The sequence below is a fragment of the Macaca mulatta genome, chromosome 3, assembly GCF_049350105.2.
Source record: "Macaca mulatta isolate MMU2019108-1 chromosome 3, T2T-MMU8v2.0, whole genome shotgun sequence".
NCBI classification, from domain to species: domain Eukaryota; kingdom Metazoa; phylum Chordata; class Mammalia; order Primates; family Cercopithecidae; genus Macaca; species Macaca mulatta.
In genome coordinates, this window is record NC_133408.1 from 3074993 (window position 1) to 3194858 (window position 119866).

Genomic DNA, 119866 nt, shown 5'->3' on the forward strand with positions numbered 1-119866 from the left:
GCTTTGTGAGAGTAACAAGGCTGTTTATTTCACCTGGGTGCAGGCGGGCTGAGTCCGAAAAGAGAGTCAGTGAAGGGAGATGGGGTGGGGCCGTTTGATAGCATTTGGGTAGGTAAAGGAAAATTACAGTCAAAAGGGGTTCTCTGGTGGACAGGGGTGGGGGTCACAAGGTGCTCAGTGGGGGAGCTTTTGCGCCAGGATGAGCCAGGAAAAGTAATTTCACAAGGTAATGTCATCAGTTAAGGCAGGAACAGGCCATTTTCACTTCTTTCGTGGTGGAATGTCATCACTTAAGGCAGGAACCAGCCATCCGGATGTGTACGTGCAGGTCACAGGGGATATGATGGCTTAGCTTTGGCTCAGAGGCCTGACATTTTGGATTTGTGTCCCCACCCAAGTCTCATGTCGAATTGGAGGAGGGGCCTAGTGGGAGGTGATTGAATCATGGGGGCGAATTTCCTCCTTGCTGTTCTCATGATAGTGTTGACAAAAAGAGTCAAACTCTGTGAAATATTTGAAGAGATTTGTTCTGAACCAAATATGAGTGACCATGGCCTGTGATGCAGCCCTCAGGAGGTCCTGAGAACATGTGCCCAAGGTGGTTGGGTATAGCTTGGTTTTATAGATTTTAGGGAGGCATGAGACATCAGCCAAATACATTTAAGAAATGCATTGGTTTGGTCCAGAAAGGTGGGACAACTCAAAGTGGGGACTTCCAGGCTATAGGTGAATTTAAACATTTTCTGGTTGACAATTGGTTGAGTTTGTCTAAAGACCTGGGATCCATAGAAAGGAAATGTTCGTTGAGATAAAAGATTGGGAAACAGGTTCTTTTGAAGTCTCATAGTGGCTGCCCTTAGAGACAATAGATGACAAACGTTTCCTATTTAGATCTTTTTTTTTTTCTTTTTTTGGATATAAGGAATAAGTTTTAATGTTCATTAGCAGAGTCAGGTTACTACAATAAACAACAATGTATATTTCAAAATAGCTAGAAGAGAGAAGTTGAAATGTTCACAACACATAAAATTGATAAATACTTGAGGTGGTGCATCCTCTAAATGCATGACTTGATCGTTACACATTCTGTGCATATAACAGAATATCACATGTACCCACAAATATGTACAAATATGTATTTTTTTTTTATTATACTTTAAGTTCTAGGGTACATGTGCACAACGTGCAGGTTTGTTACATATGTATACATGTGCCATGTTGGTGTGCTGCACCCATTAACTCGTCATTTACATTAGGTATATCTCCTAATGCTATCCCCGCCCCACCACAATAGGACCCGGTGTGTGATGTTCCCCTTCCTGTGTCCAAGGGATCTCATTGTTCAATTCCCACCTATGAGTGAGAATATGCAGTATTTGGTTTTCTGTTCTTGCGATAGTTTGCTGAGAATGATGGTTTCCAGCTGCATCCACAAAGGACACAAATTCATCCTTTTTTATGGCTGCATAGTATTCCATGGTGTATATGTGCCACATTTTCTTAATCCAGTCTGTCACTGATGGACATTTGGGTTGATTCCAAGTCTTTGTTATTGCAATAAACATATGTGTGCATGTGTCTTTATAGCAGCATGACTTATAATCCTTTGGGTATATCCCCAGTAATGGGATGGCTGGGTCAAATGGTATTTCTAGTTCTAGATCCTTGAGGAATCGCCACACTGTTTTCCACAATGGTTGAACTAGTTTACAGTCCCACCAACAGTGTAAAAGTGTTCCTATTTCTCCACATCCTCTCCAGCACCTGTTGTTTCCTGATTTTTTAATGATTGTCATTCTAACTGGTGTGAGATGGTATCTCAGTGTGGTTTTGATTTGCATTTCTCTGATGGTGAGTGATGATGAGCATTTTTTCATATGTCTATTGGCTGTATGAATGTCTTTTGAGAAGTGTCTGTTCATATCTTTTGCCCACTTTTTGATGGGGTTGTTTGTTTTTTTCTTGTAAATTTGGTTGAGTCTTTATAGGTTCTGGATATTAGCCCTTTGTCAGATGAGTAGATTGCAAAAATTTTCTCCCATTCTGTAGGTTGCCTGTTCACTCTCATGGTAGTTTCTTTTGCTGTGCAGAAGCTCTCTAGTTTAATTAGATCCCATTTGTCAATTTTGGCTTTTGTTGCCGTTGCTTTTGGTGTTTTAGACATGAAGTCCTTGTCCATGCCTATGTCCTGAATGGTATTACCTAGGTTTTCTTCTAGGGTTTTTATGGTGTTAGGTCTAACATTTAAGTCTCTAATCCATCTTGAATTAATTTTTGTATAGGGAGTAAGGAAAGGATCCAGTTTCAGCTTTCTAATTATGGCTAGCCAATTTTCCCAGAACCATTTATTAAATAGGGAATCCTGTCCCCATTTCTTGTTTTTGTCAGGTTTGTCAAAGATCAGATGGCTGTAGATGTGTGGTATAATTTCTGAGGGCTCTGTTCTGTTCCATTGGTCTATATCTCTGTTTTGGTACCAGTAACATGCTGTTTTGGTTACTGTAGCCTTGTAGTATAGTTCAAAGTCAGGTAGCGTGATGCCTCTAGCTTTGTTCTTTTGGCTTAGGATTGTCTTGGCAATGCAGCATCTTTTTTGGTTCCATATGAACTTTAAAGCAGTTTTTTCCAATTCTGTGAAGAAAGTCATTGGTAGCTTAATGGGGATGGCAATGAATCTATAAATTACCTTGGGCAGTATGGCCATTTTCACAATATTGATTCTTCCTATCCATGAGCATGGTATGTTCTTCCATTTGTTTGTGTCCTCTTTTATTTCACTGAGCAGTGGTTTGTAGTTCTCCTTGAAGAGGTCCTTTATATTCCTTGTAAGTTGGATTCCTAGGTATTTTATTCTCTTTGAAGCAATTGTGAATGGAAGTTCATTCATGATTTGGCTCTCTGTTTGTCTGTTACTGGTGTATAAGAATGCTTGTGATTTTTGCACATTGATTTTGTATCCTAAGACTTTGCTGAAGTTGCTTATCAGCTTAAGGAGATTTTGGGCTGAGACAATGGGGTTTTCTAAATATACAATCATGTCATCTGCAAACATGGACAATTTGACGACTTCTTTTCCTAACTGAATACCCTTTATTTCTTTCTCTTGCCTGATTGCCCTAGCCAGAACTTCCAACACTATGTTGAATAGGAGTGGTGAGAAAGGGCATCCCTGTCTTGTGCCAGTTTTCAAAGGGAATGCTTCCAGTTTTTGCCCATTCAGTATGATATTGGCTGTGGGTTTGTCATAAATAGCTCTTATTATTTTGAGATACGTTTTATCAGTACTGAATTTATTGAGATTTTTTAGCATGAAGGGCTGTTGAATTTTGTCAAAGGCCTTTTCTGCATCTATTGAGATAATCATGTGGTTTTTGTCTTTGGTTCTGTTTATATGCTGGATTATGTTTATTGATTTGTGTATGTTGAACCAGCCTTGCATCCCAGGGATGAAGCCCACTTGATCATAGTGGATAAGCTTTTTGATGTGCTGCTGGATTAGGTTTGCCAGTATTTTATTGAGGATTTTTGCATTGACGTTCATCAGGGATATTGATCTAAAATTCTCTTTTTTTTGTTGTTGTATCTCTGTCAGGCTTTGGTATCAGGATGATGTTGGCCTCATAAAATAAGTTAGGGAGGATTCCCTCTTTTTCTATTGATTGGAATAGTTTCAGAAGGAATGGTACCAACTCCTCCTTGTACCTCTGGTAGAATTCGGCTGTGAATCCATCCGGTCCCGGACTTTTTTTGGTTGGTAGGCTATTAATTATTGCCTCAATTTCAGAGCCTGCTATTGGTCTATTCAGGGATTCAACTTCTTCCTGGTTTAGTCTTGGGAGAGTGTAAGTGTCCAGGAAATTATCCATTTCTTCTAGGTTTTCTAGTTTATTCGCGTAGAGGTGTTTATAGTATTCTCTGATGGTAGCTTGTATTTCTGTGGGGTCGGTGGTGATAGCCCCTTTATCATTTTTTATTGCATCTACTTGATTCTTCTCTCTTTTCTTCTTTATTAGTCTTGCTAGCGGTCTATCAATTTTGTTGTTCTTTTCAAAAAACCAGTTCCTGGATTCATTGATTTTTTTGGAGGGTTTTTTGTGTCTCTATCTCCTTCAGTTCTGCTCTGATCTTAGTTATTTCTTGCCTTCTGCTAGCTTTTGAATGTGTTTGCTCTTGCTTCTCTAGTTCTTTTAATTGTGATGTTAGGGCGTCAATTTTAGATCTTTCCTGCTTTCTCTTGTGGGCATTTAGTGCTATAAATTTCCCTCTACACACTGCTTTAAATGTGTCCCAGAGATTCTGGTATGTTGTATCTTTGTTCTCATTGGTTTCAAAGAACATCTTTATTTCTGCCTTCATTTCGTTATGTACCCAGTAGTCATTCAGGAGCAGGTTGGTCAGTTTCCATGTAGTTGAGCGGTTTTGATTGAGTTTCTTAGTCCTGAGTTCTAGTTTGATTGCACTGTGGTCTGAGAGACAGTTTGTTAAAATTTCTGTTCTTTTACATTTGCTGAGGAGTGCTTTACTTCCAACTATGTGGTCAATTTTGGAATAAGTGCAATGTGGTACTGAGAAGAATGTATATTCTGTTGATTTGGGGTGGAGAGTTCTGTAGATGTCTATTAGGTCCACTTGGTGCATAGTTGAGTTCAATTCCTGGATATCCTTGTTAACTTTCTGTCTCATTGATCTGTCTAATGTTGACAGTGGGGTGTTAAAGTCTCCCATTATTATTGTATGGGAGTCTAAGTCTCTTTGTAAGTCTCTGAGGACTTGCTTTATGAATCTGGGTGCTCCTGTATTGGGTGCATATATATTTAGGATAGTTAGCTCTTCCTGATGAATTGATCCCTTTACCATTATGTAATGGCCTTCTTTGTCTCTTTTGATCTTTGATGGTTTAAAGTCTGTTGTATCAGAGACTAGGATTGCAACCCCTGCTTTTTTTTGTTTTCCATTTGCTTGGTAGATCTTCCTCCATCCCTTTATTTTGAGCCTATGTGTGTCTCTGCATGTGAGATGGGTCTCCTGAATACAGCAAACTGACGGGTCTTGACTCTATCCAATTTGTCAGTCTGTGTCTTAATTGGACCATTTAGTCCATTTACTTTTAAGGTTAATATTGTTATATATGAACTTGATCCTGTCATTATTATATTAGCTGGTTATTTTGCTCGCTAGCTGATGCAGTTTCTTCCTAGCATCGATGGACTTTACATTTTGACATGTTTTTGCAATGGCTGGTACCTGTTATTCCTTTCCATGTTTAGTGCTTCCTTCAGGATCTCTTGTAGGGCAGGCCTGGTGGTGACAAGATCTCTAAGCATTTACTTGTCTGTAAAGGATTTTATTTCTCCTTCACTTATGAAACTTAGTTGACTGGATATGAAATTCTGGGTTGAAAATTCTTTAAGAATGTTGAATATTGGCCCCCATTCTCTTCTGGCTTATAGAGTTTCTGCTGAGAGATCTGCTGTTAGTCTGATGGGCTTCCCTTTGTGGGTAACACGACCTTTCTCTCTGGCTGCCCTTAACATTTTTTCATTCATTTCAACTTTGGTGAATCTGACAATTATGTGTCTTGGAGTTGCTCTTCTCGAGGAGTATCTTTGTGGCATTGTCTGTATTTCCTGAATTCAAATGTTGGCCTGCCTTACTAGGTTGGGGAAGTTCTCCTGGATGATATCCTGCAGAGTGTTTTCCAACTTGGTTCCATTTTCCCCGTCACTTTCAGGCACACCAATCAGACGTAGATTTGGTCTTTTCACATAATCCCATATTTCTTGGAGGCTTTGTTCATTTCCTTTTACTCTTTTTTCTCTACACTTCTCTTCTTGCTTCATTTCATTCATTTGATCTTCAGTCACTGATACTCTTTCTTCCAGTTGATTGAGTAGGTTACTGAAGCTTGTGCATTTGTCACGTAGTTCTTGTGTTATGGTTTTCATCTCTATCAGTTCTTTTAAGGTCTTCTCTGCATTGATTATTCTAGTTATCCATTCATCCATTCTTTTTTCAAGGTTTTTAGTTTCTTTGCACTGGCTACGTAGTTCCTCCTTTAGCTCTGAGAAGTTTGATCCACTGCCTTCTTCTCTTAACTCGTCAAAGTCGTTCTGCATCCAGCTTTGTTCTGTTGCTGGCGATGAGCTGCATTCCTTTGGAGGGAGAGATGCACTCTGATTTTTTGAATTTCCAGCTTTTCTGCACTACTTTTTCCCCATCTTTGTGGTTTTTATCTGCCTTTGGTCTTTGATGATGGTGACGTACTGATGGGGTTTTGGTGTGGGTGTCCTTTCTGTTTGTTAGTTTTCCTTCTACCAGTCAGAACCCTCAGTGGTAGGTCTGTTGGAGTTTGCTTGAGGTCCACTCCAGACCCTGTTTGCCTGCGTATCAGCAGCAGAGGCTGCAGAAGGGGATATAATCTCCTGGTGTCTCGTTTGCTAAGACCCTTGGTAAAGCGCAGTATTAGGGTGGGAGTTACCTTAATTTCCAGATGTTGTGTGTCTCAATTTCCTTTGGCTAGGAAAAGGAATTCCCTTCCCCCTTGCACTTTCCAGGTGAGGCAATGCCTCGCCCTGCTTCAGCTCTCACTGGTTGGGCTGCACCCGCGGACCAGCGCCAACTGTCTGACACACCCCAGTGAGATGAACCCGGTACCTCAGTTGAAAATGCAGAAATCACCCGTCTTCTGTGTCACTCATGCTGGGAGCTGGAGGCTGGAGCTATTCCTATTCGGCCATCTTGGCTCCTCTATGTCCCTATTTAGATCTTTAAAAGGTGCTAGACTCTTAATCTCTTCAGGACTGGGAGGACTTGAAAGAAAAAGATCTAGCTATGTTAAGATTCTTTAGAGATGCAAAATTTCCCCCACAAAGGACAGCTTTGCAGGGCAACGATATGTCAAAGAAACATGTTTTGGGGTAAATTATTTTGACTTTCTTCTTTGTCACATAATGTTATGCCAGAGTCAGACTGGAAAGTAAGTCACAACATGTAGGGTTAAATAAAACCATCGCATGAGAATTTATAGTGTGTAGGACATCACCATCCAGATAGGATTTAGGACCATCTAGATAGGAATTTGGGCAAGATTAAAAAAAAAAAAAAATGAGAGCTTAGTCCTCAGTAGTGAGCAAGTTCTCCTGAGATTTGATGGTTTAAAAGCATGTGGCACTTCCCCCCTTGTCTCTCTTTTTCCTGCTCTGTCAAGTGAATAAGATACCTGCTTCCCCTCAGCCTTCCGTCATGACTGTAAGTTTCCTGAGGCCTCACAGCCATGCTTCCTATACAGCCTACAGAACTGTGAGTCAATGAAACCTCTTTTCTTCATCTATTACCCAGTCTCGGCTAGTTCCTTATAGCAATGTGAGAACAGACTAATACAAGGAGCACTCACACACAGTAATCACAACCCTGCAGTCAGCTATTCCATGCACTGGCTCCAACCCAGTGGAGTGAATTGGAGACGTATCTTCAGTTGACAAAGCCACCCTGGCACGATTCTTCACTTTTCACTTCACTTTACCCTTCAGCGTCGCTGCCTTGGTTGCTGTTCACCTTCTCTCCCTTCAGGTAACAGGATCCAACAACCCATCAGGAATTTCATTAGATGTGGCACGATCCCATTTCACCCATACTACACAATTAAAAACATTTTAGGCTTGGTTCTCCTCCCATGATGATTACCTGTTGGAGTCCTGTTTTAATCTGACCTACTAGGAGACCTAGATAATTATACCCCAGCAAATCCCCTAACGCACCACCTCACATCCAACCAGAATGACACATCAACCCCATGCTCTATTCCCAATACCTCAGGAGGAATTCTAGCCCCTGTCTTCTCTGTTCTCATCCTGGCCATTTTCCCAATACTTCACCTGTCTAAACAATGGAGTACCCATAATATTCCACCATGCAGCTAATGTCCATCTGAGTTCTAGGAGCAGATCTTCTCACACACATGTGGATTGGGGGTCAGCCCATTGAACAGCCTTTCATTATGTTTGGTCAGGCAGCATCCGTTATGTATTTCCCTCTCACTCTCCTTTCAATACCACTCACTAGCTGAATCGAAGACCAGCTACTGAAAGGAAGAAGTCCGTGTGGTATATTTATGTGACTCTGGTCTTGTGAACCAAAATTGGAGAGCACTCCTCCCTAGGCCAATTCAAGGAAGAAGCCATCTGCTCCACCACTGGTACCTAAAGCTGTGATTCTTCTTTACCCCCTGACATTCATACTTGAGGTACAATTAATTAATTTTAACTGCCATGTCAGTATTGGAAAAACTCCTATAAATTATTACGACAACCATGAACATTTTTGCATTGCCACTTTTCCCCATTAATTATGTACTATGTGTTTAGTCACACATTGTACGTTTATGTATTATTATACGTTAAATTGTGCCCTGCATGAATATTAAGCAAGAATATGAACTGTCGTGACAACCTGTCTTATGTCAGCCAGGCCAAAATCCACAAACCCAGTTCTCAAGAGTGTGAGTGTCACCCGGTACAGACAATCCTTAACATTACATAGGACATGTAACTATAGATCATACATAGCACATGTAAGCCAGATCATTTCCCAACAACATGCTTATCACCTCCAAATAAACTTCTTAACTACCAAGCTTCTAGAAATTAGCCACCATTTGGGAAGAGTCCTCCTCCTTACTCCGGGCCCATAAAACCTTGGGTCTTTCACCATCTGTGAAGTTCACCGGCACTTTCCCCTTCCCCGAGTCATACAGGAAAGAGGACCTGGTTAACACCGTCCACATGCCCTAGAAATAAACAAAATCAGACTGCAGGACACAAAGACTTAGACAAATCTTCAAACTGATGTCCTAGCATTGTAAAATGCCCCAGGTTAATATGGAGTGTCTATGCAATTCCAATCAAAATCCCAATGCAACCCCTTCTCTTCTCTCCCTTCCTCTGCTCCCTTCCCTTCCTCTGCTTCCCTCCCCTCCTCTGCTTCCCTCCCCTCCTCTGCTCCCCTCCCCTCCTCTGCTCCCTTCCCCTCCTCTGCTCCCTTCCCCTCCTCTGCTCCCTTCCCCTCCTCTGCTCCCTTCCCCTCCCTTGCTCCCTTGCCTTCCCCTGCTCCCCTCCCCTCCCCTCCCCTCCCTTCTCTTCCCCTCCCTTCCCTTCCCTTCTCCTCTCCTTTCCTCTCCTCTCCCTCTTTTCTTTTCTGAGACAGAGTCTGGCTCTGTTGCCCAGGCTGAAGTGCAATGATGTTGGCTCACTGCAACCTCCGCCTCCCAGGTTCAAGCGATTCTCCTGCCTCAGCCTCCTGAGTAGCTGGGATTACAGGCATGTGCCACCATGCCCAGCTAGTTTTTGTATTTTTAGCAGAGATGGGGTTTCACCATGTTGACCAAGCTGGTCTCAAACTCCTGACCTCAAGTGATCCGCCCGCCTCGGCCTCCCAAAGTGCTGGGATTACAGGCGTGAGCCACCGTGCGCTGCCAGTGCAGCCCTTTTTAATAAATGACAAGAGTTACAAGAGAATCTTAAATAATTACTAGGTAAAACTACTTAGGAAGGGATACTTGACCTCCAGGTATTAAATTACATGAAAAAGCTCAGTAAACTAATCAACCTACAACTGGCATAATTTTTGGAAAGGTTACGTTACAAACGTTGGAAATAAAGATTCTAGAACTTTTTTTTTTTTTTTCATTTTAGGGAAAAGCATTCTAAAGGTAAAACAATAGAAGTAAATGAAAACGGAAGATACCTATCCAGTGTGACATATTTGTGAAATATATAGTTTTATATATTTTAAAATGTACACAAGTAGATCTGGGCTGGGCACAGTGGCTCACGCCTGTAAACCCAGCACTTTGGGAGGCTGAGGCAGGCAGATCACCAGAGGTCAGGAGTTCGAGACCAGCCTGGCCAACATGGTGAAACCCCATCTCTAGTAAAAATACAAATATTAGCCGGGTGTGGTGGCAAGTGCCTATAATCCCAGCTACTTGGGAGGCTGAGGCAGGAAAATCACTTGAACTTAGGAGGCGGAGGTTGCAGTGAGCTGAGATCGCACCATTGCACTCCAGCCTGGGCAACAGAGTGAGACTCCATCTCAAAAATAAATAAGTCGATCTGAAACAACAGCACAAATGCTGAAGCTACGGCACACCAAGGGCTTGGTTCACTCCAGTGGCTACACCCAGGTGAGAGTGGGAGGGCAGCACTTGAGCCCGGGGCCACAGGAAGCATCCATGGGAGCCCACAGGCTGTTTGATCTTTCAAGGAGACAGACCAGGCAGGCCTGAGGGGCAGGGCTGGGTCACGGTGGGCACCTGTCAGGTCCAGGCTGTGGATGCCTCTCTTCCTGAAAGGAATCAGGGCTCCCCAGGGCCAGGGCAGGAGGGGACAAGACAAGAACCCCTTGTCCCACCCAAGAGCCACGAAGCTGCGAGGACAACCAGGGCTGGTCATAAAGACAGAGCAGATGCGGAGGTGCCACTGGTCACAGACGGGACACAGTGGCTGCATCAGGGAAAGTAAGGCCACCAAATGTGTTTAGAGCCACACAAGATGATGCTTACAACATGACTGTCACCATTAGAGGAGGCAGCTCTTCACCCTGCCCTTGGTGAATCGAGGAGCGTAGCCGGTGACCCTCCCGCCGTCCCTCAGGAACCAGGCACAAGGAGGGAGGCACGGATGCTCTTCCTGGAAGATTCTAGCTAACAAATAAAGAGGGCTCACGGACCAGCGGATCCTGCTCAACCACCCGGTGAATGAACAGTGGCTGTAAACGTCCCCGGGAGACAACTGAAGACACACAGCCCACGGGAGAGTGCGGCCAGCAAGCCCTGCGGGAAATCCAGTGTGCTCACGCATTCACAGAGGTGTGTGCACGGCGCGTGGTGGCGCCGAAGAATCCAGGCAGGGTGTCCCTGGGCCAGCGGCCAGGCTGCTTCAGCGGAACCACCCAGAGGGGAGCCAACAGCAGACAAACGGGGGCCCATAAGCTAAGAGACCTAAGAGGCCTCAGCCAGTGGCCTTGGAGGAGCACTGGGGAGACTGATTCCAGCCAACCCGGAAAATACAACGAGACCGTCAGGGAGATGTGAGCTCCGAGCGAGGAAGACTCGGGAACCGCTGGAATGTCATTTTCAGGTGGATGGTGGTTTTGTGGTTATATATTTAAACAAAAAAGAGGCCCCATGTGTGAAGGGTTCCTGCTTATATTTACAGATAGGTTTTGTTTGTTTGTTTTGTTTTTGTTTTTTGTTTGTTTTTGTTTTTTCCCCTGAGGTCTGGGATTTGCTTTTACTCATTTGGAGGGAGAACGTAGGCAGGTGTGAGGATGGGAAGCCGGGTCAAGCAGGCATGGATCACAGTAGGAAGAGGCGAATGGAGCCCGGTACAGCACTCTCAGACCCGTCCCTCCGCTTGGGAAAGGGCAGGGCCTGGTGGTGCTGCAGGGGGGCTCCGTGACAGGTGGGAGTCGCTGCAGGCAGGAGATGAGGGGCAGGGCAGGCTTGGGAAGCAGGTGGGCCAGCAGGGGCCAGCAGGTGGGGGGAGCCAAGCTGTCCTGAGGAGAGATGGGGGCAGGCAGGGTGGCCAGGAGCACCAGGTGGTCAGGAGGACAGCATGGACAGGCCAGCACCCGTGACCCTAGGGCAGGCTGGGGCCTGGAGGTGGGGGCTGGGCTGTCAGGGGCCACCATGCACCAGCGGGAGGTGGATCTAGTGAGTCACAGCCCTGGAGAAGCAAATCACATCCTGACCTGGGGTGTGGAGGTCACACAGAGAATGCATCCCCCTGGCGTGGGCACCACACCCTGCTATTGACCAAGAGCCTGCACCACGGTGGTCTCTGGAGACCCTCACCACAGCCTGGGAGGCAGCTACACAACAAGCTTCCCCCCACCCCGGCAGTGTGGGCTGGAAGATGCTGACAGCCTCGGGGGGACAGGAGTGGGGGCACCCGGTGTGTTGACATTTGCCAGTTTCCTTGATGTAGAGACTGCTGCCATGGTCACATTCAGGCTGCCATCATGACGTCACCTGGTGCAAAAATGCCTGAAACCTTAACAGTTGGCTGTCAGGAGCTACATTTAACCATCCACTGTCATTAGCCTGCTGGAAACTGCACAAGCCGGCTCTGCACCCTCTGTGGGGCTCACACAGGTTCCGCTCCTGTAGCCCTTCTGGGGCCACAGCTGTGGACTCAGGTCCCTCAGCTCCACGGCACTGCAAGGTCTGGGGAAGGGGGAGGCTTGGGGTTTGGGCCAGGCTGCAGAGTTGCAGACAACAGAATCCACACTTGCTGACTGAAGCATGAAGAGCTTTACTGAGGGCTCACAGAAGGGCTGCGAGGACAACAGAATTAGACACCGGCACAGTCTGGGCCAGCAGCATGGCCCGCTCACACCTCCCTCTCCAGGTTACACAGTTCAGGATCCAAGTCCTGCGTAAACGCATCTGACTGGAGAACTGAAATCCCATCGAGAACAGCTGCAGGGAGCCTGGGGTCATGGTTTTCAGCTCCCGGCCACTGCGGTCCAGGAAGGCCAGCCAGACGAGACCTAAGCCAAGTCCCCACATCCCCCACGAGGGGACATGCCAGGAGTGTCCAGGACTCCGGGCCGCCCTCTGTGCTATGCACCATGGAGTCAGCTGCCTCCCAGCCATGGGCCACACCTGATCAGAGTTCCTTAGAAGCCGGGCTCCTTGCCTTCCTGCCTTGGCTCTGATGACCTTGGGATTTTGCAGACCCTCGGGAAGAGCTGCCCAAGACAGCACCCCCACTCCAGACCCTGTCTGATGGGCTGTGGACGTCCGCACATTCCACAGAATATGACTAGCTGTGGAGCTCAATGTGAAATGGCCCTTTGCTGGCCGGGTCCTGCCTTCAGCCTGGACACTCGTCCCCATGTCCTGCCCAGATGAGCTCTGGGCAGAGCCAGAGTTTCCTGGCTGCTTCGGTTATGAAACACACGTCCAGGTTTAGCCCAGCCTCATGTGCGGTTTACAACTCTCATCTACCCTCCCTGTAGGTGAGGCTGGGGGCCCCAGGTTCCCCTCCTGCAGGCAGCCCCTGCAGAGGAGGCGGGGGTCTCTTAGGGCCAGATTCCTCTTCCCCAGGGCCCTTCACGAGAGGAGGCTCCTCACTCACCCACAGCTGCCAGCATACCCCACACCCCATTGTCTGCCACGCAACTCCCAGCAGGCCCACGCCCTGCACCCCTATAGCCTCCAGCCAGCTCCTGTGGTGCCTACGCCGTGAGTGGGCCTGGGAGTCTCCCTGCCCTTGGTGGCCTTCCTGCCCCAGGGAGCCTTACCCCACCAGGGACGGCCCTGTGGATCAGGATGGTTCTGCTGGTGGTTACACTGGCTCCGGGCCCATCCCCCACTGCTGGACCCCGCCCCGCACAAGGGAGCCTCTGAGCAGGCATCTGGGGCTCCAAAGTCCAACAGGAAACTAGCAGGGGGAGGGGTCCAAGCCTGGGCTCCTCTCCTAGGGTTAGGAGTCAGCTTTAGAGTTAGGGCTGGGTTGGGTTAGGGGTTAGCATGAGGGTTAGGGTGAAGGTTGGTTTAGGGGTTAGCATTAGGGTTAGGATTGGGCTGGATCAGGGGTTAGAATTACGGTGAGGGTTGGGTTAGTGGTTAGCATTAGGGTTAGGGTGAGGGTTGGTTTAGGGGTTAGCATTAGGGTTAGGTTGGGGTTCAGGCTCTGCCTCCCATGATGCCCAGGGAGCTTCCAGGGGTGAGGGTGGTGAACGGCCGGCATCAGGAAGCTAAGTCCCGCCCTGCCAGTCTGGCTGGAAGATTCTGGCTCCCTGGTGGCCCAGTAGTCACAGAATCCCCCCAGTTGCCTCTCCCCTCCCCCTTGCCTTGCCTCACAAGGCGGAGACCTCCACTATGTCCACAGGTTGAACTGAGACACTCCCTTTGTCCCCGCCTCACCGCTGTCAACGCTGGTGGCCTGGCTGGTGTGGGGCTGAGCCCACGGCCGCTGCAGATGTGGGAAACTCTTGCAGTCAGTGCAGCGTGGAGGCAGAGGGGCTGATCTGGCCTGGGCGTCCCAGCGGGCAGCAGGTCCCGGGGTGCGTATGCTCACATGTGGGCTGCAAAGAACCGAGGCACGGGGAGAGGTGGGGTGCTCTGGGGCCAGGCAGCGATGTCATCTCAGGGTGCTCTGCTGCCCGTCCTTCAGCAAGTGTCCATCATGGGCTCCAGGCCCCACCAGTCAAGAGGTCACAAGATGCGACGGGAGGGGAGGGCAGGAAGGGGAGGGCTGTACCCCCGGAGAGCTGAGGACTTGCAAGCACCTAGGGTGGGAGCTCCAATGAGCATGAAGGACCTTTGGGGCCCCACAGTGTTGGGGTCTCTATGGCCTTCCTTAGAGGGGAGGTGTTTCCCCCTATGTCAGTGGGGCAGGGGGCACAGTAAGGCCAGGATGGTGGGCAGCTTATGGACCTGACTGAGCTCACAGTGCAAGGGACGGGACCTCTGGTGTCCTCCTGGTCCTCTCCCCTTCTCCCCCTTCCAACAGGAGGTGGGCAGGGCCCAGCAGACCTTCACCAAGGGGAAGGCCAGATCCCGGGCTGGGGCAGCCCAGCCAATTGGGGCAGGGAGGGACGGGCCTGCCCCTGCCCTGTGCACCTCCTGAAGGGCCACGTCTGGGTGGTGTACAGGCTCTGGGCTGATTCTAGGGTAAGGGCCAATGAAGAGTCCCCTGGCAGCAGGGAAAGGGCCCCCCAAAATGTGAGATGGGACTGGCTGGCACTCACAGGACGCAGGGCTGAGGAGAGGCCCTGCCTTCACCACCCAGGCCTCAGTCCACACTCTCCTTGGGACCTGGGGTCACGCGGGCCGGGCAAACCCACCACAGGCACCCTGGCATGGAGAAGGGGTGGCAGGAGGACGCCAATCACCATGTGACCCCAGGCCTGCAGGCCAGGCCAGCAACAGTTCACCTGCCCCGCCTGCATCCATCAGAGAGCCAGGGATGGCACCGGTTCTTCACCCACACATCCTTATCCTATGCTTTCAGCCACTTGGTCTGTGGATAGAAACCCCCGCAGGCCCAGGACACTCTGCTGTGTCAGCGCCCGCTTCCTCCAAACAGTGGAACCGGACACTCCGCCACCTGCTGGCTCTGTCCGGACCATGAGGACCACGCGACCAGCACGGGTGCGCTCCCGGGAGCTGGCACTTGGTTCTAGCTCTCGCTGGAAGGGTGAGCGGCGCTGGCAGTTTCCGTGGAGGTCTCTATCCTCCGAGCACGGTGACACTCAGGCAGCGTGGCATGAGGGAAGCAAGCGGGGCCTGGGGCTGCCTCCACTCACACACTGGGCCAGGCTCCTCACCTACCCCCACGTCTGCACGGTGGGCAGAGCAAAGCCTACCAAGCACCTCACAACACAGACGCTCCTGTGACTCGCACTGCACACACCCTGGTCAGGCTCTCACCTTCCAAGTCACCTGACGCTTTCCAAACACAAACCACCCTCAACTTCCAATCATTTTTAAGCATCTGTTTGGTGAAGCATCTCTACATACCTACACTTCAGTCTACACACAATGTACACTGATCACTCATTTGCACCCCCCCAAAAAATAAAGTACTTTAAAATATAAACACTCATAAAAAGGACAAAAAATTAAGAATTACTATCATATAGGTGGAGGTAACATCTAACCTGAATGTTAAGGTAAGTAAATTGAATACTAAATTATCTCTGAGATTCCTGGCAGCAAAGGTGAAAAGAGAGAGTTCCTGTTGCTGGAGAAAATGAAGCATCCCATTGATTGGCCTTGAAACATCAATCACCAGTACTCCTGGCCTTGGAAAAAGCTGTTTTATATCTTAGTAGAAAAAGCAAGGCACAGGGCCAGGCGTGGTGACTTACACCTGTAATCCCAGCACTTTGGGAGGCTGAGGCGGGCGGGTCACTTGAGGCCAGGAGTTCGAGACCAGCCTGGCCAACATGGTGAAACCCCATCTCTACTAAAAATACAAAAATTAGCCAGGCATGGTGGCAGGTGCCTGTAATTCCAGCTACTCAGGAGGTTGAGGCAGGAGAAGTGATTGAGCCTGGGAGGCGAAGGTTGCAGTGAGCCAAGATCACCCTGGGGCAGGGCCTCCCACAACAGGCACAGCCAGAGGGGCAGGAAGCAGGCAGGGCCCCAGATATGTGGCTGCTGCCTTCCCCTAGGCAAGCTACCTTGGACTTTTCCCAGGTCTCTCTCCATATTGTTCACCCCATTACTGGACTGAAATTTTGGCACTAGGGTTGCTCAAACATTGTGAGAACAAAAAGCTTAGGGCAGTTTGTTTGAGCTACACATCCCACTTAGTGCTCTAGAAAAACCTGGTCTCTGTTACTTTGCTCTGGAAACAGGGCTCATGTTCCAATGTACCTGGAACAGTGGAACAAGGCTCATGTTTACCTACAGTGCACTTTGTAGGTAAACAAGGGCAAGCCAGCTCCTCAGCACAGGACTTATCAGCGCCTTCAGCAGGTGAACCTGAACCCGAGCCCCCTGTCGTGAACCCTCACGCTTGTGGAGCACCCCGTGTCCTCTGCGTGCATATCCACAGCCTGCGGGCCCTGTGTGGGAGAGGCTCGCGTGGTGGAAGGAGGCGGAATGTCACGATGGACAGCCCAGGTTGAAGTCCCATTGGGATCATTTCCTGATGGTGTCACAGGCAGTCTTTCTGTTTCACTAAGCTTCAGGTTCCTCATCCTTCACACGGATGATGGCAAAACCATCCAGCCTGGAGGTGCTGCTGTGCCCGAGGGCAACAGTGGGGAGCACAGCACACATGGCTGTGACACCTGCCTCAGGGAATAGCAAAAGCATCATCAGTTACCACCTACTACAGAAGTGACAGCAGCCATCGGCGGGGGTCTGCTGGAACAGGCGCTAGGGCCCCGGGCCAATGGGGTCCTTGGAGGCAGGGGCGCTGGGCAGAGACTTCAGGTACTCCAGGTGCCTCCGGGCATCCTCCTGGTTGTGGCGCACATAGTACACGATATAGGCGATCACCATGGCGAACCAGCCGAACATGGTGACCAGCATGGCCACATCTGTGGTCCTGTGGGGGACACTGCAGAGGCTGGCACCTGCATCCAGAGCCTGAACCAGAGGCTTCCCCACAAACTCCTCCTGCACTGAGGTGTGGCAGGCGATCTCGTCCACAGAGTCGGGGTCCAGCTTCAGCTCCCACAGGGCCTCCTGCAGGGCACACTCACAGTGCAGGGGGTTGTGGGACAGGCGTATTTTGGCACTGAGCTTGCCCAGGGCGTCCTTGGGGATCCTCTGGATGCGGTTGTAGGACAGGTCCAGCAGCCGCAGGCCCCCCGCCAGGCCCGCGAAGGTGGCGGGGCCAATGGCCTCGATGGCGTTGTGAGACAGATCCAGCTCCCTGAGCCGGTGCAGGTGCTGGAAGGCCCCGTCCGGGAGGTGGGAGATCTTGTTGGCATCCAGCTTCAGGAGCACGGTGTCGGCCGGGATGTCCTGGGGGACCTCCTGCAGGCCCCGCAAGCTGCAGTAGACAGCAACAGCCCCTGCATGGTCAGGGCACCGGCAGGGCTGCGGGCAGGTGGCGCCCAGGCGCAGGCAGAAGAGGAGGAAGAGACAAGACCCCCGGGTGGAGACCAGCAGGAGGGAGGGGCGAGGCAGGCGCACGGTGCCCATCCTGAGCTGGCCTGGGAATGGGGAGATGCGCGCCTCTGCTCAGGCCTGGAGATGGAGCTCTTTTCTGCTGCAAGGCCTTATCCAACCAGACAAGAACCCGCCATCCTGCCGGGCTGGAAGAAGCAGTGCACTCCACTCTGGCAGCTCTGAAAGGGAAGACGCAGGAGGGAGGGGAGAGGGAAGGAGGGTGGTCAGCACTGCCTGCTGCAGTCATCTGGGAAACGCGTCCACTGGTGGGGAGGTTGTCCAGGGCCCGCCGAAGGGTCTGGGATGGGGAGCACGCCTCCTTAAACAGCTCTGCCTGTAACTTACTTCTGGAGACTCCCAATGCGCCCGGGAGGAGCGTCCCACAAGTGCTGGCACTGCCAGGGGGCTCCGTGTGGCGCAGTCGGTGGTCACTGCGGTCAGCCCTGGCCACCTCCCACACCGCTGGGGACCAAAGGCCGGGTGGCGGGGTGGCGGCGGCCTGGGACCACCCAGCCCCTCCTCAGGGTGGATGCCAGGAGGACGGGGACGGCTGGAGATTCTGCCAAACCTGGAGCGCGGGTCAAGACGGGCACGTGGCCGGGCACCAGCGGGCGCTCGCGCGCCAGGGGCTACTCCCGCAGCCAACGCCTGGCTGACTCCGACAATCCCTAAAAACTGTAATAACCCAGCAAGCCTTTCCCTGCCAGCCCTAAAGCAGCCGCGGCTCGCACCGGGCGCAGAACCGCGCCTTTTCTTTCAACTGCCTGAAGGAAGAAGCGGAGAAAACGGAGAAGCCAAGCCCTGTGCGCGCGGCCCGCGTTGGGCGTGGACGGCGGGGCCGCGCGCGGAGCCGGCCGGGAGGGGCTCGGACCCCGGGACCTCGAGCCTTTAGACCCTCCGGCCCTAGGACCCCCGGAACCTGCGACCCCCGAGACCCGAGCACTCGCGGCGGGGGGATGGTCACGGGTGGTGGGGGATCCATGCTCCCAGGGCTGGGCGGGGGCTTTACCTGCGCGGCGGCGGCCGGAGGCTGCTCTGCGCGCTGCTCCCGGGTCTCTCGGAGCCCGCCAGACCCGCTTCCACCCCTGGCGCGGTGGCGACCCTGCTGCCCCTGCGCCCGCGCCCGCGACCACTGGCTGGGGAGGCCGCGGCTCCGGCCTGCGCTGGCGAGGGGCGGGGAGGGGCGGGGCCTGGAGGGAGGGGCGGGACGAAAGGCGGAGACTGGCTGTGTCGATTCCCGCGTGGGCGGGGGAAGGGGCGGGGCATGTAAGGAGACCTGAATGGGATTTGTTGTTAGGCGGGGGCGGGGTTTGAGGGCGGGGCCTGGAAGAGATGGGGCGGGGCATAGGAGGAGCTGGTGGTGCGGCTTTAGATGGAGCCGGTACTAAGACTCAGGTCGCAGGGGCTGTGGGCGGGTTGTGGGCGTGGTTGCGGGACTGAGGACGCGGTGGTGGAGGCTGAGGGCGTGGTTATGGGTGTGGGCGGGGTCTGCGGGCCGGGAGGAGCTACCGATCCAGCCCCTGCCCCTCACTGTGGGCAAATCCCCTCTTCCCCGTGGCATCGGGGCTTCTGGCGCTTGAAGACCCTGGGTCTGCGGGAAGCCCCTGCTGAGCGTCCCTCGCCTACCCCGTGGCCAGTGGGTGAGTAGGGCTAGATCTCCGCCCATCTAGGTCCCCTCCTGCCCCAGCTCCCGCGTCTGACATCCCAAGGAGGAATGCAGGGTGGGGGCATTTGAGCCGGACCTGAACCATCCTCATGATTCTCAAAAAGTAGTTTTATTGTGATGTAATTGATAGACGGTAAGCTACACATTTTAATTTGATAAGTTTTGACACTCGGATATGCCTGTGAAACCATCACCACAATCAGCCTAGTGAACACCCTGGGTTCCCTCTTGGTCATCTCTCCCTGCCCTCCCTCATCCCCAGGCAAGCACTGATCTGCCTGCTGTCACTACAGATTACTTTGCATTTCCTGTAATTTGCACAAATGGAATCGTATATGTGCTTTTTGTGTAGCTTCTTTCACTCAGTGCAATTATTTTTGAGATTCACCTGTGTCGTTTGGTTTGTCAATGGGTAGTTCTTGCATGGCTGCGTGGTACTCCAGTGTATGAGTGTACCACAGTTTGTTTCCATTCACCTGCTCGTGGGTATTTGGGTGGTTTCTGGTGTTGGCTCTTACAGATAAAGCTGATCCAAACATTGTGCACAAGTCTTTGAATGAATGCTTTTCTTTCTCTTGAATAGATGTCTAGGAGTGAAGTGGCTGGATGCCATGGTAGCCATATGTGAAACTTTTTAAGAAACTGCCAAAGCGATTGTATGGTTTTACATTCCACATCCTCCCCAGCACTTGGTATGATTGGTCTTTTTAATTTCAGATACTCTAATAGGTGTGTGGTGATAGCTGGAATTGTGGTTTTAATTTGTATTTCCCTGTTGGCCAGTGATGTTGAGCATCGTTTCATCTGTTTATTCTCCATCTCCCATAGTAAGCATTGAGTTCAAATCTTTTACTCACTTTTTTTTTTTTTTTTTTTTTTTTTTTTTTTTTTTTTTTTGAGATGGAGTCTTGCTCTGTCGCCCAGGCTGGAGTGCAGTGGCGCAATCTCGGCTCACTGCAAGCTCCGCCTCCCGGGTTCACGCCATTCTCCTGCCTCAGCCTCCCGAGTAGCTGGGACTACAGGCGCCCACCCCTGCGCCCGGCTAATTTTTTCTATTTTTAGTAGAGACGCGGTTTCACCATGGTCTCGATCTCCTGACCTTGTGATCCGCCCACCTCGGCCTCCCAAAGTGCTGGGATTACAGGCGTGAGCCACCACGCCCGGCCTTTTTACTCACTTTTAATTGGGTTGTTTATTTTCTTATTGAGTTTGGGAGTTTGTTGTATATTCTGGATACAAGTTCTTTATCAAATATGTGATCTGTAAACATTTTCTCTGAGCCTTTGGATTGTGTGTTCATTCTCCTAACAGGTTTTCAAAGAGCAGAAGTTTTTTTAACTGTCAGGAAGTGCAACTTATGATGTTTTGTTTTGTTTTGTTTTATGGATCCTGCTTTTGGTGTCATATATAAGATTTGCCTCACCTAAAGTCACAAGGGTTTTAGAGTTTTAAAGGTTTGCATTTGGGTCTATTACCTATTTTATTTGGGTTTATGGTGTGAGATATGATTCAATGTTTACTTTTTGTGTATGTGGATAATCAGTTTTTTCCAGACTGTTGAAAAGACTATCCTTTCTCTTGTTTGCTGAGAGTTGTTTAAATCAGGAATGAAAGTTGGATTTTGTTTTTTCTGCATCTATTGAGAATCTTTTTGCATGATGGTCTGTTAATATGATAGCGTATACTGATTGATTTTAAAGTGTTAAATCAATCTTGTGTTCTTGGGATAAACCCCACGTGGTCATGATGTATTATTTTTATATGTGGTTGAATTATTTAATGGGTATACAACTGCTGAGTTTGTTGTATTCCTGAATGAATGTATGTAGTTTGTATCACTCAAGAAATTGCCCAAGTTGTTGAATTTATTAGCATAAAGTTATTCATAATATTCCCTTATCTTTTCAACATTTGTGAAGCATGAAGTGACATCACCTTTCTCATTTCTGATACTGGTAATTTGTAGCATTTTTTTAAAACTGAACAATCAGAAGTTTATCAATTGTATTGATCTTCTCAAAGAAATAGTTTTTTGGTTTCATTGATTGTTGCACTTTTTTTTTTCATCAACTTCCACTCTTACCTTTATTCTTTCTTTTGCTTTTTTTTTTTTTTTTTTTTTTGAGACAGAGTCTTGCTTTGTGGCCCAAGCTAGAATTCAGTGGGTGCAATCTCAGCTCACTGCAAACTTCACCTCCCGGGTTCAAGCAATTCTCCTGCCTCAGCCTCCTGAGTAGCTGGAATTACAGGCATGTGCCACCATGCCCAGCTAATTTTTGTATATTTTTAGTAGAGACAGGGTTTCACCATGTTGGCCAGGCTTGTTTCGAACTCCTGACCTCAGGTTATCCACCCACCTCGGCCTCCCAAAGTGCTGGGATTACAGGCATGAACCACTGCATCCAGCCTGTTTTGCATACATTGGGTTTGACTTTTTTTTTTTTTTTTTTTGAGACGGAGTCTCGCTCTGTCACCCAGGCTGGAGTGCAGTGGCTGGATCTCAGCTCACTGCAAGCTCCGCCTCCCGGGTTCACGCCATTCTCCGGCCTCAGCCTCCCAAGTAGCTGGGACTACAGGCGCCCGCCACCTCGCCCGGCTAGTTTTTTTGTATTTAATAGAGACGGGGTTTCACCGTGTTAGCCAGGATGGTCTCGATCTCCTGACCTTGTGATCTGCCCGTCTCGGCCTCCCAAAGTGCTGGGATTACAGGCTTGAGCCACTGCGCCCGGCCGGGTTTGACTTTCTATTCTTTTTTAGGTCTCTTAAGGTGGAAGCTGGAGTCACTGATCTGTGATCTTCTTTTCTAGTATAAGCATTTAGTACTATAAATTTCCCTCTAAGTCCAGTTTTAACTGCATCCCAGAAATTTTGATATACTGTATTTTTATTAAGTTTAAAATAATTTATAATTTTCTCTTTGATTTCCTTTTTGACACATGAGTTTAGAACTATGCTGTTTCATTTCCAGATATTTGGGCATTTTCCAGAGTTCTTTCTGCTGTTGATCATTAATTTAAATCCGTTGTTGTCAGAGGACATCTTCTATGTTTTGGATCCTTTTAAATTTATTGAGACTCCTTCATGGACCCGAATATGGTTGGCAGTTGTTGCATGTGCACTTGAATTTGTGTTCTGTGGCTCCACAAAGTATCCTATAAACAGCAATGACTGTGTTATTTGAGTCGCCTATATTATCATCCCCTTTCTGTCTACTTGCTCTGCTAATTATTGAGAGACCAGCCTGGGCAACAAAGTGAGACACCGTCTCTACAAAAAATCAAAACCTTAGCCATGCATAGTGGCGCATGCCTGGAATCCGAGCTACTCGGGAGGCTGAGGCAGGAGGATTTCTTGAGCCCAGGAAGTCAAGGCTGCAGTGAGCCATGATTGTGCCACTGCATTTGAGCCTGGGCGGCAGAGCAAGACCCTGTCTCAAACAAATTCTTGATAGCCATGTTGAAACCTCTGACTGTAATTGCAGATTTGTCTGTAATTTTTCCTCGCAGTTCTATCAGCTTTTGCTTCGTGTGTTTTGAGACCCTGCGCTCACATCGTGCATGCTCTTAACTGGTGGACCCATGTGTCATCATGAAATGACCCTCTTTATCCCTAGACCCTGATTTGAAATCGATTCCTGCTTTCCTTTGATTAGTTTAGCACGGGATATCTTCTTTCACCTTGCTACTTTTTACCTAGTGTGTCTCATACTTAAATTAGCTTCCTTGGAGATTTCTGTAGGATCAAAGTATCTGCTTTGACATATTTATTAACTCTAAAAAAGTAGTAACAGCTTTTCAGTGGAGAAACCACCTTATCTATGTGACAAAGCTCGGGCTGTCAGTGGCAAGGCAGATTGGCATCATGTACCCTTGATACGACACCCTGAGAAGGATGTCACTTCTGCGATATTCCTGCCAAAAATGCATCTCCCCATTCCAATCGTGAGAACATCCCGGGCACGCCCAAACTGAGAAAAACTCTACAAAGTGACTGGTCAGTGCATTCAAAGGCAAAAAGCTCATGGAAGACGAGAGAAGACAGGAGAAGTGACAGCTAAAAGTAGTGGGGAATCTTGCAAGGCACAAAGAACAAGAGCAGAGAAACTGCAGACACTGAGTGAGGGCAGCTGTGAAGTTTGTATGTTAAAAGCGGAAGGGATGCCAAAGGCAAACCCAAACGTTACGGTATATTTTAAATTCAGTGAATTCATGCAGTTGCCACCGAACACCGCAGTGTAGACAGGAATGAGTCCGCAGACATTACCAAGAGTGAAGGAGGCCAGGCTCGCAAAGCACACCTGGCCAGGTTCCGACTGGGGAGGTGCAGGAGCAGATGAGACTCGTGGGGGAGGGGGGGTGAGGAGGTCAGACGCATGGGGACAACAATGCGGGGGCTCCAGGGCTCCGGGGGCTGGAGATGACCGGGTGCTCGTTGTTGACATAAGAAACCCATCGGCTGCTCCCACGTAAGGTGTGTGCATGACTAAGTGTGTGTTATGCCACTGTCAAGACAGGGCAGATGTGCAGCCTGCTCACTGGTCGCAGATGCTTCCCGGTGTTGACAGTGTGTGCACTGACGGACTGCTGAGTCGGGGGCACTTGCCTGAAGCCACGTGGTGAGTGCCTTCTTGGGTCCCCTGGGTTCTGTGTGTGTGGCCTGCCCCATTTGGTGAAGACGTCAGCCGTCTCTGAGGGCCCTGCACGCAGCCTGGGCCACCGTCTGCTCCAGACCACAGCCTGTGCTCTCAAAAACACCAGAAGCTGCCTCCTGCCTCCCTGATCTGAGCCTCCCTCATGGCTGTGATTGAGTTCAGGGCTGAGCATCTCACTCCCTTATCTGCCCAGGATCCAGCCTTGTGGTCTGGGAGTAAAATGTAGCTGCTCCAGCTGGTTAATCTCTCTCCCAGCTGCAAGGGTGTCTCGCTGGGGACTGGCATGGAGGAGCTGCACTTGCAGCATCCACGGGGCTGGGATGCCATCAGGCAAATGAATAAAACATCCTGGGTGAAGGAGCCAGGGTTGCCCGCCCCACACTCAGACAGGGCGGCCTCAGATGAGCCTGCCCTACTGCCATGGCTGGCCACTGGGTGCAGCCTGACTGCCCCTGCCTCCACACTCGTCCCTCCTGTCCCGGCCCCTGACCCAGCGTGGGGACTCTCAGACAGAGCCCCGGCCGTCTCACAGGCAGGGCAGGGGCAGCGCTATGGCGAGGGCCAGAGCTGTCAAGGGGAATCCACGGCCCCCAGGCACAGCCCCCACCCCTTCCCTGGGTGCCACCTTCAGCTCAGTGTTTCTAGATCCCACAGACACAGAGCTGAGACCTGCCCCAGACCGTGGGAGCTCAGCCCAGTGCTGCGGCCAGAAACAGGAGCACTGAGCACAACATGGCCCCTGGCAGAGGTCTGGACCCACAGCCAGTAACCGAGGAGTCTCAGGCTTTCCCTGTAGCACCTGGAGGCTGCGCTGCAGGGGGAGAGGGAGCTGGAGAGGAGTGGGGTGGGCCACATGCAGTCTGCACTGTGGTTCAAACCTGCCACCTGAGAGCCCCTTGGGGGTGGAGGATGCTGACCCCAGATGGCGCTTCCAGGACCTCCCAGCCCCACTGCCTCTGAGCTTCGAAAGGGGCCTGAAGATCTACATTTTTATCACACCCAGGGTGACTCCATCATGAAAGTTGGTGACGGGACTGATTCTAAGCAGGGCATAAGGGGTCAGTTGTGTCCTTGGTGACGCTGATGGGGTGAGGGGGACTTTGGGGTGGCCAGAGAGCTTTGGGTCAGGTGGAAGACAGAGGCCTGCCCAGAGCAGGGTCGGTGTCACCTGCGGCCAGTGCTCAGCAGCCAGGCCGCCCCAGGCTCCATCTGGAGCCCCTGCAGGGGCGACAGGGCACATTGGCACCACCGTGCAGGGGAAGCCAAGGAGGAGGGCATGTGGATGCCACCATCCTGGCCTGGAGGGCTTGGGGATGATGTTGGAGCCCAGGTTTAGGAAAATGAAGACAGGGAGCTGGTGGGTTTTTAGAAACTGGGGGTGTAGGGCTGCAGGGCATCCACAGGCCTCAGAAAGCTCACCTGTGGATCGAGGAGAACTTCAGGCAGCCGTGACACAGCCCCCGGCCCTGGACGTGTCAAAAACTTTATTTGTGGAAAACACACAAGAGCCAGCCAGGCCTGAGATGGCAGATTTTACCACATTCCCCATCCTGAGGGCCCTGATGGTTCACACACCTGTGAGCCATTGACACCAAACCACGAGGTCCCCACATCCCCACCTCCTGCCGACACTGTCCCTCCTTCCTGGGTGTGGCCAGCACGTGGCTCCCAGGTAGTGGGGAGGGAGAGCTTCTGCAGCCCCCTCCCAGGGTCCCTGGGGCTAACCCTGGCAGAGGCCCTCTGGGTCTCTTCACAGGCCTGGGCTGTGTCTGGGCTCCTGTCCCCCCACGGAGCTTATCCTGACAGCCAGGAGTTCAGACGGTGCCCCCAGGCCAGGCAAGGATCCGTGTTGAGTCACCTCGGAACACGGAGGCCCTCCTGGGGAGAGTGGCAGGGCCCCTTCCTCACAGGCCACAGGGGACCCTGACTCTCCAGGGAACTTGCCTTGGGCCAATAACCTCCACGGTGGAAGAGTTGCTTGGGGTGACACAGCCAGGAAGGGAGTGAACTCTGGCCAGGGGCCCAGCACAGGCCCAGCCCCTCACCTGATGGCCAAGGGTCCCAGGGGCCCCTCAACTCTGAGTAGCCTGTGCCCTGTCTTGAGCTCTCCTCCCAGGTCACCCTGACCCTGTCCAGTTCATGAGGTCATCTGCGGCAAACTTGCAGCGGCCGTGAGGGGCAGTGGGTCCACCCAACCCCATCCTGTGCAGGGCCCAGGATCAGCCTAAGTCCTGGACAGGCTCGGGAGAGAGAAGCCCTGGTTTCCGGGGGGACTGTCCACGGACTGCAACTGCCCGGCCTGAGTGCAGAGTCAGTAGTGAGCCCCAAATTCAGCTGCCACCTTCTGGAGGAGGGTCTTGTGGTTCGCGTACAGTGGGATGCGCCTGTCCAGCACCTGCCATCGGATGGAGGCCCCCGCGTCGCAGGCGCGCAGGTTCTGGAAGAACAAGGGCAGAGCTGACCCTCCCTGCCAGCCCTGCCTCTGCCCAGCTGAGCCCTACAGACTGCAGCCTTCGAGGGCACCCTCACTTTACTCCTCTGTGAAATGGGAGGCAGGACCCCTGTGTCAGGTGCACCAGAGATGCACCCACAAGGCCCTGAGGATCCTTCAGGGGAAGAAGATGCAGGTGCAGCTTTGCCGGGAGCTGTTTAGCCTGCATATAAAGCCTGGCGTTATTGCATGGAAGTTTCCCATCGCAGTTCTGAATTAGGAGCATGCAGGATTGAACCAAGCACTGGGAAGCCACATCCCCATAAAAGGCTAAAAGCCCGCAGCAGAGGCGGGGGGGGGCCTTGCCTCCCTGGAGGATCCAGGTCCCAGAACTACACAGGGCCCTCATGGTCCCCTGTCCTGTCAGCTCTGGCCATCTGCAGTGGCTCCCTGGCCTCCCCCGGTACCCCCCTTGTCACTTTCTGGGCAAGACTCTGATCCTGTAGCTTCTACTTTCTGGCCCTGGGCCCTGGGAGCACAGCCAGGTCCCACCCTTGGACGCCCCAGAGGCACGTCCAGAATCCAGATCCCCTCCCTGCCTCCCCCTCCCCAGAGGCCACGCCCATACCCGTCCCCGCCTCCCCACTTCCCCTCCCTGGAGGCCAAGTTCATACAGAGTTCAGCCTGTTCAGTTCCACGTCGTTCTGGTCCTGGAAGTGGACACTGATGGCCACTGTCTCGATCCAGGCATTGTCCGTGTTCCTCGGGTCGTCCATGTAGCCTTTGTACACCTGGATCGGCAGGGTAAGCCAGACAGCAAGGGACCTCTGAGCAGTGCTCCAGCCCACCACGTGCCCTCTACCCTGCCCCAGCTCCCCCAAGCCTGCCCGGGCCTGCACGGTGGAGCAGCCCAATGCCGGCTTCATCCTGAACAGTCCTTGCCCTGCAGAGATCTTGGAAACGTCTGCTCAGTGAAGTCAGCTTCAAAAGCCACCTGCTGTAGGAGTCCACTTATAACAGATGTCCAGAACCCGCAAATCCAAGGAGATGGGAAGCAGATTCGGGAGTGCTGGGGAAAAGCTTGGGGTGATGGAATGTTCTGGAACTGGATAGAGGTGGTGGCTGCACAATGTTGTGAAGTGCTCCATGCCATGGCATTGATCACTTTTTTTTTTTGAGATAGTCTCACTCCTGCCCAGGCTGGAGTACAGTGGTGCAACCTCCACCGCCTGGGTTCAAGCAATTCTCCTGCTGGGATTACAGGCATGCAGCACCAGGCCTGGCTAATTTTTGTATTTTTAGTAGAAACAGTTTCGCCATGTTGGCCAGGCTGGTCTCGAACTCCTGACCTCCAGCGATCTGCCCACCTCAGCCTCCCAAAGTGCTGAGATTACAGGTGTGAGCCAGTGCACCCAGCACGTGTAGCCTGTTATTATAAAGAACGTCCATGAAGGGCTGGGTGCAGTAGCTCACGCCTGTAATCCCAGCACTTTGGGAGGCTGAGGTGGACAGATCGCTTGAACCCAGGAGTTTATAACCAGCCTGGGCAACGTGGCCAAACCCTGTCTCTACCAAAAATACAAAATATTAGCTGGGCGTGGTGTCTCACCCCTGTAGTCCCCGCTACCTGGGAGGCCAAGGCAAGAGGATTGCTTGAGCCCAGGAGGTGGAGGCTGCAGCAAGCCAAGATTGCACCACTGCACTCCAGCCTGGGTGACAGAATAAGACCTTGTTTCCAAAAAAAAGTGTGCATGGCATTTGTCTGAGAGAGAGCTGGAGATGAAGCCTTTCTAAGGAAACAGGTTTCTAAAGAAGTAAAAAGTCCTGGTACAGTCAGTCCCCAGGCTGGGCACTTGGGAAGGGCTCTCCAGAGCTTGGGAGTCGGGGGCAGGTCTGAGGGAGGGGCTGGCTTCCCAGCACCCTTGGGCGCAGCGGTGCCCAAGGCAAGGGTGGATGTGCGGAGGAGGGTAGCACCATGCCTCCAAGCCGCTGTCACACCTGAAGGCAACAAGGGTCCTCAGCCCGTCCCCCTTGACTTAGGAGAAAATAGAACAGAGAGGGAGGGGCCTGCACACAGCTATGCTTCCTGGTCCTCTGGGAGCTGTGCAACTTAGGGACAGGGGCTGGGACCACCGTCACCCGGTGAAGCTGGGTGGGACCACTGTCACCCGATGGGGCTGGGGCAGGTCCCCAGTATCATGCTATGTTCATCCTACAGCCCTGGGAACACACAGGTGGAGCAGAGCAAACAGGCCGGGAATACCTCCATGCCGCGCGTCAGCAAGTTCTCAAAAGACAGCCAGTGCTCCTGCCGGAGGATCCACTTCAGCTTCCGAGGCAGCGTCTCCCCCGGCTCCCGGGAGCCCTGGACAGACACAGGCAGGTCAACAGGGCACTGAAGCGGGACCTCAGGCTGCCCTGGCACCCATCTCCACTGGCCTTCTACCCATCGTGGGCAGCAGCCCAGCCCCAGGAGCCACAGGCAGGCGGCATCTTGGGCTGGAGTGACATTACCCAGAACCAGCCATCTACGTCAGCATCTGTGAGCCTGCCATGGCCCGAGCAGGGGGCACTGGGCTGCAGGCACAACCTCTGAGGAGCAGGGACAGCCCCCAGGATACCTACCCTGAGCTCAGGCTCCCCAAGGATGACAGGGCCCCCCCTCCCTGCTCCCCTGGCGCCTGCCCCAGGCGTCGCCCCCCCACCAGCTCAGGCCCAGTGCAGCAGGCTACTGCAGCGGGTTCCCTGTTTGCATTCCCGTCTCTCCCAGTCCCACCCCGGCCTGTGCTGGGGCTGGCTGGGCTCCCAGACGCTCCCGAGTGCCACCTGCCTCAGGGACCTGACTCTACCCCGAACCTCCTCCTCCCCACACCCATCTTTCCCATCCTATTTGTCATTCAAAGTCCCATTGAAACACCCATGAGTTTCTCATGAAGACTTTGCAGGCACGTCAAGACAGTCCCACCTCAGCCCCGTGACACTCTCACCCTCAAGCATGAGTGCCCTAGAGCCAGGAACCCAGGAGGCCCCTCAGAGCGCCCCTCTCAGTGACCAGCGAGAGCTGACAGAGATGCCGGTGAGCGGAACCCCAGACCCAACCCCACGCTCCCCACATGGAGAGGCCAAAGTGCCAGAGAGCGGAGGGTGACTCGTGCCCCAGGGCTGGGTGTGCACAGGCAGAGAAGCCACTGGGTGAGAGCAGCGGGGCAGCAAGGGGACCCCGAGGCCAAAAGCCCCCTCTGCTGCAAGGTTGGTTCCAGCTGTGGAGCGAGGCCCCCCAAAGCACTGGGACTTAGCAGCTGGGCCTGGGCTCCAGAATCCCCGTTCCTGCCCAGAGGCCCTCGTGGCACTGCTGCCCTGCACACCACGGTGGCATACACACCCCCACACCAGCAGAGGCAGCCACCAGGCCGTGAGCTCAGGGCCAGAGAAATGCAACAGCTTCTTGCTGAGTTGTTGTAAGTGACATACTCCCCAGATCAGGTGCAGAGGAGAGGCCCTGAGGGGTAGGCTGTACCCCAGAGGTCCCGCACCATGGCCAGGCCTGGCAGGACTCAGACCTCCTGGCAGGACCAGCCTCTTCCATCCCCTGCAGTGAGGGGGCTGGAGGGCTGCGGAGACCCAGCTGGCCTGAGAGGAAACAGGAGCTATTGGAGGCACTTGAAGAGGAAAGGCCCGGGTCATCTGTCCCAATTGTGTCCACCCCTCCCACAAGACCCTGGGGTGCGCTCCAGCCTTAGCCCCACAACCAGCCACTGCCCCTGAGCTGAGGAGCCTGTGCACACCCCTGGGCCCTGCCTGACACTGTCTTCTCTTTATGGCTCAGCACCTGGCCCTGAAGGTCAGGAGCAGGTTGGTGTCTGAGACACCGTGAAGAGCTACCTCTGACCCCAACACCCTGAACCCTAAAAGGGGAACCCAGGTGGCCTCCAGCCCAGCCCATGCGTGGGACACAGTAGGTGCCCCGTTAGTGTTTATGCACCAAAAGATCCTCTGATCCTGGGTTTTTCTAACTGCAACATGAGGAAACAGGAGGAAGAGGAGTGTCTTCTACAGACAAAATAGGCTAGGGTCTTGAACCCTCCCTGCCCTGGGGCTAGTGTTCAGTCCATGGGTGGAATGGATGAATGGACGAGTGACCCACAGACAGCCCAGTGGACAGAGGCCCCACGCGCTGCAGCCTTACCCCAGGCAGGGCCCAGTGCTCGGAGAGAGGGAGCTTTACCACCAGCACTTCCAGCATCTTCTTTATGCTCTTCCTGCAGATGGCTCCGTCCTCGTTCCGCCTCCACCTGCAGAGGGAGCGACCACAGCTGCCCAGGACCCGCTGTGGCCTCCACCCTCCCCTGCGCCACGCTGGGGCTGGCCCTGCCTGGGGCGGTGTCAGGTCCACCACAGGCTCAAGCTGTGTTCTTTATCAAGTTCTTCATCCCCAGGGAAAAGACTGAGCTAGTAACCACTTAGGGGATGTCCTTCCTCACTTCCATCAGCAGCTGGTAGGACTAGAAAGAGCCCCAGCCTTCATGGAGAATTTTTAAAGATTAAAACCCTTAGAGAGGTACCTGCCCTTCGACCCAGCTTTGCAGTTTGATCACTCTTAGAAAATGCCGGTGGGAACCCCGTGGGGTGATGTGGGATGCTGAGTGCTGCCCAGGGGTGATGTGAGGAGCCGAGTGCCACCCGGGCATGCCAAGGAGAGGCCAAAGGACCAGGGAGCAGAGGGTTTGACTCGCACCCCAGGGCCATGCCTGCACGGCCAGAGAAGCCACTGGGTGAGAGGGGCTGGGCAGCAAGAGGACCCTGAGGCCAAAGGCTCCTCTGCTGGGGGAGGTCCTGGCTGTGGAGGCATAGCCCCCAGAGAGCACAGGGCACAGCAGCTGGGCCTGGGCCCCAGAATCCCACTCCTGCCCAATGTGGACAGCAAGAGCCCCCAGCAGTTTCCTCAGGGACGGAGGCGTCTGCACCCGCACAGAAGGCGGCCTGTGCCTTGGGTGAGAGCAGTGGGCCGGCTGCTGGAGTGCAGAGCAGTGAGTCTGAGGGGGTGAAAGTGGAGCTGTGTCCCTGTCTGTGGATGGGTGTGGAGGAGTGAGCCTGTGGTGGGAGTTGAGTGTGGGGCTGTGTCCCTCTGGATGGGAGTGGAGAGTGAGTCTGAGGGGTGAGTGTGGGGCTGTGGGGCTGTGTCCCTGTGGAGGGGGTCCTCTAATGGGCTGGGACCGGCAGAAAAGTGAAGGCAGCCCCCGGAGAGGGGCATGGTCCTGGGATCTTGGGGATCCCAGGGGATCATTGACATTCCTGCCCCGTTTCGGGTGTATTCATGTTTATCCACAGACGCCCCTCACGTCCCCTTGATGGGCACCAAGTGCCAAGCACCAAAGCCGCCCTCCCGGCCCCTGGGCACCGGGGAGTGGCAGCAGCCCCTGGTGAAGGTGGGAGACGCCGCGTTGCTGAGGTGCTGGTGCCCGGCAGGCGTGAACTCACCGCGTGACCATGGGGTACAGCGTGTGGTTGGGTCCAAAGCAGCTGAGGCTCCCGCGCCCACGCAGTCCCGTCCGGCCCATGGGGTTCCTGGAATGCAGAGGGGTCAACTCAGTCCACCATCCACCACTGGGGGAGGACAGGGCGGGGAGGGCAACTGAGAGGGGACAGCGGGCATCAGAAGCCGGCGCACAGTGGGATGTCGTTCAGGCTTCTTTAGGGACCTGCTCTGGCCTATAGGGGAGGATCCCCTTGGGACCCCCAAGGAGTAAGACCAAGGCTCTGGGTTACCTTGGGGTCACCTGGTGGGGGAACGGTCTCCCTGGGAGCAGAAGTCCAGCCACTGCAGGCCGGTGAGGGGCTAAAGTGCCACCTTCTCCCCACAGAGCGTAGAACTAGCCGACTACTCGGGCCAGCACTTTGCGTCCAAAGGCCCCAGAGCATGGTCTGCATCCTGGCAGCCTTCCGAGGGGCAGCATGGGAGCCAGGCCAGACACCCAGAGGCCCTGCGTCCGTGTGGCCACAGAGACCCCCAGCAGAGTGTGCTAACCACAGGCAGCAGGAGCTACAGATGCTTCCCCTTGGGCCAGGCTGGTCTCCCTGACACCACGAGGTCCTACACGAAACAGCAAGTTCTAGAAACGGGCGAGATCCTGTGAATGCACCACTAAAACAGAAGGAAGAAACGCACTGCCGCTACCATGCGGTGGGGGTGGCCTCCATGTCTACAGAAAGTCCCCAGCAGTGTCCCCGCCACCATCTCCACCACCATCCCCGCCACCAGCGTCCCTGCCACAGTGGGGATAGTGGGGACAGTGGTATCATTCCTCCACCAATCCACTCTGACCTCCAGATCCCACCAGAGCTGTAGCCTCTGACCCACCCCTCACGGGCCTCCTCTCTGTACAGCCTGGACTCCATCCTCCTGAGTCCGCGCGGCCGTGCATGGCTGCCCTGGGACAGCTGACCACCTCTAGCACTGGCGGCCACCAGCCAGGCCTGTGCCACCGTCCCTGACCCTGCCTGGCGTGGCAGCCTCCAACTGGCCTCCCCGCCTCCACCCTGCCCCTCCTCTCTGTTGCCCCCCTGCAGCCGCCCTGCTCCTGCCCAGCTGTCAGGGACCCCAGCTCTCGTTGCACCGCTGCGCAGACCTGCCTGCGTCCGTGGTGATCAGAGTCCACACCAGAACCTGCCCAGCGTGTAGGGCCCACCTGGCCAGGCCTCTCAGACAGCCCTCCCAGCTCACTCTGCGGTCTCCTCTGTGGCCGGGGGGCCTTGCGCGGTGGGGCCCACGCAGCCTCCCCAGAAGCTGCTCAGAAACCAGAGTCCCGGCCCCACCAAGCTCCAGAGCTGGCACCACATGCAAGCAAGCCCCGGGGACCTCAGCTCCAAGGCCAGGGCTCACTCAGGGTTCCTGCGAGGGCCACTGCTGCCTCCCCTCAACCCCAAGCCCATCTCTCACTCCCGTCTACCCGGCCCTTGCCAGCCACCATTCTCCTTCCTGTACTCATGCCACTGAGCGGGCAGAACCCGGAACCAAGGCCATGGACAAATGGGGCGCTGGGCAGAGCTACGCTGAGCTCCAGAAGGAGAAGGCGGCGGGTCCTGCTGCTGGGAGCAAGGCTGCCTCGTCTCCCCGTAACTGCTGTTCACGCCAAGTGCAGCGCCTTGGTCAAGAAGCTCACAGAGGAGGCCACACGCTCTGCCTGGCACGAGTCCACCCCCACAGGAAGCTCCGGGCCCCAGGGCCCTGCTGTCATCTCACTGTCCCTGTCCCTAGTCAGCCAGTGGCAGAGCCAGGAGGGAGGTCAGGGGCCTGCTGGCTCGTACCATTAAACCACATGCACGCCCGCCCCTGCCAGGAGGGAAACAAACGCTATGCACCCTTGCTTCTCAGTCAGCCTGAGGGCGCTGGGCAGCAGGGGCTTCGGACCACCACGCTGCCCTCCCGCACCGCAGCCCCCACCCCACAGCCGAGTCTTCAGCTGCTGTCACTGTGCCCTGATCTCTGAGCCCCTGGTCATGATCTCATCCATACGGTTCTCAACCCCTCACCTCCCTGCTGTATGCCCGCTAGCTCCATCACAACGTCAAGGCATAGGCCCGTCCACAAACCTACCCACACAACCCCAAAGCGCAAACACAGCGACACTCCAGCTGCAGCAATCACATGTTCATTCACTCATCCGCTCACAGCTCCAGAAATGCAGGTGGGTTGTGGGATGGAGAGCTGGCCTTTGGGTTGAACAAGGCAAAATCCTTGCTGACCTGACCTCAACCCATTTCAGAAAGAGCAAGACAAGCCCAAGTGGAGTGGATTCAAAAGAGGAAGGGACGAGCAGGCAGGGGCCAAGGAGACAGCGTGTTTAAAGAGTTATGTCGGGCCAGGCACAGTGGCTCACGCCTGTAATCCCAGCACTTTGGGAGGCCGAGACGGGCGGATCACAAGGTCAAGAGATCAAGACCATCCTGGCTAACACAGTGAAACCCTGTCTCTACTAAAAAAAAAAAAACAAAAAACAAAAAACTAGCCAGGTGAGGTGGCGGGTGCCTGTAGTCCCAGCTACTCGGGAGGCTGAGGCGGGAGAATGGTGTAAACCTAAGAGGCGGAGCTTGCAGTGAGCCGAGATCACGCCACTGCACTCCAGCCTGGGCGACAGAGTGAGACACCATCTCAAAAAAAAAAAAGAGTTATGTCGGCAGGAGCAACGCAAGAGGGCAGGAGGACCCGGGTGCAGGAGGAGCAGTATGTTTGGGATGAGGTCCTTGAGAGGCAATGGAAGACGGGTCTAGCACAAAGGTGCACTGGGGTGAACAATGCCCACAAATTTATGTCCTTCCCAGAACCTCAGAATCTGGCCTTGTTCAGAAATAGTGTCTGCAGGTTTAATTAGTTAAGATGAAGCTACACTGAAATAGGGTTGGCCCTAAACCCAGTATGATTTATAATCCTAAGAACAGAAGAGACACAGACACATGCAGGGAGAGGCCATGTGGCTAGGGGGCAGAGATCAGGGTGATGCATCCACAAGCCAAGGAATGCAAAGGGCTGCCAGGAACACCAGGAGCTGGAGAGGCAGGAAGGGGTCTCCCCTCAAGCCCTCAGAGGGAGTGTGGCCCTTGATTTCAGACTCCTGGCCCTCAGAACTGTGAGATAATCCATTTCTGTTAAGCCCCCCAGTTTGTGGTACTTAGTTACAACAGCCATAGCAAACTAATACGGTGAGGGGGCTGGCCCCAGACGGACATGGGGGACAGTCACTCCTGTAACAGAAAGGGCATCTGAGTGTGTGAGTGACTTGAGTCAGACAAGCTCACACAGGCTGCTGTTGTGAATGGGCCAAGAGGGTTAGGGCTAAGGTTAGGGATTAGGGTTAGGGTTAGGGATTAGGATTAGGGTTGGGGTTATGGTTAGGGTTAGGGTTAGGGGTTAGGGTTTGGTTTAACATTAGGGATTAGGGTTAGAGTTAGGGATTAGGGTTAGGGTTAAGGGTTAGGGTTAGAGTTAGGGGTTAGGATTAGTGTTAGGGTTCAGGGTTAGGGTTAGAGTTAGAGTTAGGGGTTAGGATTAGGGTTAGGGTTCGGGGTTAGGGTTAGAGTTAGGGGTTTAGGTTAGGGTTAGGGGTTAGGTTAGGGTTACAGTCAAGCAGCTGCAGCAACCCAGGGTAGAGATTGTGGCCATGGAGGACATTTCAATTTCAAGAATCAGCGTGTTGCCAATCCCACTCCAACAAAAATGCAGCAAAATTAGAATTAGAGGGTGATAACAAAGAATGGCTTAAAAACTGTAAGTAGAGGACAAGGGTTAGCAGCTCACACCTGTAATGCCAGCACATTGGGAGGCCAAGGTGGGTGGATCACGAGGTGAGGAGTTCAAGACCTGCCTGACCATCATGGTAAAACACCATCTCTATTAAAAATACAAAAAGAATTAGCTGGCATGTTGGCACATGCCTGTAATTCCAGTGGTTCAGGAGGCTGAGGCAGAAGAATTGCTTGAACTGAGACCCTGCAGGCGGAGGCTGCAGTGAGCCAAGATCGCACCACTGCACTCCAGCCTGGGCTACATAGCAAGACTCTGTCTCAAGATAAGGAAAACTAAAAATACATCACTAAATAATCAAATGAAGATTATGCTGGGTGTGGTGGCTCACACCTGTAATCCCAGCACTTGAGGTGGCAGATACAGGAGGATTGCTTGAGCCCAGGAGCTTAAGACCTGCCTGGATAATAGAGTGAGACCTCATTCTCCACAAAAAGAAAAAGAGCAAAACAAAAGTATAAAATGAAGATTATAATGAAATTTATAAAGTAAAAAGCAAAATCTCTACACATCAAAACTTAAGGGATACAGCCTACCAGGTCTTAGAGAGAATTTATAGTCTTAGGTACCCTTATTAGAAAACCAGGAAAATTGAATAAAAATGAGCTCTAACACATAAATCAAGAGCAAATCTCTCAGAAGTAGAAAGGAAGGAAAGATAACAATAAAAGCAATAAAGGATGAGATAGAAAAATTAAGATAATCAACAAATCCAAAAGTTAGGTTTTTGAAAAGATTATAAAATTAACCACTGGCAAGAATAATCAAAAAAAAAAAAAAAACAAAACAAAGAAGAGAAATATATAATAAATATCAATGCTCAAAAGAGAAATTACTGTATATTTATATATTTTTTAAATCATAAAAGAATATTATGGACATCTGTGACACAATATATTTCAAAAGTTAGATGAAATGATAATTTTCCAGAAAATTTACAATTACTAAAAAGGACCCAAGAAGAAACAGGAAATAAGGTTCCAAAATCATTATGGAAGATAAAATAGTTAGAAATCTACTTGCTCAAAATATGTTAGACCTAACAGTTTTATAGGTGAGTATTATCAGACTTTAAGAAACAAATAATTATCTCCACATCATTCAAAAAGTTCCAAAGAAGAGAAAAGAAGGAAAGCTGACCAGCTCATTCATTGAGATGGGTATAACCTCATACCAAAACCAAAGTAAGACAGTATAAGAAATATAAATTATAGGCAAATTACACTTTTGAACACATTTTTTTAAATCTTAAATAAAATGTTAGTAAATTAACTCCACCAGTATATTAAATATAACAGAAGAGTTTATTCTAGGAATGCAAGGATGGCTCAACACCGAAGAAGCTAGAAAAATAATTCACACACTAATTGGCTAAAGGGGAAACATAACTATCTCAATCAATGGCAGAAAAACCATTTAGTAGCATTCAGCTCCTGACAAACTGGGACTAGATAGAAACATTCCTAATCTGATAAAAGTTATTTATAAATTTATTCAGTAAATACCATACTTAATGGTGAAATGTTGATAGAATTCCCATTAACTCAGAAACAAGGAAACCTGTTAATATTACCAATATTCTAAATTACACTGAAGAATTTTACTCAGCACAATAAGGCAAAAAAAAGGAATGAGGCATGATTATTGTAAGGAGAAAGAAAATATTGTTATTTGCAGAATATATATTATTTACATAGAAAATCTACAAACACATTTATATAATTAATGAGAAAGTTTAACAAAGTTGTTAGATATAAAGTCATCATACAAAATTAATAATGCTCCTATATATTTTTTAAAAATTGAAAATAGAAAAAATATTATAGGCCAGAAGTAGTGGCTCATGTCTGTAATCCCAGCACTCTGGGAGGCTGAGGCAAGTGGATCACCTGAGGTCAGGAGTTCGAGACCAACCTGGTCAACATGGTGAAACCCCATCTCTACTAAAAATGCAAAATTAGCCAAGTATGGTGGTGGACACCTGTAATTTCAGCTACTCAGGAGGCTGAGGCAGGAGAATCACTTGAACCCAGGAGGTGAAGGTTGTAGTGAACCGAGACCACGTCATTGCACTCCAGCCTGGGCAACAAGAGTGAAATCCATCTCAAAAAAAAAAAAAAAAAGAAAAAGAAAAAATGTTATAATTTCCTCAAATAACAAAAGTTATCAAATACCTGAGAAACAAATATTACTTAAAAGTATAAGATCCTTATGAACAAAATTATAAAACTTTAGGGAAGGACAAAGAGAAGACATAAATAAATGTTGACAAATATATACATAGACGATTCATTATCATAATAGTGTCATCTCAAATTTTTCTATAAATTTAATACAATTCTTATCAATGGATTTGTCATGGAGCTAGAAAAACTGGTTTTTAAACTCACAAAAATGCCAAAGTCTCAAGACCAGAAAAGGCAAGTTTACAGACATGCTACCCCAGAGTCAGGATTATTGCAATGCTATGGCAAATAGTGGCATGATCTGCTACGAGATGAGTGGGACAGAGGCAGACATAACTATGAAAGAGGAGTCAGACCTCATGCACACCTCAGGGGAGGAGTCAGACCTAAGGGAAGGAGCCATGCCTCAGAAGAGGAGCCAGACCTAAGGGGAGGAGCCACACCTCAGGGGAGGAACCAGACATCAGGGTAGGAACCAGACATCAGGGGATGAGCCACACCTCAGGGGAGGAGCCAGACCTTAGCAGGAAATGAAGTCAGGCAGCTCACTTTATGTGTGAATTCACAAAATAAATCAGGCCCCTCCTCACACCTTATACAAGCAGCCTTCAGCTGTATTAAAGACTCAGTGAAAAATCTAATCTTAAAACGTATCAAATGAATATAGGAAGGTGTGTCTTTATAATTTCATAGAAAGAAAACACACCTAAGGAAAGACAATGAAAATAAGATTCATAAGCCCACAACAGAAGCACGGTGCATATAGAAAGTGCTCTTCTGTGCTACTAAAGCCCGCGTGGCCACTACATCCTGCCAAGTCCTGACACACCTGCCTGTGTGGCGACCGCCCGTGAGAGCAGGTGCTTGTGCCTTGTCACCCACACCAGGCACCTGCAGCTCTCATCAGCTTCCCACAGCCACCAGATGCACCTCCCTAAATACCCACCCTTGCCCATCCCGCACACCCCCAACACCAGAGCAGGCCACCTGCAGCTGCAGCCACCTGGCCAGGACCTCTGCTCTCAGGCCCCATAGCCTTCTACCACCTCCTTACTCGACCTCCAGCTCCGGGCAGAGGAGCGCACACCCTGTTCCAGAGCATTCCGCAAAGGCCTGCCATGCAGTCCCCCGGTCCTTCAGACCCCTTGGCTCCTCTGCTCCATGGTTCATGCCCCACATCCTGGCAACCCCCCAACCCCAGGTTCTGGTGGCCCCTCCTCCACCTACTCCTCATGGCAGGGTCCAAGAGCCCCAGGCTCCTTCCCTCCAGGGCACTTGTAGGCACTTCAGGGTCACCTGACACTACTTTGGGTTTCCTCACCTGTGTGATGGGTGCAGCGCCGATCCTGTGGGGAACATGACACCAGGCGAGTCCAACTTCCCGGCCAGGTGAGCCTGCCAGTACCCATTCCCGTGTCCCCTCCCTGCTGCACAGCCCCTGCCCATCCTCCAAGGTGTCCCCCTCTCCCAGCACAGCCATCCCCCCTGCCCATCCTCCGAGGAGTCACCCTCTCCCAGCACAGCCGTCCCCGCCTGCCCATCCTCCAAGGTGTCCCCCTCTCCCAGCACCGCCATCCCCCCCGCCCATCCTCCGAGGAGTCACCCTCTCCCAGCACAGCCGTCCCCGCCGCCCATCCTCCAAGGTGTCGCCCTCTCCCAGCACAGCCATCCCCCCCGCCCATCCTCCGAGGAGTCACCCTCTCCCAGCACAGCTGTCCCCGCCGCCCATCCTCCAAGATGTTGCCTCTCACAGCACAGCAGTCCCCAGGTTACGGCAGGGACTGTGGGGCAGGGCCTGCCGGAGGCCAGGGGACAAGTCCCACCATCCCATGCCCTATCCCAGGAGCTGCAGTGATGCCGTGAGTTGATGTTTTCTTCCTTTCTGTGGCTCACATGCCTTTTTGGTTTGTTTTATGAGAAAAATGCCTCCTTTGCCCAGAGAGGAAACCTGCCCCCCAGGCAAACTCCAAAGGCTGACAGGGCAGGGCCTGTGGGGGGCACACTCACAGGGGCAACCCGGCCTGGACTGCGTACGGCCCGTGGAAGCTCCGGCGGTCCCTCAGGCCGTCCACCATGTTGTACTGGATCGTGGACAGCGGCTCCAGGGTGCTGGGAGCAGAGGAGAAGGCGTGTCTGTGTCCCCGTGTTGCAGGTGGGACAGAGCAGACAGGCAGGGTTCACCCCCCACCAAGGGCCCAGCCGAGTGGCTGTAGGCTGAGTGTATATGACAGTAGGAGCTGGGCCCCTTCAGGCCCCCATGGACCCCTCCTGCTCACAGGGCCTCCCCAGGCTGAGCCCTGACTGGGATACTCGAGGGAGCCCCTGGGAGGTCCTGGGTTTGGGGCCAGCTGGGAGCACGGACAGCAGCTCACACTCACTCTCCCACGGGGTCCATGGCGGCCGCGTCCTTCCTTTCTGCCGTGTAAAAGGGCGGGTCATAGATCAGGAACTCCGTCTGTTGCAAAACAGGGAATTTTCCCCTAGATTTTTACCCCCACTGCAAAGCTGGGCCCAGGCACCAGGGTAAAAGGGCTGCTACACTGGGTCTGAACCCAACCCCAACATCCCAACATGCAGGGCAGAAGCTCCAAGCCGGGCAGAGCCGGGGGCTGGGCTCAGGGACCCCCACCCTGGGGCCAGCTGAAGGGCAGGCAGCCATGACTGGAGGCCTTGGGGGTCTTCCCAGAGTGAGGCAGGGGTCTAAGCTGGACCCTGGAGGCAAGGAGGATTCTGTGTGGTGGACAGAAGCAGCGGAAGCAGCAGCCTGGAATGTTCTGGATGGGCCAGACAGAAGCCCTGCACCAGGAGGGCGGGGGTCTCCGCAGGGCCATTAGCCATCTCGCTGTCTCTGTGTCTCTGTCTCTCTTCCATACCTGGCATCTGGAAAGGGGCCAGAGCCATTCACAGGGATGGGTGGGGTCTAGGACCAGGGCATGACCTGGGGGAATGGGGCCAGTGGCGCTGGGCCCCAGGATGATCATGGGAGGAGCCTGAGCCTCGAACTCTGTGGGGGTCAGTGTGCCCCCCGAGGCCCCTCCACCACCTCGAGCTGTGGGGCCCCTGTGATTTGACTCCTCTGTGCCTCAGTTTCCTTAAATGTCAAACAGGGGCTGCCAGACGTACAGATCCCCCTGTGGCTGCAGTCGCCGGAAACCAGTATTAACACCAGATCGATGGAGACAGGGCTGCCCTTGCCTCCCCAGGGGCCCAGCCACTCTGCCTGGTTGGGCTCAGGCAGGCGCTCACCTCCCAGGGCACCTTCTCGTTGGGCACGGGGAAGCGCGTGATGGGGCAGTTGGGATAGAGGAGGTGCCGGGCATTCACGTGGTAGCTGTCGCCTGGCTCTTCCGTCTTCTTCCTGCCTCCTAGCTCAGTATCTGGCTCCTCCACGGCCTTCTGGGAGGCTGAGGACAGTCAGGAAGCTGTGATGTAAGGCAAGCCCAGGCTCAGGTGCCCACCCGCAGGACAGGGACTTCCTCTGTGGTCCTTCCACCAAAACATCTGGGCTCCACCACCTCCCCAAGCACAAATGGCCATGCAGGTCGAACACCAGCCCTGAAGTGAGCAGGGCCCCCAGGGAGGATGGCCATCGGGGTCAGGGCAGCGTCCCTGCTGGCACCTGCCCCTTTGTGCGGCGGCAATCAGGGACCTCAGTAATGAGCTGAGCTGAACTCACAGTGCAGTTACCAAGAGAAATGTGCTCTTTGGGGGCCAGCAAAACTCAGTGGCCCAAGGAAGGCTACTTATGTCCATTTCATAGCCAGCTGCGAATTTAGGAAAACAGACTTTGCTTCTCGTCACTCAGCCCACCTGACCAGGTTCAGACACAGTCTGCAGCTGCCCGGCTCGCACCCCTGACTCCGCAGCGGGGTATGTGGGGAGCTCAGGGCACAGCAGGCCAGGCCTCCCCGTGGACATCCAGGAACCTGGTCAGGTCAGGGATCGGGCGGGGCCTCGGCACCGGCATTGGTGGGTGGGCTGAGTTCCTGAGGGCGCTGGCCCTGCCAGGCCTGGGAATGGGCTCCAGCCAGTGCTTTCCTCCTGGCCACAGCCCCGCCAGCTGCCTCTCCTCCCACTGACCCCAGACCCAAAAGAACACAGGCGGGTGAAGACCAGCTGCTGGCCTGGCCACCCACTCACCCAGAGTGGGGACGTCCACCTCCGAGCCGAAGCCGCTGGCCCGCAGTGTCTTCACAATCCAGTGCAGGGCTCGGGCCGTCTGGGCCACCTGGAAGGCACAGCCCGAAACACAGTGAGCACCTACCACCCACACGTATGGTACACACCCCACTGCCCACCGAGACCTCACTCCCCCAGCCAGGAGCCCCACCCCTGTCACTCAGCCCCTGCACACTTTGAAAGTGAGACACCACCTCCTCCCCAGGCAGCCACCAAGCCAGCCAGGATGCTGCCCCGGGCCCACCCTGCTTCCCTTGGGGGCTGCCGAGTCACACATCTGATGATGCAGCCTGCCCAAGAGATACAACAGTGGGACTGTCACTGGACTGGACAAGTCAGAGGACGGAGCCAGCATGAAGCTGCAGTCAGGCGGTTCTCCACCGCAGGGAGAGGTCACGGGCTGCCAAAGCCAGAGGTTTCCAGGGTTCCCGCACCTCCCAGGAGGAGCCTCCCCAGAGGCCGATGCAGCCCCCACAGGGGACAGCAGGATGTATCTCACCCATGTGGCTCAGAGCTGGGCACCCTGTCAGGGGTCCCAGCAAGGCCTAGACTGGGGGAGAGGGTGGCCTGGGCAGACCTCTGGGTGCAGCAGGCAGGACTGGTGGATGGTGGATGGTGGATGCCCCAGGAGCACAGGGCCCAGCTGGGAGCAGCAGCACTGGGTGGCTGAGCCATCCACAGGGTTCAGCGCTGACCACAGAGGCTGCTGTGGCCTCAGGGGCTGTCGTTGGAAAGCACGGCCCGGCCCAGCTGGTGGACGCTGATGGGGTGCGCGGGCAGACCCTCACAGGCCATCTCTAAGTCCTCCCCACCTCGGTCTCATGGCCTCTCCAGGGCTCAGAGGCTGGGAGGGACAAACACTCTGTTTCCTGGGAGCAGCCAGGAGCACAGCCTGGCCACAGAGGCCGCAGGACACACAGGAGCAGCTCGGTCACAGAAACGCTCGGGCAGGCTTTTCTGGAGGACACACAGGGCGCCTCTGCCAGCTGGGAACGGCTGCCCTGACGTTCTGGCCTCCTCCTCACCATCGCTTCTCAGAGCCCTACTCGGTGCCATCACATGGCAGAGCCGCCCACCAGGCCCAACAGTGGCACCTCCTGAACGGAGGCCTGGACCTCGGACCCACCTGCTCCTCCAGGGAGGCCAACCTCTGCTCCATGGAGCCCGACCTCTTCAGCGGGTCCAGGTCCAGCAGGTCCACCATGGCGTCAACCCTGAAAGAGGAAGCAGCTGAGCTGGATGCACACCAGGCCTTGGGGCCCCGGGAACACCACACCGCACTGCAGACGGCCCTGCATCAGTCTTCACTTCCTCTTCATATGAAACTATTTCTAACATGCATTTCTCCCATAGAACCGAACTGCCCAGGGCCCCAAAGGGAAAGACGTCTCAGCAGACGGACAGCCGAGGCTCACACGGCAAGCTCTGGCAGCCTGTCCGTCCCAGGAGAGGGGGCAGGTGAGCGAACTGAGGGAGGGCCAGGTGACAGGTCACAATGAAACTTCCTCTGGGCACAGCAGAGGTTGATTTGTTGTGGGGGTGATGTGGAGAGGCGCTGCTGTTCTGGGGATGTTTGGTTTCTGTCGTATTTTGCGGGGATTGTGGAGCAGCGCTGTTTTTCTGGGAGTATTTGGTTTCTGTCGTATTTTGTGGGGATGTGGTGTGGTGCTGTTGCTGGGGAATGTTTGCTTTCTGTCTTATTTTGTGGGGTTGTGGAGTGGCACTATTATTCTGGAAATATTTGGTTTCTGTCTTATTTTGCTTCACCCAGCCTTGGCCTGCTGTGTTTATGGTTAAAATAAGTCTGCGGCCAAACACGAGTCTCCAGCTCTCATCCACTGTCCCCTGGGCTCCCTCACTTCCTTGCACCCACTGCAAGTGATATTCTTATAATATATTGAGCAACTATTTTAGTAACACAGAAATTTTCTGGGGATATGTCCCACTTTAAACAGTTATCTAGGGAAAGGGAAGAAAATGATTTCGCGCCGGGCCTGGGAGTCTCCTTTCACCCACACTGCATTTTGCTTAATCCCACAAAAGCCGCTTAACTGCACCTGCTGTGTTTTCCCAGACAGCCTTGCAAACACGCGAGGGTGGTTACTGGCGCCTTCTCGGACCCGCGTGATTCCACCACCGTGAGATGCAGAAACTGTCTAGATTTGCAGACAGAGCTTGTCCTTGACCTCCAAGGCTCCAGCCCTGCTCTGTGGGCGAGGAGCTTTAGTGAACTCAGCTCACCTCAGTGCTGCAAGGTTATGGCACCCCAAGCTCATTCGCCTCCCGGGTCCCCGGCTTCCTCACTGGACCCACGGAGGGTCAGTGACCAGGTTAGGGCCCTTGGTGAGGGCCGAGCTCTTTCCTCACTTTCCCTGGAGCCCGTGTTCTGCAAGATCAGGTCGATTGAAGCACATCAGCTTCTGTCCCAGGCCCCTCTGTGGATGAGCCAGAGCTGCTGACCACTGGGAGTGACAGGTGAGCACACCAGCCAGCGGCCCAGCGGAAATACGTTCTGCAGGCTCATCTTGGGAAAACTTCCGTTCACACACAAATACGCATTAGAGTCAGGGTCTCACCCTATCACCCCGGCAGCCTCGAACCCCTGGCCTCAGCCTCCTGAGCAGCTGGGACTCTGTGACCCCAAGTACGCCACCGCACCAGGCTACTCTTTTTTTTTTTTTTTTTTTGTAGAGATGGGGTCTCACTATGTTGCCCAGGCTTGTCTCAAACTTTTGGCCTCAAGAAATCCCCCCACCATGGCCTCCTTAGTAGCTGGGATCACAGGCATGAGCCACCATGCCTGGATAGCTGTTATTTTTATTTTTTGTAGAGACGGGGGTCTCACTATGTTGCCTAGGTTGGTCTTGAACTCCTGGGCTCAAGCAATCCTCCCACCTCAGCCTCCCAAAGTGTTGGGATTACAAGCATGAGCCACTGCACCTGGCCTGAAAATTTATATTTTAGTTAAGTTTTTTCAACCTCAGAAAATAACTGGAGGCGCCCAACTTCCACTGAGCACCTAGGCTGGGAATAGGCAGCAGACCGACTCCGAGCTTTAAGACGTCTGGGATAGGGCAGGAGCTGAGCAGCATTTGGGACTAAATTGTTTTTTGAGGTGGAGTCTTGCTCTGTTGCCCAGGCCGGAGTGCAGCAGCACGATCCCGGCTCACTGCAACCTCTGCCTCCTGGGTTCAAGCGGTTCTCCTGCCTCAGCCTCCCAAGTAGCTGGGATTACAAGCGCACACCACCACACCTGGCTAATTTTTGTGTTTTTAGTAGAGATGGGGTTTCACCATGGTAACCAGGATGGTCTCGATCTCCTGACCTCATGATCCACCCACTTCGGCCTCCCAAAGTACTGGGATTACAGGCGTGAGCCACCATACCCAGCCTGGGACTGATTCATTTGGGGCCCAGCTCACTCCCTTAAGGCAGGAGGCTGCAAAATTGCTGGGGCCTGCATTCCAGGCCACACCGCTGGCCAGTGGTGGACGCTGAACCACCTCTCTCACTTTCCTGGGCCTCCACTTCCTCGTGGGTAAAAGTGGAAGGAAAAATACCTCCCTGTGCAAAAGGGTTGAGTGAGATGATGCAGGTGAAGGGTGTGGTCCTCAGTGAGCCCTTAACACACTCCAGCCATTGTATTCCAGCCCTGACTATGTTGGTCATCAGCAGAGCTGTGGCCTTTCAGCTTCATCCTGACATGCGGAGGCCGCCTCTCCCAAGCACCTTCCCCCAGCATCTGGGCCCTGGGCATGGCCACTGCTCAAAGTCAGATGTCCCAGACGAGGCCATCCATCAAAGCTGTGCTTGGCCAGAGCAAGTAAGAGAAGGTTCTCAGGGCACTGCATGGCCCCAGGTCTCTCCTCTGTAAGTGGACCATCAGAGCCAAACGTCAGGCTGAGCAGGCCTGGAGACCAGCGACCCCAGCCTCCTGCAACCCTGCCAGGCCAGGAACTAGCAGCAGTTCCAGAACTGCATAGGATTTGCTGAGTGCCTTCTAGGCACTGGGCCTGCTCTACATCCCACGATACTATGGGGAACGTGTGGGACTCTGTCCCTACTCTCACATGGAGCCTGGCTGGTAGACATGACCCAACCCACAAACCCACCAGCCAACCAACCAACATCCAGATTCCAGAAAGACAAGGCATGGGGACAGGGTGGGTGGAGGGCAGGAAAGGCCCTCCAATGAAGTGAGGCCTGAATAGAGAGAGACAGCAAGTCCTGACTCTCTCTGGGAGAAGACTGTTCCAGGCAAAGAGCATGCCAAGGGCTCAACTGCAAGTCATCGTGCCCAGACTCAAGCAAAGAGGGCACCTGTATCTAGTTCACTCAGAATGGGAGCTAGAAGGGGCTTTTACATCAGCTAGTTCATTAAGGTCCTCGCATTGTCACCATCATCATTACCATTGCCATCACAATCACCATCATCAACATTACCATCATCACCACATCCACCATCATCACCACCACCACCAGCACCACCACCATCATTACCACCACCACCATTACCACCACCACTACCATCACTGCCACCACCATTACCACCATCAGAAGCACCATCACCACCACCATCACCACCATTTCCATTACAACCATCAAAATCACCATTGTCACATCACCATCACTACCACCATCACCACTACCACCACCATCACAATCACCACCACATCACCATCATCACTAACATCACCACTACCACCACCACCATTACTAACATCATCACTAACATCACCACTACCACCACCACCACCATTACCAGCACAACCACTACCATCACCATCACCACCAACATCACCACTACCATCAACACCATCACCACTACCACCACCACCACCAACAGCACCAGCACAACCAATACCATCACCATCATCACCACCATTGCCATCACCACTACCACCACCACCACCAACAGCACCAGCACAACCAATACCATCACCATCATCACCATCGCCATCACCACTACCACCACCACCAACAGCACCAGCACAACCAATACCATCACCATCATCACCACCATCGCCATCACCCACCACCACCATGACCATCACTACCACCACCATCACCATCACCACCATTACCATCACAACCATCCTAATCACCATCACGACTACCATCATCATCACCACCATTACCGCTGCCACCACCACCATCACCATTACCCACCACCATCACCATCATCACCATCACCATTACCGCCATGACCATCACCACCATTACCACAATCACCATCATCACCACCACCACCATCACCATCATCATCACTGTTACCACTACCACCACCACCATCACTACTACCAGCACAACCACTACCATCACCATCACCATCACTATTACCATCATCACCAATACCATCATCACCATCCTCACCATCACCACTACTGATATAATTTGGCTGTATCCCCACCCAAATCTCACCTTGAATTGTAACTCTCACAATTCCCATGTGTCATGGGAGGGACCCAGTGGGAGGTAACTGAACCTTAGGGGTGGGTCTTTCTTGTGCTGTTCTCGTGGTAGTGAATATATCTCATGAGATCTGATGGTTTTATAAAGAGGAGTTCTCCTGCACAAGTTCTCTCTCTGCCTGCCGCCATCCACGTAAGATGTGACTTGCTCCTCCTTGCCCTCTGCCATGATTGTGAGACCTCCCCAGCCATGTGGAACTGTGAATCCATTAAACCTCTTTTCCTTCCCAGTCTCAGGTATGTTTTTATCAGCAGTGTGAAAATGGATTAATACAGTAAATTGGTACCAGCAGAGTGGGGCGCCGCTGAAAAGATACCTGAAAATGTGGAAGCAACTTTGGAACTAGGTACCAGGCAGAGGTTGGAACAGTTTGGAGGGCTCAGAAGACAGGAACATGTGGGAAAGTTTGGAACTTCCTAGAGACTTCTTGAATGACTTTGACCAAAAAGCTGATTGTAACATGAACAATAAGGTCCAGGCTGAGGTGGTCTCAGATGGAGATGAGGAACTTGTTGGGAACTGGAGCAGAGGTGACTCTTGCTATGTTTTAGCAAAGAGACTGGTGGCATTTTGCCTCCACCTTAGAGATTTGTGGAAGTTTGAACTTGAGAAAGAGATGATTTAGGGTATCTGGCAGAATAAATTTCTAAGTGGCAAAGTATTCAAGAGGTGACTTGGGTGCTATTAAAGGCATTCAATTTTATAAGGGAAGCTGAGCATAAAAGTTTGTAAAATTTGCAGCCTGACAACAGGATAGAAAATCCCATCTTCTGAGAAGAAATTCAAGCCAGCTGCAGAAATTTGCACAAATAACAAGGAGCCAAATGTTAGTCCCCAAGACAATGGGGAAAATGTCTCCAGGGCATGTCAGAGGTCTTCACAGCAGCCCCTCCAATCACAGGCCCAGAGGCTAAGGGAAGACCCATGGGCCGGGCCCAGGGTCCCCATGCTGTGTGCAGTTTAGGGACTTAGTGCCCTGCATCCCAGCCACTCCAGCTGTGACTAAAAGGGGCCAAGGTACAGCTTGGGCTGTTGCTTCAGAGGGTGCAAGCCCCAAGCCTTGGCAGCTTCCATGTGGTATTGAGCCTGCAGGTACACAGAAGTCAATAATTGAGGTTTGGGAACCTCCACCTAGATTTCAGAGAATGTATGGAAATGCCTGGGTGTCCAGGCAGGAGTTTGCTACAGAGGCGGGGCCCTCATGAAGAACCTCTGCTAGGGCAGTGCGGAAGGGAAACGTGGGGTCAGAGCCCCCACACAGAGTCCCTACTGGGGCACTGCCTAGTGGAGCTGTGAGAAGAGGGCCACTGTTCTTCAGACCCCAGAATGGTAGCTCCACCAGCAGCTTGCACCGTGCACATGGAAAAGCCACAGGTACTGAATGCCAGCCCATGAAAGCAGCTTGGAGGGAGGTTGTGCCCCGCAAAGCCACAAAGGTGGAGCTGCTCAAGATGGGAGCCTAGCTCTTGCATCAGCGTGACTTCAATGTGAGACATGGAGTCAAAAGAGATCATCATAGAGCTGTAAGATCTGACTGCCCCACTGGATTTTAGACTTTCATGGGCCCTGTAGCCCCTTTGTTTTGGCCAATTTCTCCCATTTGGAATGGACATATTTACCCAATGCCTGTACCCCCACTGTATTTAGGAAGTAACTAGCCTGCTTTTGATTTTACAGGCTCATAGGTGGAAGGGACTTGCCTTGTCTCAGATGAGACTTTGGACTGTGGACTTTTGGGTTAATGCTGAAACAAGTTAAGGCTTTGGGGAACTGTTGGGAAGGTATGATTGGTTTTGAAATGTGAGGACATGAGATTTGGGAGGGGGCAGGAGCAGAATGATATGGTTGGGCTTTGTCCCCACTCAAATCTCATCTTGAATTGTATCTCCCACAATTCCCATGTGTTGTGGGAAGGACCCATTGGGAGGTAATTGAATCATGGGGCAGGTCTTTCTCATGCAGTTCTCATATAGTGAATAAGTCTCATGAGATATAGTGGTTTTATAAAGAGGAGTTCCCCTGCACAAGTTCTGTCTCTTTGTCTGCCACCATCCATGTAAGACGTGACTTGCTCCTCCTTGCCTTCTGTCATGACTGTGAGGCCTCCCCAGCCATGTGGAACTGAGTCCATTAAATCTCTTTTTCTTCCCAGTCTCAGGCATGTCTTTATCAGCATGAAAACAGACTAATACAACTACTACCATCAATACCACCATCACCAGCATCGTCCCTACCACCATCACCATCATCACCCTCACCATACCACTACCATCACCACCATCACCAGCACAACTACTACCATCACCACCATCACCCCACCACCACCACCATCACCATCACAGCCACCATCATCACCATCGCCACCACCACCACCACTACTCGTAAGTAAGAGTGATGATAAAAGCACCAGGCCACGTTAGCAGAGCCCTGGCTATGGTTCAAGCATATGTGCTCATTTCTTTAGAGTCAGGACCCCACTGTATTCTGGAAACAACTCCAAGGTGTCAACAGGGACTATCGTGTCTCCATCTTACAGACAAGGCTAGGGAGGTATGGAAAGGCAGGAGTACATACCTGTCTCTAAGGTGGAGGGCACTTGGCCTGGTCTGTCCAGAGCCCACAGTCTTGGGCATCCCTGCCAGTTCCAGGTATGCCCGTTTGTGACTACAGGAACCTCCATACTGCCATAACTAGGTGGCACTGTGTCCATATTCCCCTTCCTCCTCTCATGCCATGGTGAGACGCACACTGAGAGCAGGACACTGGGAACAGCCCTTCCTGCTGCCCACTGCTGGGCCGTTAGGCCCTGCTGACACTTAGCAGGGCCAAAGGGCTGGCAGTGGAGAGAAGGAAGCAGAAAGATTTTCCCCCAACACTGACCTCGCACCCTGCAAAGAAGCAAAGTGGGAGGAGCCGAGAGGGAGGATGGTGCTGAGCGTGGCTGACCTCAAGGGCTGGGCTGCCGAGGCCCTGCAGAAGCTACAGTAAGGCTGTGCACCAACAAGCTCACAGAGCAAACCACCCCCAAACCAGCCTGGACCCCATGTGCACATCCCCCCAGGCCTCCAAGCCAGCTCCTATGGGCCAACCTGCCCCTCCTCCAGCCACCGAGGCTTCCCTCCCAGCCTCTGACCCAGTGCCCTGTGGGGCCCAGCCTTCCTAAGGACCCCAGAGGGCCCTGGGTCAGCTGCGGGCACAGGCCCAGATGCCTGCAACATTGCAGGGGCCACGGGGTACAGTGTTCCCTCGCCGGTGAGGCATTGCTGGGCCTCGCCACGTGGAACATGTACTCATGGTGCCTGTGGACCTGCAGGAGGTCCCCTAGAGGCTCCCCGCCCCCAGGCCCGCCCGAGCCCCCGTACTTATTGCTGATGTCCTCGATCTTCTGCTCAGGCCGCTGCTTTTGCTGGAACTGCTGATTCTGCAGGTAGTTCTCCTTCAGGTAGATCTCCCAGGATAGCAGGGCCGCCTCCTCGTTCTTCTCCAGTTTGTTCTCTGTCAGGGTGGGAGGACAGACCTGGGGATCTGGAATCCTCAGGACGGTGGGCCCTGAAGCCCTGACCCACCCGGTGGTTGGTCCTGAGTGGCAGGAAGAGCCCTCCGCACACCTGCCCCGGGGGAGCCTCTGGGCTCGGTCCCCACCACTTGCTCAAGGCCAGCAGAAGGGGAGCAGCCTGAGTGGCCTGCAGGCCTGCCGAGCGTCCAGGGTTCTGGGCAGAGCTGCCACGCCATCTCCACCCCCTCTGCACCCAGGCGGCCAGGAGATTCAGGAGAGGCACTGAGACTGACGTACTGAGCTGCTTGTGCCTCTTGGCCGGAGTCTTCAGGATCACCCTCTTGATGAAGAGCTGCAGGTGGCTGAGGAGGATGAAGGGGGGCGGTGCGGCAGGGCGGCTGTGGTACTCCTCGATCAGGTCATGGCGCTGGAACTTCCAGATCTGGTCCGTGTGCTCCTGCACCTGCTGGAAGGTGTAGCTATCAGGGAGGAGAGAGCGACACCTCGAGGTCAGGGTGTTTACCTGGAACAGACCCCTCTCACCGCCCGCGTACCCACTGTGATGCCACAGAGAGCAGAGCCACACCGTGTGCCCACTCTGATACCACCGAGAGTAGAGCCACGCCACACAGGAGGCCAGCTCCAGGCACAGAACTCAGCCCACAGACCTCACAATTCCAGGCTTCCTGGGAACCAAGGCAAAAAACAGGAGAAGCACACAGACTTTCGATTTTATAAGCCTCACTGGTGAATAACACAAAGTGGATGTTTATCAGGAGACAGACACTGTCTGGCATTGAACTCTAAGAGTTGATCTGCAGATTCTGACAAGCACCAGAGCCAGACCCCCTAGAAGTGCATGTGGAAGGGGCAGGGCTGCAGGGGCCTCCTGGGTGTGTCTCAGGGTGACAGGCACAGAGCCCTCCACAACGGGAGCTGGCAGTGTGGGTGCCATACTTGCTGCAGGAACTGTGTCCTGCCACCAGCCCCTTGGCCTCGAGATGACAGTCCTGGCCCATGCTCAGTTTCTCTCAACGTTCAGAACCCATGTTAAAGCAAAAGGTGGCAACCTCAGAAGCTTAGCCAATGAAACAAGAAGAGAAACAGTTGGTTCCTAATAAAACCAGGAACAAAAGGATTTTCAGAGTCCCGGATAGCACAGGGCCTGTCTGCAGAGGTTGGGAAGGGCTCTGAGGGCCTAGGAGGTTTTCTGAATTATGGGGGCAGCATGGGGAGACTGGGCTTTCTGTGGGCCATGACGGTTCCGCATCCATGCTGGGCTCCTCAGCTCCACTGTCAGGGCCAGGAATTGGCCACGGAACCCCCAAAGCCAACCCAGGGGCCCACCAAGACCCTAAACACCTGTGCTTTCATTCTGCGTGGCCTCCTGGTTCCCTGGAGTTCTTTTTTATGCTGCCTCTGGGTGTGAGGTCCTCAGCATTTAATTTGTTCTAAGTTTAAAACCTGCAAGAGCAAACTGGAACCCCCAAAGCCTGGGACCCACAGCTGCTGCGGCTGATCAGAGACGCAATCCCAGAGGACCACGTCCACCAGGGGCCAGATGGACAGCCACCTATTTTGTCCTTCTTATTTCAAAAGCAACATTAGCAAATAATATTCCAAAAGTTCTATGATAAAACTGCATGCTTCAAGACACTAAGGATTTAAAGAAAATGCTAGACATTTCCAAAGAGAAGGAACAGCCACTGCATGAGTCTCCTGATGCTGCTGTAGTGAACCGCCACTGCCTTGGCAGCTTAAAGCAATCAGACTCTTCTCGCAGTCCTGGAGGTCAGGAGCCTCACAGGGCTAAAACCAAGGTTCAGCAAGGCTGTGCTCCTCCCGTCGGTCAGGGGCCTCCATGCCTTGCCTTTCCTACCTTCCAGAGGCTACCAGCATTCCTGGGCCGGAGGTCTCACCTCCCCCCAATGCCCATTTCCATCGTCACATTCCTTCTCTGCCTCCGTCTTCCACGGCCCCTCGTGATGATGTCGGGCCCGTGCAGATAACCCTGGATAATTTCCCATCTCAGGATTCTCCACTTAACCCCATCCTCCCAGTCCCTTTTGTCATATAAGGCCCCATAGCCACAGGGTTAGAGTGTGGACATCCCTGGGGCTGTTATTCAACCTGCCACAGATGCCACAAACACCAGGCCCAGAGGAGGTGGACACGTGTGTGCAAACCCACAAAACCAGCAAAGCACGTGAAGACGGGCAGATGAAGAAGCCCCTAATGGCGCGGGAGGGCGGACACGGAGCCGTCCACAGATGGATCAGAGCTCAGGGGAAGGCGCCACAGAGCCAGCGCCCTCCGAGGCACACGGTGGGGACAGCAGGAACACGTCTAGGGCTGGGGAACTGGCCCCAGAGAGCTAAAGAACCCAGCAACTAACAGAAATGCTCACACTTACAGATGGCAGACAGGGAAAGAAACCACTTGCTGGGATGCTGAGACTCGCTCGCAGGAGCTTTTAGAACTGGCTGAGGTCAGCTGGAACCAACGTGGGCAGTTGGAGTCTGCAGGGCCCAAGTTTGCTGACGCCACAGCCCGAGTTTCCACCCCGGGGTCCTGGTAACTCAGCCCAGATGTGCACACGAGACCCATGAGGAGACACAACTTTCCAGAGCCCCCTTTTCTTCCACCAGCCACCTACTAATCCACGAACCCACCCCCGAACCTTCCCTAATAGAAACACTGCATTAAAGCCAGCGCGGGGGGACAGACGTGAACTGCACCCCGTCTCCTTGTGGATTGGCCCAGAAGAAAAGCTTTTCTTTTCTCAAAAACCTGGTGTCACAGTATTGGCTTCCTGCACATCGGGCAGTGAGCCCTTTTGCTCAGTCACAGGGAGACACAGGCAGAACCCTCGGAGTGATGAGGGGACAGCACTGAGCAGCAGCGGCCCCAGCATGCCCCCAGGTAGGGCAGTGAGCTCATGGATACTGATGCTCCTGTGCAAAAGGAACGAGGCTGACACCAACATCCCTGCCCCGCGGGAGGAGGCTGCCTCCAGGAGACACCTGCGCCATGAGCGCAGGGCCTACGTGGATCCACCTGCAGCACCGCAGGTCCCCAGCAGCCACAGGGACAGACCCATGCCAGCTCAACAGATGCAGCAGTGACCACGGACAGTGGCTGTGCACGCTCCACCAGGATATCAGTGGAGCGCCTCTGTGCACCAGCCATCCACACTGTCCACAAGACCCTGGAGACAGCTTGGCCACTGCGGCCCAGGAACGCCGTCCACCCACCCGCCCGCACGCCAGCCCCACCCAGGCGCTCACTTGAACATGGCAATGAGGAGGTTGAGCAGCAGGATGTTGGTGAAGAGCAGGTAGAGGCAGAGCAGGAGGACCGTCAGCCACTCGGGGAAGGCGGGCCTCTGCTGCGTCACGTCACTCTCGGGGCACTTGGGTTTGTAGGGGTCGGTGCCGTTGGGGCTGCAGTGCTCCGGGTTGAAGTTCACGCCTGGCGTTGGGAATGGGGGTGGGTGAGCCAAGAGAACAACACAGAGTCAAGAGGATCCTGGCAGGAGGGGACCCTCGAGGCCTCCAGTCACTGCCAGGTCCCCCGCAGGCCTGATGCCACTCATCTGGGTGACCTCAGCTGTCACCTCTGGGCCTGAAGTCCAGAAGGAGGCATCTGTCTCCAGCCAGAAACAGGTAAGAGGCCCCGGAGGCAGAGCTGCACCCAGGCTGGCCCGTGCCTCCACCCAGGGTACGCCACCCACCAGGGCACTGCCAGGGCCCCAGCCAGGGTCAGCACCAGGTCCCAAGCCTGGGGAGTTCAATTCGGTGGGAAATAATTTAAAAGGAAACGCAAGGAGCAGTGGCTCACACCTGTAATCCTAGCACTTTGGGAGGCCAAGGCGGGTGGATCACCTGAGGTTAGGAGTTTGAGACCAGCCTGGCCAACATGGTGAAACCTTGTCTCTACTAAAAATATAAAAATGAGCCAGGCATGGTGGCACATGCCTGTAATCCCAGTTACTCAGGAGACTGAGGCAGGAAAATCACTTGAACCTGGGAGGGATGTGGAGGTTGCAGTGAGCTGAGATTGCACCATTGCACTCCGGCCTGGGCAACAAGAGCAAAGCTCTGTCTCAAAAAAAAAAAACAAAAAAACAAAAAAAAAAAAAAAACACAGAATTGAAAAGGAAAAACAATTAACAACTATCTCAAAGAGAAGGGAGAGAAGGGAGAGAAGGGAGATGTGGAAAAGGGAAGATGCTGCTAAGACAATGCATGGACAAGTGAAACGGGTGATTGTGAAGCAAAATAGCATCCTGCATGCATAGAAAGTAAGGGCTGTTTAATATGTAACCAGCTTCTACCTTAAACAAATCTCTAAGGAAACATAGGAAGTTGTTAACAAAGGTTAACTCTGGGAGGTGAAATTATGAATAACATTCTTTCCTTACACTTGTCTTGAATTTTAAAATTGCTCAACAATGAGCAATGCAGTCCTGGCTAATCAAACGTATTTTGAATGCGTTACTAATTTTCTAAGATAGAAACTCACTCTGATGGCTATAAATTCCTATATTTAAAAAGAAGAGCTAAAATTATTAACGTAACTTTCCACTGTAGCAAACTAGAAAAAGAAGAGCAAACCACCCTTTCACAATAGAAACACTCAAGAAGATAGGACTCAAAGAGAACCTCTTTGATTGACAGGACATTTACAAAAATCCTGCAGCTAACATCATACCCAATGGGAAAGACTGGATGCTTTCCCCCAAGACAAGCCAAAAGCAAGCAGAAGGAAGGAAATAATGAAGATTAGAATATAAATGAGATCAAGAAAACAAAAACAATGAAGTCAACAAACCAAACTCAGTTCTTGAAAAAGAGCAACAAAAAAATACTACCTTGTAGCTAGACTGATCAAGAAAAAAAAAAGAGACAAGGCTCAAATCGCTAAAATCAGAAATGAAAGAGAGGATAGTACTACTAATCTTACAAAGGAAATCCTAGAGAAAATTATATGCTAAGAAATTAGATAATCTAGAAGAATGGACAAATTCCTAGAAAGACACAAACTACCAAAGGTGACTGGAGAAGAAATAGAAAATATAAATAGACCTGTAACACATAAGAGATTGGATTAGTAAGGCAAAAACATCACGCAAAGGAAAGTCCACACTCAGAGGAGTTCACTGGTGAATTCTACCAAATGTTTACAGTAGAATTAAAACCATTCTTTTACAAACTCTTGCAAAATATAAGAGGGGGAACTACTTCCTAAACCATTGTATGAGGCCAGTATTACCCTGACACCAAAACTAGGCAAACATATTGCAAGAAAAGAAAACCGCAGACCAATATCCTTCATGAATGTAGGTGCAAAAATCATAAAAAAAAAAAACAGCTAGCAAAGTGAATCCAGCACCAAATAAAAGGGATTATTCACCAAGACCAAGTGGGACGTGTCCCAGGAACACACAGTTGGTTTAACATTCGAAGATCAATTGATGGAATGCACCATATTAATAGCGAAAGGAGCAAAAACCATCAGAACATTCGAATAAGTGCAGGAGAAGCAGCTGACACGGTCTACCACTCCTTCACAATAAAAACACTCAAGAAACTAGGAATAGAAGGAACTTCTTCAACCTGATAAAGCACATTTACAAAAGCCCCACAGCTAACATCACACTTAATGGTGAAAGACTTGTTCCCTAAGATCAGTGGACTCGTTGTCTAAAATCAGGAGCAAGGCAAGGATGTCCCCCGTTGTCCCTTCTGTTCAACATTGTACTGGAGGTTCTAGCCAGGGCACTTAAGCAAGAAGAAGAAATAAAAGGCAACCAGTTTGGAAAGGAACAAGTAAAACTGTCTCTTTTTGCAGATGACATGGTCTTGTACATGACAAATCCACTAAAAATCTATTAGAACTAATAAATAAGTTTAGCAAGGTTTCAGGGTTCAAGATCAATCTACAAATGTATTTCTATATACCAGTCATGAACAATTCGAAATGAAATCAATAGGACAATTCTATTTATAACAGTTTGGAAAAGAATAAAATATTTAGGAATAAATTTAACAGAAGAAGCGTAAGACTTATTACTGAAAACTATAAAACATTATTGAGATAAATTAAATAATTAAATAAGCAAAAACACATCCCATGTTCACAATCAAAATCACACATGCCCTTTTTGGAGAAACTGATGAGCTGATCCAAAAATTATTGTGAAGATAAGGGATCCAGAGGCCAAAGCAATCCTGGAAAAGAACAAATTAGGACTCATACTTCCGAATTTCAAAATTTACTACAAGGCTACGCCAACCAAGACAGTATGGTCAAAACTTACTACAAAGCTACACTCACCAAGATAGTGCAGTCCTGGCACAAGGACAGACATCAGTGGAACTGAACTGACACTCTAGAAATAAACTCTTATGTTAATGGTCCACTGATTTTCAACAAGGATGCCAAGAGGCTTCACTGGGGAAAGAACAGTCTTGTCAACAAATAGTGCTGGGACAACAGGAGAGCCACAAGGAAGACTGACCCTTACCACACACCAGGCCAAACAAAAAGCGAAAGCTGTAAAACACTTAGTAGAACACAGGTGTAAATCATGGCCATGGTTTTCAGCTAGGACACCAAAAGCACAATGATCAAGGAGATTGATAAGTTGAATGTCATCAAACGTTCAAAAGTTCGTGCATCAAATGACACCATAAAGAAAATAACAAGTCAGCCCACAGACTGACAAAAACAATTCAAATCATACATTTGGTAAGAGACTGGCATCCTTATGTAAAGAACTCTTACAACTCAATAACATAAAAGACAAATAACCCAACTGAAAAATGGGCAAAGACGGCCAGGCGCAGTGGCTCACACCTGTAATCCCAGCAGTTTGGGAGGCCAAGGTGGGTGGATCACGAGGTCAGGAGATCGAGGCCATCCTGGCCAACATGGTGAAACCCTGTCTCTACTAAAAATACAAAAATTAGCCAGGCATGATGGCAGGTGCCTGTAATTCCAGCTACTCAGGAGGTTGATGGCATGTGCCTGTAATCCCAGCTACTCGGGAGGCTGAGGCAGGAGAATTGCTTGAACTAGCGGGGCAGAGGTTGCAGTGAGCTGAGATCACACCACTGCACTCCAGCCTGGGCGACAGAGTGAGATCTCGTCTCAAAAAAAAAAAAAAAAGAAAAAGAAAAAGAAAAAGAAAAATGGGCAAAGGGCAGGAAGAAACATTTCTTCAAAGAAGACGTACAGATGGCCCAATTAGCACCAGAGGAGACGCTTGACATGGCAGGTCCTTAGAGAAATGCCAGTCAAAGCAACAAGGAGAGCCACTTCCCACCCACTGGGATGTGAGCTTTTTTTTTTTAATGGACAATAACAAATGTTGGCAAGAAGGTAGAGAAACTGGAATCCTGGGACTGGGCAGGCAGGAATGTGGAATGCAACAGGCTGTCTGGAAAACAGCCCGGCAGGTCCTCAAAAACTTAAACATGGAGTTCTCATGAGCCAGCCACGCACTCCCAGGTGTCTAAGAGAAGTAAAAACATACCCGCACAAAACCCTATAACAGTTCATGCTACGTTATTCACAGCATTTGAAAAGTGGAAACGGCCCAGTGTGGTGGCTCACGCCTGTAATCCCAGCACTTTGGGAGGCCGAGGCGGGTGGATCGTCTGAAGTCAGGAGTTCAAGACCAGCCTGGCCAACACGGTGAAACCCCATCTCTACTAAAAATACAAAAATTAGCCAGGCGTGGTGGCGGGCACCTGTAATCCCAGCTACTCAGGAGGCTGAGGCAGAAGAATCGCTTGAACCCAGGAGGCAGAAGTTGCAGTGAGCCGAGACTGTGCCGCTGCACTCCAGCCTGAGCAACAAACAGAGTGAGACTCCCTCTCGGGAAAAAATGAATGAATGAATGAATGAATGAATGAATGAATGAATGAAAAGTGGAAACAACTCATATGTCCACCAGCTGATGAATGGATGAATAAAATGTGGTGTGTCCATACAGCAGGGTCCTATTCAGCCATAAACAGGAAGTAAATACTGATACACGATGATGAACCTTGAAAACATGATGTCAAGTGAAAGAAGTCAGACACCAGAGACTGCCTATTACATCATCCAGTTTCTATGAAATGCCCAGAAAAGGCAACTTGCAAGTAGCTTCGTGGGTGGCTGTGGCTGAGGGGAGGGAACGGGAGTGGCTGTGAGTGAGATGCAGGGTCTTCTCAGGGTGATGCCAATGTCATAAAATTAGATTCTGTAAAGATACTGTAAACCACTGACAGGTACACTTCATCCAGGTGAACGTTCTCTCAGTGAAGCTGTTGAAAGAAAAAAACCTTCTATATGGAAAGTGTTCTATCTGGCAGGCACGGTGGCTCACGCCTGTAATCTCAGCACTTTGGGAAGCCAAGGGGCGGATCACTTGAGCTCAAGAGTTCAAGACCGGCCTGGGCTACATGGCGAAACCTCTGTCTCTACAAAACATACAAAAATCAGCCAGGTGTGTTGGCGTGTGCACATGTAGTCCCAGCCACGCGGGAGGCGGGTGGGAGGATGACTTGAGCCCAGGAGGTAGACGTGCCACTGCACTCCAGCCTGGGTGACAGAGCAAGACCCTGTCAAAGAAACGGAAGGGAGAGAGGGGGGGAAGGGGGGAGGGAAGGGGAAGGGAGAGAGGGAGGGAAGGGGGGAGGGAAGGAAAAGGAAGGGGGGAGGGAAGGAAAAGGAAGGAGGGAGGGAAGGAGGAAGGGAGGGAGGAATGAATTCTCTCCATCAAGAGAAGGAAGTTATTTCTGATTGAGGTGACAGGGAAAGGGGAAACAGGGTGACATTCCATTTTGGGGGGCTGTCAGCTGATGCCCCAGGTGCCCTCAGCCCACTCTGACCTCTGCGTGGCACCACCCACCCCCACCCCCACCAGGCCCCCCCTCCTCCCTCCCCTGGGCAGTGGGAGCCCCTTCTACTTCCTGCCACGGGAGCTGGGGAGTGAATGTCCCCAAGGAGGACGCCGGCCAGGTGGGAACTGCAGGACCCCCTGACAGAGCCGGCCTCACTCCCACTCAGGCTGTGGCCCCTTTCCAGCCTCTGTCCTGCTTCCCCCACCCAAGCTCCCATGGCGCCCGGCTCCTACCGTCGATGTAGCCCGGGATCTGCCCGAAGATGGTGAGGTAGGAGTGGTAGACGGCCCCTCGGAACAGCCAGTCCACCCGGCGCTCGTTGTGGATGAGGATGGCCTGCTTGGCCACCCCAAAGGACACCACCCACACGGCCAGCAGGAAGAGGAAGAAGAAGACATCCTTCATCTGCAAGACAGAGAGGCGTGTGGGCTACACCCTCCCGCCCCCGACGCTCACTGGGCCCAGAGGCAGGCCCAGCAGCGGTGGAGATGGCACTGCCACTCACAGCACAGACGCAGCATGCGGGAGACTCCCAGGAGCAGCCCTGGGGCTGCCTCCGCACTCTCGTGGACGGCCGACATCTTTGTGCTGGCACCACAGAGACAGGACGAAGAGGGGTCAGACATAACCGTGACCCCAGGAGGAAAGCTCCTAGAGCTGAATCAGAGGTCAGGAATGAGCGGGGATCAGAAAGGAGAATGAGGGAAGGTTTCCTGGAAGAGGCGACTCACAGGCAAAGATACGAGAAGGGCATTCTTGGGAGCCCAAGGGGCAAAGCAGGACAGGGGGCCAGCAGGTGTGCTTAAGCCCTGGTCTGAGCCGCAGGCAAGGGGCCTGCCCTCCCCGAGGCCCACCCTGGGCTGCAGGCCACGATGGAGCTGGTGCCCCCGTCCCCTTACCATCCGCTTCACAATGATGATCTTGGGCCCCAGCGTCTTACTGACGGTAAAAATGTGCATGAGCCGGAGACAGAACAGGATGAAGTCCAGAGAGAGGATGACGCGCCCGGGATACAACGTCGCCGGGATGAGCCTGGCCGCCAGGCAGAAGCACACGCACCTCAGCCACCCGCCACAGTGGCCCTCGGAGCTGTCCCCCGCCACTCCTCCAGCTGTCCCCGCCCAGGTGGGCCCTGGAGGCAAAGGGCTCTGGTGGGCCCTGCATCCCAGGTGTTCAAAGCCGGCATGAGATCGAGGAACAGAGCCTCCCACTTCTCTTCAGAAAGGTCTGGACGCCCAGCCCCACAGGACAGTCTGGCATGGGGGCACCCTAGGGAGCCAGCAGGTAGCCAGGGCTCTCTTGCCTCAGAGAAAGGGGGCCGTGGCCTCGCAGAGACCCGAGACCATCACAGGCAGTGCAGTGACCCCACAGCAGGGAGGTAGAGGGAGAAAGGGGCAGCTGTGTGTCCGTGGAGCTGGGACAATTCCAATGGTTGCCATCCATGGCCCCTAGCACATGGACAATCTCAGCTCTGCCAGGAGCTCTCATGCCCCTTCTGTGCTCCCTCGACAATCCCAAGGGTAGGTGGGACACTGTCACCCGGACACCCGTTAGATGACAATCCAGGGTTCACAGAGGAGCTGAGCCTCGTCTGGTACGGCTGACTCCGGGCCCGGCCTGTGCTCATCCCCTGCGGGGCTGGCTGCCTCAGACAGGGGCACACCATTGGGGTGAGGCCACTCACCTGCAGGTCAGCCCTGCCACAAAGAGCAAGATCGCACCGACGTCCAGCTTATTCCAGAAGTCACTGAAGTACAAGGCTGCCTTCTTCATCAGCCCGCACTCGTCAGGGTCATAGAAGAGCTACTGGGAAGAGGGGCGGTGGGGAGGCAGACATACTGTCACTCTTACTATCCTCACTGTCACTGTCACATCACTATCCACTATCATCATCACAATCACTGTTGTTACTATCACCACTGTCACTATCACCACTGTCCTCGCTGTCACCATCACTGTCACATCACTATCCACTATCATCACAATCACTGTTGTTACTATCACCACTGTTACTATCACCACTGTCCTGTCACCATCACTGTCACATCACTCTCCACTGTCATCATCACACTGTCACTATCATCACTGTCACTATCACTACTGTCCTCACTGTCACCATCACTGTCACATCACTATCCACTATCATCACAATCACTGTCACTATCATCACAGTCACTGTTGTCACTATCACCACTGTCCTCGCTGTCACCATCACTGTCACATCACTCTCCACTATCATCACAATCACTGTTGTTACTATCACCACTGTCACTGTCACTATCACCACTGTCCTCACTGTCACCATCACTGTCACATCACTATCCATTATCATGACTATCATCACTATCACTATCACCACCATCCTGTCACTGTCACATCACTCTCCACTATCATCACTATCATCACAATCACTGTCACTATCACTACCATCACAGTCACTGTTGTCACTATCACCACCATCACTCACTATCACCACCGTCCTCGCTATCACCATCACTGTCACATCACTATCCACTATCATCACTATCACTATCATCACAATCACAGTCACTGTCACTATCATCACTATCCTGTCACTGTCACTATAATCACTATCACCACTGTCCTCACTGTCACCATCACTATCCACTATCATCATCAGTCACTGTCACTATCATCATAATCACTATCACCACTATCCTCACTGTCACTGGCACTATCACACTGTCACTATCATCACTATCACCACTATCCTGTCACTGTCACATGACTCTCCTCTATCATCACTATCACTGTCATCACAGTCACTGTTGTCATTATCACCACTATCACTGTCACTACCACCACTGTCCTGTCACTGTGACATCACTCTCCACTATCATCACCACAGTCACTATCATCACTATCACTGACACTGTTCATCACTATCCTCACTGTCACTGTCACATCACTCTCCACTATCATCACAAAAACTGTCACTATCATCACTATCCTGTCACTGTCACATCACTCTCCACTGTCATCACTATCTCTATCATCACAATTACTGTCACTGTCACTAGCACTATCACTATCATGACTATCACTGATGCTGTCATCATGGTCAGCAAATCCGAACATTGGTTCTGGTCTGAAGAGAGCTGGGTCAGTGAGGGAGATGGGAACAGGACGTGGAGGAACAATGCGGAGTAGTGCTGGCAGCAGCTCCCCTGGTGCCCTGCTCACTCAGCACCTGTATGTGCGTATATGTGTATGTACATATATTCTGCATGTATGTGTGTATATGTCTGAATATGTGTGTATGTGTGTGTGTGCAGGTATTTGTGTATGTGTATGTATGTATATGTGTGTGTGCACTGTGTGCATACATTTGTATGTGTGTATATGTGTGTATGTATTGTATGTGCGCATGTTTGCATGTGTTTCTATGTGTCTGTGTGTATATGTATGTGTATTTTTCTTGTGTGTGTACGTGTGTATATATGTGTATGTGTCTGTGTGTTCGTATGTGTATGTGTACGTGTATGTGTGCATGTGTATGAGCTTGTGTGTATATGTGTAGGTATGTACGTGTGTGTATGTGTATGCTTATATGGAGATGTGTATATTTGTGTGTGTATGCATGTATATGCATGTGCATGTGTGTGCATGTATGTATGCATGTGTATGTGTTGTGTACATGTATGTGTATGCATGTGTGCTGTGTGTGTGCATGTGTACATGTGTATATGTGTATGCATGTGTGTAATGTGTATGTATGTACATGTATGTTTATGTGTATATTTGTGTGTATGCATGTGTGTGCATGTGTGTATGCATGTGTGTATGTGTGCACATGTGCATGTGTGTATGTCTGTATATTTGTGTGTATGCATGTGTATGTGTATATGTATGTGTATATGCATGTGTGTGTGCATGTGTGTATGCATGTGTGTGCATGTGCACGTGTGTATGCATGTTTATGTGTGCATGTGTGTGTATGCATATGCATGTATGTGTGTGCCTGTGTAATGTGTGCATATGTGTGCATGTATATGTGTGCATGTGTGTGTGTGCATATGCTTATGTGTGCATTTGTGTGCATGTACATGTGTGCATGTATCTGTATGTGTATGCATGTGTGCGCATGTGTGCGTGTGTGTGTGTGTGTTGCAGCAGCCCCCTCCTCACTGTCAGGCGCCAGCTGCCTTCCCACAGGGATGTTTGTTCTGTTGGGGGCCACATCGCTTCTTCAGCAGGCCAAGAGTGCAGGACCCTGGTAGGAGCTGTGGGAACCCCCATTTGGTCTGCTTGGCAGGAGTCCCCACACCCTTCCTAGCCACAGGCCCCAGGACCCAGCAGCTGGACAGGTGGGGCAGGTGACCAGCAGGACCAACCAGGGCCCTCCCCGGATCACAGACAGACGCAGGGAGTAGGAAGTGCCCTCTGCTCTCAGGCTGCTGCCCATGGGGCTGGGGCTAGGGGTGCATGGAGGCCTCCAGAGAGGCCTCGTAGAGAGGGTCTAGTGGCAGAAGCCATGTGGCAAGAGGAAGGCCAAGGAGAGCCCAGCAAAGCCAGGGCCACAACACAACTCCCAGGCCCCGCCCAGTCCTGGCCCTGATCTTCCTTCCTGGGGGTGCCAGTGCCTCCCCGAGGGCCCCAGTAGGCAGTGGTATTTACACAGTGCACACCGCTTTCTAACTGGGGGCCTGGTGCTCCACCAAGGTCAGAGAGCACAGATGAGTCAAAGCCAGGACCACTGCCCTGTGGCCAATCCCACCCCCTCACCACTTCCCTGAGGGTCCCATGGGCCTAGTTCCCATTCACCGGCTGCCAGCAGGTGCAGGCACCATAGGGACACGGTGGAGACCCCACACAGTAAGGGATTCGCCCCACCTGGAGGGCAGCTTGGCCTCGCCCAGCTCCAGGGAGGTAGCCTCTGAGCCCTTGGAATGTCCATATGATGAGGCTCTCCTTGTTTACCTGGGGCCTGGGCCACGCCAGGTAGTCCCACAGTGTGCTTTGGGTTGGGGTGGGGCCCTGGGCAGTTTTCAGTTTGACCTTTGGAGGGCTAGAGACTGAGGTCAATCATGTGGTGTCAGCCGCGCCTCTGTGACTGACCTCTAGTAGACACCAAGGCCCGCGAGCTTCCCTGGGGACCGTGCCTCCATGCCTGAGGCCACACATCATCACTGGGAGGATGGAGTGCCACCCACCCCTCCACAGGGAGGGGCTGCCAGGATGCCCTGGGCTCAGAGCTGTCCTGGATGCAGCTGTGTCCCTCCCCCTGGCTGCTTTAGTCTGTAGACTTTTGCTTAATAAACCGTAAGTGAGCATTGCCACTCCCCAGCATCTGTGGGTCCTTTTGGCTAGTTACTGAATGTGAGAGGGGTCTTAGGGACCCCCCACCTTGCATAGCTCTTCCTGGGGGAGGGGACACACCCATTCAAAGTCCACAAGGTCAGGGCATCCACCTGGAGCTGATCAACTGGTCTCCAGGAGGGGAGGATGTCTGGGCTGAGGGAAAGCAGGGAAGCAGGCACAGTGGGCACGAGGAGGGAGGGGCCCCAGCCACCCATTTTGGGGAGGGAGCACTGGCTCTGCCCAGCTCGCAAGGGGCTAGGCAGGCTAGGTGGGGTGGGCTCTAAGCCCTGGGTCCCCTACCAGAAAGCAGCCAAGTGGGCGGCCCCGGGCTGGAGCGTGGAAAGGCGGATGGGGCTGTACCTGCCGCGTCTCCTCACACACCAAGGAGAACAGCCAGAGGTAGATGGCACACTCGCACCAGGAGGGCGTGGGCTGGAAGTCCACCATGAGCACATAGGCGAACAGGCAGAGGAAGGCGAAGTAGGAGAGGATGTTCAGGTGGAAGACGACCACGGGCGCGGTGAAGAAGGCGCGGGCGCGGGCCACGGGGCTGCTTACCCCCTGCAGCCTCTTCTCTCTGTGGCCGTCGCAGTGGAGAGGAGACAGTGACCGCCAGGGCCAGGGTCCTGACCTCCACAGGCTTTGGCCACCCCATGATCCCCCGTGCCCCTCAGAGAGATGTGCTTTTAGGGGCAAAAGCACTCAGGGATCCAGGGCCAGAACAGCAACTCCAGGCGGAGCCAGCACAGCGCAGCCACCAGAGTGGGGCTGGACCCCACAGCCCAGCAAAGTGAGGACACAGGGATGCCCGCTGACACCCTGCCCATGGCCATGACTCTCATGGCTGCAAACAGGGAAGCCCAGCCTGCCCCAAGCCCAGCCTTGGGTAGACCCCAGCTTCAGAGCTCCCGGTGCTCAGTGGATGCTCAGGCCTTAGTCACCCTCCTGTAAATGGGGACAGGCTTTCCTCACCATCCTCACTGGGGGCAGGGCCGACCACACTCCCCCTGTGGCATACCCTGATCCCGGGGCCGCTGGAACGGGAGCAGAGGCAGCCATCAGTGAAACGGCTCTGCCACCCTCAGGACAGCATAGGAGAAGCCAGCACTGCTTTAGGACACCTGAGCCGCTCCTCCCTGCCTCAGTTTCCCACCAGGATTCCTGAGCATTCAGGTACCCATCGTGGCCATCAGGAGAAAGGGAAGGAGGTGGGCAGTATGGCCTGTGAGTTGCAGAAGGGGCTCAGCCACCTCGCTGGAGTCTTGAATCTGCCCTGACTTCCAGGAGACCCTGAGCCTCCATCCAGCCCTCAGTAAACCACAGCAGACCCCACAACGTCCCAGCAAGCCTCTGAGGAGATGCAGGTGGGGACACCAGGCCAGGCCAGGTCTTCAACCATGGCCAGCCATGTCCTCCTCCTCCTGAAGGGAAAGCGATTACATCAATACAGGCTCTGCAGCTGGGAGGACAGGGAGGCACTCAGCCGCGGCTCACTGCCCCTACCCTAGACCTGCACTTACTGCCTGAGCCCCAGACTGGCTCAGGTCTGCAGTGCTGGCAGGAGCAGGAGACCATCTTTCCTGGCCTCCCTGACCCCAGGCTGCTGTGGCCAAGGGATGGGCTCCCCAGCATCATGCGATCAGCGCTGGGGCTGGGGCTGGGGCAGGGCAGGTGCTTCCAGCACGTGGGGCCCTGCTCTGCTTCCCACCCCCATCTCTATGGCCCCAGGATCAGGCACAATTCTGAGGACACATGACTTGCTCCCAGCGAGGGGATCTGGGGAAGGTCCTGAGCCCCCAGGAGCCCCTCCCACAGCCCCGCAGTCCCGCAGCCCCGCAGCCCTGCAGCACCTGAAGGAGATGAGGCCGGTGAGGAGCAGCGGGAAGGCCAGCATGCACAGGGTCACACGCCACAGCCCGTTGTCCACACAGAGCTGGCCCCACCACACCTTGGTCAGGAAGGCCTGCGGATGGGGGCAGTCTCAGGATGGTGGTGCCCAGCCCTGTGCCCCAGATGGTGCCCATCAGCTGTCTGCTGAGGACTCGGGGTGCCTAGTGGACAGAGCTGCCTGTAGTCTCACAGCAGAAAGTGGTGAAAACACAGAGCTTGCCCGGGGGCATTTGGGTGCCCAATCCCACCCTTCACATGACCTTGAGCTATGGGACCCCATCTCTGCTGGCTTCTAAGGCCCCGCAGTTGCAGGCTGTCGAGCGCTGGCCCCTCTGAGCTCTGCAGTGGGGGACAGGACCCCTCTGCAGGCCCGACACAGCCCAGGACACGATGGGAGCTCATGGACTTGGCAATAGCTCGGAGCTCCAAGGAAGCCCAGCATGCAAGGGGCACTTGCTGTGGGCCAGGCCCCACCAGGGGTGCCAGGGCGATGCTGAGGGCAGCCATGCCCGGGAGCCCCTGCGTCTCCAGGGAGGACACGCCGTGTCCCACTTATCCCTTCAGGAAGAGAGGGCAGACACTGTTCCCAGAGCCACCTGGGCTTCTAAAGAAGCCTGCTGCTCCCAGATAGGAATGTCCGTGGGGAGGTGAACTGTGACCTCCGCAGCCACCAGCTCCTGCTTTTGCTTCACGTTAGTTTCCCTGTCTGCAAAATGGGAGGCCAGAGCCTGGAGCAGGTGGCCAAGGGGTCAGGCGCTGTCCCCGAGCCTCTGAGGGCCCTGAAGCCCGTGTGAGTGTGCGTGCCGACTGCGTGAACAGGAGGCTGTGTCCGCCCTGAAGGCACCACAGGCATCTGTTTCTGGAAGGCGCCCTTGGGAGGTCACCTGGATGCCTCCATGAGACACAAACTTCATGTCCTTGGCCTCCAGGGCAAGCTGCAGGCAGGTAGTCTTCCCCCAGGCCTCGGACACGCGGATGAGCAGTTTCTGGGCTCTCTCTTCATCCTTCCGGTAACATTCAGTGAAGACCCCTGGGCGGAGACATAAGACCCCGTCAGAGAAGCAGGTCACAATCACTGAGCCCTGGGGACGAGTCAGAGGGTAACCACTCTGGAAAGCACCACCAGGAAACAGGGAAGTGTACAGGGCAAATGTGAGGCTGATGTCTCAAAACACCCGGGCCCGGGGAAGAGGACCCCAGGGAGAGGGCACATAGGGCTGGAACCACCTCTACAAAAATTACAACAAGGAGAAAATTATGACGGGGACAGAGAACTGACCTAACCAACTCCATCTTGCTTCTAACCTCCAAGGTCCATTCCTGGGCACAGGCCACACTAACTTTGAGAGGAACTTCGTTTATAGTTTAACTTCCAAACAAAGATGATAGTAACCCTTTCCCAAAACCAACCCCCTTCTTGCCGGGGACCAATCTGCCTTTGTAAGACTAACAAAGTAGCCACAAATTAGAAATTACAGTTTAGGAGTCATACAGCCAGAGGCCACAAGATTCCAAACCGCACCAACTCTTCCTAGGAGTAACATCACTGTCGGAAAACCCAGGATATTTTCAGAGCCTGCGTTCTGATGCACCACTGTTGCCACCCCGACTGCAAATCTGGCCCAACCAGTTCTGTGACCACATCCAGGAACAGCAGACAGCGAGAAGAATCCGCTGTGATTTCACCTCTGGCCCAACCCATCAGTGCTCCCCACTGCCTGGTCCCCTATCCACCAAATTATCCTTAAAAACCCCCAGTCTCACCAGGTGCAGTGGCTCACGCCTGTAGTCCCAGCACTTTGGGAGGCTGAGGTGGGTGGATCACCTGAGGTTAGGAGTTCGAGACCAGCCTGACCAATATGATGAAACCCCATCTCCACTAAAAAGACAAAATTAGCCAGGCGTGGTGGCATGTGCCTGTAATCCCAGCTACTCAGGAGGCTGAGACAGGAGAATTGCTTGAACCCGGGAGGCAGAGGGTGTGGTGAGCTGAGACTGTGCCATTGCACTCCAGCCTGGGCAACAGAGCCAGACTCTGTCTCAAAAAAAAAAAAAAAAAAGTCTCCAAATTTTCAGGGAGACTGATTTGGGTGATGAAACTCCAGCATCCCATTCAGCCGGCTCTGTGGGAATTGAACTCTTTCTGTATTGCAATCTCACTGTCTTAACAAATGGGCTCTATCTGGGCAGCAGGCAAGAGAAACCCAGTGGGTGGTTATGGGGCCAAGACTCAGGGATGAGGGAGGACCCCAGGGTGAGCACGTAGGGCTGAGACCCAGGGACGAGGACCCCAGGGTGAGAGCACATGGGGCTGAGACCCAGGGACGAGGGTGAGGGCGAGCATGGCTGAGACCCAGGGATGGGGACCCCAGTGAAAGCATGCATGACTGAGCCATGGCCTGCAGCCCATGCCTGGCAGAGCTCACCAATGGCTCTGTGCTCACACTCCTCTGCCAGTGCCAGCATCTCCTCCGAGCTATCCGTGTCCTCCTCCTCCTTGGACAGCTCCTTCAGGATCTTGCTGCAGGCCAAGGCCGCTGCGATGCAGTCCTGGCTCTGGGGACCGGAGGAGCCACCGTGAGACTCTAAAGGGCCTAGCCAGGCTCGACCCAGCCTGGGGAACCCAACACACTGCCCTGGGTGATGAAAACAAGGCCCGGGGACGGTGCGGGCCGCTGGGCAATCACTGTCTGTGACCACATCTACACAGACAATTTAAGCCCCACTCCAATCAGTACACAACCTCTGATGGTCCAGGCTCCCGCGTAGCCTGTGGGAGGGGACTGCTTGCCCTGCAAAGCCTAATGGACAGCACATGCCCAGCGCATGCACCGGCCCCCACCAGAACCAGTGTGAGCTGCAGAGGGTGGCACCACCCGGCCTGTGTGTGTCCAGCAAGACTCAGCCCTGGACATAACCACAGAATGAGTTTTTTTAGCAGAACTTTTAATTTAAAAATTCCTTTCCTAGGCCAGGCACAGTGGCTCATGCCTGTAATCCCAGCACCTTGGGAGGCCGAGGCAGGTGGATCATGAAGTCAGGAGTTTGAGACAGCCTGACCAATATGGTGAAACCCCATCTCTACTAAAAACATAAAAAATTAGCTAGGCGTGGTGGCACATGCATGTTGTTCCATTTACTCAGGAGGCTGAGGCAGGAAAATCGCTTGAACCTAGTAGGCAGAGGTTGCAGTGAGCCAAGGCCATGCCATTGCACTCCATCCTGAGCAACAGAGCGAGACTCCGTCTTTTAAAAAAAAAAAAAAAAATTTCTTTCCTGCCTAGAGCTAAGTTCTTTGTTCTCCAACTCCGGGTGCCCCAAGTCCTTCCTGATGTTGGAGATGCCCACACCCCTCCACAGGCCCCGCTGGCACTTGGCCTCAAGCTCTCCAGCCACGCTCCCCAGTTGGCCACTGGCCTATAGCTGTGTCTGCTCAGAAGCCGGTCTTATTACCTGAGCCCAGATGATTCCTGCCAGCTCCCGACGGTTCTGGACGATGGCCCAAATGAGAAGGTCACGGACGGGGTCCATGGTGAAGGTCACATGGCCTGAGGAACGCTTGTAGAGGGACCGGAGGCTCACTCCCTGTACCTGGTAAGCAGTGGACAGTCAGAGCCCCAGCTGGTCCCCACTGGCTTAGAGTCACTGGAGGAACCTGTTAGAGGTGAAAGCCCTAATCCCAGCCCTGACCTTCTCAGGATCTCACTGTCCCTGGAGAACTACAGCCTGAATTTTCAGCAACAGCCTAGATCATTCTTATGCACACTGAAGTTTTTTAAAGCACTGTTCTAGAGACATCTAGAAACATCTAGAAAGTGAAATACCCATCTAACTCCTTTACCAACGTTTGTAGACTCTTGTTTCATGCCAGGCACTTCAAGGTTCCCTAGTCTTATCTGATGGCATCAAAGCCACTTTCAACGAAGTAAACTTCTAGCACAGTGGAGGGTGTTAGCAGGTCAGTGACTGTCTTCTCCCTGAGGGAATCTCCTTCAGTGTCTCTGGCAGAGCGACCACTAGGAAAGATCTGCCAGGTGGGCGACAAGGCTCACACACGAGCAAGGACGGGGCACCTTGCCCAGACCCACCTCCCCTACACGGCTGGGCTTTTCCCCGGACCAGGAAGCACGTCCTCACGTAGCTGGGAAATACTTCCCAGAAGTAGAGAAAACATCTCCAAAATCACATACTGTAAAAAACACACCTCAAGGGATCCTAGAGATTTCCTGAAGGTTTTTCATTATAAAGAAATGTGTTTTTCTTCCTGAACCACAGGTACGGATAAGCCTGAGCTTCTGTTTTGGACCTTCCTAAGCATATTCCAACTGAGCGTCCTAAATAAACTCTCTGGACTTAAGAAGTGCAGATTGTTAATGTATAAAACCAAGCCATACCCGGCCTGATGCAGTAGCTCACGCCTGTAATCCCAGCACTTTGGGAAGCCAAGATGGGTGGATCTTAAGGCCAAGAGTTCGAGACCAGCCTGGCCAACATGGTGAAACCCCATCTCTACTAAAAATACAAAAAATTAGCCGGGCATGGTGGTGGGAGCCTGTGATCCCAGCTACTCAGGAGGCTTAGGCAACAGACTCAATGGAACCCAGGAGGCAGAGGTTGCAGTGAGCCGAGATTATGCCATTGCACTCCAGCCTGGGCAATAAGAGCGAAACTTCGTCTCAAAAACAAAAAACAAAAAAACCAAGTCATACCCATGTCTTTCTCAAGAGTGAAGACAGAGCTCACCTGGAACAATGGATCGATTGGAAAACCTGGAGGAAATAGACTATTTTCTAGCAGGAAAAAAACAAAACCAAATGTGAGCTTAGAGGAGATGGAGAACCTAAACATAAAAATAATCAGAAAATAAACAAGAAAGTTACTAGAACTATTACCAATTTAAAAAAAAAAAAGGCACTGGGCCCAAATGGACTCACAGGGGAGTCGACCAAGGTTATAAGAAGCGATTAACTCCAGATGCATAAACTGTCCTGCAGCGGAGAAGGAAAGAAAGCTTCCCAAATGGTTTTTACAAAACTAACATAAAATTGCTATCAAAACCTGACAAATATAGCTCCCCAAATAAAACTGCAATCAAAGGCTTAAGCATTCTGATGCAAACACCCTGAAAATGTTGTCAAGAGAATCCAGTATATTAAACTTGCACTGAGGCCAAGCTGAAATTCAAAACAGGAATAAAAACATGTTTCACTGTCAGAAAATCTGTTAAAATAATTCGCCAAATTCATAGGTCAAAGAAGAAAAGCAGCTCAATCTTCTCAAAGGCATCTGATGCTTTGTTTCGTAAAACCTTAATGAATCAGAGATAAATACTCCCAAGAGGCCGGGCGCGGTGGCTCAAGCCTGTAATCCCAGCACTTTGGGAGGCCGAGACGGGCGGATCACGAGGTCAGGAGATCGAGACCATCCTGGCTAACATGGTGAAACCCCGTCTCTACTAAAAAAAAAAAATACAAAAAACTAGCCGGGCGAGGTGGCGGGCGCCTGTAGTCCCAGCTACTCGGGAGGCTGAGGCAGGAGAATGGTGTAAACCCGGGAGGCGGAGCTTGCAGTGAGCTGAGATCCGGCCACTGCACTCCAGCCTGGGCGACAGAGCGAGACTCTGTCTCAAAAAAAAAAAAAAAAAAAAAAAAATACTCCCAAGAGAAAAACAAATACAAAATCCAGCATCATTCCTGACATTGAGTCACTGCCAGGTTCCCACTGAATAAGGGTACACAGACTAGGGCAGGGTTCTCATTGAATCAGGGTGGATATTAGAGCAGGGTTCCCATTGAATAAGGATGGATATTAGAGCAGGGTTCCCATTGAATCAGGGTGGAGATTAGGGCAGGGTTCCCATTGAATCAAGGTGGAGATTACAGCAGGGTTCCCATTAAATAAAGTTGGAGACTAGAGCAGGGTTCCCATTAAATGAAGGTGAGACTACAGCAGGGCTCCCATTGAATCAGGATGGAGACTACAGCATCCACTCTCCTACAGCTGCAGTGCACACTGGGCATCTCACAAAAATACTCTGGAATGTTACTGACCTGACTGTAGGAAAAAACAAGCACATCTACTGGGCAGGAGTGGGATCAGGGCAGGCGGATCATGCTCCCTGCAGAACCTTTTGTACTGTTTGGAACTTTTAGAAACGGTATGGTATGGACTGAACTGTGTCCCCCTAAAATTCATATGTTGAAGCCCTAACCCCCAATGTGACTACAGCACTTGGAGATAGGGTCTTTAAGAAGGTAATTAAGGTTAAATGAGGCCACATTGTGGGTTCCTAAGTGGATAGGTGTGTTCTCTTTATAAAAAGAGGAGTGAGGCTAGGTGCAGAGGCTCACACCTGCAATCCCAGCACTTTGGGAAGTCAAGACAGAGGATCACTTGAGCCCCGGAGTTTGAGACCAGCCTGGGCCATATAATGAGACCCCATCTCTACAAAACATAAAAAAACAAAAACAAATTTTAAAAAACCTGGGCATGGTGGCACGTGCCTATAGTCCCAGCTACTCAAGCAACTGAGGCAGGAAGATTGCTTGAGCCCAGGAGGTGGAAGCTACAGTGAGCCATGATTGCACCACTGCACTACAGCCTGGGTGACAGAGCCAGACCCTGTCTCAAACATAAAGATAGGCAAATCATGGTGGCTCAAGGGTGTAAATTCCAGCCTTTTGGAGGCTAAGGAGAGTGGATCACTTGAGACCAGGAGTTTGAGACCATCCTGTCCAAAATGGCAAAACCGTCTCTAAAAAAATTTTAAAAATTAGCCAGGTGTGGTGGTGCACACCTGTAGTCCCAGCTACTTGGGAGGCTGAGGTGGGAGGATTGCTTGAGCCTGGGAGGTTGAGGCTGCAGTGAGCTATGATCACGCCACTGCCCTCCAGCCTGGACGACAGAGTGAGACCCTGTTTCAATAAAATAAAAAATAAATAAAAGAAAAAGGAAGTGGCACCAGAGACTTCTCTCTCTGTCATGTGAAGACACAGCAAGAGGGCAGCCACGTGCAAGCAGGAAGAGGCCCTGGCCAGAAGCCAGCCCTGCTGGTGCCTTAATCTGGGACTTCGGGCCCCCAGAACTTCCAGAAAATAAACTGGTAGTTTCTGCCCCATCTGTGGAATTTTGTTACAGCAGCCCAAGCAGCCTAAGATAGAGCATGTGTCTTTTCTAATAAAAATAAAAGCTAATTTTAAAAACAGAGAGCTCTAAGAACATGGCAGTATCCCGCGCGGGCAAGGCCAGGTTGGGCCCCGTTACCAGCACGCACATTGAGCTTGATGTGGGACACGGGCAGCAGGAGCCGAGGCCGGTCGCTGTGCCAGGGCCGGGGGTAGAGCGGCTGTGTGAAGTCCCCCAGCAGCTCCCGCAGCACCTGGGCCACATGGTGCATCTGCTGGCGGGGCGCAGCGGGTGCACAAGCCAGGCGCTCGGGTTCCTCCGCCAGCACCTTCTGCAGCTTGCTGTGGAACAGGCAGGAGGGCTCCAGGTTCTCATACAGATAAAGCAAGGTATCCCAGGTGACGAACTCCTTCAGCTGCACCCCGTTCTCCAGGAAGAGCTTCACGAACTCAGGCTTGTTGGAAATGAGGGCAGCCGTCATCATGGGGTGCAGATCTGAAGGCTGAGAGCAAGCATTGTGTGGTGACGGATGCATTTGGTCATCATCCCATGTCATCCTGATCTCAAAGACCCTGGAGATGGGGGCTGCTGTTGCTGGGGAGGATGAAAGCTGCCCGGGTCACCCACCCTAAAGGGAAGGGCTGGGATCCAGACGAGGCAATCCTCGCCTGCCCTTGTTTCAGTGGTGCAATGCACGTGGGCCCAGTGGGCCCCTCCACAGGGCACTCAGGAAGACTTACCTTCCACTGCCACTCATCCGTGAAGATTTCACTGCGGGCAATGTCCACGCGATTCCATGCCACTGCCAATTTCAGCTGGTGGTCCCAGTTCTCGTGGCCAAAGTGGTCTTGGCTCCGGGAGGCTGCAGATGAACAGGTGCACACTGGGCCTTGATCTGGGGCTCAAAGCCATTTCCCTCCAGGGCGACTGACTTATGATGTCAGAGGCAGAGATGTGTCATGAGCTCTTGCCTCTCAACAATTCAAAGTGACAGGTGCAGCACCCAGTGACCTCCTCCCATACACACAGCCTTGCAAAATCATGTTCCATTTCAGAGTCAGAATCAGTGAATCTTGGGGCTTTAGTCATCATGTCCATGCACCCCTATTTCCCCTGCCCTCCTCCTGGCCATGCCCTGGCCCCTGAGCAACAGGTGGGCAGTGAGCAAGAAAAGGGCCTCCCTGTTTTAAGAAGACATAGGTCTCTGGAGGGCAGGCATCTTACACTAACTCATCCAAAACTCAGGACTCAGAAGCCATCGCATTTCCAATCCTGCCTCAATTGCCTGTAAATGTTCAATGGCAACAACCACCTCACTGGTTCTCAGGACAAGTTATTTTGCTCAAGTACTTTCTGTGCTCTCTTTCTGGTTTAACTTTTCAAAACATGGGTTGTTATTTGGGGAAAAAGAAAAAAGAACTTTGACCCTTACCTCACACCATACACAAGAATCAACCTGAAGCGGTTCATAGGCCCAAACATAAAGGCTATGTCTACAAAGCTGCTATCAGAAAACAGAAGAAAATATCTGCAACCTTGGGATGGGCAGAGATCTCTTAGCTATGACACAAAGAACATGAACCATAAAGAAAAACTAATTAAATTGGCTGGGTGCAGTGGCTCATGCCTGTAATCCCAACATTTTGGGAGGCCAAGGTGGGCGGATCACGAGGTCAGGAGATCGAGACTATCCTGGCTAACATGGCGAAACCCCGTCTTTACTAAAAAAACAAAAAATTAGGTGGGTGTGGTTGTGGGCGCCTGTAGTCCCAGCTACTTGGGAGGCTGAAGCAGGAGAATGGTGTGAACCTGGGAGGTGGAGCTTGCAATGAGCCGAGATTGCACCACTGCACTCTAGCCTGGGCGACAGAGCGAGACTCCGTCTCAAAAAAATAAACAAATAAATAAATAAAAATAACAATAAAAAAATTTAAGGCTCCTGCTCTTCAAAGACATCTTGAAGAAAATATGAAAGCAAACTACACACCATGAGAAAATATCTGACAAAGGATTTGTATCAGAATATAAAAATAATTCTTACAAATCGAAAATTGGAAGACAAATAATCAAATAAAAATGGACAAGAGATCTGAAAGACATTTCAGAAGGAAGACAGGCAAATGGCCAAAAAGTCCTTAAAATGATGCTCCACATCAGTAGTCCTCAGGGAAATGTAAGTTCAAACCACAATGAAATGTCTCTTCATGCCCACTAGGATGGCTACAGCTTAAAAGACTGACAACACCAAGTGTTGACAAGGATGTAGGGTAACGCTCATCCATTGCCAGCAAACAGGAAAAGGAATGCAATCTTTTCAATCTTTTCAGAAAAGTTTGTCAGTTTTTTACAAAGTGAAACATACACTTACCATAAAGGCCAGTAATTCCACTCCTAGATATTGACCCAGGAGAAATGAAGACAAATAGCAGCTTTATTCATAACAGCCCCAAACTGGAAGCAATCTATGCCCACCAATAGATGACTGGAAAAACAACCTGTGGTATATTCACACAATAGGACACTCCTTCACAAACAAAAAAGAACGAAGTTCTGACACATGCAACAACATGGATGAATCTCAAAAACAATGCACTGAGCAAAAGAAGCAAGACACGAAAGAATGTATCATGTATGATTTCATTCATGTGAAGTTCTAAAATGGGCAAAACTATTCTAGAGTGACAGAAAGCAGACAGATGACTTTCAGAGCCAGGCAGGAGGGAGGCTTAACTACAAAGGGCCATGAGGGAACATTCAGGGTAAGGGAGATGTCCTGTATGGAGACTGTGGTGTGTCACGGTGTCTATGCTTGTTATACAATACATTTAGAATTGGAGGAGCTTATTGCCTCTAAGCTGAACCTTCATAAAGTTGATATTTTAAAATTCATTATGTTTTTAAATTGTGGTAAAATACATGTAGCATAAAATTTACCATCTTAACTTCTTGGGGTTGTTTTGTTTTGTTTGAGACAGGGTTTTACTCCGTCCCCCAGGCTGGAGCACAGTGTTGTGATCATATTTATAATCATGAGGCTTATTGCAGCCTCAACATCCTGGGCTCAAGCAATCCTCCCACCTCAGCCTCTTGAGTAACTAAGAGTACAGGTGTGCGCCACCATACCTGGCTAATTTTTAAAATTTTTTGTAGTGACAGGGTTCGCTATGTTGCCTAGGCTGGTCGCAAACTCCTCGGTTCAAGTGATCCTCCCACCTCAGCCTCCCAAAGTGCTGGGATTATAGGCATGAGCCAGCTCACCCAGCCAAATATTTTTAAGTGTACAGTTCACTGGTAGTAAGTACATTAATAATGTTGTGCGGCCGTCATCGCTGTCCTCCATATATCTTTTTATCTTGGAAACTAAAACTCTATCCCCATTAAACACTAACTCCCCAAGGTCAACTCCCTTCCCCCAGACCTTGGCACCCACCATTCTACTTTCTGTCTCCATGAATTTGACTACTCCAGGGACCTCATGTAAGTGGAATCATATAGTATCTGTCCTTTTGTGACTGGCTTATTTCACTTAGCATAATGTCTTCAAGGTTCATCCATGTTGTATCATGTGTCAGAATTTCCTTCCTTTTTAAGGCTCAGTAATATTCCATTTAGGTATAGACCATATTTTGCTTATCTATTCTTCTGTCGATGGACACTTGGGCCTCTTCCACTTTTTAGCTATTGCGGATAATACAGCCATGAACATGAGTGTATAAATATCTCTTCCAGACCCTACTTTAAATTTGGGGGTGGGGAGTGGCATATATATCTAGAAGTGAAATAGCTGGATCATATAGGAATTGTATTTTTAAATTTTAAGGAACTGTCATCCTGTTTTCCATGACAGCTGCACCATGTTACATATCCACCAGCAGTGCACAAGGGTTCCAGTTTCTCCACACACTGGCCAACATTTGTGATTTTCTGTTCTCTTTTATAGTAGCTATCCTAATGTGTTTGAAATGATATCTCTTAGTTTTGATCTGCATTTCTCTAACGATTAGTGATGCTGAGCATCTTTTCATGTGCTTATTGGCCATTTGTACATCTTCTTTAAAGAAATGTCTATTCAAGTCCTTTGCCCATTTTTGAATTGTGTTGGGGTTTTTTTATTGTTGAGTTATAGGAGTTCTCTATATATTCTGGATACCAATCCCTTACCATATGTATGATTTGCAAATATTTTCTCCCATTCCATGGGTTGCGTTTTTACTCTGTTGATAGTATCTTTTGATGAACAAAATTTTTAATTTTCATAAAGCCCAATTTATCTATATTTTCTTTTATTTCCTGTGCCTTAGGTGTCATAGCCAAGAAACACTGCCAAATTCTTTGTCATGAAGTTTTTGTCCTGTGCTTTCTTCTAAGAGTTTAGGTCTTATATTTAGAAGTCCTTGACCTACTTTGACTTAATTTTTGTATATGGTGTTAGGTAAGGGTCTAACTTGATTCTTTGGCATGGGAATATCCAGTTTATCCAGCATCATTTGTTGAAAAGACTATCCCTCTCCTCACTGAATGATTTCTGCATTCGTGTCAAATATCATCTGACCATATATGTGAGGGTTTATTTTTGGGCTAACTATTCTGTTCCACTGTTCTCCACATCTTTTTGGGGTTTTTTTGAGACAAGGTCTCACTCTGTTGCCCAGGCTGGAGTGCAGTGGTGCAATCATAGCTCACTGCAGCCCAAACCTTCTGAACTCAAGTGATCCTCTCCCCTCAACCTCCCACATTGCTGGGATTACAAGCATGAATTGCCATGCCCAGCTTTTGTATTTTTTATAGACAGGGTTTCATCATGTTGCCCAGGCTGGTCCCAAACTCCTAAGCCCAAGCAATCAGCCCACTTTGGCCTCCCAAAGTACTGGGATTACAGGCATGAGCCACCACACCCAGTCCTCTATATCTTTCTTTACACCATTGCCGGACAGTTTTGATTACTATAGCTTTGTAGTGAGTTTAGAAATCAGAAAGTGTGAGTCTTCCAGCTTTGTTCTTCCCTTTCAAAATTATTTTGGCTGTTTGGGATCCCTTTAGACTCCACATGAATTCTAGGATGAGCTTTTCTATTTTTGCAAAAAAAAAAAAAAATCACTGGGGTTTTGATAGGAATTGCATTGGTTCTGTAGATTGCTTTAAGTAGTATTGACATCTTAACAATATTAAGGCTTCCAATTCATGAACATGGGATGTCTTTCCATTTGTTTATGTCTTTCATTTCTTTCAGCAATGTTTTACAGTTTTCATTGTACAAGTCTTTCATCCCCTTGGTTTAATTAATTCCTCAGTATTTTTTTTCTTTTTGATGCTACTCTAAATAGAATTGTTTTCATAATTTCCTTTTCTGAGTATTCATTTTTAGTGTATAGAAATGCAGCAGATTTTTGTGTGTTGATTTTGGGTCCTGCTACTTTGCTTAATTCATTTATTAGATAGGAGTTTGTTGTGGAATCTTTACAGTTTTCTGCATAGAAAATTGATATGGTTAAGCTCTGTGTCCCCACCCAAATCTCATCTTGAATTATAATCCCTATGATCCCCATGTGTCAAGGAAGAGACAAAGTGGAGGTAGTTGGATCACGGGGACATTTTCCCCTATGCTGTTCTCATGATACTAAGTTCTCATGAGATCTGATGATTTTAGAAGGGGCTCTTCTTTCTTCATTTGGCACCTCTCTTTCCTGTCACCTTGTGAAGACAGTGCCTTGCATCCCCTTCATCTTCCACCATGATTTTAAGTTTTCTGAGGCCTTCTCAGCCATGCTGAACTGTGAGTCAATTTAACCTCTTTCCTTTATAAATTACACAGTCTTGGGCAGTTCTTTATAGCAGTGTGAAAATGGACAAATACGAAAATCATATCATCTGTGAACACAAATAATTTTACTTTTTCCTTCCCAATGTATAAGTTTTTTTGTGTGTGTGTGTGTGTCTAATTGCTCTGGCTTGAACTTCCAATGCAATGTTGAATAGAAGTGGTGAAAGTATGCATCCTTCCCTTATTTCTATCTTGGAGAAAAAGATTTCATTTGTTCTTATTTTTCTAATTACTTAAAGTTGTAAAGTTAGGTTGTTGGTTTAAGATCTTATTTTTTTTTTTCGTTTTTTTGTTTTTGAGAAGGAGTCTTGCTCTGTCGCCCAGGTTAGACTGCAGTGGCGTAATCTTGGCTCACTGCAAGCTCCGCCTCCCAGGTTCACGCCATTCTCCTGCCTTAGCCTCCCGAGTTGCTGGGACTACAGGCGCCCGCCACCACACCCAGCTAATTTTTTGTAATTTTAGTAGAGACGGGGTTTCACCATGTTAACCAGGATGGTCTCGATCTCTTGACCTCGTGATCTGCCCTCCTCGGCCTCCCAAAGTGCTGGGATTACAGGCGTGAGCCACCGCGCCTGGCCTAAGATCTTATTTTTTAATGTAAGCATTTATAGCTATAAATTTCTCCCTTAGCACTGCTTTTGCTACGTCCCATAAGCTTTGATATGTTGTGCTTTTGTTTTCATTGGTTTCTTGATTTCCCTTTTGATTTCTTCTTTGATCCATTGGCTGTTTAAGGTAGTGTTTAGTTTCCACAACTCATGAATTTTCCACTTTTACATCCATTATTGATTCCTAACTTCATCTTGTTGTCAGAGAAGATACTTTGTATAATATCTACCTTAAATCTATTGAGAGATAAATTAAGACTTAATTTGTGATCTAATACGTAGTCTATCATCTCACTGTGGGCGTGAGGTTTTATGCACATCAAGTGCTTGATAAGGGGAGTCTCAAATCAACACAGAAACAAGATGAAAGTCTGGCCTTTATCACAAAAGTTCCCTGCTGATCCCAGCCTGGGCCCACTCTGCTGAGCCCTTCAGAATCAGCCTGGGGCCTCTGACCCTGGAGGGTGAGAAGCCCAGCATCGGGCAGGAGGAGCACGTATAAGACCAAGGCTTCCCAGTGTCAGGGATGTCCTGGCCATGTTGAATCCAGCTAGGTAAGACAAGGAGGCATGAGCCTTCTCACCTGTGGCATAAGAAGAGGACAGCGATGTTTGTGGCCTGGAGAATGGGCCAGGCTAAGCAACAGAAGTTACACAGAGAGCCACTGCAGCTCGAGTACATCACACCATTCCTGAGGCCCTGCTCTGCCTCTACACTCTTTCCTGCATCAGAGGTAGAGGAGCTAAAGTAGCCAGCAAGCAGGAAATTGGGAGAGGCAACTTCCACGCTCTTCCTTTCCACCCTGAAGTTTTGTGAGAAATTATGACTATCACAAAGGTATAAATGACAGCAGCTGCACTCGGATTCCAGTTACAAATAAAGGAGCTCATACCTCTAACATCAGGTGACAGGCAGGCGCCCACCTGCCCATCGCCAGCTGCCCTCTGGTCAGGGTTTCTGACCAAGGAGGAATATTCTGGTTCCCAGAATCATGGCACTTCGAGACTAGAACTTAGCATCGTCAGAGCCCACGTTCTGGCCTCCACCCCATTCCCCCCATGTTCCCTGACCCTCACCTTTCAGCAAGGCCTGCAGGATGGCCACATCCACATCCTGCTGACCATCCTTGCCTTCCCGGAAGACAGTCAGCAGCTGCCGCCTCCGGACAATATCTTGGATCTGCAACAAGCATTTTCCAAGTGAGACACACAGTGACCCCTGAACCCCTGCCTCCTCCAAGACACACAGAATTGAGGCCCCAGACACAGCCAGAGCCCGGGGTCCTGCCTGCCCTTGTGGTCAGGACACCACCACATCTCCTCTTGCCTTAGACGGTGTGGATGAAGATTCATGGGGACCAAATACAACACGTTTGTGCGAGTCCGTTGGGTGGAAAACACAATCCAAGAGCAACGGATCTTCATCCTGATGCTAGTGCAGCTTCATGCGAGGCTGCTTCTCCCGGCCCTCCTGCTAAGCCCAGGCCACTCCTCACCACCTGCCTACCTGCCTATCTGTCTGTCCATTTATCTATCTATCTATCTATCTATCTATCTATCTATCTATCTGTCAATTGATTTATCTGTCAATCGATCAATCTATCTATCCATCTATGCATCTATCCATCTATCTATCTACCTAATCTTATCCATCTATCCATCTATGCATCTATCCATCTATCTATATTATCTATCCATCCATGTATATATCTATCCATCCGTGTGTGTTTCATCTATGTATGTATGTATGTATGTATCTACCTATACACCTATCCATGTATCCATCTATCCATCCACATGTATCTATCGTCTAGCTATCCATCCATCTATATACACACCCACCTTCCAACCATTCATCCATCCACTTATCTACCTCCCACTCACTATCTATCTATCATCTATCTATCTATCTATGTACTTATCAATTCATCCTTTTTTTTTTTTTTTTGAGACAGAGTTTTTGCTCTGCCACTCAGGCTGGAGTGCAGTGGCAGGATCTTGGCTCTCTGCAACCTCCACCTCCTGTCTTCAAGCAATTCTCCCGCCTCAGACTCCCAAGTAGCTGGGATTACAGGCACCCACCACCAGGCCTGGATAATTTTTGTATTTTTAGTACAGACATGGTTTCACCATGTTGGCCAGGCTGGTCTCGAACTCCTGACCTCAAGTGATCCACCCACCTCAGCTTCCGAAAGTGCTGGGATTACAAGTGTCAGCCACTGTGCCCAGCCCATCCATTTTATCATCTGTCTGTCTGTCTACCTATCTATCCATCCATCTATCTACCTATCATCTAGCTACCCATCTATCCATCCATCCATCCACATGCCCACCCACCCACCTACCATCCATCCATCCATCCATCCATCCATCCATCCACACACCCACCCATCATCCATCTATCTATCTACCACCCACCCACTATTCATCCATCCATTCATCCATCCATCCATCCATCATGGTGTCCCTAGCAGGTATGTCTGCTACAGTTATTCCTCCTTGAAGCACCTTCCCCCTGTGTCCAGGGCAGGCAACTCCACAAACGCATCTTCCCATGGCTCCCACTGCTCCCAAGGCTAGCCACGCCTGGCCTCTTCTGCTTCTCTCCTCGTCCCCAGCCTGGCCTCATTGCTTCCACACAGACTCTGCCCTCACCTGGAGGGCTCCTCACACTCCACCTCCATGCCTAAGACCCCAACGGTGCCCCATCCCTGGGGGTCCAGCTTTCGTGACAACTCCAAAACACATCCTGGACTCCCTGGCGAACTCCACCCTCATCCAGCAGCCAAAGGTCTCCTGGCTTTCAGCCCCTGTCCTCACAAGGCAAAACAGCTCCCAGCGTCTGAGCCCATAAAAGTCTCCAGCCTTCAGCCCACCCCTGTCCTCACACAGTCAAGCAGCTCCCAGCGTCCGAGCCCATACGGACACCAGGGCCTGTTTCCTCGTCTGAGTGGAACACTCAGTACCCCTACTTGATAGATGAGAAAGGCGAGGCTGAGCAAGGGTGGACAACTTCTTCCTGGCCACAGCTGTCAGACCTTGCAGGGAGGCCCCAGGGCCCCTCTGACGGGGCCACCCACCAGCGGCAGCACTCACTCCAGGATGGGTCTGCAACTCCTCCAGTGTGTAGACGGACACTCCCAGAAGGCGTGTTAAGGGAGCGCGCTGACCCCAGCTGTGTGGCTCAGCCTCTCCCCACTGAGCAGGAGCGTCAGTGAAAAGCCGAGCCCCTGCTGAGGCCTGACGGCTCAGTGTGAAAGCACCACTTTCAGGGCCTTGGCTTGGCTATGGAGAGTGCATCAAAAATAAGCACCTTTCAACAACAGCTGATTAAACTCAGTTCTGAAAATTGCCTGAATAATTTATCAACCGGCAGAGAAAGGGCTCCAGGGCCTGCCTGACAAGTCCCAGTGGCACCGGGAAGGAAGGAAAGCCGCCCTGACGTTGGGAGCTGAGCGGCCGCTCACAGCCGGACCGTGATGCTTTCACAGACTGATCTGACGCTTGCGGCTACATCATGTTATTCTCCTGCCGGGCAAACACGCTCTCAGAAGACATCCGTGCAGAACGAGGTCACTCTGAGACCATCACAAACCACAGAAGAAAACAAGGTCGTTGTGCCACCCACAAATCACCAGTCACGGAAACTGCTTCTAGATGGACCAACGGGACCAAGACCTCCACCCAGCCTTTCCGATACCCGTGGTTCCTGAGGGTGCACGTTTTTAATCCATTCTCCACAGGCCCAATCTGGCCAAATACACGTGTCCCTGTGGCCTGCAGCTAGGGGCCACCACTGCCCACAGAGCCCAAATTAAACACAGCGGGAGCCGTGGAAAGTGCATGTCAGCCACTCAGAACCTGGGGATGTCCAGGCTCTGCAGGAAAGACACAGACTGAGGGCTCTGCCGGCCCCGGCTTGCTGGGAAACAGGATGAAAAGGCCCCGGTCCCAGCCCCCGCCAACAATCCTCCAGGAACTGAGTCAGGTGACCCTGGAACCAGCAGGTACAGAGAGGGCAGGAACTCTCCACTGGAGCCCGCCCCCCTGGTCAAGGGCTTTGTGAGGTGGTCAGGGCTGACCAACCACGGCCCTTCACAACTAACCCCCTCTGGAGGCTGGGGTCATGGCAGGGGCCACCCAAAATCTACCCCTGGACTGGGGGCAATGGCCCCTCCTGAGGCCACTCTACGTGCCTCCATTAACTCACCCATGAGGCTATGAGCTGGACTGACCCTGCGACCCACAGCCATTACTCAGCAGCTGCCCTGCTGCCCAAATCGGCTGAGGCCTCCCCAGCGCCTGCCTCCCACCCCTCCAATCCAGCAGACTCTTTTCACAGCACCATGAGCCTGGCAGTGTTCCCAACCCGCCCTGCTGTGCTGCCGGTGAGGTTCACACCCTCCTTTCACGTGCTGTCACGGGATCTGACCTCCGGAACCCAGCCAGGAGGCTTGCCACCTGCGCCCTGCCCTCTGCAAATCGCTCTGGCACCCGCTCAGACCCGGTGGGTTCTCCGCATCGATCCGTGAGTCCTGGTGCTGCCCACCAGGCTGACGGTGTCTCTGTGAAGCAGCCACATGCCGGTGACCATCGTGCCCGTCAGCCTCACCTTTTTGGTCCACTCGACAATCCTGCTTTCCGTGAAGGTCTCAAACATCTCCTGGAAGAACACACTCAGTTTCTGCTGGATCAGGGAGACAGTGATGTCCGAGACAGGCAGGTTGGCCACCTGGGCAATGACGTCGGCCACGCGGCCCGAGCCCTCCACAACTACGCAAGGGGTGCCGTTGGTGGTGGCGTTGTAGATGGTCTGCAAGGCAGGCGGGGGCGTGAGCCCGGGACTGGGTCCTCACCTCGCTCCAACGCTTTCTGAATGGAGAATTCTCCAAGGCCATCTAAGGGAAGGGCTGGGCTAACACTACTCCAAGATCCACTGAAAGCACTTATCAGTTTGGTGGCATCCCCTGCTCTGGGGGAAGAGGGAGCTGCCCCAACACACTGGGGGCTGCACACCTGGCGCCTCTCGGGCCTCAGCACCAGCAGAATCAAAGGCTCTCAGCATTTTTGCCTATGGACCTGCAGACGTGAGGGCCTCGCAGCAAAGGGGACGCTGCATGGACCTGGAGTTACCAACCTCATAAAAGCCCACAGTAAGAGCAGGGCAATGAGGAAGGCCCCCGGGCTCCAGGGGGTGCTGGACTTCGGGAAGAGACTGGCCAAAAGGCCGTCTGGCAGGAAGGACCCTGCCATGTGTATGAGCATCCGCCTGGGATAAGGAGGCAGGTGTAGCTGCCCCAGCAGGAGAGCGTGAAGGGTACTTGGCATGCGTAGGGAGTGAGGACCCAGTGCTCTATGGATTCCTGTCCAGCCTTAAGCCCCCAAGGCTCTGTTTTGACCTCCTGCAATCATGAAACATAAATGGGACACTGCTTATGATTCCATCCTTCACAAAAGCCCACACTCTTGGTCCAGATCCGCAGGCTATATGTCCTCATATGTTCCTACAGCAGGTGAGGTCGCCTCGCACCCTGCACGCCACAAAGCGGTTAGGATTCGGGTCAGGAAGGAAGGCCAGCAGAGCAGCGCATTCAGGCCGCATGCCAAATCCGCAGTCACACAGCTGCTGGCACCACAGATCTGGGATGGGGGCCGTGGCCCTGTACTTTGAAAAATGCTTCCTTTGCCGGGCGCAGTGGCTCACGCCTGTAATCCCAGCACTTTGGGAGGCCGAGGCGGGTGGATCACGAGGTCAGGAGATCGAGACCATCCTGGCTAACACGGTGAAACCCCGTCTCTACTAAAAATACAAAAAATTAGCCGGGCGTGGTGGCGGCACCTGTAGTCCCAGCTACTCGGAGGCTGAGGCAGGAGAATGGCGTAAACCCGGGAGGCGGAGCTTGCAGTGAGCCGAGATCCGGCCACTGCACTCCAGCCTGGGTGACAAAGCGAGACTCCGTCTCAAAAAAAAAAAAAAGAAAGAAAAATGCTTCCTGGAGGAATCTTGGGGGCAGAGCTGCAGAAACTCCCCAGCCTCCCCGGCAGGTCCCGGGAGCAGAGGCTCCCCACTCACTCCAGGCCCTGGGACCCCATCCTTTCCTTCCATGCCAGTCAATGGTCTGGTCACAGCCAAGCCCAGCTTCCTCCCCCAGGCACCTTCCTCCGACCCGTCCTCTGCCCACCCGGAAGCAGCCCTGTCACAGGACAGACACTCTTTCTCGTCTCCTGGTGGGCAAGCTCATCGCTCTCTCTTGCCAACAGTCTTGAGTGCTGAGACAAGCACTTCTGGACAGTCATCTGCCAGCAGCAGGACGGGCCCACACCTACCCCCTCCCACCCAGCCATGCTCACCTGCAACGTGCCCGGGCCGCCCTCCAGCACCACACACACGATGGGGATCTTGATGGCCACACCTAGAAAAAGCACAGAGCAGAGTGAGGGCCACACCTAAACAAAGCACAGAGCCGAGTGAGGGGACAGAGGTGGGTGGGGGGCAAGACCCTGCACTGGGGCACTCTCCCCTGCCCCCTGCCGGCTCCAGCCTAACCACACACTGAAGCACCTGCTGGGAGACCTCTAGCCAGTGCTGAGTTGCCCTTGAAGGTCAAAGCTCCACATTACCAGGGGACCCACCTGTTCCACATCGATGAGCAGACTCGAGAGCCCCCTGCCGCCCACACCTCCCCCGCTCGCTTGCATCCCATCCACCCCCTCTTGCTTTCTTGGGAGGGAGGGAAGGAGGGAGGGAGGGACAATCAGAGCTGATGCCCCAAGCAGGTGGGCATAACCTGTCATGTGTAGGTGGGAGCAGGACACGACATGTCCATCCTTTGTCCCTCTGCCTGGCCCCACCCTGAACTTCATCCAGCCCAACAGCAGGGGAGCCTGAGAAGGACTTAGCAACCTTTTTCCCCAGGCAGCAAACTCTGTCTATGAGACCCCATGGGCCCATCGTCTTCACACACTCACCCACACATCCCACCCTGGGTGTCCTAGTCAAGCAGGGTTCTCAAAGCGGGGTCCCTGAACCTCAACAGCACCCCCACCAGGGAACGTGCTCCTAATGCAAGTTCTCAGCCCACCTGGAGCTGCTGAGTTGGACCCTGGGGCCGGGGCCCATGCACTGGTGAGGAGCCCTCCACGGGAGTCTGCTGCACAAGGAAGCTTGCAGGGGACCCCAGCCCACCGGGGCACAGGCCAGACACCTCCCATTCACCATCTCCTCTTTGAGCCCTCCTCGAGTGACGGGCAAAACCCCACACTTGACCTCCCGACGTCCTCAAACCCATCCCATCCCACCTATGAGGAAAAAGGTGTCAAATCCTAAGTTTTGACTATCGTACATTCTGATTTCTGAACCTGAGACCAGACCATGGTCACGGTTTAAAATAATTGTAGGGCCAGGCACAGTGGTTCAAGCTTTGTAATCCCAGCACTTTGGGAAGGTGGTGGGAGGATCCCTTGAGCCCAGAAGTTCGAGGCTACAGTGAGCTGAGATCACACCACTGCACTCCAGATCCTGTCTCAAAAAAAAAAAAAAAGTAGGCTGGCCTATTACCTGTGAGCACACAGGTGAGCTGCCAGCCCCCCTGACCGCCCTCCCACTGGCTGAAACGGGCAAGAGAAGATGACCCTCCTGGAACAAAGTATAAAGAGACATGGGATAGAAACCCAGGTGTGTTCTGAGGATGCTCCAAGCGCCACCAACATCCTGGTTGTGACCAGCTGTACCTGACACTCTGACCAGCCCACTGTGCTATCTGCCCAAGCACTCTTGAAAGCAAGCTTCCCTACCTCCTCTTTCCTTGGTCTGCTCCGACATGAACTTCTCCAGCCTGGTCCTCAGAGGAATCTCCACCCCATACTGGCCGTGGGTCCCGTCGTCCACGAGGATGAAATGAGAGTGGTTGCTGTCTAGGCAGGTCAGGTTCCCTTGGCCATCCTCATCCAGTACGTACTCAGCAGGGAAGCTGCCCTGGAATGGCCAGGAAGCGTCAGACACAGCTTCTGGAAAGCTCTGCCTCTCTAACGTGAGCAGGCTGAACACCAGCCCCCAGAGAGACCAGGTCCCAGTCTCTGGAATCTGTGGATGTGGCCTTATTGGAGAAAGTGACTTTGCAGATGTGATCGAAACATGAGAAGATTAACCTGGATGATCTGAGTGGGCCCAAAATACCATCACAGGTGTCCTTACAGGAGAGAGGTGGCGGGAGAGACACACAGGAGAGGAGGACACGGGACCACAGAGGCAGGGACGAGCGACACAGCCACAAGTGGAGAAAGCCGGAGCCCCCAGGAGTGGAGAAGGCAGGGAAACAGACCCTCCTCCCAGGCCTCAGGAGGGGTGTGACCCTGACTTCAGAGTTCTGTCCTCCAGACACGTGAGAGACCACAATGCTGCCGTTTCAGGCTTGTGGCCATTTGTTACAGCAGCCACAGGAAACAGATACAGGTCTGGGGTGAGGAAGTGGGGTGCTGCTGTAACAAGCACCTAAAAATGTGGAAGTGGCATTGAAGCTGGCAATGGGGAGAAGACAGCAGGATTTTGAAGCACCATGAATAGAAAACATCTCAATGTCCTTGAAGAGAATATTGGTGGGAATGCGGTGTTAAAAGCCTTGCAGAGACGGGCACAGTGGCTCATGCCTGTAATCCCAGCACTTTGGGAGGCCGAGGCGGGAGGATCACCTGAGCCCCAGAGTTCGAGACCAGCCTGGACAACATGGCAGATCTCATGTCTACAAATAAAAAAATTAGCCGGGCATGGTGGCGCACACCTGTAGTCCCAGCTACTTGGGAGGCTGAGGTGGGAAGATCACTTGAGCCCAGGGGCTCAAGGCTGAGGATCACACCAACGCACCCCAGCCTGGGCAACAGTGAGACCCCGTCTCAGAAAACAAACAACTTGCAGTAAGGGCTCCGAAGGAAGCAAGGAGCAAGGCAGGGAGGGTTTTGTTACCTTAGAGCAGGGGTCCCCACCCCCTGGGCCATGGACTGGTAATGGTCGGTGGCCTGTGAGGAGCTGGGCTGCGCACAGCAGGCAGGTGAGCGAGTGAAGCTTCATCCCTATTTGCAGCCGCTCCCTATCGTGTGTGTGACTGCCCGAGCTCCACCTCCCGTCAGATCCGCAGCACTAGATTCTCATGGGAATACTAACCTTACTGTGAACTGTGCGTTCGAGGGACCTAGGCTGTGTGTCCCTAAGAAAATCTAATGACTGATGATCTGTCACTGTCCCCCATCACCCCCAGATGATGGGACCATCTAGCTGCAGGAAAACAAGCTCAGGACTCCCACTGATCCTACCTGATGGTGAGTTGTATGATTACTTCATTATATATTACAATGTAATAATAGAAATAAAGTGCACAATAAATGTAATGTGCTTGAATCATCCCCAAACCAACCACTCACCACCCCGCCCCCATCTGTGCAAAAATTGTCTTCCATGAAACCAGTCCCTGGTGTCAAAAAGGTTGGGGACTGCTGCCTTAGAAAATACATACATGGGCTAGGCCGGGCGCGGTGGCTCAAGCCTGTAATCCCAGCACTTTGGGAGGCCGAGGCGGATGGATCACGAGGTCAGGAGATCGAGACCATCCCTGGCTAACATGGTGAAACCCCGTCTCTACTAAAAATGCAAAAAACTAGCCGGGCGTGGTGGCGGGCGCCTGTAGTCCCAGCTACTCGGAGGCTGAGGCAGGAGAATGGCGTGAACCCAGGAGGCGGAGCTTGCGGTGAGCTGAGATCGTGCCACTGCACCCCAGCCTGGGCGACACAGCAAGACTCCATCTCAAAAAAAAAAAAAAAAAAAAAGAAAAGAAAAGAAAATACATACATGGGCCAGGCGCAGTGGCTCACACCTGGAATCCCAGCACTTTGGAGGGCTGAGGCAGGCAGATCACAAGGTCAGGAGTTCAAGATCAGCCTGGCCAACATGGTGAAATCCTGTCTCTAGTAAAAAAACACAAATTAGCTGGGCGTGGTGGTGGGTGCCTGTAGTCCCAGGTACTCGGGAGGCTGAGGCAGGAGAATCGCTTGAACCCGGGAGGCAGAGGTTGCAGTGGGCTGAGATCGTGCCACTGCACTCCAGCCTGGGAGACAGAGTAAGACTCTGTCTCAAAAAAAAAAAAAAAAAAGAGAGAGAGAGAGGGCCAAGGGTGTGCCTGCACAACCCCCTGCTAGTGACGAAGAGACTAGGCAAGGAGACTGCGATTCACTCAACCATCTCAGAAGACAGGAGTGGAGACGGCATCACAGGAAAGGTCAGCAGAGCCCTTTTTGTCTACTGGCAGAAATTCCTATGGCATTCAAAGGAGGCACACAAAGTTTTCACAAATGTTACATCAACAACAACACTGCAAATTTGGACTGAAAGGGACAGAGGTGGGATAAAATGAAAGGTCGTCAGACTCCTTAAAATCTTCAAGCAGGAAATAACCTATAACCTTCAGGGAAAAGGATCATCCTGAAGGCAGAGCTGTGGACACAGAGCAGGGTGGGGGGTGCCCAAGCCACAGAGGGGTCTCCCCAGTCTCACCACCTAGTGCGTTCCCCCTGCTGGGTTTTGGAATTGCCTGGGGCTGGTGATGCCTTGGTTCCTCCCATGTTCCCCCTTTGGGAATGAGAGTGTCTACAGCTGTGATGCTATACCTGCCCTTCCCTGCTGTTCCCTTGTATTTTGGAGACAGGTGACTTGTTGTCTCCTCTCACAGGTGCACATGTGAAGAGAAAATCTGCTCCAGGATGGATCAGACCCAGAGTCTTCACATCCCTGACTTAAATGATGACATTTGGGACTTTTGAGCTGATATTTTTGTTTGTTTTGTTTTGTTTTGCTTGAGATGGTGTCTCGCTCTGTCATCCAGGCTGGAGTGCAGTGGCACAATCTTGGCTCGCTGCAACCTCCGCCTCCCGGGTTCAAGCGATCCTCCTGCCTCGGCCTCCCAGTAGCTGGGATTACAGGCGCCCACCACCATGCCTGGCTAATTTTTTGTTGAGACGGGGTGGTCTCGAGCTCCTGTCCTCAGGTGATCTGCCCGCCTTGGCCTCCCAAAGTGCTGGGATGACAGGTGTGAGCCACCGTGCCCGGCCAAGCTCATGATATTTACATGAGATTCTGATCTTGGAATTTCTGCTGTAACGGGTTGGTAGTTGGAGAGGATCATTTGGTTTGGTTTGGACAGAGCCTTGCTCTGTCAGCCCGGCTGGAGTGCAGTGGCATGATCTTGGCTCACTGTAACCTCCGGCTCCTGGGTTCAAGCAATTCTCCTGCCTCAGCTGGGATTACAGGTGCCTGACGCTATGCCCAGATAATTTTTGTATTTTTAGTAAAGACAGCATTTCACCATGTTGGCCAAGCTGGTCTTGAAGTCTCGTCCTCAAGTGATCCGCCCACCTCAGCCTCCCAAAGTGCTGGGATGACAGGCGTGAGCCCCCACGCCCGGCCAGGATCTGGCAATGGGGTGAACGTATTTTGCATGTGGAGTGGAGGAGTCTGAGGCCAGAGGGAGGACCGCAGTTAGCTGAATCACGGCCACCCAAAGACATCAAGGCCTGCTCGTGGACCCGGTAAGTGCTGCTCCTCATTTCCCTGTTTGGAAAAGCATCTTTGCAGATGTCAGTTAAAGATCTTGATATGAAGGCATCACCCTAGATGACCCCAGTGGGTCCTCAACACCATCACAAATGTTCTTATGGGAGACATGGGGAGATTTCACACAGGCACACAGAAAAGGCCACGGGACGCGGAGGCAGAGACTGGAGGGAGGCGGCCACCAGCCAGAGGATGCCCATCAGCACCAGACGCTCGAGGCAGCAGGAATACTCTTCCCCAGGCCCTGGAGGGAGGTGGCCCCGCCGACATAGATGGCTGGATGATGGCCAACCGACACGGATTCCAGATATGATAGACTAAGTTTCTGCTGCTTTAAGCTGCCAGGTTTGTGAGCCCGGGTTACAGCAGCCCTGGGAGACAGATCCAAGGCAGGGTGGCAGCGGGGCTGGGACACCCACCCTCCGCCGTCCACAGAGAGGGAGCGCGGCTAAGCGGAAGCAGCCACAGTCCCGTTCTTCCAACAACACCAGCAACGGTGGTGTCATGGGAAGTCATCTGAACTCAGCGTGGGGAGGAAAGTAAGGAGTGACCTGCGACATCACCCAGCCGCTCCTGGCTTCAGTTTTTCAATTCATAAAAAGAGCAAGCAAAGCCAAACAGCCGGTCCAGTCAGACCCCACCAGACATATTCATGATTCTGATGCAAAAGGAAGGTGGAGGCCGAGCTGTGGCTGGCCAGGGCTTGCTGGGCCCTCGTGGGCATCTGGGAGTGTCCCCCGCCCCCCGGAATGGACACACAGTGTCTGTGATGTTGCCAGAGGAGTAAATCACCCCTCGGGGTGACGAGGGAACCTGCTCAGTGAGTCACAGGCCAGTGTTTGTGGGCTTTCCTGACCACACGGATTCAGGGGCACACACGCATTATGCCAAAGTTAGTGTGTCCTTGGAAAATCTGGTTGAATGACTCATTATCTGTCCCAATTCAAGGCTCTGGATTAAAGCAACTGCTTCTCCTGCGGCCAGTTAACCAGAGGCAGGAGTGCTCCATCCTCAACCTTGACAGAGAAGCTGGGGGGGTCCTGGCTGCCGGGGACCGCAGCACAGTGGGATTCCTGGATGCAGGAGACCTCTGAGTGCAGGGACTCAAAGCGCTAAAAGCTCCAGTTCGGGGTCAGATCGCCCTGGCTCAGCCCTGCCCAGCTGCCCGCCGGCCACGCTCCCTCCCTCTGCTGTTAGCGGAGCCCTCATAGCCAGTGACTCTCATGTGGACCCCCTCTTACAACCTTGAGGGAGATACCAGAGTCCAGCCAAGTTAGCCATTCATCCAGGTCACCTGGGTCAGGGACCGGGCCAGGAGTTGCGCCCAATCTCCTGAGTGCGCCCGCCGTCCCTGAACACCCCACCTGCTCCCTACAGTGCCCCATCAGACATCACCCACACCCCGGCCCCTGCACACTCCGCCTGCCCCCTACAGCACCCGGTCACACGTCACCCACACCCCTGGTCCTAGGCTCCCCTCCCCAGCGGGCCGCGCTCACCGTGGGATGGATCAGGCCCTCGCGGCGGTGGACGGTGCCCCAGGTGGCGACTCCGATGGTGATGACCTCACCTTCCTTGTAGCTGCTGCTCAGGCTGAAGTCCCGCACCGCCTCACCCACCTGCTTCATGACGCCGGCGTGGGAGCCCCCCGTGATGATCCAGGCCCCTGGGGAAGAAGCACGGGTGGGCAGGCCCCTCAGTACTGAGGGGCACCCTGATACCCAGGAGCCTGACGCCTGAGCCCCCATCAACACAGAGCCCCTCACTCAGGGGCTTTTAAACCAGCATCAGGTATAAGGAACGGGTTCCCACGGTCCTCAGGCAGGGTGGGAACAGGAGCAGGCCCCACCCCTCTCCCTGGTCCCTGCCACCTCCTCTGGTCCCCAGACTCAGGATCCCGATTCTCAGCACGCTCTCTGCATTCTTCTATTTTGCTTTCCTTCTTCCTCCCAGCTTTCAGGACCCAGGTGCGGCAGAGTGCGTCCTTGCTCGCACCACTCATCCTGGCCCCTAGGAAGGACTCCCTCCACTTTCCACCCACTACTTGCTGCCAGAGGTTTGCAGCCAACCCTGTAAGAAACACACCTCCGGCCGGGCGTGGTGGCTCACGCCTGTAATCCCAACACTTGGGGAGGCCGAGGCAGTCGGATCATCTCCCAGGTTGGGAGTTCAAGACCAGCCTGACCAACATGGAGAAACCCCCTCTCTACTAAAAATACAAAATTAGCCCAGTGTAGTGGCACGCGCCTATAATCCCAGCTACTCGGGAGGCTGAGGCAGGAGAATCACTTGAACCCGGGAGGCAGAGGTTGCAGTGAGCCAAGATTGCGCCACTGCACTCCAGCCTGGGCAATAAGAGTGAAACGCCATCTCAAAAAAAAAAAAAAAGAAAGAAAGAAACACACCTTCCACCCCACATCTGGTCTGACCCAGTGTTGTGAGCCGGTGGCAGCTTTGCCTGAGAGCAGGAGGTCCCCAGGTGTCTGCTCGCCTGGCCTGCCCCAGGGTGAGAGGCACAGGTGAAGCCACAGCTGCTGCCCCACAGCCTCCCCTTGAGGCACCAGCGAAAGTCACATTTGTTCGTTTTGGGGATTTGTCCCTGGTATAATGCTGCCATACCAAAGGCTGGGTCACAGTGTCACCATAAGAACAGCAATTGGGCCAGGTGCAGTGGCTCATGCCTGTAATCCCAGCACTTTGGGAGGCCAAGGTGAGCAGATCACCTGAGGTCAGGAGTCTGAGACCAGCCTGACCAACATGGTGAAACCCCGTCTCTACTAAAAATGCAAAAATTAGCTGGGCGTAGTAGCACGCGCCTGTAGTCCCAGCTCCTCAGGAGGCTGAGGCAGGAGAATTGCTTGAGCTCAGGAGGCAGAGATTGCAGTGAGCTGAGATTGCGCCACCATCACTGCACTCCAGCCTGGGCAACAGAGCAAGACGCAAGACTCCGTCTCCAAAAAAAAAAGAAAACAGCCAATCGGCCAGGCACAGTGGCTCATGCCTGTTATCCCAGCACTTTGAGAGGTCAAGGCAGGAAGATTGCTTGAGCCCAGGAGTTCAAGATCAGCCTGGACAACATAGACCTTGTCTCTACAAAAATTAGCCTGGCATGGTGGCATATGCCTCTAGTCCCAGCAACTCGGGAGGCAGGGGCAGGAGGATCACCTGAGCCCAAGAGGTCTAGGCTGCAGTAAGCTGAAATCGTGCTGCTGTACTCGAGCCTGGGGAACAGAGCGAGACCCTGTCTCAAAAATAAATGGATGGAGATAGAGATGGAGATGGAGATAACAGTTGAAAAGCTGGTACTAGCTTTGGGCCAGGAAGCAGACGGCAAGGTCACTGATATTGAAAGCTAAAAAAAATGCAACATGAAGACCTGGAGCGGGTGAGACCCGAAGAAATCCATGGCGTTATTTGAGAGGGCGAAGCATCAGAAAGTGCTTGTGGGACAGTGACCTGCGTTAAACCTAGTCCCACATGACCAGACTGAGAAAAGGTCTGGCCGGGCGCGGTGGCTCACGCCTGTAATCCCAGCACTTTGGGAGGCCGAGGCGGGCGGATCACAAGGTCAGGAGATCGAGACCACGGTGAAACCCCGTCTCTACTAAAAATACAAAAAATTAGCTGGGCGCGGTTGTGGGCGCCTGTAGTCCCAGCTACTCGGGAGGCTGAGGCAGGAGAATGGCGTGAACCCGGGAGGCGGAGCTTGCAGTGAGCCGAGATCGCGCCACTGCACTCCAGCCTGGGCGACAGAGCGAGACTCCGTCTCAAAAAAAAAAAAAAAAAAAAAAAAAAAAGAGAAAAGGTCTGGTCATTTTACAAGCAGGGCTGTGGGGCTCACAGGTCAAAAGATGCAGCCATGCCTCACGGTCACCAGGCAGACAAACCGAGGACTCTGAGCCGCACAGGCCAAGTCAGGCTCAGTTATGACTCCACTTGGAAGCAAAGACCACACCCCAGGAAAAACGAGGTGACCCCAGACCCATCTGGACCCAACATTGCCAAGTAATCACCTCAGGGCCTCACTATTCACCCAGTCCCCTCCAGAGAGGCCCGGGGAGGCTCGAGGACTTGGGGTCCCCTCCACAATGGAATCAGGGTAGGGCAGGGCACCAGGTCACAGCCCCTGGGATCTCACACCATCCACCAGGACTGGGTCCCTGCCTGGCTCTCACTGGTGGTGCAAACTTGGGAGGTGATTTGACTCCAACCAGGCAGTTGCCTCAAGTGAAAAGATGGAAATAATAATGCTCCTTGCCTGATGCTGATGGAAAAAAGTGATCATGGAAAATGTGATGACCGGGAACTCTCGCTGGCCCCCTACAACTGTCCCGCAACGCTGGCCCCAGCCGTGCACCCAGGCCACCGAGGTTCCCAGGCCACCGAGGTTCCCAGGCCACCGAGGTTTTCATCTCTGCTTGGCCCTGGGCACCAGCAGGGCCACACACTGAGCCATCTCCAGCCCACGGGCAAGCCAGGGGCAGCGCCGGGTGTCAGGGAGCAGCTGTGCCCAGGTGAGGGGTGCATGGGTCCGACTCAGGCTGGGGCACAGCCTCGGCGGCTCCCAGGGACTTTTTGGATCCTGATGGCCCTGACTGCCCCGGCACAGCCTCCACAGCCCACCCTGCCCACCCGCCGGGGCCTCGTGTCCCTCCAGCCTCCGAATTACCTGTGGTCTGAGCCACCTTGACCAGGCCTCTGCGGAAAATGCTCTTCAGCCGCGGCTTCATGTTGAAGTTCTTGGCCCCCCCGGTCACTGAGATCAGGAGGTTGGGGACGTCCAGCCCCCAGTGCTGGGTCATGAGGTGGTAGATCGTGCTGGAGGGCGTGTCCTGGGAGACTCTAACATACTGTGGGACAGGGAAGATGGCGGAGGGAACCTGTGTATCAGTGGGCAGGGACAGCACCGACCCACACAGGCCACACGGAGAGGCCCCAGTGGGCGGCAGACACCGCACAGACTCAGTAAAGGGGTCCCCGTGTGGGCAAGGCACGGATCATGAGAGAAGAGGGAGGCAGAGAGGCCCAAGCCGGGAGCAACAGGCCGTCCTTGGGGACCAGAAACGCCCTCAGCAAACCTCCCCCGGCCCTCATGCCCCCACAGCACCCACTTTTTCCTCTTCCTCTCGATTTTGGGAGTGCCTCTCAGACACGCACCAGCAGACTCTAATTCCCACCCTAGCGCCTGGGCCCTGCCTTCCCAGGGCCTAACCATCTCCTGCACTGGGGTCTCTGCCCTCCTGTCCTTGTGCGCCCAGCACTGCCCCTCTCCTGTCCCCTTTCCTGTCCCCTCTGCTCTGTGGCCCCTGTGCCCTGGCCCATCCTGGGGATTCAGGGGGCCCAGCTTCCTGTGCCTCCCATCTGAACATGGCTCTCCCAGGCTCTGTCATCACTCTGGCCCCTTGTGCTCCAGGAGACCCTCACAAGTACACAGTGGACTTTCCCTGTTCCGCTAGGTGGGCCGTGTCTGAAGAGACCCAGCCGGGCCAGCAACCCCCGCCGGGATTGGCCCACCAGAGACACAAAGGTGATGGGTGAAATCCAGAAATGCCATGAGGTGCCCTTAAAACAAACATGTGGTAGCATTGTCACTAAAGAAGGTCCAGTTAACCCACAACCACGGTGCCTGTCACCATCAGAACGTGGGCCCCACCGGGTCCACCAGGCATCTGGAGGTGCTGGTCTCCCTGGGAGGAGCAGGGCTGTGGCCTGCATGGTGGACACTCCTGGGCTTCGAGGCAGACCTGCTGCACCACAGGGTCTGTGTCCCAGCTGTCACTCACTGTCAGGCCACAGGCGTTTTTCCCTCACACCACCTGCCCCTGTCGGCAGCTGCAGGGCTGGGAGAAGTCGGGGAGTGGGGGAGGGATGCAGCCAGAACTCCGGGCTCAGACGCAGCTGGACTCAAACCCACCACTGGTACTGTCACCATGGCCTTGGGCAACGGGTGGGGTCTGCCCATACCTCAATCCCTCATCTGAAACCCGACAACGGGACTGTTCCCATAACCACAGAGACAGAGGGGCCCAGGGGCCTGGAGAACACCCACATGTGATGGTGACACAGGATGGCTCAGGGGCTGGGCCAGCCAGGAAGCCTGGGGCCACACGACCCCATCTCCGAGACCTGCCCCACTCAACCTCTTTGGTCACCTCATGGCGTCATCATGCATCGAGTGGACAGGTCACACTCGGCGGGTACCAGATTCAGGGCTCCAGACCCCAGCACAGAGATCAGTGCCACCCCCTCCCAGGAGAGTGGCACCCAATCGCTGTCTCAGAACCCTCCAGAAGGCTGGTCAACACACAAGGGGCCAAGTCTTTGACTCCACAGGCCTGGGATGGCGCCTAAGAATTGGTCAGAGATGGCTGGTCCTACAGGGACCACAGTGAAGTTGTGCATGAGAGAACCCAGCCCTGCGCCTGGGCCTCCCTCCAGCAGTCTGCACCCTCACAGCGCTCTCCTGCAGGCCAGGCTCAGCCTGGATCACGCTGTGCCTGGCCCAGCCTCCTCGCAAGGACGCTCGCCTTTGGTTCCAGACTTGCCATATGGGCCTCCCTGCCATCCTGGGCCCCTTCCCCCTGCTTTTCCCTCCCTCTCCACACCCTTCCTGCCATTCCCCAAGCACACCCTGAGTGTGACTGTGTCCTGCATCCCTCTCTTTCCTCCCTACTTGCCCCCAGGCCCTGACAAATGCTACCCAGGGCCACCCAGCCAGAATTCACTCACCACTCCCGGCTTGCACCTTCCTAGAAAGCTCACTGTGCCCCACACTGCTTTGCAGATGACCAAGCACTCCGAGAGTGGGATGCATCTCCTGCTTGCCTTGCAGAGCCCCTCCCCCCCACTTTGCTGTGCAGTGGGCTCTATGCACCCTGGATCTTTGCCAGCCTCCTGCTCTTGCCCCAGGAAATGCCAACCACCACGTGTCACTGTGGGGCTATGCAGCTCCACCCACAATTCAGAGCAAGAGTGATGGAAACCAACCTTCTTCACCTCCTGGCTCAGGCCCGTGAAGACGATGTCACCGAAGGCATCTGTTGGCATCTCCTGGACATGTTTCTTTGGGTCCCACCGTGTGCCCTGGAAGGTGTCGGGCTTGGTAGCCTCCTCCAGGTGCTGCTCACGCGTGTAGCCACACTGACACACCACCTTCCTGCAAAGACACAGCACCAGTCACCCAGGGAGTGCGGTGCCCTTCCTGCTCCCTGTGGAGGCATCGGAGGAGGTCCAGTGGAAAGCTGCAACCTTCCCCCACCCAGCAAAAACAGGCACCTTCCAGCCATGGGGGAGGCAGCAGAGGCCTAATGGTGGGCTGGAACTCTTCTCACCCTCAGCAGTAACAAGAAGCCTCCCCAGGAAGTCAGTGGATCAGTGGAGGCTGCAGGGGGCTTTGACTTCACCCTTCATGGGGCACTGACAGGGGGGACTCCTTCCTTCACCATAGACATGTCAAGGGGACCAGCTAAAACTCAAGATCTTGAGTCTCTTAACACAAAATCTAAACTATCAAGGTTTCAGTCAAACATCATTAGTTGTACCAAGAGCCAGGAAAATCTCAACCAGGATGAGAAAAGACGGCTGACAGCCACCAACACCAAGATGACACAGATGTTCGAGTTATCTGAAAATGATTTTAAAGCAGCCACATTAGAAATGCTTCAACAAGCAATCATGAACATGCTCAAAACAAATGAAAAAAAACATAAATTTCCAGTAAAGAAAGGGAAGATATACCAAATGCAAATTTTAGAACTGAAAAATGCAGTAACTGAAATAAAAACTCAATGGATGGACCCAACAGCAGGATGGAGGACACAGAGGAAAGAAGCCGGGAACAGGAAGACAGAACAGTAGAAATTGCCCAATAAGAACAACAGAGAGAAAACAAACAAACAACAACAAAGTAAACAGAACCTCTGGGACCTGCAGCACTGTAACAAAAAATCATACATTCATGTTCAGAGTTCCCGAAGGAAAAGAAAAAGACAGTGATCCTGAAAATGTATGTAAAGAAGTATGGTCAAAATTTCCCATATTTGACAAAAAAGACATAAACCTACACACTCCACAATCTGAGTGAACACCAGACAGGATAAACCCAAAGAGATACATGCTAAGACACATAACAGTTAAACTTCCGAAAACTAAAAACAAATAAAAAATCTTAGAAGCGGCCAGGTGCAGTGGTTCACACCTATAATCCCAGCCCTTTGGGAAGCTGAGGCGAGTGCATCATGAGATCAGGAGTTCGAGACCAACATGGCCAACATGGTGAAACCCTGTCTCTACTAAAATCCAAAAAATTAGCTGGGCATGGTGGCGGCCGCCTGTAATCCCAGCCACTCAGGAGGCTGAGGCAGGAGAATCGATTGAACCCAGGTGGTGGAGGTTGCGGTGAGCCGAGATCAGACCACTGCACTCACTCCAGTCTGGGCAACAGTGGGAGACTCCTTCTCAAAAAAAAAAAAAAAAAACCTCAGAAGTGACAGGAAGTTGGGACCTTCTTCATTGAAGGAAGGTTAAGGAATTTGTCACCAGCAGACACACCCTAAAAGAATGGCTAAAGGACGTTCTCTAAACAGAAAGGAAACAAGAAAAGAAGGAATTTTGGAATATCTGAAAGGAAGAAAGAATAACAAAAAGAGTAACCTCTTGAATTTCGTAACTGATGTTTGATGGCTGAAGCAAAAATTATAACACTATCTGACATGGTTTTCAATACATGTAGAAGAAATATTTCAAGCAATTATAGATTAAGAAGGGGACACAGATGTAAAAGGAGATAATGTTTCTATACTTCACTCAAAATGGTAAAATGTCAACGTCAGTAGATTGCAATAAGCTTATTATATAATATACTACCTAGAGCAACCCCTTTTTAAAAAAAAAAGTGATACAAGAAGATACACTCAAAAATAGTATGGTGTAAGCAGTGGCTCACACCTGTAATCCCAACACTTTGGGAGGCCAAGGTGGGCAGATTGCTTGAGCGCAGGAGTTTGAGACCAGCCTGGACAACATGGCAAAACCTTGTCTCTACCAAAAATACAAAAATTAACCGGGCATGGTGGTGCATGCCTGTAGTCCCAGCTACTCAGGAGACTGAGGTGGGAGGATCACCTGAGCCCAGCGAGGTGGAGGGTGTAGTGAGCCAAGATCATGCCACTGCACTCCAGCCCAGGCAACAGAGTGAGACTCTGTCTCCAAAAAAAAAAAAAAAAAATGAATAATCAAAATAGAATTCTAAAAAATGTTCAAGTAACCTATAAGAAGGCAAAAAAAAAAAAAAGAGAACAGAAAACAAAAAATAAAATGGCAGACGTACGCTCTAACATACCAATAATTACACTAAATATAAATTTTCTAAATACAACAATTAAAAAACAGATTGACAGAATGGATTTAAAAAAAAAAATGGGTCCCAATTATTTGATGTCTACCAAATTCTCACTTGAAGTGTAATGACACAGGCAAGGTGAAAGGGACAGGAATATTCAGCAGTTAAATAATATTGACACAAGGCTGAGCGTGGTGGCTTACACCTGTAATCCCAGCACATGGGAGGCCAAGGCGAGCGGATCACTTGAGGTCAGGAGTTCAAAGCCATCCTGGCCAACATGGTGAGCCCATCTCTACTAAAAATACAAAAATTAGCCAGGCGTGGTTGCACGTGCCTGTAGTCCCAGCTACTTCCAGTCTCCGGGAGGCGGAGGTTGCAGTGAGCTGAGATTGTGCCATTGCACTCCAGCCTGGGCAACAGAATGAGATTCCATCTCAAATAATAATAATAATATTGACACAAGCAGCAACTTGGATATCAAGCGCGCTGTGCTGAGGGGAAAGGACATGAGTCATGTAGCGTATGATTCCATTGATGTAACAGTCTCAAAATGACACAATGATCGGCATGAAGAAAGATTGGTGGTTGCAGGGTTCAGGGATGATGGGGGAGAAGGTGAGTTGACCATACGGAGGAAGTACAGGAGGAGCTCGGTGGAGACGGTTAGTGCTGTGTCGACCATGGTGGTAGTTACACAAATAAACATGGGAAAAATGACACAAGGCCAGGCACGGTGGCTCACACCTGTAATCCCAGCACTTTGGGAGGCTGAGGCAGACAGATCACTTGAGGTCCGGAGTCCGAGACCAGCCTGACCAACATAGTGAAACCCCATCTCTACTAAAAATATAAACATTAGCTGGGTGTGGTAGCGCTCACCTGTAGTCCCAGCTACTCAGGAGGCTGAGGCAGGAGAATCGCTTGAACCCAGGAGGCAGAGATTGCAGTGAGCTGGTGTGGTGCCACTGCACTCCAGCCTGGGCAGCAGAGCAAGACTCCGTCTCAAAAAAAAAAAAAGACATAAAACTAAACACACACATTCTACCAGCTTGAATTCCTGGCTTGGGTACTGTACTACGGTTATGCAGAACGTAGTCACAGGTGGAACTGTGGGGCCTATCTGTAGTATCTTTGGAACTTCTGTACATCCATATTTCAAAATAAAAAGTTAAAAACACACACAAATGGAGGCTCCGAGCAGATGACATGGGGCTAGCACCTCGCCCAAGGTCTTCCACCTCCTCCCCTCGCCCGGGGACTGCGGGAGCTGCCGGAATCGCAAGCCTCCAGGACCTGCTGCTCTGCCTCCTCCCCTTCCTCTGGCAAGAATGCAGCAATCTCTTTCTTCATCTGCTACCTTTCCTCTTTTTTCTTTGTAGGTTGAAGTCTTTTTGTTCCTTTACTGCAATTCATTGGTGTTTCAGGGCAAGAAAATATACATTTATGTGTTCTTTATAACTTATTTAATTGGAAATCCACAAATATTTTTAGATTCCGATGTTTTGCTAGTAACAAATAACCTAGAAAAGTACAGATGAGGCCGGCTGTGGTGGCTCACGCCTGTAATCTCAACACTTTGGGAGGCTGAGGCGGGCGGATCACAAGGTCAGGAGTTCAAGACCAGCCTGGCTAATATGGTGAAACCCTGTCTCTACTAAAAATACAAAAATTAGCCAGGCGTGGTGGTGTGCACCTGTAATCCCAGCTGCTTGGAGGCTGAGGCAGGAGAATCGCTTGAACCCGGGAGGCGGAGGTTGCAGTGAGCCGAGATAGGGCCATTGCACTCCAGCCTAGGAGACAGAGTGAGGCTCCGTCTCAAAAAAAAAAAAAAAAAAAAAAAAAAAAAAAAAAAAAGATGAGACAGGAAAATAAACAAACAAAAAACCTCTAAAACCAGATGAAACCTGAACCAGATGGCACAGGGGAAAGACCACTGAGCAGTAAGAAAGGAAACGGGTTTCCCCGCCACCTATTGACTGTGTGATCGTGGATGCTTCTACACTCAGTTTCTCAATCATTAAAATAGGAAAAATAATTCCTCCCGGATGTGCACCCTACAAAACCATACAAACCCCTAAGGTCACACTCAAGGCACCACAGACTTGCGGGCATCTTGCCAGCACCTGATGTCAGAGGTGAAGCCAGCTGGATTTCTGGGTCGGGGGCAGACTTGGAGAGCTTTTCTGCCTTACAAGAGGATTGCAAAATATGCCAATCAGCACACTGTAAAATGGACCAATGGGTGCTCTGTAAAATGGACCAATCAGCACTCTGTAAAATGGACCAATCAGCAGGACATGGGCGGGGACAAACAAGGGAATAAAAGCTGGCCAGCCTCCGCCCCACGCCCAGCCAGCAGCCGCAACCTGCTCAGGTGCACCTCCCTTGCTGTGGAATGTTTATTCTTTCACTCTTCACAATAAATGTGGCTGCTGCTCACTCTTTGGATCCATGCCACCCTTGAGAGCTGTAACACTCACCGCAAAGGTCCACGGCTTCATTCTTGAAGTCAGTGAGACCAAGAACCCACCAGAAGGAACCAACTCCAGACACAATGTGACCTCCACAGTTTATGGATGAGAGACCTGGGGTCCGAGTTGGGGAAAGGAGTTCCCTGGACAAGGACCTCAGCTCTCCCCAGTCTTGCTCCAATGGTGCTCCAAATGTCCTTGTATGTTCCTAACAGCCTATCGCAAGCTACCTCCTGTCCCTCTTCTCCTTGAACCATCACCTCTGATGAGACTGGAACTTAAACCTGCATGGTGTTTGCAAGCCTGATGTGATTCTGGAAACTGCATTGCGGCCACTGACCCAGAAATTACCTCATCAGAGAGCTTGCTCGGAACTCGGCCCAGATAGGTGTAAACAGGACACCACCCGTGGCACCCCACGGGAAATGAGAGCTCTTGGAGGTGCACTCTCTCCAACCTGGGGTCCTTCCTTCCACCTGAGGGGGGCTCCCTGCCCACCCCCACCCCCCCACCCCCCCCATGTACATCTGAATTCTGAGGCATCCCCTCCAGTCTCTGCGCTTCATAGATGAGGATGATGACTGGCGGCCCAGGGAAGAGAAGCCATGTGCCCAAGGTCATGAGATCCATGGTGGCAAAATGTGAGCACAAAGGTCTGGACGGGGGTGTCCAGAGCAGAAACGGACACAAGATGAGTCTGTGCGGAGCTGAGGAGGATTACCAGGACGTGGGGCTAAGCAGTGGGATTACCCGGGCAGGTGTCGAGGGCCTCCAGGTCTGGACGAGTGGGGTGGAAAGACCCTACCATGCTTAATGCAAACATGTAAGTGGTATAAATAAATCTGCTTCGAAAGCTGTGTTTGTGGCGGAGGATGCTCACCACTCATTCCGCCCTGGTCTTTCCACAAAAAGGAGGGACATTCCATCCCCTCCTCAGGAAGGAACAGGCCGGAACACACCTGGCCCCTCTTCCCGCTGCAGTGACCACTGTGGTTGGTGAGATGAGAGAGGCTTCTGTGCGGGACAGTCTCGGCATGGCAGATCTGCGGCTGCCTTCTCAAAGGGGCCTGCTTTCAAGGTGGTGTCTGGGAACGGGGCTTTTGGAGCGTCTCTCTGTCCCCAACTGCTAGGAGTGCTTTGCTGGGCCTGGACTGTTCCTTCAATGGGTTTATGAACAGCTGCTTTCCTGCTGGGAGTCTGGGATTTGGGTGGTTGCCATGCAGAGGGGCCCACGTAGCCAGCGCAGGACGCATGCCCTGGGCTCTGAGCCTCGAATGGGCTTTGCAGGTTGCCGCATTCTTCTCAGCTGGAGGAAGGAGCACGCGTGGCGCCCACACAGGAGAGCGGCAGCAGCCTGCGCTCAGAGTTTCCAGACTGGATCTGTGTCTTTCTCCTTTGCTAAGCCTATCACGTAGGCCTTCACCATGATAAACCTTAGCTGTGTGCACAGCTGGGAGTCCTAGCAAACCCCTGATCATGGGGGATGGCTTTGGGGACCTCCAGAAGCAAGTCTGTCCTGCTTACCTCTGATCCAGGTCAGCACCCCTTCCTCTCTGGGCCCTGCTGCCCCAAGGGTTCCCACTTCTATGTGAGAAGGACGCAGAGCTGACCAGCAAAGGCCCCAGACCCACGGGGCCTCACCTAGGCTTCTCAGGACACAGCAGGTCAGGGCGTCAGCGGCATTCACTCTGGCATTCACTCACAAAACCAGAGTGAGTCCATCTTGAATAGGCACTGGGTGAAATGAGGCTGAGACCTACTGGGCTGCATTCCCAGACAGTTAAGGCATTCTAACTCACAGGATGAGACAGGAGGTTGGCACAAGACACAGGTCACAAAGACCTTGCTCATAAAACAGGATGCAACACACTGGCTAAAACCCACCAAAACCAAGATGGCGACAACAGTGGGCTCTGGTTATCCTCTATTACATGCTAATTATAATATATTAGCATATAAGAGACACTCCCACCAGCGCCATGACAGTTTACAGATGCCATGGCAATGTCAGAAATACCCTAGATGATCTGAAAGGAAGAAGAAATCAGTTCTGGGAAATCCCCACCCCTTTCCCAGAAAACTCATGAATAATCCACCCTTGTTTAGCACATGATCCAAAAATAACCATAAAAGTAGCCAACCAGCCAAGCGCAGTGGCTCATGCCCTTAATCTCAGCACTTTGGGAGGCCAAGGCTGGTGGATCACCTGAGGTCAGGAGTTCCAGACCAGCCTGGCCAACATGGTGAATCGCGTGAACCTGGGAGACAAAGGTTACAGTGAGCCGAGATTGTGCCACTGCACTCCAGCCTGGGTGACAGAGCGAGACCCCATCTCAAAAAAAAAAAAAAAAATGCCAACCAGCAGCTCCGGGAGGCGGAGCTTGCAGTGAGCTGAGATCGAACCACTGCACTCCAGCCTGGTAGACAGAGCGAGACTCCGTCTCAAAAAATATAAAATAAAGTAACAACACATTGGCCAGGCACGGTGGCTCACGCCTGTAATCCCAGCACTTTGGGAGGCCGAGGCAGGTGAATCACTTGAGGTCAGGAGTTCAAGACCAGCCTGGCCAACATGGTGAAACCCCATCTCTACTAAAAATACAAAAATTAGCCAGATGTGGTGGCGCATGCTTGTAATCTCAGCTACTGGGGAAGCTGAGGCAGGAGAATCCCTTGGACCCAGGAGGCAGAGGTTGCAGTGAGCCAAGATTGTGCCACCGCACTCCAGGCTGAGTGACAGAGAAAGACTCTGTCTCAAAAAAAAAAAAAAAAAAGAAAAGAAAAAACCCACACAACAACAAAAATACAAATTTTTTAAATGCAGTATAACTATTTTTATAACATCTACATTGTATCAGGTATTATGAGTAATCTAGAGATGATTTAAAGTATGCTGAAGGATATATGTAGTTTATATGCAAATACCACACCGTCTCATATCAGTGACTTGATATGAGATTTTGGGACTGAGATATGGGATTTTGATATCTGTGGGTGCCCGGGAACAATTCCCCAGGGATGCCGAGGGACAGCTGTTTTACTGGTGACCATGAAACTCTGATGATGTACCATGTACGCTAGAGATTACCGGCTACTTTCGCTGCCTCAGCGTCTGCTCCTATTACTGCCCAGGGAGAAATGGGGCCCTTATCCAAGGAGGGGCCACCCTGGGGCAGCACAACCTTCCTCTGTTTCCCATGCACAGGATGCTCCTCCCTCCCCATATTCAGTAAATATGAGCTAAAGTCCACTCTCTGGGAATTAATATAACATTCTGCTTTGGTCCCAGCCCCCCAAAACTCAGCATCTAGCAAGAAAGATGAACACAAAGGCGCACAGCTACAGCACGACAGCTGGGATCAAAGAGAGACACGCGGTGTGGTGGGAGGGAAGCTCACTTCCTGGTAGAGGTTGTATAGTCAAGGCAGGCTGCATGGCAGAGGCAGCATCTGCAATAGGCCTTGAGGGATAAGTAGGAGCTCACCAGGCAATGAAGGAGTCAAAGGAGAAAGCGTGTGGCCCATTTGTGGAAGAGCATGAAATGGGTGTGGCTGGGGGAGGGCACACAAACACAAATCAACATTCTGTTGGTGCCTAAAGGGGCGCCAACTGTGGGGAGCACCATCGGCTCAGGAGGGCCATATCCAGCCGCTCAGAGACAGTGGCCATGTTACCTGCGAGGGGGTCTTGGCCACACCTGAGTCGTGGGCTCTGTGGGGAGAAGGGGTAAAGGGGGCTCTGTGGGGCCTGGGGGTAAGTCGGGCCTCTGACTTTGGCAAGCTATGCAGGGGGGCTGTCTGCTGGCCATGGACTCTCCCTGAGGCCCTTCTAGTTCCTGGACCCTGGGACTCTCTCTCTTGGGGTGGGGGCAGGTGTGGAAATGAGAGGATTAGAGGATGCACCTGTGTTCAAACCACTGAGCCTCGCCACACAATAGCGCCATGATAACCCCGAACAAGTCACCTAAACTCTGCACCTTGGTCCCCGCACCTGCGAGGCAGGATGAGGGTCAACTGTCCCCCACAGGAGGCTTGGGGGGTAAGGTGGAAGTGCTCTATGGACTCTAAGCCTCGGACAGACACAGAGGTATCTCCACTGGCCTTTCACCGAGGCCCTGAGGGGTCTTGGCCTCATCAGCTATTCCATGTGGGATCAGAATGGAAGAAGTCAAAGGCCTTACACACAAGTCTCGTCACTCACCCAGCATCAGACAGTTTGGAACTTTCCACAAAGTACACGCATTCTTTCTTCTTGATGTTCTCAGGAATCCATGAACTGAGGCTTTCTTGCTGGAGGTAAAGAGGGTGTGTTGAGATCCTCCGACGTTCAAAAGAGCACCCCCCAGCCCCCCGGAGACACATCCGTGCTCCTTGAGGCGCTTCCACACTACTTGTTTGAAGGAAGGAAGCCTGCGTGACCCCGAGCCAAAGATTAGAAGCACCTTGCCGAGACTCTCAGGTGGGGATTCAGGAGGGAGGAATGAATCTAAGAAATCATTTCCACTTGGGACCGATTTGAATGTGCGCGCTTTAGTTTATACAGCATCACCACCTTCCTTGGGAACAACGTGGTGTGGTGGAAAACGTGGAGGCTGGGAATCTGGGGACCTGGATCTGGCACCATTGGGAAAAGGGCAGCTACCCTCCTGCCTGGCTGGCAGGGGGACTGCAAGATTCCATGTGCTTTCAACACACTTGCATCTTTGTATCCAGGACTTGGGGGAAAGCTAGCCCAGGCCCAGGCCCTCCCAATCAGACAAAGGATGTGAAATCATTATGCAACAAGGTAAGCATGGGTAACAGATTGCCAGGACTCTAGCGCAACATTTTTGAGTTAACCCAGTGATTTCCCAATCAGACCAACCATGGGAAATGATTGTGCAACGCAGGGAAGGCCAGAAAGGCCAGCCACGCATCACCCTCCCCAGTTGTGTTTTCCCAAGGGCATGGCTGGGTGGGAGCCCCTAAGGTCAGCAGACCCTTGCCCACCCCCATCGTCACAGCCTCAAGCTGCAACGTGCCCAACAGTGACCTCCGCGGCCACGTGCCAGCTGCAGGCTGACCGGCAGAAAGCTCACCTTGTCATTGCCGAAGGGGCACTGCGGCCTCCAGCCCTTGAAGAGGCTGCTGTTGCTGCGCCGGAGATTGGAGACCATCCCCAGGTCAGCGACCCTCCTGGGCGGCTCCACAAAGCCCTCCTCCTGCTCGGAGCCAGCTTTCCTCAGGGCCGAGGGCTCCATCCTGGGACCTCCACGCCAGCTGCAACCAGGACTGCTGCCCTCAGGACAGTCCTCCCTCCAGCTCACTACACTGGGGGTTCTAGAAACACACGGGGTGGTTGCTGAAATAGATCAGAGACAGGAAGATGAGGCTGGTGTTCTGAGAAGGCCACATGCTTCCTCACGTGAAGCCCTCATCCGGTTCTCTTCATCAGCCTGCACGTCTTCCCGGCTGCCTGAGCTCTGTCCCTTGGCTGGGGCCCCTGGACACTCCAGGGCAGTACATGCACATGCAGGGGTCCCAGTGCCCATTCATAATGGTAACAACCTCAGGTCACTGCAGGGCCAGAGACAGAGCTCCCTCCCCCACGGGTGCAGCCCCCGCCCCCCGGCTGCACTGAGAAGTCTCCGTGGCCAGCGGCGGCTGCCGGCGACGTGGTTTCGCAACCGTGCACAGCTCCTGCTTCCAGACACCAGTCACTACTTTCATATTCCAAAAATAAAAAAAAAATAGCCCCCACTGTCCACAAAGGAAGTTTCTTGTTGTTGATTTTTGAGACAGTCTCACTCTGTCGCCCAGGCTGGAGTGCAGTGACACGATCTTGGCTCACTGCAACCTCCGTCTCCCAGGTTCAAGTGATTCTCCTGTCTCAGCCTCCCCTGTAGCTGGGATTATGGGCACCCATCACCATGCCCCACTAATTTTGTTTGTATTTAGTAGCAAAAGGGTTTCACCATGTTCGTCAGGTTGGTCTCGAACTCCTGACCTCAGGCAGTCCACCCACCTCCGCCTCCCAAAGTGCTGGGATTACAGGTGTGAGCCACCGTGCCCAGCCTAGAAAGGAAGTTTTGGGGGGTACCACATCTCTCCACTCCAGGACACAGACAATAATTCAAAGGAATCTTATTCTCTCATGTCCTTTCTCCCTGGCTCTGATGTGGCCTTCATCACTGAGGCCATAGGAAGCCACCAGATGACTGCCCTCCCTTTACAAATGAGAAACATAAGCGAGTTCAAGCCCTGCAGGGTCTCCCTGAGCCCCTGGCACCCACAATGCGGTTCTCATGAGGTCATCCATGGTCACCCCCAGCCACTGCCCCAAAATGTGAACGGGAGGGTTGCTTGGAGGCAAAAGATCTGACTGCAATTCCCCACTCATCCCTGCCCTGAAACCCGATCTCTGACCATGTCCTCTCCACTACACATGACGGTCACTGTCAGACAAGACTGCTCTGCCGTCCCCTCATCACATTAGTTGACTGAGCCCCTCTTGCAGGCCACGGAGCTTGAAGCTCAGTGCCGGGAGCTCGGGGCTGAGCTTCTGGCTGCTGTCCTGTGGCAGGCACTCTCAGGCCACCCCACCTCCCACACTCTCCCTCCTCCCCTTCGCCCCTTGGCCACACCACTAAACTTAACTTGCCCTTCCCGGCCTTTTCCTGCCGTTCTCAGAGCAGATGTTGTGCCGCGTGCCAGTGGAGCCTTTCCAGGGCCATGAGCTGTCCCAGCAGCCACTGGCCTGGCTTCACAACCAGCTTCCAAGGGAAGCAGAGGGACAGAGACGTCCGCAGTGGCAGGAGGAAGAGGCGGCTCTGGAGAGCTCGCAGTCGCACCCACAAGAGGACCCAGGACTGCAGGTGGCTCCCCAGGCAGGTAGTCCACCCTGCATGGGATGAGGATGGCTCCATGCTAGAAACAAAGGCCCCAGCATCAGACGGGAGGGTCCGCGGTGAGGGACTCTCTGCCCTAAGGAAGACCAGCATGTTCTGTTCACACGCTCATCTTTCAGGCAGCTGCCCACCTCAGCACAGCCCCTGGAGTCTTGTGCAGGTTCCTCTAATCCCAGCGGCAAGCAGGCCCTGGGGAGCAAGTCAGACCCGCTCCAACACCACCCCAGACTTTGCAGGAGGCAGCCAGGAGCCCCCGTGAGCATCTGATGCCTGCTGTGGGGGGCCACTGGCTCGACCCAGTCCCCAAAAGGACGTGTGCCTCAGCCCAGGGGTGCAGAACCCTGAAACCCAGGCCTGGCAATGACCTTCCAAGGGCCCAACCAGCCCTCTCTGGGGTTCTCAATCCCTTTCTCACAGGTCACCTGAGGACAGCTTGGGCCACCTGGTTCACAGCTAAAATTCTCCACACGCAACTGGCACAGGTGTGAGTGTTGAGAGCACTCAGGAAGGAAACGAACTTCCAGAAGACAGATGCATGAAGCAGGCTTGGGAAGGGCAAGGCCCCATGTGGGGTGGATTTCCAAACCCGAACCCTGCACAGAGGTATTCCCAGGAGAAAGGGGTGCAGTGGAGCCCCTGAGGGAGCCTGGGTTGGGGCAGCATTCCATGCCCTTCAGGGTTAGCCACTGAGCAACCCCGTCCTCAGCCCCGGGGGCCCTGCATCCAGAGGTGGCGATGGGAAGAGCACTCCCACCTGGGCGGAATTCAGGAAGACTCGTTGGCACCTGAGCCTAGGACCAGGCAACTCAAGAGGATCCTGGTGTGCCTGCCGCCCCCAGCCAGCCCAGCCTAGCCCAGCCCAGCAGATTCCTGGGGAAATGGAAGGTTCTGTCTGGGCAGGGCGGGCCTCCTGCACCAGCAGGACTGGGACAGGCGCGCCCTGCACTCCCTCGGTACACCATGTGGCCACCCTGCCCTCTCTGGAGGTTGCTCTGGCATCCTCTGAAATCCCCGCGTGAAAGCCAGTCCTTCGGAGACTGGACTGGCAGAGGCGGGTGCTGGGACAGAGGAAGTAAGCGTCCCGGAAGCGAGCCCTGCCGTCCCGGCGGACTGGCAGGGGCCGAGGACGGCTGAGTCCCTCATCTCCCGGTCCCCTCGCGCCAGCCCGACAGGGTCGCCGCAGCGGCAAGGCGTCTCGCGGACTGCTCGCGGATCCGAGTCAGAGCCCTGCGCCTCTGCACACACTAGGCGCCCCAGTCCGCGCCCCGAACCCTACCGGTGCCCCTGCACCAGCGCCCCGAACCCCGCCAGCCGCTGCACCCTACCGCCCCCGCACCAGTGGCCCCGAACCCCACCCGCGCCCCTGCACCCCGCCGCGCCCTGCACCAGCGCCCCGAGCCCCACCCGCGCCCCTGCACCCCGCCGTGCCCTGCACCAGCGCCCTGCACCCCTCCTGCGCCCCTGCACCCCACCGCGCCCTGCACCAGCACCCCTAGCCCCACCCACGCCCCTGCACCCCACCGTGCCCTGCACCAGCGCCCTGAACCCCTCCTGCGCCCCTGCACCGCACCGTGCCCTGCACCAGCGCCCTGAGCCCCACCCGGGCTCCTGCACCCCGTCGCGCTCTGCACCAGCGCCCCGAGCCCCATCTGCGCCCCTGCACCCCGCCGTGCCCTGCACCAGCGCCCCGAACCCCTCCTACGCCCCTGCACCCCACTGCAACCTTCACAAGCTCCCTGGCCGGCCGCCTCCGTCCCAGCGCCCGAGCTCGCGCTCTCGCCCTGTCCCCGGCGGGCACCTACCTGCTCGGAGCAGCCCGCACCCCGGCGTCACCCGTGTCTCCGCGCAGCACCGCCTCCCTGGCCCCGCGAGGCCGTCCGCATCTCGCCTGAGCGTGCGCCGCGTGCACGGTGCAGTGGAGCCGCCCGCAGCGCTCTGCGTCAGTCAGTCCGGAGAGCGCCTCCCGCGCCGCGTCCCGCGCCCGCAGAGCCAAGGACACGCCAGGAAAGACGAGGCCCAGACACCCCACCTGCGGGCCCGCCCTCCCCAGAGACCTGGGACCGGACACTCGCACGGATGTGTGCCTTCTGAGGGTTGGGGGCACCTGTCTCCTTTAAACCGGCGATTATCTTTAAATCCTGAATAGCCAGCGGGAGCGGGACAGGCAGGACAGGCGTCGCAGGGGGACCTGGGCCTGAGTGAGACCCCCCAACAATGGGACTCAGGACCACCTGCTCAAAGACCTCTGCAGCCCCCTTCCCCAGCACTCCGGATATGACCCCAGAGCCAGGGACCATTCCCAGTGAGACAGGCAGGACCCCAAGGCTGGGGCAGGCTCAGGGCCTGCTCCCTGAATCTGTCTCAAGGAAGGGGACAAGAACAGCCAGAAAGATCAAGCCAGAAAGATCAAGCCCAGCAGTCCCCATCATGGCAGGTGCTGGCCACGGGGACCTACGGATGTCTAACTCCACCCTGTGTGGTGCCCACTCTCTGGCTTGGGGAGGGACAGGGACTGCCCTCTGATGCCTGAGAAAGTGATTGCACCTTTCCCAAATGGCCTAGACCACCCAGATCCCCTTTCACCCCACAAAGCCACGCAGTCCGCCCCTGCCTTGCCACCAGTGGGCGATACCCGGCTGCCATTCCTGGGCCCCACTAGCCTCGTGTCCAGGGAAGTGAAGAGGCCCTGTGGCCTCTGATCTGGGGGGAGGGAGGGTGCCCCCCGACTCCTGCCTGACCTGCACCCTCATTTCCTCCCTGGATGTGCAGGCCTTCTGCCCAGACTCCTGCCCTGAGCACACACCTCTAGAAGGCCCTCCACAGATGAGCCAGCCAGCAGTGCCCATGTGCTGAAGCATGTCCACCATCTCACTAACCCACCATCCTGGTACCTGCAAAGTGGTGGGAAAGCGGTCAGAGCCCCTGGTGTAGGACAGTACTCAGGACACTGTGCTCTGCACACGCATTGCCAGAAGCTGCCCTCCAGAGTGGCCAGCAGTGTCCCCACAGACCCGCAGCTGTGCCTGGGGCCGCACAAGCAGCTGCTCTGCCCTGCTGGACGGCACAGTCTTCCGTCCAGTCCACCCTACAAACTAGAAGTGCTCGATGGGCACCTGCTGCAGGAGTTGGGTTCTATGACCACCAGCCACATGCCCAGCGAGGTGTCTTAGACCCTCCTTAACAGTCAAAGGAAGAGAAGACCCCCTTCTCAAAGGAAGAGAAGACCCCCTCCCTTTCACCCGCTCCGTGTCAGCAGAGCCCCATCCAGTGCCCCTGCCCTGTGTGCTTTCTGGCTGGAGAGCCATGCCGTTAGCCGAAAACACACTGCAGGGCAGTTAATATTTTATAAGACAGTCATAACTGCCGAGCCATCCGCGAGACGGGCTGGGCGCTGTTTCCAAGTATCCTGGGCCTCTGTGGGAACGTTATTTAAGGTGAAGTAGTCACCAAGATGACCATCTCTGATGAAATAGCCGGGGCCACATCACCCTGGGAACGGCTCCTGCCTTCTAGAGAAGAACCGCACACTCCACAGAGGGCCACGTCTGTCTGCCCGGACGCTGCTGCAGCAGCAATTATGCGATATTCTTCCCATAAAAGAGAGGACACGCAACCATAAAACTCGAACAGGGCAGGTACCGATCTCCATTGTGAGTCCTCTCGAGCTCAGAGAGAGAAAGCACTTGGCACAAAGTGTTTCTCACAGTGTGGGCACGAGGCCCAGGTAAAAAAGGCCCTTGCTCTGGCAGCAGGAGAAAACCGCAACTGGAGAAAAAGGCAGTGACGGGGCCACAGGCACTGGCACACTCTGGTCCTGAGTGGGACGCAGGAGCAGGTGACAGGTGGCGGGCTCCTCAGAGGAGACTCCAGGAAGGAGGGAGGCCCGAGCTAGAGCAGGGGCAGCAAACTCTCTGCACAGGGCTGCACAGTCGCTGCGGCGGGTTTTGCCAGCCACGTGGTCTCTGTCCCAGCTCCTGGCCTCTGCCCTTGCAGTGGGAAGGCAGCCGTGGGCCATTCAGCTGACCCTGAACGACACAGATTTCAGCTGTGGGGATCCACTTCTCCGCAGATTTTCTTCCACCTCTGCCACCCCTGAGATGCTAGACCACCCCCTCCTCTTTCCCCTTCTCCTGCTCACAGGAAGACAAGGCCTTTATGATGACCTGCTTCTACTTTTTTCTTTTTTTGAGATGGAGTCTCACTCTGTCGCCCAGGCTGGAGTGCAGTGGTGCAATCTCCGCTCACTGCCAGCTCTGCCTGCCGGGTTCACACCATTCTCCTGCCTCAGCCTCCCAAGTAGCAAGTAGCTAGGACTACAGGCACCCACCACCACGCCAGCTAATTTTTTGTATTTTTTAATAGAGACAGGGTTTCACCGTGGTCTCGATCTCCTGACCTCGTGATCCGCCTGCCTCAGCCTCCCAAAGTGCTAGGATTACAGGCGTGAGCCACCGTGCCCAGGTGACCTGCTTCTACTTAATGTGAATATATTTTATCTTCCTTGCGATTTTCTTAATAACATTTTCATCTCTCTAGCTCCCTTTATTGTAGGAACACTGTTTATAATACATACAAGATACAAAATATGTGTTTATGCTATCAGTAGGCCTTCCTTCTGGTCAATAGTGAGCTATTCGTAGTTAACTTTTGGAGGAGTCAAAAGTTATACACAGATTTTCAACTTTAAGGGGTGTCGGAGCCCCTAACTCTTGAGTGGCTCAAGGGTCAACTACATAAATGAATCGGTATGTTACATGGTTTGGCTCTGTGCCCCACCCAAATGTCATTTCAAATTATAATCCCCAGGCCGGGCACAGTGGCTCACACCTGTAATCCCAGCACTTTGGGAGGCCGAGGCAGGCAGATCACTTGAGGTCAGGAGTTCAAGACCAGCCATGTCAAATGGTGAAACCCCATCTCTACTAAAAATACAAAACTTAGCCAGGCGTGGTGGTATGCGCCTGTAATCCCAGCTACTCAGAGGCTGAGGCAGGAGAATCACTTGAACCCAGGAAGGGGAGGTTGCTGTGAGCAGAGATCATGCCACTGCACTCCAGCCTGGGCAACAGAGCGAGACTCTGTGTCAAAAAAATTGTAATCCCCAGTGTGGAAGGTATTAGATCAAGGAGGTGTTTCTCATGAATGATTGAACACCGTCCTGTTGGTGCTGTTCCCATAACAGTGAGTTCGTTCTTGCGAGATCTGGTCGTTTAAGTGTGTGGCACCTGCCCGTCTCTCTCTCTTACTCCTGCCGTGTAAGACGCCTGCCCACTTTGCCTTCTATCGTGATTGGAAGCTTCCTGATGCCTCCCCAGAAGCAGAAGCCACCTGTACAGCCTGCAGAACTGTGAGCCAGTGAGTCCTCTGTCTTTATAAATTACCCGATCTGAGGGGTTTTTAAAATAGCAATGCAAAAATGAACAAATACAGTATAGCTGTGCACTAGTATGTATTCAACTTTGCAGACTGGGTGCAAATAGTCAGCGAAGGGAGATGGGGTGGGACCGTTTTATAGGATTTGGGTAGGTAAAGGAAAATTACAGTCAAAGGGGTTGTTCTCTTGCGGGCAGGGGCGGGGGTCACAAGGTGCTCAGTGGGGGAGCTTCTGAGCCAGGAGAAGGAATTTCACAAGGTAATGTCATCAGTTAAGGCAGGAATCGGCCATTTTCACTTCTTTCGTGATTCTTCAATTACTTCAGGCCATCTGGATGTACACATGCAGATCACAGAGGATATGATGGCTTAGCTTGGGCTCAGAGGCCTGACACCTATAGTCCTACTCAGGAGCCTGAGGCAGGAGAATCACTTAAACCCGGGAGGAGGAGGTTGCAGTGAGCAGGCCCTTGCACTCCAGCCTGGGTGACAGAGCAAGACTCCATCTCAAAAAAATAAAACAAAAAACAAAACAAAAAAACCTTTATTTGCAAACAGGTGGTGGGCCCATCTGGCCAGCGGGCTGCAGTTTGCAGACACCTGGTCTAGAGCAGTGGGCTTCAGGCTAAGGGAACAGACATGTTTCTTTTCATCTCTGGAGTCCACAGAGTCATCTGCATTCCGGAAACATCTTATATAACAGAACTCCTCTTAAAATGTGAAAGGACAGTGATGGACGCCACTCCAGGGTGAAGACTGCAGCCAGCGTGGCCACCATGCACTCTCCATGCCGGCACCCTTGCCCCGACGGCTCCCAGAGCAGCAATGACCACAAGGCCTGAAGACCTCTCAGGACACTGAAAAATTATAAAGCAACACGCGCTGCCTGTCCCTTCGCCCAGGCCTGGCTCTGACCTGCCACAGGGATCTGAACCATCTGCAGCACCAGCCAGGGGTCCTCGGTCAGCCAGGGGTCAGGCAGGCTATCCACCGCACTGGCTCCTGAGGCCAAGGGAGAAGTCTGGAGTTCCCAAGGGGATCTGGGAGGGGTGCGCTGCACCTGCCACCCAAGCAGTTCCAAAGTTTGCCTGAAGGACGTGTCGTGGAGTGGACCGGGTTCTGCCCCCAAGTGGTGCCAGGTGGGTGGTGAGGCCAGCAGCATGGGCAGGGAAGAGGTAGTTGCTCTGAGATCATGAAAACTTCAACTCCAGAGCACGTTTGCTGACTCTCCATTTGTCTCTCTCCTCCTCTCCCCTTCTCCCTGCCCCCCTTATCCCTCACTCCTCGGGAGGGTATGTTGTGAGAGGCCATGTTGCAGAGAGAGAAGCCAACCGCCGACACCTTGTGGGGCAGCTGGGAGACCCCAGCCAGGTCCTCAGAGACGGCCCCGCCTCCCTCCCAGGAGGCCCAGCCCAGCCACACAGCTCAGCTGCTCCAGACGCCTGAGCCTCAGAAACTGGGAGACAGCAGCGTCTACTGTGAGCTGCTAAGTCTGGGGGTGATTTGTTATGCAGCATAGGTGACTAGGACATCGGGCTGGAGGGGGTCTGGACTGGGGGTGTCACCTATGGTGCAAAGGTGGTGGAGGAGAGGAGACACAAGGACGGGGCCTGGAGTGCTTGGGACTCAGCGCCAGGTGTCAGGATAGCGTTTGCCCTGGGTTGGGGGTCAGCCTGCCCTGCTGAGCCCTGCAGAGCCCCCAGCTGTCAGGGCAGGAGGGAGCAGCGGTTGATCCATGGTACCTTGTCCTCAGCAGTACCCCCGGCTGCGAGCCAGAAACCCTGACCCACTGGCTGAAACCACAAAGCGGGTGTGGGCCCCGTGTGCCTGGTGACAGCGGTGCTGGCCTTGCTTCAAAGACTCGACAGGCAGCTCCCGTGTCCCCCACCCTCCATGTCTCTGGGAAACAGGATCTGTGTGCGGCCCCCTGAGATTTATTGGGGAGCAGCGTGCCTAACTCACCCCCTGTAAAGAAGGGAGGCCCAGGGCTGGGCAGAGGGCCAAGGCTGTGACGTAGTGTGACGTAGGTCCAGCTGAGCCTTCGTGAGCCCACCAGAGTGCTGAGGCCTGTGGCCGTCACACTGTGCGCCCGCAAGCACCCGCAGCCTGAGCCCGCTGGAAGTTTCTTACCACTCTGCTGGGGTCCAGCTCAGCCTCGTTAGCACTGAACATTCTGCCTGCTTGGAGGCAAAGCGCTCAGAAGACACTGCTCTGAGACTTTTCTGTCATCCCACATCTTACACCAACCTGAGAACTAAGCTCTTTTTTTTTTTTTTTTTGAGACGTCGTCTCCCCTGTCGCCCAGGCTGGAGTGCAGTGGCGCAATCTCAGCTCACTGCAAGCTCCGCCCCCTGGGTTCACACCATTCTCCTGCCTCAACCTCCCAAGTAGCTGGGACTACAGGCGCCCGCCACCACGCCCAGTTAATTTTTTGTATTATTATTATTATTATTATTACTGGTAGAGATGGGGTTTTACCGTATTAGCCAGGATGGTCTCGATCTCCTGACCTCGTGATCCACCCGCCTCAGCCTCCAAAAGTGCTGGGATTACAGGTGTGAGCCACCGCACCCGGCCAAGAATGCAATCTTTTGTTTCTTATCTACCGATGACCTGGAAGCGGGAAGCTCCCCCTGCCCCCGCCAGCCTTCAAGTTGTCCTGCCTTTCCGCACAGAACTAATGTACATCTTATACATACATTTTTTCTTTTTCTCTTCTTTTTCCATCTTGCACATATTGATTGATGTCTCATGTCTCCCTAAAAATGTCTGAAAGCAAGCTGTGCCCCAGTCACCTTGGGCACGTGTTGTCAGGACCCCCTGAGGCCATGTCATGGGCTCGTCCTTAACTTTGACAAAATAAACTTTCTAAACTGATGGAGACCTGTCTCAGATATTTTGGATTCACAGCTGCTAAGCTGCTTGGTTACAACTGAAGGCTCACAGGTTAGGGGTTTTTCAAAGATAGTTTGGTGAGCAGGGGGCTAAGGTATGGGGAGTGCTGATTGGTTGGTGAAAGATTGATGAAATCTAGCTGTCCTTTTGGTCCTTTTGTGCTGCATGGCTTCTGAGTGGGGCCACAGGAGCCGTTGGCAAGATATCTAGCTGGGTCCATCCATGTCAGACGTGCAATAAACCTGAAAAGATACAATAGTGATGTTCTACAATAGTGATGTTATCTGCAGGAGTAATTGGGGAAGTAGCTTGTCTTGTGACCTCCAGAATAATGGCTGACGAAAGTTTACGCCTGCACCTTAGTGGAATTCAGGCTCCTCTATCCTTCTAGCCTGGTGGTGTAACCGCCCAACGGGTTCACCTTGTCCACTGCCTAGACAGAACCGATTTATCAAGACAAGGGAACTGCAGTGGAGAAGGAGTAATTCACGCAGAGCTGGCTGTGCAGGAATGGAGTTTTATGACTCAAATCAGTCTCCCCGAGCATTCAGGGATCAGCGTTTTTAAGGATAATTTGGCGGGTAGGGCTCAGAAAGTGGTGAGTACTGATTGGTCAGGTTGAA

The 119866-nt window shown here is 52.8% G+C and overlaps 2 protein-coding genes, 3 long non-coding RNA genes, 2 other non-coding genes and 1 pseudogene across 12 annotated transcripts; 2 read left to right on the forward strand and 6 right to left on the reverse strand.

Moving 5' to 3' along the window:
• Window positions 1-13618: 13618 nt before the first annotated feature.
• On the reverse strand, window positions 13619-15138 carry LOC144340119 (putative uncharacterized protein LRRC3DN; annotated as a pseudogene).
• Window positions 15139-16887: 1749 nt separating this feature from the next.
• LRRC3 (leucine rich repeat containing 3) lies at window positions 16888-17674 on the reverse strand. The gene is given in 1 exon segment (NM_001194240.1): window positions 16888-17674. A coding segment is annotated over 1 exon segment (774 nt). The 5' UTR covers window positions 17672-17674; the 3' UTR covers window positions 16888-16897.
• Window positions 17675-19258: 1584 nt separating this feature from the next.
• Window positions 19259-27472, forward strand: LOC114676790 (uncharacterized). The gene is made up of 3 exons (XR_013414871.1): window positions 19259-19278; window positions 23814-23919; window positions 27336-27472. It is a non-coding gene; the product is annotated as an uncharacterized LOC114676790 (long non-coding RNA).
• LOC144339631 (uncharacterized) lies at window positions 21396-23902 on the reverse strand. Its single transcript, XR_013414879.1, has 2 exons — window positions 22045-23902; window positions 21396-21735 (listed from the first exon to the last, which is right to left on the reverse strand). It is a non-coding gene; the product is annotated as an uncharacterized LOC144339631 (long non-coding RNA).
• On the reverse strand, window positions 25423-112947 carry TRPM2 (transient receptor potential cation channel subfamily M member 2). 6 transcript variants are annotated; one of them, XM_077995470.1, is made up of 35 exons: window positions 112778-112797; window positions 110724-110994; window positions 109167-109429; window positions 108290-108378; window positions 99263-99431; window positions 96945-97125; window positions 93775-93941; window positions 88474-88654; window positions 87031-87092; window positions 85292-85492; window positions 81757-81859; window positions 74992-75113; window positions 74400-74753; window positions 70580-70717; window positions 69553-69682; window positions 68011-68156; window positions 67087-67199; window positions 65597-65813; window positions 61599-61717; window positions 60814-60946; window positions 60148-60319; window positions 54305-54488; window positions 51315-51496; window positions 50884-51016; window positions 44107-44256; window positions 43176-43263; window positions 42011-42098; window positions 41117-41274; window positions 40249-40325; window positions 39878-39979; window positions 31865-31951; window positions 30573-30678; window positions 28650-28751; window positions 27061-27177; window positions 25423-26392 (listed from the first exon to the last, which is right to left on the reverse strand). In XM_077995470.1, the coding sequence occupies exons 3-35, from the start codon at window positions 109326-109328 to the stop codon at window positions 26267-26269; spliced, it is 4659 nt and encodes a 1552-aa protein (XP_077851596.1). In that variant the 5' UTR covers window positions 109329-109429; window positions 110724-110994; window positions 112778-112797; the 3' UTR covers window positions 25423-26266. The 6 variants fall into 6 exon arrangements, 5 of the variants coding, with proteins under 5 accessions (XP_077851596.1, XP_028701099.2, XP_028701100.2 ...); XR_013414786.1 differs by lacking the exons at window positions 44107-44256; window positions 110724-110994 and having other exon boundaries at window positions 40249-40367; window positions 41060-41274; window positions 112778-112947; XM_028845266.2 differs by lacking the exons at window positions 44107-44256; window positions 110724-110994 and having other exon boundaries at window positions 112778-112947.
• LOC114677229 (Z6 small nucleolar RNA) lies at window positions 28708-28779 on the reverse strand. The gene has a single exon (XR_003728520.2). It is a non-coding gene; the product is annotated as a Z6 small nucleolar RNA (small nucleolar RNA).
• LOC114677228 (Z6 small nucleolar RNA) lies at window positions 30559-30619 on the reverse strand. The gene has a single exon (XR_003728519.2). It is a non-coding gene; the product is annotated as a Z6 small nucleolar RNA (small nucleolar RNA).
• On the forward strand, window positions 41382-53806 carry LOC144339634 (uncharacterized). The gene is made up of 3 exons (XR_013414882.1): window positions 41382-41799; window positions 43403-43507; window positions 53433-53806. It is a non-coding gene; the product is annotated as an uncharacterized LOC144339634 (long non-coding RNA).
• Window positions 112948-119866: the final 6919 nt, after the last annotated feature.

Coding starts and splice junctions, on each gene's coding strand:
- TRPM2 (XM_077995470.1), bottom strand. CDS start 109,328: ATGGAGCCCTCGGCCCTGAGGAAAGCTGGCTCCGAGCAGGAGGAGGGC. Junction 61,718..65,596: donor TGTGTGAGGAGACGCGGCAG/GTACAGCCCCAT, acceptor TCTTCCCAGTAG/CTCTTCTATGACCCTGACGA. Junction 39,980..40,248: donor GCCATGGACCCCGTGGGAGA/GTGAGTGTGAGC, acceptor CTCTGCTCCCAG/CACCCTGGAGCCGCTGTCCA.